The sequence below is a fragment of the Chrysemys picta genome, chromosome 2 (genome assembly GCF_011386835.1).
Source record: "Chrysemys picta bellii isolate R12L10 chromosome 2, ASM1138683v2, whole genome shotgun sequence".
Lineage (NCBI taxonomy): Eukaryota > Metazoa > Chordata > Testudines > Emydidae > Chrysemys > Chrysemys picta.
Window position 1 is genome coordinate 78506214 of NC_088792.1, and position 111800 is coordinate 78618013.

Sequence of the window (111800 nt, forward strand, 5' to 3'; positions counted from 1 at the left end):
AAACAGGCCTGAAGCCAGAATGCAGAGGCACAGCAAACTTTTCATGTTTCCTGTGTTTTGAACACGTCCGCTCCAGTTCACCCATCCTCAATCCCACACAGCCAACAGCTAGCTAACTAGTTTCCTGATGTTCATTCAGACTAGTTTTGCCACCATCTTTGAATTCTCCACTGGTTTTCTCTCATCTTCAACATGAAGATCAAACATCTCGTCTTTACCTACATCTCTGGCCTAATTTCTTATTACCATCCTCCTTTACTCCATTTGCTCCATCCATGATGCCTGCCTTGCCTCTTCCTTCATCTCCTTTTCAAGCTCTGTCCTTTTTCCATCTCGCTCCCTATGGCTAGAATTCCCTCCCTTGCCCAGTGAATTCTGCATTTGATTTGGGTTTTCTGCATTTATCTTATTACTTTCTCAAGGCAGAACCCTTCTTTGTGACCTATATAGCGCCAAGCAGACACTGGAATCTACGCACTGCTGGCACTGTACAAATAATGAAATACTATTGTTTATACAGTTCCAAATGTGTACTACGGCATTTTACAGAGACATGTGAGGACAAAGGCCTTGCCCTGAAGTGCTTAGTCTCTTAATAGACAATGAGCAGTAGAAGGATGGGATGGAGAAATGCAAGTAACCTTTGGCATCTTATTGAGCCCACAATTTGTTTGATTTTTTTACTCCAATCAAAATAAATGTTGTCAAAGTTCTTTAGACTACAGTTAAGCATGAGATTCAGCCCCCTTGCTGAACTTCAAGCATATGAGTAGTTCTATTGATGTCAACGGTGCTACTGACATGCTTAAAGTTAGGCATGAGCTTAAGTCCCTGGCTGAATGGGGCCTTAGTGTGGAGAAGCTAGGGTTTGTTGGCCTCATTAGAGAAAGGTGTTTTGAAGGGGGCGGGGGGCGCATTTAAATAATTAAGAGAGCTATCTACTTAAGGAACTTTACACTTGAAATCTTGATACTAACTTTAGCTGAAAGTCACTTTGTTTATGGGGAAAATTAAATTACATCGTCAAATAGTTTAGTAAATGCTGCATTATGACACCTTAAAGACTAACAGATTTATTAGGGCATAAGTCATATTTATGCCTGTATCTGTATTTTCACTCCATGCATCTGAAGAAGTGGGAGTTTTTACCCACGAAAGCTTATGCCCTAATAAATCTGTTAGTCTTTAAGGTGCCACTGGACTCCTTGTTGTTTTTGTGGATACAGACTAACATGGCTATCCCTCTGATAATAGATCATTACATTGGATGGTGACCATCCTGTAATCATGGTCCAAAAAATGCAAAACCTGGTCCTATACCCTTATAGTTTGTGAATCAAATGCCCAAGTATTGTGAAGCAATGATGGAATATGAGATCTGCCTCAGGACCCACAGTATATACCTTCATGTAATGGCTGAGAAGCCTTTATTGTATTTTGTCAACAACCAAGCATTGAGCTAGGAAATAATATGTGCTTCTCATGATGTGATCTCTTAGATGACATTTTAAATCAAGCTTCTGTCTGCAGGGAGGATTGAAAGATCCAAGACACTATTTTTATTTGAAAAATAAAAGCATTCATTTTTGCAACTGGCTAGATTCACTGTACTATCCCAATAGGGCATCCGCACATAAAAATAGTTGTGTTAAATTGCTGTCTGGAACAGGAGTTGGGGTAGGAAGCAAACTGTATTTGCTGAACACTGATGGACTAATCTAATTCCTGGACTAAATCTCTCTGTATTTTATTATTCTGGAACCAACCTGTGGATTAACTGGCAATTAAATAAATAGCCAAATAATTGTTTCATTTTACTTAAGACTTGAGAGCAATTTTTATTTCAATGTTCATGTCTTCTATTTATGTTTTTCAAATTCATTGATGGTCAAGAGTGGCAGTGGGAAATTCAACAATCACTAATCTCGTATTTCAAAGGTCTTTGCCAAGCTGTCAAGACCACATTTTAATTTTTATTTTAAAAAGAGAAAGGGCTGAACCAAATCAGTTACAAACAGAAGTGGATTAATTTTTGTTAGAAAACTGTGTATTTTATTTAAACGTTCTCTCTCTAAGCCCTTATATGCCCCCTCGTCATTGGAGCTCCTCATGATCATTAAAGGATTTTATCCTCCCTGATGGGAGACTGAGGCACTGTAGATTAAGTTTCAGAGTGGTAGCCATGTTAGTCTGTATCAGCAAAAACCATGAGGAGTACCCGTGGCACCTTAGAGACTAACAAATTTATTAGTAGGTTTTAGCCCACGAAAGCTTATGCCCAAATAAGTTTGTTAGTCTCTAAGGTGCCACAAGGACTCCTTGTTCTTTTTGTCGATTAAGTGACTTTCCTAGTGCTACACAGGAGCTCTTAGTTAAGCTAGGAACTGAACCTAGATTTTCAGAGTCAAAGTCCAACACCCTACCCACTAGACGATGCTTCTTGCCCTTTACATTCCCCTTCTGTGCTGAAGCCTCCAAAACTATAGCCCTGATCATGAAAGCACTTGAAACATGCACTTAAACCCTATTGAAGTTAGGGTCTATTGTGTTGTACTGATGCAGTAGAACCAGAAAGTGTCTCGGATTTGTCTGGTTTTATTGTCTAAGCTGAGTGAAATGTGAAAGACAAAGAGCAGGAATGGGGAACACTAAATTAGATTTTAAAAACTGTATCCATCCCAATCTATGCTGTTTTGAACAACATAAGCCAGGATTAAAAAAATTCTGTTTTTACCCTGTTCATTGCTTATGCATATACAGCTAGAGATGTTTATTATATTGTTCTAGTTATAGCTCATTTATGTATTTTTAAATCATTTGAATTTCAATGGCTTCAACAATCCAAAAAGGAAGAAAGGCACTTAATGATCAATCTTTTTTAAGTTTGTATCAGCTTTACTGGATTTTTCATATCAATACAAGTTAATTATTTTACATCTTGACCTTTTTGTACTGTGGTGCACCCTCAACTAGATATAAGGATTTAAAGCTGGACAGTAAGAGTATGTACATTATTTAAAACTATACATTGTTTGACGATCTCAGCAATTTTCCTGGTCATTGACAAGAAAACAGGGAGAGAATCTCTTGATGAGCTCCTTAAAATAAGATCACTTCTGTCCATTGCAAAAGGACTAGACACCACCTGCTTCATTGTGACCCACCACTGTCTCATATGTACATACTCACAAACAACTGCAATAAACCTTCTGCCCCTTCATTGGTGGGACAATACCTGTAAGTATATAGCCATGTTCGGTGTATAGCTACTTCCCCCTGCAAAGGAAAAGTTGAGCTTGAAGCAGAGAGAGAAAAATGACTGTCTCCCCCCTGTTACTTGTAGGGCCCTGTTAAGAATTAGATATGTTTACATAAAATACTTGGTCATTTTGCCCTGAAACTGCATCCCTTACCTCAGTTAAAATGGAGTCTAAGGAAATAGAAATCCAGTCCAGAGGAGTTTATTACACACAGCAACTGCACCTTGCCAGAGATAAAGAAAAATTTTCACATAAAATCTGCAGCTGTTTGAGCCAACTGAGAATTTAACTGTCTCCTCCCACACACTCCAAAGTTTAGGTCTCCGGTATCCTCGGGAAGGAGAGAATTAGTTTTGGACTCTAATCCTAGATTAGGATATCACAGTTTTTCCCCTTTCTCTCCTACCACCAACTCAGCAAGTCATAGAAACTAGGCTCCCGCTGGTGTGGTTTCCAGCTGCAGACTCCCACCAGCAAGTCAGAGGCAGCAGATACGGTCAGTGACACAGAGCTCCAGGCTACTCTTTAGAAGTAGTTTCCAGCCAGGCATCCCTAGGTTGCCTCGGAAACACTGCGTAGGTAACTCTTCAAGTTCCAGTGCAGACCATGTTTATGGCAGAGTCTCAGCCTTCACCTGGAGGGTCCATGCCTTGGAGTGGAAGCATAATTCCCTTTCCATCCTTATTCAAATCTTTGGTTTCTAAGCTGAGACTGCCAACAAACCTACAAATTGTGGTGGTTATTCTTGTGTTGTGGATTTGAAATAAATATTTGGGAAATTTGATATGTACCTGCAGCTGTACAGCTCTGACCACAAGAGAGTGTCGTAGGTGTTGCTGCTGATTTATTCCCTACCTTTGTGCTGGCTGGCATATCTGCCCTCTGATGTAGGATCTGCAGGGCTGGGGCAAGATATCTTGGAAGGACCAGGCTCGCCTCTCAAGTGGGAGTCATTACCCTTTCCTGTGCTGGGTAAACATGAAACTGGCATTCAGGATATGGTCATTTCATAAAACCTCTCCTCTAAATAATCAGAAGGGACTCCTTTTCTGAAGGGAACTTCAGGAGCAGAAGTAATCAGGTTACCCCTCTCCACTATAAGAATATGGCAATTATAGATCAAATGTTAGGTGGGGCACTTGTGGCATAAACATGCAACTAGATGGCTATCATCTAGGGTGGGATTTTCAACTAACTCTGCTCCTACTGAAATCAACAGTAAAACTCGTATGGATTTCAATGAGAACAGAGTTAGGCAATGCTGAGCCCTTTAGAAAATCCCATTCTCAGCCCTCTGCTGTGGCTGCTGGGCAGGGCACCCTTCCAGAAGTCCTGGTACTGCATCTGAGCCACCTATTGCAATGTGAGAGACCACGTTTGAAGCTCTGGTGAAAATGGAAGGGCTACACTGGTAAATTAACAGTTGTGAATGGTGAATAGAATTGTGATAAGAGTTTATTTCACATGGTGGTGGCAGTAAAGCAGGGAGAACAGACGTCCCAAAGCTATATATACACACACACTAATGTTTTGGGTAGGAATTTTCCTTCTCTACAACACTTAAGACCCTGAGCCATGCAACAGAGAAATCTTCAGTAATCCAGACATGACTTCAATAGCTGTTAGCTACAGGGAATAAACAAAACATTGGAATCCTAAATCAGCTTATGCTTATTACAAGAATAACAATCTTATGTTCATGCCATAGAGTAATATACACCAATGTATCCTGCAAGTCAAGGGTGTAACCACTGGGAAACTAGAGCAAATGTTTTTAGGGTTATTTCATAGGCATTACAGGGGCATTTAGATCTTATGACAGGCCATTCCTTTCAACAGTCACATGTAAAGCTTTGTAGAAGTTCCAGGAAACCTGATTTCAAAAAACTAAATAATTCACTTGAATTCAAGACAAAAAATCATATTTTTATTATTCACAGAAGTCAGAGGTGCAAAAGACCTAATAGATAATCTAGTTCTGCCACTGCAGGATTGTACCCTGCCGTGTATTTTCCATTGGTTCCCAACCTACTTTAAACTTTTCAAGTAACTGGGCTTTGGCAAACCTCTCACATCCAGTACACTCCTGGGGAGACTACTCTAGTCTATTAAATCATAGCCAGGATGATTTCCTGATAATTCAGGCAGCACTTCGATTCATAGATTCCAAGGCCAGAGCGACCACTGTGATCATGTAGTCTGACCTCCTGTATAAACACAGGCCATAGCACTTTCCCCAATAATTCCCAGAGCAGAATCTTTTAGAAAAATATCTAATCTTAATTTAAAAAATGATCTGTGGTGGTAAATTGTTCCAATGGTTAATTATCCTCACTGTTAAAAATATGTCTGATTTCCGGTCTGAATTTGTCTAGCTTCAACTTCCAGCCATTGGATTGCGTTATACCTTTCTCAGCTAGATTGAAGATTCCATTATTATTTGTTCCCCAGGTAGTTATTTATAATCTATAAAAAAGTCATTCCTTAACCTTCTCTTTGTTAAGCTAAATAGAATGAGCTCCTTGAGTGTATCACTAGAAGGCAGGTTTTCTAATCCTTTAATCATTCTTGTGGCTCTTCTCAGAACCCTCTCCAATTTATCAACATCCTTCCTCACATTCAGCTGCTTATTCACCGTGACCCCCAAATCTTTGCCCAAAAGGGTAATTAAAAGAGTGGTAATTCAATGGATAATTAATGTTGTTTTTAAATTACATGCTGCTATGACATATTGGAGTGCAATCTAGACCCGGGAAGGGTTGTGTCACTCCTGCCCTGCAACCTGGGGTACCTCACAATGCTTAGCTGCTGTAGCTCCCAACCTGGGCCCCTCACAAATAGCCAAACAGCATGCAGGTCATAACCTGAGAGTCTGTGTCTAGCTGGAGTCCTGGTCCAGCACACTCCAGTCACACTCTTGTTTCCACCAGCCTTGGTTACCACTTGCAGGGTGACTCCAACACATCCCCAGCCCCAAAACATGTGTTCTGCATGGTCCAACCCTGTCCTGGACAGTTTAGATATTTTAGGGAACAATATCCAGCAGTTTGCCACTTTAAATTTACAACACTGGATTCGTTTTGATTGAAGAACAAAACGTTTATTTAACCACAAAGATAGATTTTAAGTACAAGGCATTAAAGTCAGAAATGATAATGAGAGAAATAAAGAAACACTTCCTAGTGCTAAAACTTAAACTATACTTGGTTCAAGATAAAATGTTTACCACATTTCCCAACAGGGCTGACCAAATTTCAGGTCAGGATCTCTCCCAAAGTCAAATGGATACTTCCTTTGTCTTTTTAGATGAAAGAACCGGGGAGAGATCCCTTGGGGGTGTTTTTGCCCCTCACTTTATAGTCCAGTCACCCTTTGAAATGTATTTTCCTGAGGGTTAGCCCTAGATAAAATTAATTCCTGCTGCGAGTTTGGAGTCATGTGGTGAAAGAAGTTTGATCTACATTTTAGCTGGATCTGTTACTGCCCCCACTTCTTTGCCAAAGAATGGCCAGTTGAGAGGTAATTGCCAATCAGCGTTGATGATACCTGGATAGAGGCATCAGCTTGTTCTTGGTCTTTGAGAAAGAGTTTATCCACTCCCCAGATTTATCTGGTGACCGCATTTTAGTCATAATTTCCATTTATGTTCATAACTTTCCATACACTTTTGTACACACACACTTCACCACACTGACCTGTGAATTATTAGTTTTCAAATGATGCCTCACAAGGAATACTTTGTACAAAGATTACTACAATAGTATGTAGGGTGTGAATACAGGGATGCATTCGGTCACCCCTCTCCTTCACAAAGCTGGAGGAGGGTTAGCCACTGGCTGATCCAGAAGCAGCAGGCCAGAGCCCTTTCCTAGGCAGGGCATCAGCCACCCTGTACATATAATGGGAAAAGAAAATTTCCATATCATATTTATATGATTATGATGCCTCACCATAGCAGTTTAGAATTGGAGCCTTTAGGTTTTGTGTAACCAGACTAATGGAGAATGTTCAGTTACTACCCTGAACTTTCTGTTAAACCATAACCGCTTTACTGTCCACCCAATGGCATAATATTCTCTCTATGACAGAATAATTCTGTTCAGTGGCTGTCAATTTCTTGCTTAAAAAAGCAATGGGGGTGTTTTTGTTATTCTCCATGACTGCATTAGTACAGCCCCTAAACCAGTGTCTGATGCATCTGTACACAGCTCCAACACCTTGTCAAAATCTAGACTAGCCAGAACAGGTTTTTCAGACAAAGTTCTTTACCTTATCAAAACCTTCTTGGCACACCTTTGATCTTACATTTTGTTAGGCTGTGCCTTTTTACATTGTATCCATAATCACAATCTAGATCATTGAACGCAGACACAAACCTTCAGTAATAGTTTACCAGACCTATGAAAGATTGAACCTGCTTTTTGGTCTGTGGCACTAGCCGATTAACAATGGCTTCAACTTTTAAGGTATCAGGTGATATTTGACCTTCTCCTACCCCATGTCCAAAATAAGGAACTCTTGCTGCCCCAGTTTTACACTTTAAGCTTTGACAACACAATTTGCAATTGTTTATTGTGATCAGACCTAGTGTTGCTAAACACTGCTATATTATTGACATAGGCCCTTGCAAAGTTCTGCAATCCTCTCAACACTTGGTTGACCAGCCTCTAAGAGATGTCTCCTGCCTTAATTGACCCAAATGGTAACACTTTGAATTTATATAAGTCCCATATCGATAATACAAGATTTTTTTTCTGGGCATTCTCATCTAAAGCAGTTTGCCAGTACCCCTTAACTAGGTCAAAAAAGCTAAGATACATAGCTTTGCATATCATCTGTTCTAGGCATAGGATAAACATCTGGCACTATGAGAGCATTGCGTTTTCTATAATCAACACAAAACCTTACCATGTTGTTTCTGAGGGACCAAGATCACAGGTAATGCCCATGAACTGTCTGATTCCTTAATCACTCCCAGGTGCAGTATGCTCTGTATTTCTGTTGGGACATGGCTGTAGTCCTACTGTAATAATTTTATGAGTCAGCAAGTGAGTCTTCCCCGTTTGCTAGAAAACACTTCTGTGCTACAAGAACATCTCTGCTTTTTCAACTGGTGTTAACTCACTACAAAAAACTTGATGCTTTCTAGAGATGAGTCAGTTTAGCATTCAGCCATCAAATCAATTTGGTGATGTGGAGAGGGGAAACTGAGGCACAACAGATCATGTTTACCATGGCTTCACAGCTGTGATAAGCTTTCAGCCTGTTTACATATAATGCTGTCCCACAGCTGGTACCATGAGGCTTTTTAACATGCATATCTTCATTCACCTCAAAAGGTGCAAAATTTTTGGGAAGGACTTTGTACTTTTTCCCCAGAAGTCTTACTACCAACACCAAGTCCCCTATTTAAAAAGGGGCACTTACAAGTTTGTTGGTCATACTACGCCTTTTGCTGGGACTGTCTGTCCTTGAGATTTGTCTGAACATCCATCATGTCTTAATTCTTTTCTGAACTTTGTATATATTCAGTTACTGTGTCTCTCTGCCTCAGTGTCTCCTTCCCAGGAGTATCTAATAAGATTTAGGGGTCCCCTCACTTTCCTTCTATATAGGAGATCAGATGGGAAGAACTCTGTCAATTTTGGGGGCACCTCTCTATAAGCAAATAGCCATTTCCGACGAGTTTTTAAGTTTTCAATGGTCCAACTTTAGGGAGTGACTCTTTGCCAAATTGTACTTTAATTTGTATAGTCAGGGCTTGTCTACATAAGAAAGCTTTCCTGACTTAATTGAAGAGATGTGATGATAAACTGGCACAGAAGGCTTTGTGACACTTATTTTGGTCTAAACTAGACTTACTACAGTTTACCTTAAATCCACTGGGAACAGGTTTAAACTAAACTGAAATAAGCCCCCCTTAAACTGAAATAGGAATGTTCACCTAAGAATTTGCACTGGTTTTAACTAAGTTGGTTTAAAAACCGAGTTAAGTAAAACTGGTGCAACTTGTGTGTCTAGATAAGGCCTACATAAAAAAAAAAATACATCTGAAACCGGTGCACTGTAGTTAGAGCAGCAAATTAAAAACAAACAGTTCAGTAGGAAAACAGCATCCATGCTGACAGCTTCTAAATCAAGTTCCATCCTAATGGAGTTCAAAGTATCTGAGAGGATAAAATTCTGAAAGTCACAGCTTACAATGAACAGCTAAATTTAACTTTAGTTGCCATAGCAATGGCCAGATCTCATACAGGGCAACTCATCCAATGAAATATAAAATTCCTCAAAGACAGAGCTGACACAAGCTGTGAGGTTTGATAGAATTTAGGGTGCTTATGCCAATATTCCATGAGATACAAAGGCTTTTGCACAGCTAAAGAAAATCTCCTGCTGTGATGGGACCTCCTTATCCTTGTTGGATCCATCCCTTTGCCCCATCTCTGTGCAATCACAGAATGTCACAGCATCTTTACCCTTGTCTAAACTAGGCTTCTTAAAAAAAAAGCCTCCTACCATCTGTACAAGAGTGGACTCACCACTGGCGCACCCCCTTGTGGCTTGGCTCTTCATCCAGTACCCATTGCCAATAGCCACCTCGGCCCAGGGGCAGTCTGCCTCCTCTCATAACTCAACACTCCAGCCAAATCATTATTAGTCCCCCTTGATTCTAGGGCAACAAAGTCCTCTTCCTACTGCCCTGCAGTCTTTCCTTCATAGGAACCACCCAGTCTGGTTCTAATTCTTAATCATCTGTCTCCCCTCAAGGTGTCACAGAATGGGCTAATTTGGCTCTCCACTTGCCCTTAACCCTGTCACTGCCAGTGTGGAATATGCCCCCTATCACCACCATGAGTGCATCTCTACAGGAGGCAGTGAAGATGGCATAGAATGGTCTTGTGGCTAAGGCACTGGACTGGGACTCAAGTAGAGTGGATAAAGATTGATGATTTAAAAAAAATCAGATTTTTATTTAGATTAAATACTAGGGCTGCTGTGCAATTGAAAAAATGAATCGCACTGTTAAACAATAACAGAATACCATTTATTTAAATATTTTGGATGTTTTCTACATTTTCAAATATATTGATTTCAATTACAACACAGAATACAAAGTGTACAGTGCTCACTTTATATTTATTTTTATTACAAATATTTGCACTGTAAAAAAACAAAAAAAGTCATATTTTTCAATTCACCTCATACAAGTACTGTAGTGCAATCTCTTTATCATGGAAGTTGAACTTACAAATGTAGAATTATATACAAAAAACCTGCATTCTAAATAAAGATATACAATTTTAGATCCTGCAAGTCCACTCAGTCCTACTTCTTGTTCAGCCAATCACTCAGACAAACAAGTTTGTTTACATCTGCAGGAGATAATGCTGCCCGCTTCTTTTTTACAATGTCACCTGAAAGTGAGAACAGGCGTTCTCATGACACTTTTGTAGCCAGCATTGCAAGATATTTATGTGCCAGACGCGCTAAAGAGTCATATGTCCCTTCATGCTTCAACCACCATGCGTCCATGCTGATGGATTCTGCTCTATAACAATCCAAAGCAGTGCAGACCAACGCATGTTCGTTTTCATTATCTGAGTCAGATGCCACTAGCAGAAGGTTGATTTTCTTTTTTGGTGGTTCGGGTTCTGTAGTTTCTGCATCGGAGTGTTGCTCTTTTAAGACTTCTGAAAACATGCTCCATACCTTGTTCCTCTCAGATTTTGGAAGGCACTTCAGATTCTGAAACTTTGGGTCAAGTGTTGTAGCTATCTTTCGAAATCTCACATTGGTACCTTCTTTGTGTTTTGTCAAATCTGCAGTGAAAGTGTTCTTAAAATTAACAACATGTGCTGGGTCATCATCTGAGACTGCTATAACATGAAATGTATGGCAGAATGCAGATAAAACAGAGCAGGGCACATCGAACTCCTTGGGAGAGAATTGGGTCACAAATTTAATTAATGCATTATATTTTTAACTAGTGTCATCAGGATGGAAGCATGTCCTCTGGAATGGTGACAGATGCATGAAGGGACATACGAATGTTTAGCATATCTGGCACGTGAATACCTTGCAATGCCGGCTACAAAAGTGCCATGCAAATACCTGTTCTCACTTTCTGGTGACATTCTAAATGAGAAGAGGGCAGCATTATCTCCTGTAAATGTAAACAAACTTATTTGTCTTACCCAATGGCGCTGGAACATTTTTTTTTTTAAACAGTGGGGGTGCTGAAAGCCAGTGGTCCCCACCCCAAACTTTTTACCTCCCCCCCCACTTGCTCCTGTCCGTGCCCCTCTACCCCGGAGCTGGGGCCAAGAGCGGGGCTGTGGCTCTGGGGTTGGGGGAACACATGGACAGGGGTAAGGGGGCCAAGGCTGGGACCTGGCATGTGGGGGGCTGGGAACAGAGGCCCGGGTGGAGAGCCAGCAGCCTGGAGTCGGGATCCCAGGTGTGGGACCAGGAGCGGAGCCTCAGGCCGGCAGCTCCAGGACCCTGGGCATGGGGTGGTGAGTGGGACCTTGCACAAAAATTGGGGGTGCTGCAGCACCCCAAGTTTCCACATCTATGGTCTTAGCAACTGGCTGAACCAGAAGTAGGACTGAGTGGACTTGTACGCTATGAAGTTTTACGTTGTTTTGATTTTGAGTGCAGTGATGTAATAAAAAAAAATCTGCATTTTTAAGTTGTACTTTCACAATGAAGAGATTGCACTACAGATCTTGTATGAGGTGAATTGAAAAATACCATTTCTTTTGTTTACCATTTTTATAGTGCAAACATTTGTAATATAAAGTATACACTTTGATTTCAACTACACAGAACACAATATGAAAATGTAGAAAAACATTCAAAATATTTAATACATTTCAATTGGTTTTCTATTGATTAACAGTGCGATTAAAACTGCGATTAATTTTGTAATTGATTAATTTTAGTTAATCGCGTGAGTTAACTGCAATTAATTGACAGCCCTATTAAATAGTTTATTAAAAGAAACCTATTTAAAATTAAATATGAAATTGACAAATGTTAAGGCCTAAAATTATAGTCTATTTAAATTAAATACCAAAATAAGACTATCTGGAGACAGAATTTGTTGAAGCACTAAACCAGCTACAGATTAAACCTATTACTTCTTGTCCTACCTTCAGAGGACATGGAGAACATTTGATCACTGTCCTCTTTATTATGGCCCTCAATATATCTGAAAAAAATATTACCAGACACCCGTCAGTCTTTTCCCCTCAAGACTAAATATACCCAGTTTAAGCTTTTCCTCATAGGTAATTTGATCATTTTTGTTGCTTGCTTCTGGACTCTCTAATTTGTCCACATTGGTCTTAAAGCGTGGTGCCCAAACTGGACGTAATACTCCAGCTCATCCCTTACCAGTGCAGTGCCAAATACAATGGAACAATTTCCTCCTGGGTTTTAAACATAAGACTCCTGTGAAAACACACCAGAATTATATTGCAACTAGATCACATTGTTGGCTCATTCAATTTGTGATCCACTATAACTATGTCATTAATTTTGATAAACTTGTCTTTTCTTCTGTATCCAGCATATTTAAGGTAGTTTTATTTAATAAAAAATTAAAGTGCAATTTTTGTGCATTAATTGATTTAAATATCCATCCAATTAGAGCTGGATACATATCACAAGTAAAAAATTTAAGCTATGTAATTGCTTAACTGTATAGATCTAGTGTATCCTGCTGATTAGTAAGAAGCAGCACCAAATTTAGCATAAAGGCAGTATTTAGTTGTAAATCAACGTTTTAATGGTTAGCAAACAATAAGAATCAACCTCTCTTTTATTTTCCTAAAGTATAAATAAAAATATGATTAAAATCAATGGATTTAAATCAAGGTTTCCTGCTTGCTGATTTAAATCATGATTAAAATCAATTATTTATATCACTGATTTAAAAATCAATCCACCCTGGACTCAGGAGACCTGTATTCAAGTCCTGACTCAGCCACAGACTTCCTGTGTGCCCTTAAGTCAGTCACTAGATTTACCCTGGGCTTCAATTCTCCAGGTGTAAAACGGGGATACTACTTCCCCACCTCACTGGAGTGCTGCGAAAACAAAATTAATTTCTGACTTTGAGGTGGTCAGATACTACAATGAAGAAGACTAAATAAGCACCTGTGATTACAAGCATTTTTTAACATTCCTGACTTAGACCGGCTTAATCAAATGCTGCGTTATATCACCCCGGTCATGGAAGCCTCTGAATATAGGCACTCCCATTTTGGTGGCCCAGTGCCAGCGTTAGCAACAGTGGGAGTATTTCAGAAGAGAGGCCTAGTAAGCCTTTGCCAAAGGAGCCTTCCAGCACTGACCAACGGCAGAGTAAAAAACAGATCTCTGTTTGGAGGGGCTACATTATTTGGCTAGATCCTGAGCCCATATTAAGAGTCTGGCTATTTCCCCCCCTGGTATAGTTATGTTTAAATATGTTTGTGTCCAAACAATATTAGAACCTCATTTCACATAACACATGTTTTCATTTTAAACCCTGGCTGTAACTATTTTTAATGTCCACATGCAGGAGGGGAAAAAAAATCTTATAAATATGGCTGTGTTATAAATGGTTATTTTTTGTGGTTGAGAAGACAGAACTTTGTCTCACTCCACTCCTCTAATGCTGCTTCTTAGTTGGCCAGAGGGGTCACTATTGAGCAACATGAGATTCAGACCCAGATCCAAACTTTTCAGCCAGGGCTCATTTCCGTGATTCAGTTACGATCATAGCGCTCTTTAAGATGCTCAGCTGATAGGCGAGTACAAAATATTATTACAACATAAGACATCAGTGGAAGCTCTGATTGCGTAAGGAGCACACAATTGGGAAGAGTCAATGGGAATTTTAGCTTGTACCGATTAATAGATTTTAAGGTCAGAAGGCACTGTTATATGATCAGCTAGCCTGACCTCCTTCGTAGCAGAGGCCATTGAACCTCACCCAGTAATTCCTGCGCTGAGCCAAATCATTTATGGTTGAACTAGACCCTATTTTGTACACAGACGTCCAATATTGATTTAAAAAACTCAAAGATGGGAACATTTACCACATCCTTTGAGAAAAGCAGGTACTGAACACAACACAGCACTCCCTATTCACCGACCTATAGCGCTCCATCTTCCACTGCTATAGGCCTTGCTAAACATAGAACCAATATACTGGGAATGTCAATTACATTGAAAGATTAAGTATTTACAAGAGTCAGATTTTTATTATAAATAGTTCTAGCCATTCAGGGAGACCAATAGGCCTTTTCAACCTATCTATTCTATGATTCAAGTCAGTGACTTTACACTCAAACACCATTCCATGCACAGGAAAATGAAGTGATAAATGGAAAGGAGCAATAGCTCATTTCAGCTCATATTTCTGATGGTTTCTCACAGCTGACACTGATTTCCTAATTCCTTCTGACATCACTCAGAAATTTCTGCTCCAAAACACTTCGTATCTGAAAGCCCATCGTGCCTCACAAAAGAAAAGCAAGTCTTTCAGGCTGGTCAAAATTAGCTACTGATGCCAGTGACTAAAGAAAATCACAGCTGAAGTCTGCTTGTTCCAGGGCCATGTGGACAACACCGAATGTTTTCTATGTAGTATTTAGAAATAGTAGATTTCCCTCAGTAGGGCTAGTAGTTGGGCTATTGAGAAGCCTAGGGTTACCATATGTCCGGATTTTCCCAGACATGTCCGGCTTTTTGGGCCTCAAATCCCCATCCGGGAGGAAATCCCAAAAAGCCAGACATGGCTTAGGGAGGGGGGGGGGGCGGCGGTGCTCGGCCGGAGCTGCTGGGGCCGGCGGGGCCAGGGCGGGCCTGAGCCACTCGGCCGGAACCAGGGCCGGCGCGCCAGGGCCCAAGCCGAGCCGGGTGGGAGATGCCGGGGCCAGAGCCTCTTGGAGGGGATGCGGCTATTGAAAAGCAGAGAACTACAAGTCTACCACTATGGGGCTCCAGTCTTGACTGGGGCCTTTGAAGGAGAACAGTATAAATAATCGTCATTCTAACAGTATTGTAAAACCCAGAAGCTGTGCCATAGTAAGCCATGTAGCTGACAATAGATAGTCATTCGGCTTTCATTGCACTGCACCTTTAAATGTAAAGGCACCTCCCTCCTTGTTGAAGGGGTGCTGTGACTATGTGTTTCATTTCAGATGTAAAGCACTGCAGTGGTTCACTGTGCTCATGTGACCATTCTTATGGCTACCTTCCTGTTATGGAGACTTTACTTTTGTTCTTTCTTTGTAATTTCCCCTAATCTGAAATCAAACCATGTTTTGATTTTTTTTATTCTTTGTGTGCATGTGTGTGGGGGGGGGGGGGGGGAAGCGGGAAACAACAACAGAAGCTTCACAAGGAAATGGGTGCTCTGTGGAAAGACAAGAAAGCTACCTGGTCCAAGGAAAGTACAGAATAAAAGGGAGAGAATGATTTGCATTCATCCAGCACACTCAGGCAAATCAGGCCAGCTAACACGTACTAATGTGTTTGCAGGACCAATCCCCAAGTCACCAGGCCCTATTCTGTGCTTATGGAAGAAGGTCTTGCTGCATTACACAATGCTTCCCCACATACCACGGGTTATTTTTAAAGCTGGAATGGGCGATCCCAATATAAAGAAGTCTCTCTACTGAATACTCGACTGCAATTTATGAGAAGCCATGTATGTCAAGGAAGAGTTAGAGAGAGAGAAAAGCAAGAGTCACAAGGGTCATCGAAAGGAAAGCAAAGCTACCTACAGTAAGAAGGTGGGGGTGTGGATTTCACCAAAAAGATGAGCCACATACTGAAGATGGAGAGTTAAAATACGGTCAACACCAAGCATTCCAAAAATCAGGAGTCAAGCCTAAAAAAAAATCATGAGATTTATTTAGCTCATGATTTTTAAAACAAAATTGGGGTTTATTTCCCCCCCCTGCTTTTTTTTCTAGTTTGAGCCCCACAACCTCGAAGACAACTTACTTAAGCCAAAAATAGCGATGAGATTCTCACTTGACTCCAGGAGCTGGCACTCTTAAGAAAAAGACCAAACATTGGACAAATGGTAGGATGGAAGACGAGAAGCCAGACAGAAAATAGAAAACAGCAAGATGGAGAGTGAGCAGTGGGAGAAAAGATGGATATGCAATTTATTTTTAAACATAGCTACAGACTATACTGCTCCTACTATCCCCATAGTCTATCTTTTGGGGAGCTTCACTGTCAGAGCCATATAGGCAAATCCATTAGACAGCGTCTCTTGTAAGCCACATTTGCCACATGGGAAGGTATTTTGCCAAAATGGACTATTTCCCCTTTCTCTTGGTGGTTCCATGGATCCCTATGCTTCTAGAGTTAGGTTATTGGACACTTATACCAGTGGATGTGTCCAAACCTTTGCTGGCCACTCATCTTAAACCTCTTGCCACAAGGCCCCTCCTTAGTTAGTCTGAAAAGTTTTGAAACTTTGATTCACTGATGAGGGGATGTCATGGGTACTCACCACTAGCAGCCCCTCCTGCTGGCCGTCCTGGGAATTATCTCCGCCAGGCATGCGCTCTCCCTCTGGTGGTGTTTTCCCCTGTCCTGTCTCACTCTGCGACCCCTCTCGCTCCTGGAGCTGCAGTCTCTTCTATGTGGTTTGGCCCTCTGGGCAGGTCACTCAGGTCCTCCCCTTGCAGGGAACGCAGTCCTTCCAGACCCACTATCTAGCTGGCGTCTCCAATGCCCTTGCCACTCCCCAGTGGCATGTAAGGGAACCCAGGCCCACTCTCTACACTGGGTTCCAGCTCAGGGATCCTATAACAAGCAGCCAAGGTCTCTGCACGGTCTGATCCCTTGCTGCTGTTTCCCTGGGCTTCTTCCCACTCATTTGGCTTGCCCCCGGGCTTGCCAGCCTCCCAACTCCTTCCACTCTGGGACTAACTGCAGCCTACTTCCCTGCCATCATATTACTGGTCCCTCATCCTAGGCTTTATACTGACCCCACCTTGTTCCTGCCATCGGAGCCTCCTTCTAATTAGTGGCATGTTTCCTGGCTCCTCTTCCAGGTGCACACAGTGGCCACCTTTACTCCTTTCAACCCTGGGTGGGGCAGACACCCCATGACTTCCCCTTCCCCCCAAGCATAACCCTTGGGGGTATGGATACCTCCTGCCCTGCATTTGCCATAATTGGACCCTCAGGTCATGCCTCTCCTGTTTTGCTTTCTCCGTCTGGAGATGCAAATTATGCTGGTCCTCCATGGTATCCCAAAGCTTGTCCTTTTGGAACTCCAGATCTTCTTGTGCTATTCACAGGGCTTGCTGTGCTGCTACTAGCTTCCCCTGGAGCGCCTTCTTTTGCCCCACAGGATCCCGACTCCCTTTCCCGCAGGGTTTGAGTTTCCATCACTGTCTTATTTGCTTTGGTGTTCATACTTCTGTCTGACTGGACATTCTCTATCCCAGTCATTTTATCTGCTAGCTCCTTCCTAGCCACTACTGTGCGTGTGTGTATTGACCCCCTGCCAGGTCCATGGTCATCACCACCAGGTCTACCCTGGTGGTCTCTGGCATATTCCAGTCTCTGGACATCCCCTCTTCCCCCCGCCAAACTCTCTGGGGCTGGTGCCTTTCCCTTTGCTACCTGCTCTTTCTTAAAAGGGCAGTGCCTTTTTATATGGTCGACCTGATGGCCCCAGAAACAAATCCTTTGCCTAGTCATTTCAGCAGGCCACGCTTTGGCCTCCTCTACTCTAGTCCTGAGTTAGCCTTCACCCTGCAGCTTGTAGATGGGCATTGCCTTCTTAGGTGCTCCTGCTGACTGCAGGCAAGATATACCCCTGCCTGTCCTGTTCTCCCTACAGGATGGGCTCTTTTGGCCTTCCTTCCTTTCCTGCCTTCTGGGTGAGGCTTCTTGTCCCTGTACAGGTAGGGGGCACTCTCATTTTAGGTGTCCCTATTGCTCGCAGGCATAGCACTCCTTTTGTTGGGCCTCTGGCCTAGGCACCTCTCTTCCCCTCTCTGCTGGTTCTCCAGTACCTGCCTCAGCAGGACTTGGATCCATCCCTGCTGTTTGTCACCTCCCCTTCTGCATGGGTTCTGACTCTGGAGCCCAGCCTGGAAAAGTATAAAGGCCCTCCAAAAGCTTCCACGTACCACAGCTCCACTATCTCTTTTCCTTTTTTTCTTTCCTGCTGTGGCCTTTTATGCTCCCCTTGTATTGGGGTGACCACCATATGCAGTCTTTTACAGTCTCTTAAACTCCCCTTCTATTGGGATGACTGCACATCCCTGTTCTTCACCAATTGCCACAGGGATCACTCACTGTTAGCAGCCCCTCCTGCTGGCTGTCCTGGGAATTAGCTCTACCAGGCTTGCGCTCTCCCTCCAGTGATGTCTTCCCCCGTCCTATCTCGCTTTGCAGCCCCTCTCACTCCTGGATCTGCAGTCTCCTCTTTGTGGCTTGGCTCTCTGGCCAGATCAGTATGGTCTTCCCCTTCTGGAGAACTCACAGTCCTTCCAGACCCACTATCTTGCTGGCATCTCCAGCACCCTTGCCATTCCCCAGTGGCCAGTAGGAGAACCCAGGCCCACTCTCTACACTGGGTTCCAGCCCAGGGGCCCTATAACAAGCAGCCAAGGTCTCTGCATGGTCTGACCCCTTGCTACTATTTCCATGGGCTTCTTCCCGCTCATCTGGCTTCCCCTCTCTGGGCTTGCCAGCTTCCTAAATCCTTCCACTCAGGGAGTGGCTGCAGCCATCTTGCTGCTTACCCCTCCTGGGCTTTATACTGGCCCCACCTGTTCCTGCTCAGCTAAGCCTACTTATAATTAGTGGCATGTTCCCTTGCTCCTCCTCCAGGTGCACCCCATGGAGTTAATTGACCTTCCTGGCAACCTTTACTCAACCCTAGATGGGGAAGATGCCCCATCACAGGGGGGGTGACCATATTCATTGTTTATTATCTGAATTATGGTAGCACCTAGGAGACCAGTCATGGACCAGAACCCCATTGTGCTAGGTACTGTACAATCACAGAACAAAGACAGTGCCTGGCCCAAAGAGGAACACATAGGCCCAGATCCTCAGATGGTGCAGATCGGCACAGCTTCATTGAAATCAGTGGAGCTACCCCAATTTACACCAGCCAGCGATCTGACCCATTGCTTTCAAATAATATATTGTGTGTTGGTCACAGTAGCACTGCTTTTCCTTCTCACCATTATGTTGTTTTTATCTGACTGCCACTCCCCTTCTCTGGTGAACTTAATTTAAAGTTTGTTTGTACAACATGCTGATCACATACTGAATTTTTTACCTCACTTTTGCACCCCCCACCCTGTCCTTCCAATGACTGTTTTCTTCTTATGTTGAGCAAAGTGATTTAAAAAGTTAAGCACAAGGGTCTATACATGGAAAATACTGAATGTGTATCTGCAGTCATGCCAGAACACATGCTGATCAATGTTGATATATTCTGTATTTAAATAAGTTTATTGAAAAAGAAAAACTAGTCAAGCCACTGGCTCCTATTTCAGGACTACGCAAAGTACATGTAAAATTATGAACTTTTCAGCCAATTTTTTTTTAAGTCACGAGTGGGAAAAAACAGTGAAAATACATCTTAACAGCTTGGAAAAAGGAAATTGTTTACCTGTAATTCTCAAATTCTGATTCTCAAAAGACACCGCGTATCCCAAGGGAGCCCTACTTCTGAGTCTTATACTTCCAGCATGAAATTATTCAGTTTGTATATTGTGATTTGAACAGACTAGGATGGAGAAGCATAACTGTACCAGCCAGATACTGGAGGCTCAAGATCCAGAAGTGGGACTCTAATATTTGTGGTGCCTTTAAAGAAAAACACTATCACCTAATTGTCACCTAGCAGAAAATGGAATTTTATCTAGCTTTACAAATTTTATAAAAATGCCTCTGGGTTGACATCAAGTAGCAGAAGTGCCACCCCTGAAATTATGTGAAAGTTACAGCTGGCTGTAAATAAAGGTTTAGCATGGAAGTGCCACTTAGTCTTAGCAACAGCATTTTTGTCACAAAAGCTCTAGTGCACATTTGACTTTACTTGCTTGGGCTGCAAAAGTTACAGTAGCCCTGACTCATGGAGCTGTTTGGGCCATTAATAAAGAACATTGTAGAATTCAGGTTTTTTTTTAATTTTATTTTATTTTTAAGTAAGGAAGCAGCCAGGAGCAGCAGGCAGGAAGCCAGGTCAGATTAAAAAAAAACCAAAAACCCAGTAAGAAACAATCAGTGACCATGATCAGTACCCAAGAGCACTCTGTAGATCCACTTCTAAAACGGAAACCGCTGCTTGAGGCCCAGCTAAGGAAAGCCAAGCTGGAGAGAAAAGCAGCTTCAGAATATGTCTAAGGTCATGACACTTGACCTTTTCATTTCTTTTTCTCTTTGAAACCTGATTATCTCTATTTTTAGGCACATGGCTGGGGGAGGAGCGGTAAGAGAGGGTAGCTGAACCTGGCACACTAGTGCTGCTCTCTGGTTTTCTGTACCACTGTCCCCCATGTTTGTGCACAAATCTGAGCAATATTCCATGGATCTCTTTAGTGATACCAATTTGCTTTACCAAAAGTAAAATTCGGCATTGAAGCAACAGCCATTTTGCAATTATTTTTTAGGCGTAGATGTATTATTGGGTGAAGTGGGGGTGACAATTTTGGGACTGTGTGCAAAAATAAATGTCAGAACACTGATGGACTGATATAATCTTCTGGCCACTTGTTCTCTGTGATGATATGACTTGTGTTGGTGAGTAGAGTATTGGTCAAATTTCTGATGAGGTCCATGTATAATGGGGTCAAAATGGGGTGTTTCTTCAAGCCCAGGACTTTTATAGAAATATCTGAACTTGGTGAGTAATATCCATAGCATCTGCAGCATCCACCACACACAGATGTAAAAAATATTTTGGGTACCAGAATTGTACTAATCAAGAAATGTGTTCATGTATGCTGATTCAGACTAGACAGAATGACTGATCATGTCTGTGCTGACTGTATGCTTCTGTGTGAGTAGGGGTTTGTAGTGAGATAGTTTGATCTTCCCAAATTCCACCCATATTACAATCCTTCCCTCTTTTTTCTGAATGAGGAGTATATATTGTAGCTGGTTCTTGCTTGGGATTGCTTATCAGTTACATTCATACAGGACTAGCTTCTAAATTGAAGAAGCTTACGGAGCAATTTGGCCTAAGGGAGGAATAATGGGTGTGTTTGGAAACTACTCTAGCTTATGGAAAATTACTCTGTACTTAGATTATTCGGTATAAATAGAATAAGTGATGATACAAATACGTTGCCAAAAGGAGGCGGGTGGATTCTAGACCAAGATGTCCATGGTGGAATACAGAGACTGACCAATTTAACAGTTTGATTGTTTCAAAACACTGATGTCCAAGTCCCTTATTTCTGTGTAAGATGGCAAACATATGAACTAAAACAACAAAAAGAGGTTTAGCACCCAGACAACATTCTCCATTAGATATTTCCAAGATAAACAATCTACATCCAAAATGTGACCTGATAAGGACCTTTGAAATACACACAGTCCATTCCATTTTACAATTTTAGTTTAGTTTAACCTCACAATAACCTCTCCCTGCCCAGAGATTTTGGCTGAATGCAAAGTCATTATTTAGAAAACAAACAAATATCAAATCCACCGGTTGTTTTTATACTGTAACTATCCAACTGGGGAGTGAGGATGTGGGGGTAATATGGGGCAGTGTTAACTACATCAATTCCTTAGTCATTTTGGCTATTTACCAGGTTACTACAAATCAAAACTATATTGCAGTAACACTCAGAATGTAAGCACCTGGACCTGCCAACTCCTATTACAATAATCCCATTGACTTCAGTTATTCTGTCAGCCTAGGTACTTGCCATGACTCCCATTACTAATAACGAGCACCTCAGATCATTAACAAATTTATCTTCAGACACCCCTGTGAAGCACTCAGCATGATAATATAATGTTTACACATTATTGCAAACCCTCCTAACACACACCACAGTATTTTGTTATTTAAAATGAGACTAGACTATGGACAACCAATTTCGCTGGCTGCTTAGCAACGGGCAATTGAGAATGCCTATCAATTCTCAGTTTATAATAACCCGAGGCAGACCTAGATTTTTGTTTTCCCTGGAGCTTATGTCTTCCCCTGCCTCGATAATAAATACCAGAAATCTATGGCCAGTGAGTGTCAGAAATCCCCTAGTGGAATATCTTTCATCACACTTGCTGGGTCTGCCTGCCCACTAGGACAAAACTCCTGCTCTAAAATGTGTTTTTATTTGTTAAAAGGATTTTGTGATTAATTCGAAACTGGACCCCACAGCGAAGATAGGAGCTATTTGAAACAAAAAACATTATTGGCATTTTGTATTTTAAAAAATGTAAAGAGGGGGGCACTCACTTGAGGGCACTCAGCACCTGGCAGGATCAGGCCTTAAAGGGGTAGGACAAACATCTTCAAGGATCAGAAAATGAGAACTTCACTTCCCTGTTTCGTTCGGGTCATCTTTACTACCAAGTGTCAGATTTTGTTAGAGCTGAAACATAGAATTTGCCACAAAGGGAAATGCCAATGAGGCATCTGGTTTAAGAGAGTAGGTATAGTCCAGCAAATAGGGTACTGCAAAAGGATTCAGGAGCCCAGGGGGTCTATTCTTGAGCCTACCACTGACCTGCTGTGTCACTTCACCTTCCTGTGTTTGTTTCCCACCCATACTTGGTCCTGTCTGTTTAGATTGTGAGTTCTTCAAGGCAGGTCTCTTCAAGGTCGCTTATGTTTTTGTACAGCACCTAGCACAATGGGGCCCCAATGTTACTTGGGGTCTCTAGGTACCATTGTAATAAAAATAATGACAGTCTAGCTCTACTAGTGCCCACTAGATGCTAGTATCTTATTTGCTGTTCTCACTGTCACTAGATACCAGGCAGAAGTCCTTGGTAATTTATATATGATGTACGTGAAGTCACAGTCAGTCAGTCGCAGAGGTAGCATAGAATGCAGTTCTCCTGACTCCTGGTCAGGTGCTCTATTCATTCGACACACAGCTTCCCCAACAAGCATTCAGTTTTCCTATTGGCCTCAGTCTGATGCATTCCTAGCTTGCTCCCAGCACTCTACAAACAAAGCCCTGCAAGTAGGTCTTCTCTTATTCTAATGACCACTTATTGTCCCTGGCTGCAGTAGATTGACACAGGATGGGAAGCTGTTGGAGGGAATGCTGTCTAACCTGCCTAGGAGAGAGGGGGAGCTGCTAGCCTTGCTTAGTTTGTTTGCTGGCCTGTGTCTCACTGCGATACTGTGACTCTGCAGCGGTGCAAAGAACAGACATATAGAAATATATATTTCTCCTCCCTCTGTGGCACCCATGGAAACACTCTGTAACCAAGTCCCCTATCTCAGGTTGTCACTGCAAATGCTGTGGTAGCCCTCCCGCCTCCCCGCACCCCAGCATCTGGCAGAGTGCGCTACGTACCATGAGCTCAGAGGCAAGTGCCGTAGGCTGTACCCCTCTGTAGGCTCCCCTTAACACTCACACATTGTGAATAAGTAACCAAGGATTACGCTCCACTTGCCAGAAAAGAAAGGTGCAAAGACTTCACCACAAATTGCTTTGAACACTTATCTTAAAAAAATCAACTCTGCAATTCCCAACCCAGCCTCTAGGAGTCATCCAGAGCAGGGTTATAAAGGTAACTCTGACTCACTGTACCTTTTCACAACATCCTCCTGCCAGCAGCAGGCTGCATGTCTGCCCAGCTCGCAGGCTGCCTACTGCCTGGCCTTCCCTGCACGCCGGGGGCTGCCTCTGGTCTCATGCAGCTTTTAGTGTGAGCCTCAGAATATTACTGCCTTTTCCTGTATGAGGCGGATTATGGAGCCCTCTAGTGGCTGGCTGGGTGTTAAACTGGGAAACACAGGGCCCTCCCCTGGCTAGACGTTCACCTGAGTGGAGGAAAGTCACCTGGAAGCCACCAGGTTCATTACAGATTCACCAGAGTCTGGGTTCTCGCACTTCCTGTGCAGATTGTTCAATGCCTTGATGATCCTCAGGAGCAATAAAGTGCAACACATGCTTTATGGTTGCATACATCCTGCCTAATACTAGAATCTAAAGTACAGGATTGTTTGGCACTTTGGCCATAAGCAGAAACCCTTCTGAAATATCAAACCGCTTTGTTATGAACTCATTTCCTTGGGCAATCTTAGCCAAATGATGCTGAAAGATGGAATCAGAGCCCAAGGTTAAAGGAGCTCCCAACAGAGAGAATTTCCCTTCTGTCAGAGCAGGCTTCAACTGAAAAGTTTTTTAGTAAGTTGGAATCTGCTGCTCCCCCTTTGGCATGATGATAGTGGGCCATATTCAGCCCTGTTGTACAGAACAGCTCCAGGGACTTCAGTGGGGGCTGCAGCTACTCCTGTCAGAGCTGAATTTGGGCCAGAATCCTTATTAAGAATATATTCAAGTCTATAAAGGGGTTCAAATGAATAAAATAAAATAGACATGCAGCTCAAACCTTCAGGAAATGGCGCTGCTGATGGAGATGGGTCTGAATGAAAACCATGAATCTTAACACTTCCCAGCTTTCTTAGGGGATATTGCAGAATTAAACTGTTCATTGGCATCTGAATATTGCATTTGGTCCCTGAATCAAAACCCCAGATCTCTTCATCCCCAAACTTTGGGCTGTTCAAAATGGATCCATAAACACATTGTTGTTGTGACAGCTGGAACTTTATTCTCCTTTCTTTCTGGTATCTCCAGAAGTTGCTGATCCCCCATAACGTATGGTTGCTACTGAGCATTAAGGGACCAGCCAGCTGTGGAGCTCACTATACTCACTGCCAAAATCCTGGCTCAGAAACAGCTGGCAAAGCCCTTCCTTTTCTTGATCATCCTATGTGGGTCAGTGGCCGCTTTGATACAGAGAAAGCAGAGATCCATGATTTAGACCCTGAGAGATAAGTGTGAGGACTTCCTGCAGAGATGGCAGAAACAGACTTCCAAATCACCTGAGCAAGGAAAGGACTGGAAGGAACCGAACACAAGCAACACAAGGCCCAGTCCCCTGTAATGGAACAGAGGAAACCTAAGCCACATAAGGAAACAAATTATTCAAGACTAAGGTTGATAAGTTTATGGAGGGGATGGTATGACGGGATAGCCTAATTTTGGCAATTAATTTGTCTTTGACTACTAGTGGTAAATATGCCCAATGGCTTGTGATGGGATGCTAGATGGGGTGGGATCTGAGTTACTACAGAGAATTCTTTCCTGGGTGTCTGGCTGGTGAGTCTTGCCCACATGCTCAGGGTTTAGCTGATCGCCATATTTGGGATCGGGAAGGAATTTTCCTCCAGGGCAGATTGGCAGAAGCCATGGGGGGGTTTCGCCTTCCTCTGCAGTGTGGGGCACGGGGTCACTTGCTGGAAGATTCTTTGCACCTTGAAGTATTTAAACCATGATTTGAGGACTTCAGTGGTCAGACACAGGTCTGATACAGGAGTGGGTGGGTGAGATTCTGTGGCCTGCATTGTGCAGAAGGTCAGACTAGATCAGTGGTTCCCAAACTGGGGTTCATGAACCCCTGGGGGTTCACAAAATGTTACCGGGGGTTCTCGGGAAAAAATTCCCTAATGGCAGACAGAGCTGTCGCTAGGGACCCCGGGCAGCACGGGGCCAGCAGCCCAGAGCCTTGGGGACTTCCAAGAGCTAAGCAGATCAAAGCAAGCATATCTATCACACTGAGGATTTAAACTTCAAGACTCCTTATAAGAAATGGAAAGGGAGGTGTATATTTTTTGCGGTTTTTAAAATTAAATGGGCAGCTAATATTGTTTTTAAAATTATTATGAAGAACAAATTTAAGCTTTGTTGTAATGTGCATTGTTTCCTGGACTGCTCAAGACTTGAATGCTTGTGTAGGAGGAACTGTTTGAGTTGGCTTCTTAAATACCTTCCTGCTGTTTCACATCTGATACTCCTTGATGAAACATAGGAGCCTTGTCTTATAACAGGCTTATTCAAAGTGATACAAGCTACGAAAGTGAGATCTTGGAAGAGTGTTGCCGTTTTCATAATGTAATAAAAATACTGTAATGATAAATAGTAATTAATAATAAATAGTGTGTAATAAGCATGTCACAAAAACAAATTTTATATTTCCAAGATCACTGCTTTTATAATTTATACTCAGGTAAAGGAGAAAAATCCCTGGAAATATTCATTTTTAGGAGGGGGTTCGCGAGACTTGACATTTTAGTGAAAGAGGTTCACAGGTTGTTAAAGTTTGGGAACCACTGGACTAGATGATCATAATGGTCCCTTCTGACCTTAAAGTCTATGATTCTATGATTCTATTCAGAGGAGGCATGCAATGTGCAAATGGTATATAACATGTGAGCAACAGACTAGAGAAAGTTCCCATCAAATTGATGCACGTATGTGACAACTGTTCCTCCACTCAAACACACGTGCTCATGGTTGCTGTGCAGAACAACTGCCATAGTGGAAGTCACAGGAGGAAACACTATCTGGGGATTAGGAATCAGGAGATCTGGGTTCTATTCTTGTTTCCATTGCTGATTGGCTGTGTCACTTTAAACAAGCCACTTGGCTTTTCGGTGCCTCAGCTTCCTCATCTATGCAATGGGAATATTAAGTTTTGCAAATCATGTTGAGCTTCTTGGATCAAAGGTGCTCTGGGAAATGTAATTATTATTTACTGTGTACATGATCCTCAGAGTTTTCCCTGTGTTTTAAGGCCCCTTCCATGCAGTTTTGCATGCTCCATGATATGCCATAGACACATAACATCATAGCTTTGTTTCAGTTTGCTAGGAACCTAACTCACTTTGAGATAAGGGTCAATATGCCAATCTCTGAAGGTCAGGAACCCAGTTATCTGAGAAATCATCAGTGATCCTTCAGGAGAGTTACAATTTGGTGGGTTGTTCTTATCAGCTCTCAGGATTTAAAAGTTCTCAGGACAGCTGCCGGGCATTCTCAATAGAGAGCAGATGCCTCAAGGAGCTGCTACCTCCAGCACTCTTCCAGAGCCTGGGCTTGGTGAGCTTTGGGCCAAAGACACAATTTACTTGTTTGATGCTGCTGCTGATGGACCTTTAAGATTAGCTTAATAAGAAGAGGGATTTTTTTTGTGCGTTACTGAGCAAGAGGTTCTGATTTTTCCCCCTTAGGTTGAAAGGCTCATATTTTGTTGCCTTGTTAATGTTTATTCATCCCAGGTGCTTAGGCAATGGACACTGATCAAAATTTCTACATAGATAAAAAAAATGTTAAACATGTCCCCTCCATACTACCCTCTAGTGGCTTGATAGGTCCCAGATGCTTGAGGCTCTAGAAGAAATTGTGTACATTCCTATTGATTCTTTGGCTCTGTTTTCTGTCTAATGAAGACAGCAGTTGATCTACACCCCTCAGGCCTGGGATAAAATGTCACTAGTCAATCACCTTTCAAGTCGTGCATATGCTATTGGGAATGAAGCAGGCATTGACAAGCATCAGTAGGGCTTTAGTTAATCTTGTTTTGTATATGTTATCTATCCACTAATCAGCAAACAAATGTCCAGGATGGACATAAAAGGCAGATTGCTACATTTCTAATGCACTAAATAGACAATGCTGAGTTTCTTTCACAAGTGCATAATCTTACCGGTAATATGAATGGAAAGTGCTTTCTTGTTTTATTTCTAATGGTAATACTGCAGGGGAAACCATATTTTTGTGGAATTTCTAGTGACAAAAGGGCAGGATTAAGTGACAGCAAACATTTCCAGAGACAATGAGAGCACTTTTAGTGGGAATGCGCACCATTAACGTGAAGCTTTTGGTAGGAGACTCTCTATCAAAACTTGTTGCATTAAAAACAATGTTCACATTCAGTGCAGTAAGAAAATCACTAATAATTTGAAAGGGTGCAATTAAAATCATAGCCCAGATCCATCTGGCTGTGAGAAGCAGAGCGAGAGCCGAGGATATGAGAAGCAGATTTCTGCTCTCGAGAAGCGATTTACATCCAAATGGTAGATCCTAGATTTGGGGTTTTTTTTAAATCTCTGATAAAAGCTCAAGAAAATTCTTGAACCTCCACTAAAATAAACAATTCTGTTGCCCTGACTGCCTATAATATCCTCTTACACTTCAGCCCAAAGGATCACAGAGCATCACCAAAATGGGGCCATTTCTAGGGAGAAGGGCAACCATGAATATATAGTGTTCAAGGCCATTAGAAAACACTCCTACTCTTATGAAAGATGTCCTAAAATCTTTAGGGCCCTTGCAGAGCAGGCAGGATGTTGGTTTTGGGGGGTTCATTTGACATGCCCACAATCCATTCAGCTACAATTTACTTCAGCAGAACTGGTCAAAAATAAGGCCAAATTGTGAATTCTCCCCCCAAAACTCCCCCCCCCCCTTTGCCCACAAAATGAAAAATGTTGTCAAAGTGTTCCTGAGCTCAACACAGAAGATTCTCTGCTGAGATCTGAGCTTGTGGTTCCTGAAACTCTAGAGGATCCCAACCTAAGGTGTAGACTACTGTGACACCCTTCCAGCTAAGAGCACGCCACACAAGAGCTCCTTGATGTTACCCGAACAAACAAACTTGAAGCCAATCACCCCTGAGTCTTCCACCCTCCCTAGTTGCCTACGGTTGGCAGCCAAAGCACAGAGTAAAGGTAGCTTTGGTCTCCCCAACCCATGCCTTACATTGCCATAAGTCTGTTTGGGGTAGTGGAGAATTGCCAGGGTCTCCAACATGTCCCCTCCTTGCTTGGATGTGCTTTCACTCTAGAACACTTCTTGTACTGGAACACTTCTTGCACACTACTTGGGGAGAGGGAGGGGAAAGGGAAGCAAAGGGCAGTTCATAGGGCAGGTCAGATGGGGGGGGGGGGGGAGGCTGTGTGGCCTAGCCCAGAATAGCCCAGTCCACTCTTGGATACAGCTTGCTTAACCCACGTACAGACAAATCCAACTCCAGTGTGAGAGGGGTTGGCTCTCAGGGCTTGGAGAATCCGAAGGTCCATCAAGCTTTATTCCATTTTATATGAAAGCAGCACACAGATGGATCTGCTCAACCTGGCAGCCGTCTGTAGAGTCTCTCTTCTTTCTCACAGCACTTCTTGTTTCCACTGTATTAGGCAAAATGACAGTAGAAGCAGAAGGTGCCCTCTTATACACTCAAATATCATTCTAGGATGAAACAGATCTCCTGTTCTTCTCTCATAACTCACATGCTATAACAACTGCAACCGTGTTAATGAGACAGGGCAAATATTGCGTAATAATTTTTCAACAGTCAAGCTAGCTGAACAAGTATAACAATAAATGCTCATTCAGCCATGTGAAGCCAAAACTTACATTCATTCATTCCCCTGTTTTTGCTTTTGAATATCTGCCATTACCATGTTGCAGGCCAGATATACTCAAAAGTTTGGGAATTCCCCTCCCCTCGCTCCAATTTATTATTGGCCCACTTTATCATGCATGTCATAGAGGTGGCTCACTGGTGGAGCACCCCTCTGAGCCAGGGCACAGCATTAGACCAATTAGAAGCCCAAACAAGTGCCCAAACAGAAAATTCTTCTGCCCTTCTTGGATTACTTTTCAGCCTGCCTTCTAGACTCAGTTCTCGGCTCCTGTTCACTGACTGCCAGGTTGCTATCCCTGGAGTCCATCTCACAGTCTACCATTCACTGAAGTGCCCTACTTGTCACTCCTACTCCAGGGCCCCGCAGAATTGTTCTTTGAGCACTATGTCCCAGGGCTTTCTCTCTGGGTGGCCTTTTTTTTTCCTAGCAAGCCCCACTGCTTCCTCTCCCAGAGCACTCTGGCACCTTTTCCTAAGACTCCCTGTCCCCTTCCTACAGGCCCTACCTCAGGGCTTCTCACAGGACCCTAATCTGCTTCCTGGAGTTCCTTCCTTATGGAGTTCTCTCAGCCCTTTTTATGAGGCCCAGGTGTTCATCAGGCTAACACTGGACCCCACGGGCCTCACCTACTCTGGCTGAGTGGCAGACAATTATGGGACTGGGGGGGGGGGGCGGTCCCATTTCCTCTTAAAGGGGCCAGTGACCTGTGACAAAGAGCTAAAGTTTTCTGATCAAAACTAGTGCAATCTGATGCAGCAAATTGGCAGAGCAAAGATTGCTGGATGCAGAACTGTAGAAAATATCCTACTTGGATTCCAACAGATACATGCGCAAACATTTCCTTTCCCCCAAACACTGCATTGACTAGTGACAGGTCCCAAAGCTGCTTAGTTAAACTGGTGTAAAACAGGAGCAACGCTACCGAAGTCAACTGAGTGCTTGTGTGAGTGGGAAAGTTATGCTGGTATAAGATAAGGTGTGAATTTAAACCAGTCTAATTGTACCAGTATAACTCCCCCAGTGGAAACTCTTATTCTGTAAATGCAACTTTTTTCAGATTTTGGGAAGAGATTTAAGCTAAGTAAATAAAAAAGTCACTCTTATTCCAGAATAAGAATGTCCAGATGGGCAGTTATCCTGGTATAACTGGTGACATGTTTTCATGCTGACAAGCCCTGAGTTATACTAGTGTAAATATGGTACAAGTGAGAGCAGAATGAGACATTTTTCTAAAACAAAAATCCATGAAGGTGCAGTAGCGAGCCCGTAGTTAAGCTTAAACAGATTCTTTGAGAAAGTGGCTCTGATTTTTAAACAAAACACATCAGAGGATACCAGTAGCTTGTTTGAGATTGCAGCGAGCCAGAGAAGTAGGTCTGACAGGAGCAAAATTATTCACAGCATTTACTTGCAAGCAATTTGTGGGTAAAACCATTTTGATTACATCAAACATACACAGTGCACAAGAGGATGCATGTGAATTCCTGCTGGCAAGAAGGCCATTTACAATTAATGGATGTCTCCTCTCTCCCCCCACCTCGCTTCCCTCCCAAGTAACATTTGTAGGAAACTTTTATATGTTTATTACTATGTGTTTAGTTAGGAAGTATTAACAAAATCCTTGCCATGTAAATATCAGAAACAAAACAATCATTACAACAGTGAGCTTTTGTTTAAGAGGACGTTGTACAGGAATAGATTAATCATCTCTTTCTATATAACAGGGTACTACCTACCATTTTACACAGTAAGCATCATTACAACACCCATGACACGTAATTTCATTAAATTGTGTGAAATCTCTGATTACACATTTAACAGCCCAGGCATGTCTATTGAATGTTAATCTTAAAAAAATTGCACAGGTGTGGTTCCTCCCCTCTTCCCCCCCGGTTAATGCACTTTGTGTGAGGATTGAATAAAAGATGCCCAAATAGCTAAATATCTTTTGTCCTTGCGGAGTATGTAACTGTTGTAGCAATATTTCCAGAAATACAACCTCCCTTTTTTTTTAACCTTTCCTCTACGGTTGGACTATTTTTCTTTTTCCAACCAGGGGTTATCATTAGCTGAGCAGCTACTAACAGATGAGAGACGAATCCTTCATTTCCTTGTGTGTGATCATTTCGTCTAGGAAGCCCCAGGAGGATTACCAAAGAATCATTCTGTAATAAATATCCAACAATTTGTGCTATTTGGTTATGGATTGCATCCCAATACTCTCTAATGACTGGCCATGTCCACAATATATGCATACAATTGTAGGAAACTTTATTAAATGCAATAAAATATTACAAACAGGAAACTTGAGGAGGGCAATCATGTCCTTTTCTGTTAAACTAAATAGCATAGCCCTGTTGCTAGCATTAGTATAATGGCTTTGAGCTTAGCTAGAAATACATTTCACAAATCCCCATAGTCCAGAATGAATAATTAAAGACAATATGTACCAAGATTCTTGTTTGCTACCTGCAGAGTTCGCTCCTAGAGGACCATTAAATTCATTTTTAATAATGCAGGCTATGGTTAAAGCTATAGGACACAAAATTTGACTCTAAATAAGATCATAACTAAAGAGACAATCCTAGGGTTATGACCTGGGCGCTAGGTTTACAATAACAAATACAACAAAAAGGAAACAAGACGATCTTGCATTTATTCCAGTTTGCCTTTCACATTTCAAGTGTTCAGGCTTCCAGATTTAAAGCCACATACCAGATCCCTATACAGTGCTATTGACGTTAATATTCAAAGTTCTCAGAAAATGCCCAGGTGTTTTTTAGTTTGTACTATCATTTGTATTTTTGAATCTGCCATAGGAAAGTGGCAATTTCTTTTGACGGAACGGTGTGTATTCAACTTTTCTTCAGTGTTAGTTACTTGTGACTCTGTCAATGAGGGTACAACCTATATAAATGCCCAATGGAGATTGTGAAAAAATGTTTTGAAAACTGAGGTTTGAAATCTCATTTTTTGTCTGTAAAATAAATGGTCATAAAACAAAACAAAATGGGAGTCCTAGCCCATTTATGGTTATTGATAAGCTAACCTAACATTCCATTAGTTGTGCTGAATGCAAATATTTGACCTAGGCAGCATTAGCATAATACTCTATCATCAAGAGCTTACTCTCTGCAATCTTTCCAGTATACCTCCATCTGCTCCCCAATTAAACTCTTTAATCTTCTTTGCAGTAAAGGGGCTCGACCTTCATCCCATAACTCAGAACACGCTTGGACTTGTTCTACCAGGTATTGAGGCAGAGAGGTTAAGTGGCCCATGGCCATAAAGAGCATCAGTTATCAGAGCTAAGGTTAGAACTCAGGGGTTCCTAGCTCCCTCATGAATAGAAGCATGCATGCGGAGGTTAAAAGGACAGCATGGCCAGGATTTGTAAGGAGTCCTAACCTGTCCTCCTTTTGCAGAAAAGGTGTTAGCTGCAGCTTGAAACTTTGTGGGAATCCTTTGGAGCTACTCAGGGACATGAAGCTCCTCCATGATGTGTCTTTGCAAGAGGGACATAGTGTAGGCTTGGCTACAGGATTGGAAGCTAGGAACTCCTGAGTTCTAGTACCACCTCAGTTACCCACTTTCACTGTGACCTTAGACAAGTCACTTGCCTTCTTTGCTCAGGCTCCTCCTTCGTAAGTCAGGAATACTACTACTACTTACCTCACTGAAGTGAGGCAAAAATTAGTGTTTGTAAAACTCTTTGAAAATCAAAAGTGTTAAATAGCTTTATTCAGAAACCCTTTCTTGCTGAGTAGTTCCAGTAGCTGTGGAAATATATATACAGCAGACCATTACAAACCAATCTTTACTAGACCTGGGAATATATTACAGAAGGCCATGTAATAGTGTACAATATTGATTTGTTTTATTACAACATACTGCCTCTTTAGCATGCATGTACAGATGATCTTTTGCTTTATAGAGCTCGCTACATCTAGATTTTTTAAAAAATCATGAAAAAAAAAATCAGAGATTACTCCAGAAAATTTGCTACTGAGCAATTCACTGTGTAGAATGGAGTTTCACTTCTCCATAAAATGGTAAAAGGCAGTAAAGGAAGTCTCATAAAAAGGTGCAGTTATTAATTAAAAAGTCTTCTCATTACCTTGTTCCTCTATAGCTGAGGATGTAAGGAATGATTTAACAATACTCTGAACTAGGAGTAGGTATACTGTGATGCCAGGTTTCTAACCGATTACACGAGGATCCTTCTCTTGCAGGAGGTTTATATGTTTGTATGGAGTGAAGGGGCTTAGATTAACATTTCGTAATGGTCCTTTCAGATTTAGGCAACTATAATGAAAACATAAGATCAGTTCCTAGTAGTGAAATCTCTCGTTAACATATCTTATTGCTTGGATTTTTGAAAGGTGATCTTCAGTGGTTCCTTAATAAGGCTTGTTAATACTGAAAAATATGGTTACTAACCTTTCCGTACCTGTTGCTCTTTGAGATGTGTTACTCATGTCCATTCCATGATATGACCGCGCTGCATGCACAGTTGCGAGAGAATTTTTTTCCTCGGGTGGGGGGCCTCTCGGGGGGGGGGGGAGAATGGGGCAGAGAAGCGCAAGCAGCAGAAGTTCTCAGGGGAGGGGGCCAAATGGGGGGTGGAGCATGGGCAGGGACTTGGGGGAGGAGGCTGAGCAGAGGCAGGAATGGACATGAGCAAGTATTCGAAAAGGAACATACATTCCAGTGATAACCTCTCTTTTATAAACTTTAAAATTTAAATTAAAGGACATTTGAGGCTCACAAAAACTAGAAAGGTTCATCTTTGCATCAGGAAAGAGCAGAGAGGTAGATCTATTTAATAAAGATGCCTCCTCTAACCTTAGATCACTCAGCTTGATTATGAAAGTATCAGATTTTTCATAAAGCACAGCTATATTGAAAAACTGCTAGGACACATTTAAATGCACATCTACTGTGCCTTAGGTCCAAGGGCAAGTGTGGTGTAAAGATTTTGTAATGAAACAGATGGAGTTTTATTATACTCTGAGGATGGGATTTAAAAAAGTGTTCGATATTGGCCTAACTCTGCTCCCAGAGAAATTTTGACTTCAGTGGGAGCAGAGTAAACTGCATTCTCAACACTTCTGAAACTCCACTCTCAGATTTGCTGAGTGCACACTAGCTGTTACTGTTATATTTATCAGTTTGGGAGAGTGGGGATTTTTCCTTGGCCATTTCAGATCAAGGAGCTTGTGACAAACCCCAGGTGACACCCCCCTCCTTGCCATTCTGGGGATTAGCTCTGCGTGGCCAACACTCCTTCCTGCAGTTGCACTGTCTCTTTCTGCCTCTGTGGCCTTTCTCTCATCCCAGGAACTACAGTCTTCTCTTCATGATTCAGCCCTCTGGCCAGGTCACCGTGTGGTTTCCCCTTCTGGGGATTTGTATCAAAGTCTCTGCTCACCAGCAGCCTCAGGCAGTCCTCCCATTCACTGCCTCAGGGGCTAACAGGGGAACCCAGGCCCATCTTCTACTCCAGGTTTCAGCTCAGGGACCCTCTAAACCAGGGGTTCTCAAACTGGGGGTCAGGAGCCCTCAGGGGGTCACAAGGTTCTTACATGGGGGGTCATGAGCTGTTAGTCTCCACTCCCAAACCCCACTTTGCCTCCAGCATTTATAATGGGTGTTTTTAATTTATAAGGGGGTTTGCACTCAGAGGCTTGTTATGTGATAGGGGTTTGGACTCAGAATATCAGGAACCTCAGGAGGTCATCTCGTCCAACCCCCTGCTCAAAATAGGACCAATCCCCAGACAGATTTTTTGCCCCAGATCCCTAAATAGCCCCCTCAAGGATTGAACTCACAAGCCTGAGTTTAGCAGGCCAATGCTCAAACCACTGAGCTATCCCTCCTCCCTAAGGGTCACCACTATAAAAGTTTGAGAACCACTGCTCTAAGCAGTAGCCACGGTCTGTTCCCTCCTGCACCTTGCTGCCTTTTCTTGAGCCTCTTCCTTACCTTCTGGCCCTCCCTACTCCTCTGGGTTTACCAGCCTCTCAGCTCCCTCCTCCTAGGGAATAACCATGGGCTACTTGTCTTTATAGCCCCATCCCTTCTTCTAGAGCAAGACTGCCTCCCTGCAGCCTCCTCTGCTTCCAATTTCCTTTCTTTATATAAGCCCCACCTGTTCCCACAGGTGAGCCTCCCTTAATTAGGGCTTTCCTCAGAGGTTTCATTCTCACAGATTGCAGCCTATTTGGCCCAATTCAGCTTTTGCAGGGCTAGCGTGAGGAGTACACCCCATCACAGAGCCATTGTTTAAGTTGAAAGGAAAAGAGAACTAGCACTTGAGACAGCAAAGGGATGAGAGAAAAGGAGGATGATACATGTAGAGACTTGCTTAGCGTATGACCTTTCCCTTTTCTTCTCAAGGGACTCCTCCTTTCTCTTCCTTTGCCACTACTCAGATAGACATTTAGACTAATGGCTTGGCTACACTTGCGAGTTACAGCGCAATAAAGGAGCCCCGGGCACACTAGCTCACTACCCATCCTCACTGGCAAGGCACGTAGAGCGCTCTGACGCCGCGGCTACAGCGCTGCTGGTACTCCACCTCGGCGAGAGGAATAATGTTTGCTGCGCCTTGGCTACAACACCTGGGCGTCAGTGTGAACAAGGTGTTGAGTTACTGCGCTCTGATCGGCCTCTGGAAACGTCCCATAATCCCCTTAAATCAAGTGGCCACTCTTGTCGTTGTTTTGAATCACTGTAGGAATGCAGAAATGCCCTTTCAAAGCTCCGTTTCTGACAGCTGGCATGCAAGCCATTACTGTGGAATGCTGTGTGTAAGAGAGAGAGGTGGGGGGTAGGGGAAGGTCTGCTGCTGTCTGAACTTACAAGACAGCATGTTGACATGCTCTCAGCCCCCCAATAACCCACTCTCCTCCCCCCCACATATACACAACACACTCCCTGTCACACTCCACCCCAACCCTTCCATTTTAAAAGCATGTTGCAGTCACTTGCATGCTGGGATAGCTGCTCATAATGCACCACTCCCAATGCCGCTGCAAGTGCCACAAATGTGGCCAAGCCCCTGTGCTTGAAGCTGTCAGTGTGGACAGACTACAGCGCTTTCCCTACTGCGCTCTACGAAGGCTGGTTTAATTCAAAGCGCTCTACATCTGCAAGTGTAGCCATGCCCTAAGTTATGTCAGTAGCAAGTTCCAAACCATGCTGTACTCTAGGAGCGTAGGCTAAAGTACCATTTTGGAACTTGCTCATAAGATTCATCCCCATCTATACTGGCCATGCCAAACTGGCATAGAATACAGTTGGGTAAAAAAAATACACATCATCGCCAAATTCTGTTTTTATTTGTTTAGACTAGAGCAAAGCCCATAGTTTAAAGATGGTTCTTGCCAGAAGAATGCTAACATGGTTTCCGTGGCCACTGTAGATGTGGCATGAACTATAAAATAAAACAGTTTTTAAACATGCTATCCAGAAAAGTGGCGAGACAGCGGCTATAACATGGTACTGCTGAGACCCAGGCTAAATAAATGAAGACCAGGAAAAACTTAACATTGTTTACATTTTTTCTTTTTATTTATGCAAAATTGATATAATATTAGAAGCAAACATCACTAGTGAACAGAACAGGAAAACTATTACAATACCGACAAATATAAAATTAGATGGGAAAACAAAACAACGTGGAAGAATGCAAACATTAATGTGAAAGAGGACTGCACCATTTTAATTGTAAACACAGAACTCTATGATTTATTAGCTCTTTTTGATAATAAAAAGGCAGAGCACCCCTTAGTTGACAACTTAAGTGGCAATATTTGCTCCTAGACATGCAATAGATTTATGTTATGCTAAATATAAATGAAAGCACCTGGATAACACATTGACTGGATTATGACTACACAAAGGTGCACCACGGGGCACATTCATCTTCACCAATTTATGACCCTGTTGATGTTCCGCATTACTGCTCCAGATCTCATTTATTTTCACCGCAGGTCCCTCAATTTTTTTGTGGTTGCATCTTTAACTCAGGGGGAAGAGTACCGCTTAGTATTAAATCTTACAGCACCTAGGTTTTCCCTGAATATTCCTTTCATATATTTATTATGCCTAAACTTGCTTAGTTTATGAAGAGAATGCAGGCCAAGTTGGTATAGTTTGCAGGATATTGACCTGATATACTTCAGGAAAAAAATACAGAAATAAGTGATTCAGATCTCAGGCCTCAAAGAGAACCATCTTACTCTGTACATAAGTAACCTTTATCCCAGGAATAGGCAAACTTTTGGCCCAAGGGCCACATTTGAGTGGGGAAATTGTATGCAGGGCCATGAATGTAGGGCTGGGGTGCGGGAGGGAGTGCGGTGTGCACGAAGGGGCTCAGGGCAAGGGATTGGGGTGCAGCAGGGGGCTCAAGGCAGGATGTTAGGGGACTTAGGGCAGGGGGTTGGGGTGGAGGATGTGGGCTCTAGCCCAGCGGCGCTTACCTCTGGGGTGGCAGCAGCATGCCGCAGGACTAAGGCAGGCTCCCTGCCTGCCCTGGCCCCACACCGCTCCCGGAAGTGGCCAGCATGTCTGGCGGCAGCTCCTAGGGGTGGAGTGGGGCCAGACAGACGGCTCTGCTGCATGCTGTCCTTGCCTGTGCATACCACCTCCAAAGCTCCCATTGGCCACGGTTCCCCATTCCCAGCCAACGGGAGCTGTGGGGGGCGGTGCCTGCAGGCGAGGGCAGTGCGCTGATCCCTCTGCCCCCCCACTCCCCCCCCAGGGGCTGCAGGGACGTGGTGCTGGCCGCTTCCGGGAGCAGCGTGGGGCCAGGGCAGGCAGGGAGCCTGCCAGCCCAACTGAGCCAGGGACTGGCAATCCGCGGGCTGGATTGAAAGCCCTGATGGGCCAGATCCAGCCCACGGGCCTTAGTTTGCCCTCCCCTGCTTTATTATAATCTTAGATTGCTGCTATTACCCCGGATTTCTGAAATAAAAACCCCCCAACCCCTTGAAGCTATAGAATTTTTGTTGTAGAAAAATCCCAGAGAAGGAAAAGGGTTGACAGAGAAGCACCGTAAGAGAGAACTGGAGAGCATATCAATAACTTCAACTTTTATTCCTGAAGATTAATAGGTGCCATAGCCATGGTAACTGAGAGGAGCTGAAGTTTTTGTTAGCGAACGTGTCAAGGGGAATAGTGTACTAACCAGCACACAAAGTGATGGTCAGGGAAAAAGAACTACAACCATGCTAAACGTCTGCTTGAGGGCAAAGTGGGATCACAAGGCATCTTTTAGGTTGTATTACAGACACTATTGACTCATCTTCAGGTCTTTTAAGGACACGGAGTGACTACACTGAATGCAATTTAAACCCATTTTGTTTGGGTTGCTCCAAGTTTGACTAGTTAAATTAATTAGCAATACAGAGAATAGTTAAATTACAGTTCTTCATGACATTGCCACCACAGAGCCACACATATAGGAGTCACGTGCCTATTCATACTGTCACAGAAACTTTTTGAACTATAGTTTGCATGTCAGGGTATATGTCTCTTGAGCCCATCATTCCATACACCAATGGTGTAAATACCATGTACCTCCAACTGAGCCTCAGTTTCTCTGTCCACCAGCAGGAGGGTCCATGAAGCTATTCTCATCCCTTTTTCTGTCACATACAAAGATACAACTATGTTCAAATTAACAGATTTAGAGTTAGCTTCCATTTCCTCCCCGCCCCCCTCCAACTACTGAGGAAGAGTCAACAGGACTGACCCACTAGACCAAATTCTCAGAGCTTCTGTCCCATAGTCATACTGGGGAGGCAAGGTTACACACCCTGAATGGCAAAGAGCCACTACCTACTACTTAGGCTAATTATTTATTTGAATTACCATAGTGCCTAGGAGCAGTAGCCATGGACCAGGATTCAATTATGATATGCAATCCCTGCCCCAAAGAGCTTTTTAAACTGCTTAGCTGTGCTTGGTCTAAGACTTTGGAGAAAGGTCTAGAGCTCAAAGAACGAGTAGTAGTATGCATTCAGTCATATGGGAACTGATGTCCCTGTGCCTGGCAATTTTAATGGCATGTATCCACAATGCACCCTTATTTGAAATCTGTAGGGCTGCACTGTGGAGTTGGTGCATAACTTCATAAATCATCATATTCTTGATGCTTCTGGTTTCAGGAAGGGAATTCTTCAGTTACTGTAATTAGCAAGGTTCATCAGCCCACCTCTTCAGGGAGGTCACTGGTATCTCATCTCTTACAGTGGGGCTCTAGAATCAGTCATCATGAAGAAAGAACATTAACTTATTAGCAGTAAGTCTGGTTCACGGGACATATGTTGCTTTCAAAGACATATATTGACCGAAATGGGCCCTGAATACACAGTGTGTTCTGAAGGATTTACAGTCCAATACAGGAACAGACTTAAAAGTAATTGTTTTAGAAGAGATGTGGTGTTTATACCTTCAGTCTACAGAATGCTGGGATTTAGGGGTATGCACATGTACACCCCTTAATGGCCAACTACTGCTCAAAGAATCTGTGACTGTGGCTAGAAACGTGACTCTTACAGTTGAGCTCTTGAGTGTCAATATATTCAGAGGGGAAAAAAAGTAACCCATGTTCTTGGTACATATCATTAACTGGGCTCAAATATTCACTATACAACTGTTCATAAAAAACACACTGAATTAGAAACATTTATCCCTGGAGCATGGCAATTTGATGGGGGAGAATAATGTGTAGTAGTTAGATGTGGTATCAAGGAAGTGTCTTGATAATGAACTATATTTATGTTTAGCTAGCAAATGGGTGCCAGATCACAGAACGTGGGTCTACAAAAGCAGACTTGATGAAGGATACTAGGTACCTATTATTGTTTCTAGTAATGAATCCCAGAATGTTTCATTATGTGCTGAAGATACACATGCCTCTAACATTCACTAGCCTGCTGTTGCATGCTGCAAGAAAAACAAACTCTGACAGAGTAGATGTTTAAAAATAAAACATTACCCAGAAAGAATTAAAAAGAAATCACGGGTGGCCAAGTTAAATCTAACTGCCTTTTGTTCTCCAAATCAGCTGTAAATACAGGAGAGGGTGAAGACTAGGTGGTTCTAAAACTAAAAAAGAAGGGTTGTTTTCTTATCAAACCTTGTGTCAACTTAAATTTGAGGTTGTGTCTGAAACTACTTCCTTTTGCTCAAGCTATAAAAGGAAATACCTACCACTACTGTTGATCAGTCCCATTCACTGCACCTGTTTAAACCCAAGCTCCATATCCTTGGTAGTAGGCTAATAGAAACAGGGTTGTGGCAACCCAAGCCACTTGTAACCTATAGTGTGTTAGAGGCCTGGAATCAGCCAGGTGGTCAGTACAGTTCACAGCATGGGCTGAGCTATCCCGGGAGGAAGCAGGGCCAGGAGATGTATGTAATTTAAAACTGCACTCTCATGGCAAAACATTCTGGGAAGGGCTAGGGTGATACAATCATGCTTTAGGAATGAATCTCCCTTACAACACAGCTGTTTCAGCTAACTTAAAAAGTTAGTTCAAGATTCTTGTTTTAATAGGTCACTGGAGTTTAGCTTCATGAAATCTAGACCTTCCTCTATCCTAAACCTCTGTTGAAGTTTTATAAATATAGAAAAAAATAAACCTATCATTAATGATTTGTCATCCTTTGTAAGACATCATCAATAAGAACTCAAACTCTTGATTAACTCAAAGAACTATTATATGGATTTTTCAATGTCTGATATTTTGTATTTTTAAAACTACGTACGAGTTCAGAGCATCAGATAGGCACTTATTTCTAATCTTACAAATCAAAATACATGAACTCTTTAATCTAACTCTACCTTAAAAATGCTCATGCTTGAGATCTGTATATAATGTAGATTATATAGTTCTAATTTCATAAAAAGGTAGAAAGAGTCCAGAGAATAGTCAAATAAACTCAGGGAAATGAAAGAACACTACAAGAAAATTTGTGGAATGTGAAAGAGAAATATGAAAAAAAGCCAGAAATCAGTCAAAACATTTAAGTTCCACTAAATAAAAGAATTTTAAAAGATTATTTTATTGAAGTAAGCAGCTGATAATGCAATCAACCTGACTATTCAGCAATTTAGTACCCCAGTAGAGTCTTAGCTAAAATTGAGCACAAAATTATTTATTTGTTATTTAAACAATCACATCAGGAATACACATCTGTAAACACAACTGCATGACAAGAGCATTTCTCTGTTAGTTCAGGAAAGGATATGCTTTTTACAACTGTGTCTTTTTAACGAAAACAAACAAACAAAAAAAGCTTTCTGCAGAAAACTTTTGGGTACCACAGGGATCAATTCTTGTCCCTATGCAATTTAACATTTTTATTAAGAACAAAAAAAAAAATCACTGACAAAACTTGCAGAGGACACAAAAATTGGGGGCATGATAAATAATGAAGAGGACAGGTCACTGAGAGAGCGCGTGGTAAGGTAAGCACAAGCAAACAGTATCTATATAATATGGCTAAATGCAAATGTATACATTTAGGAACAAAGAATATAGGCCATACTTCTAGGATGGCGACTCCGTCCTGGGAAACAAGGACTCTGAAAAAGATTTTGGGGTTGTGGTGGATTCAGCCGAATATGAGCTCTCAGTGTGATGCTATGGCAAAAAGAGCTAATGCAATATTTGGATGCATAAACATGGGACTCCTGAGTAGGAGTAGAGAGGTTATTTTACCTTTGTATTTGGCATTTGTGCAACCACTGCTGGAATACTGTGACCAGTTCTGGTGTCCATTAATAAATTGGAGGGAGTTCGGAGAAGAGCCCTGAGAATGATTAAAGGATTAGAGAGCATGCCTTATAGAATGATAGACTAGAGGAGCTCAAGCTATTTAGCTTACCCAAGAGAAGGTTAAAGGATGACTTGATTACAGTCTGTAAGCACCCAAATGGGGAACAGATATTTGATAATGGGCTCTTCAATCTAGTAGACAAGAGGTATAACATGATCCAATGGCTGGGAGCTGGAGATAGACAAAAACAGACAGGAAATCAGGGGTGCTGGAACAGGGTGGGCGGATGGGCCTGTCCTGTCCACTTCTGGCCATGGGCCCCGCCCCCTGCCCCTCCTCTTCCCCCTGCGGCCCATCCCCTGGCCAGGTTGAAAGCTGGAACTCCGCTCGGGGAGCCTGGGCAGCGGTGGGGAGCCGCAGATCCTCGACCAGCCCAGGCTGGGGGGGCCTGAGAGCAGCCCCCGGCCCATGTCCCTGCCCTCCGGGTCCCCCACCCAGAGCCAAGGCAGCTCTTACCATAGCCCAGCTGCAGCTCTTTGGCCCCTGAGGCCCCGCCCCCACGCCAAGCTGGGTCAGGGTAAGAGCCATGCGGGCAGCTGTAGGGAGCTGCAAACCCTCCACCTGCCCTGGGTGGAGAGCTGGGACAAGAGCTGGAGACTGCTCTCGCACTCCCCCATCCCAGGTAGGTGGAGGGCCCCGGGCTCCCCGGCCCGGCTCTGCTGGGGCAGAAACCCCTTCCCCACCTTTTAGAAACAGTCCATCACCCCTGCTGCAAATAAGACAAATTTTTAACAGTGAGGGTAATTAACCATTGGAACAATTTCCTCGGGGTGTGGTGGATTTTCCGTCAAAAGCAATTTTAAAATCAAGAATGGATGTTTTTCTAAAAGCTCTGCTCTAGAAATTATTTTGGAGAAGTTCTATGGCCTACAGGAGATCAGATTAGATGATCACAATGGCCCCTTCTCCTCTTGGAATCTATGAGAAGACTGAGTCCCAGTTTTTAATCTCAATCTTGGAAGAACTAAACCAAGTCCTCTCTGTAATATTCAACTATTCAGCTTATGCAGGGAAAGACTGAATTTGTATCTTTCTAAATTTATATTAAACTTTTTGCCATAATTAAACTTTTTCCTTGCCAATTGGGTCAGATATGACGGCCTGTAGCATCACCAAAAGTGCACATTTATCAAGAAAAAAATCGAGACAAATTCACTACTATATACATTTACAATTCACACAATGTATAAATATACATATACCCATGAAATCATACAAATATCCTCTTTGTGGACAAACGCTTGCATATTAGGAGAATGACAAAAGTTTTAATTAACAGGCTTTAGTTTCACTTTTTCCTCATAAGAGGAACAGGTTATTTCAGCTACAGTGAACACAATTTAGGCTATATACCTAATTTACTTTCTACAAGAAAAAGTTATGAAGAATTATTAATCCACTTACATTGTTAATCAGCCACTTGTCCTCTATGGGAGAATTTTCCTTTTCTATCCCATCCACACACATCTAATATAGGCTTGTCTACACAGCTACTTAGCAGCAAGCCAGGGTGCCGAATGCAGAGTGCACTAGCCTGCTGCGCATTAACTGGCTGTGTGGACTCTGTTACTATGCATTAAAAGTATGGAACTTTTAGTGTGCAGTAGCAAGGTCCACAAGGCCAATTAGCACACAGGCTAGTGTGCTGTACATTCCCACCCCAGCTTATTGTACACTAAGCAGCCATGTGGACAAGCCCTGAGATTCAAAATTGACACTTCAACACCTTCTAAATCGTAAGTGGGTACAAAAAACTGTTAGTTCCTGAGAGTAGATCATAGTATGTAAAAGTCAAAAGTACAATGACAAGATGGGCAATGGTTTCACAGTTTTCATATACAGCGCTAGAAGTGAAAGAGGCATAGTGAGTAAATATGTGGGGGGAATGTCTTCATATGTCACACCACCAGAATAATAGTTTCAAGTGCTTTAAAATGCTAGACATATAATTACCAAAATTAATGCTCCTGTTTGCCAAAGCACGAATATCATACGGCCACAGTTATACATAGGATTGGAATTATTGTTGGAATTATTCTTTAAAAATTAAATGTTTATCAGTTTGTAAAGATTAACATGATGCTGAAACAGAAGAGATTGTCTTTTCAATGTCCTTTCTGAAGCGATGGTAAAGACTAAACTACTTCTTGAAGTTTGAATGACATGATCTGGAATGTCCTGGTTTGATAATGGATGGCCCACCTCTCAAATCTTTGATCACTGGTTGAGATTCAAGAATTGTTACCCGTTCCTTCAAATATTTGATTTTAAGTAGTCAAAACAAAAGAGAAGAAAAAGTCTCAGCCAATCTGATTATTAAATATGAAATCAACGAATACTCGAAAATATAACTGGCTTTGGATTTTTATTATGATTAGTAGTAGTTATTGATCACTACCCTTTTTTCTCATGCCACACAAAAAAAAAAAAATAGATGTGAAGAATGCTGAGGGTTGAGTTAGGCAATCTACATTCTGCTATTTCCTAACTTTTGAGTGCTTAATTCTGCAACCTTAATATTGAATGTTCAACATAGTTTGTGTGCTATTTCCTAGTTGCTTTTTTTAAAGAAACTGAAAAAACAAATTCCATAATGTGACATCATATTGACACCCACATGGGTCACCAACGGGGTTGAAACCTTTAGATTCACCACACAGACCTCTCCCATTTGAGCCAATAGAGTAACGGATAGCAGGAGTAGGCTGTCATCCTCTACGTGGACCAGTGCTAGTGGGGGATGGGACACACACTATGACAAGGGTTTCACAGATGTTTGCTGACAGCAAAGGAATGGTGAGACTCTGCAATCTTGAGTTCTATTCTAGACTCTGAATGGGGAGTCTAGAATAGAACCCAAGCTCCAGTGGGCACAGACACTCCTTCCCATTTCCCCCCAAGCCTGACCCCTTCTGTCCCATCCCTTTCCCTCCAACTTGTCCTGGTCCTGTCTCTTCCCCAGCCCTGGCTCATTGTGTCAATCCCATTCTCCTCACCTGGCCACTCCCAGCGTCCATTCCTTAGTCTTCACATCTCAGTCTCCTTGCCCAGCCAGTCTGTCTTTCCCCCTGGGCATGCTGTCCCCATCCCCTCTGTTCCCTGGCTCCCCATCTCTTTCCCTCCCCACACCCAGTCCCAGTCTCCTCGCTCAGCTAGTCCCCGTTCCCCACTCCCTACCCCAAACTCCTTGCCCAGCCAGGCCCAGTCTCTCCACACCTAGCTTTTGATTGGTCTCTCCCCTCTCCACACTAGCTCCTAGTTTCAATCTCCCTTCCTGGGCTCCTCATCCAATCTCGGTCCCCTTCTCCCACCTAGACTCCTTGTCTCTTCTCTTCACCCAGCCAACTCCTTGACAGACGTCTCTCCTCCGAGGTGCCCTGCCACATTGGTTCCTAGTCCCTGCCTCATCTTCGTTCCTCATCTGATATCAATATCTTCCCCTCCCAGCAAACTGACTCCCAGTCCCAGTCTCCTTCTTGCCCGGTCTCTCCCTACCAATCAGCTTCTAGTCAGTTACTTCCCGTCCCACTCTCAGAAGACTCCTTGTCCCAGCCTACTCCTTTCTCTCCGCTCGGGTCCAGCTTTTGTTCCCTCTACCTTCAAATCAATTGGCTACATCATCCATACTGCCTTGGTGTGGACTTCAGCCTGGGGTGACATCGAGAGCAAAGGAGACACAGGCTCCCTGATCAGTTCCGGTACCACTCTGAAACAGCTATTACAAGGAAATTCTGAGCCCTCATAATCCTGGGCTGTAGCATATTCAGCTGTTCTGTGGGGCTGGTGCATGCACAGTCCTGTCACACACAGGAGCCATAAGGGGCTGGAGCATACTCAATGAGGATGGAATCTTTAGAAGTTTTAGCAGTTAAGCTCTAGCAAGGCTCTACTGTGCATGTGCGAAATGCAATTCTTCAAAGGCTTAAAACTTGGCCAAATTCAAGTGGATTTTCATGGGGACGACAAAAGTCACATCCCTGACACAAAAATCAACCCTCTTGCTCCAAAGCACAGGGGTGCTGAAGCAGTTCAAAGAAGAGCAAGAAATATTTAACATGGGCTAAACAATATTTTTCCCTTTGACTCATTCTCTGAAATGATGAACTATTTCAGTTGAAGTTTTCCAAAAAATTCAGCCTAAGGCAGATACCTAACATTGAAAATTTCGGCCTAAATTGTTAAAGTACAGCAAAGTTATAAGCAAGTGAAAACACGATCTTATAATGGGAGATGGTGGGCAATCTTAATAGCACAAATAATATACATAATTTATACATATTTATTTTACAGTATTTTTGCCAGTTCTGAAAGATGAATCCAAGTCCAAAAAATGTTAACTGGCTAGTTCCTTTCGGATGATTTTGCAAGATTTAGAACTCAAACACGGTGTGTATTCTAGTGTGAAATACAGTGAAACAGCAGCTTTTTAATGTGTCTAACATTTACTCGGAAAATAAGCCCTCAATCCTTATCTTACGACATTCAAGTTATCAAGTTTAAATAAAATTCAGTATGTCTGATCCTCAGGGCTGACTGAAACTCTTACTCACACTGGTGAGCACTGATTTGCATGACCATCCCTAGACTTCATCGGGACTAGTCATGCAGATCAGTGCTCACCAGTGTGAGTAAAAGTTTCACAATCATGCCTGTAGCTACAGTGTACTTAAAAACAATTGATGCATCTTATACTCCAGTAACAAATTATGGTAACAATAATGTAGATTGGAGATATATTTACCAAGAGGATGTCATTTTGAAAGTGTAAACACCTACTCCAATGGGCAGATATTGGATTGACATTTAAAATAAACTCCTCTTAAACAAATGTTCAAAGTACTGTTCCTATCTGCATAATAAAAACACTGATGGATTTTTCCTTCTATATTTCTTATACAGTAAGATATACAGCAATATGTAACTACAGTATTGGAACCAGATAATTAATGATATATGAAGGACTCTAGAATTACTTCTACTGCCTTTGCCGCCCCTAAAACTACTTTGACAAGATATTTCTTAATTTTTGAATCCAGTTAATTACCTACTTTAGATAGTACATAGTGCTTGGCTTTAGAGGTACAATTTCTATGAACTTAACAAAATCCATCCTGGAATATTCATGTATATGAAAAACAAACCAAAACCCTTTTTGTAACCTTCAAATCCAATTCAAAAGTTTTGTTTAACTATCAAAAATGCCCTTTCATTACCCCTTCCCTTTGATGGAACTTGTAAAGGAGTATGGAAACCGTACAGAATGTTTACGCATGGACAGGCAATAATGTACATTATTCAGCAAGCTGTTTAGAGCTGAAGTTCTACTTTCTGAGCAGCAATTAAAAAGAAATTCTTGGATTAGTTAGAATATGGATATCAAAATACACATTTAAATAATTTACTCTAAAAGAAAATAATTCATGTTTATAGCCTCAGAGAAAATAGACAGTTCCTCTGATTATTAGACAGGCCTCAGCTTTTCCAGTTCCAAGGGATACAGAGGTCTCCATCTTGCAATACTGAGTAAAAGTGTGAAATGCAGAGGTGCATGCCTTGCAGGTATGGGAGTGATTCTTCCAGCAGTCGCTTACAACAATCTATCATCTGTGCATGGGAAATACTTGGTTCCTTATACAGCTGTTTCAGAGAAAATTTTTCAGTGGAAGCACTGATTAGCTCTTTTTCCATCACTGTCAACCTGGTATATTTTAAAAAGTTAGAAATTAGTGCTAAATATGAGGACCAAATACAATGATGAAATTAGTGCTTGGGCCTTTATAAATATTTGTCTTTCAAGGACATTATTAATTTTTTTTATAGTGTGCATTTAGTTTCAATTTTTTCAAGTGTAGATATAGTGTGACAGCTTTGAACATGTAAAAACTAAAGTTTTTGTGTACAAATATGCAAACTTTGTGTGTGCAAGTGATTATGTCAAGTTGCATACCTACAAAAGGAGACCAGATTTTGAAAACATTACTGACTCACTTATTTGAAGAGCATTTTGTGGTTATGTGATCATGAGACTTCATTTTCAAGGCATCTTAGAGATAAAAATGTTTGTTCCTTTTTGAGATATTGAGTCAACATTAAGAAACTAGGCTTGAAAGTATAAAAATAATTTCCTCCTGTACCCCCTACCAAATCCCATATTCAGTATTCTGCTGGTGACCTAAAACACTGGATGATATCAAACAAAGAGTAGTGTAGCCACCTGCTCTATTTTAGGTGTTGGAAATATAGTTTACTGTTGCAACAGAAATACAGAATCCTTAACTCAGGACTTAGCAAATGAAATGATTTTTCAGTTCACCTTAGACAAAAAGGAATAAACCAACTGACAAATACAGGTTCTTTAAAGAAAAAGGTAGTATGTATGCACATTTGAGAATTCTAGTTTTAAAAAGTGTCATGTAATACAAATCTGTCAGCGTTGGTACAGATAAATGAAACAAACTGAGCCATTCTAAATTCTGTATTGCTAAAACACTTTTACATAGCCTATATGGGATGATATATAGTTCATTTAATATAATCCTAAAGAGAATGCAAAGAAACAGCCCATAGAATCAGAGAACAGAAACGCTTTCTTATTTTTAAAGAAAGTTTGACATGTACTGTGCTTAAGATCCAGATAACAAACAGGATACGTGTGCAGACTTAGGATGTGTCTACATTATGGAAACTATACCAATATAGCTATGTTACTGTAGCTATGCCAACATGATCCTATACAGTGCAAGTGCAGTCTACCCCAAGAGAGGGTGTTTTTCCATTGATGCAGGACCACCTCCCCAAATGATAATAGCTATATTGACAAAAGTACTTTTCCATTGACATAGATGCATCTACACTTTGGGGTAGGTCAGCAGAGCTACGTTGGTAAGGGGTGTACATATGGTCTCTTGACCAGTGTAGCTACGTCTATCTATTTTTAAGTGTAAGGCAGGCCTTAAAAATTACACATTTATGCCATGATCCTGCAACTGGATTAGTGCAGGCAGCCCCTTGCACCTGCCTGGAACTCTGCAGGAGGCTGCCCCTGATGCTCATGCATTGTTCCAGCTGCAGGTTTGGGTCCTTAAAGATCCATTTTAATTGGTTAGATTGGTATTCAAAAATTCTGGGTTCTTATTTTCTTCTGAAGTGCTGATTATACTGCAAGCTCCCAAACAGTGAAGGGAGCTGCATCCTTATGCTGCATTAGGTGCTTGTGATTTCACTAACACTAACTCTGAATTCAGGTCTTGCCAAATAAGTAAAAAAGAGGAAAATTTTCAGCTGTTTTAAAAGATATTTATTTCTAATTGGAGTCCATATTAAGGATTCAGGACCATAAAGAGATTTTTAAAACCTTTAAAAAACTTGTATGTACCATAAAATATTTTCATATTCAATAAAGAATGCTCAATTGTGGCAATTATTGAGTGTCTGCATACTTCAGCAAGATTATTGTAAAATCATCAAGAGAAAGTTTCATGATCTCTTACAAACAAAAAAATCTTTCATTTTCTAATGAAATATAGCTGCTATGTAATCTGATAAGGAAGTAGTCAGCTGAGCAGCAGTTTATAACAAATGACAGTTGGGTGAGGTAATATCTTTTATTGGACCAACTACTGGTTAGAGAGACAAGCATTCATGTTGGGTAAAACAGATAGAACACAGTGGCGGGAAAGGTGAGACCCTTTTTTGTAGGGAAAAGTTAACTCCCTTTTATATATCCTCAAAGTTCTCGTATTGTTATAGACGTAAAACAAATAATTCAGTAATACAAGAAGTAGAAGAGAAACACAAGAGCTAGTGTACAAACTTGCTGAGAATACTTACTCTTCCTTTCTTTTCAGATTCTCTCTTGCTTGCTGTGCTTTGGTAATAATAAACCACTGAAGGGTTGCTAGATCACACATTGTTGGGATGTTAAAATGCCCAAGTTCATGCAAGTTTGGAGCATACCTATCACTGTAATGAAACATGATGAAAGTCAAAATAGACATATCTTATCACTTCTTCGTGTACTAAAATATTTGTCATGGATAACAGAATGAGGAATTAAGGATAAAATCCCACCTGATCAATAAATTCTAAATCATTCTTTGGTAAAGGTTTGAGGCATGAGTACAGAATTTCAAGTGTGGATCAGCAGAAGCAACTCAATAGATGCATATTAGTTTCCTGCTGCAGACAAAACTATTGACTCACAAAACTCACTTTTTTCAGATAATTTCTCAGAGATTTAAACAAAGATTTAGATTTCAAAGGACATTCTCCATTAAATTAGCAATTTTAAGATATGTTAAAATTTTACATTTAGCAGTCTTGGCAGAACCCTTACAAAACAACTGCAACTTCATTTCTTGAATCCTGTGTTCAACCTGTCTAATGATCTTACTAGTACAATATGTGGATGTAAAGCTGGCTCTGAAATGAATTCAAGCCAAGTATTCTCTTAGCACTATCACATTATCTTAGTCACATAAACAAAGCCTATATACATATGCCCTGGGCAGGCACTTCTACCCTCACTGAACTACACTGGCTTATTAGATGCACATACTTGTGTCTCTGTGTAACAGCTGTTCATATGCTTGACAGATTGTTCAATCTATTCAATGCTATATACCGTGCAGATGAGTTTAGAAAGACAAAAATGCTATCCTCACTGGATGTGCATGATTTCCTTCTAGCTAATCACTCTCCAACTCAAGAGAAACAGTTTGACACAGTTGCATCATTTAGAAACAGATCATATTGATTCCATAACTACAAACAGGATTGATAGTGCCTAGTAAGTTGTAATGTGTGCATATTGTTTCCAGGTTGTGCAGTCTTAATTAACTTGATGCAGGCAGTTAACATTTCCTGAAGCTACATTAAAAATGTAAAATATATTACAACCAATAGGGAATGTGAAAATGCCAAAGGAACAATACTGCAGCAAATGAGACTTTGTAATATTAAGAAGGGCAATACATAATCAGCATAGAGTGTAAAATGACCAAAAAGCTTTATAGAAGCAGCTATCCTGCAGACACTTACCTTTCTAGAATCATTTGCAAGCCACGCAGACTACGAGGGTGAAAAGATAGTTTACTGTTAAGCAATCTATTATAGAAAGCATCAAGAGTGGTGTAATACTCTTCAAGAGTTAACAGTGGTTGCAGCTCTTCAATGTATGTTATTTGTATGCCTCCTAGAAGATGACTTATACGGTCCTCCAAAAGCAGCATCTTCTTTTGAAGTTTATAATAGCTAGGCAATCTCTCAAAAATCTGCACACACAAAAATACATTGCCTATAATTACACATAACACGTGATAAAAATCTCTCCAAGAAATTAGCCGCTTATTAATTCACAACAGAAGGAACCCTAAAGAAAATGAAGTATCTAACGATGCAAACAGAAAATCTAAATGTTACAACTGAAAGTTATGCACTGGGAACACAAACAAGATTGGCAGAGCTGGGTGAACAGACAATGTTGTTTTGGGAAGTCAGGGGGGAGAGGAGGATTACATGGAATCTCTATGAGGAGTTATGCTTTTTTGCTGGATTTTATCCTACAAAGTAGCATTCATGCACAGCCACTGACATGAGGGATCGTACACAGCTGCTGACAGATTAAAAAGTGTTCTCTCACTGCATTTGTAGCCCCATGTGCATGGTTCATAGTGTACAGCAGAAGTGGTAATAGTAAGGTGTGTGCTTGTGGATGAAGAATTAGAGGGCATGACTGTTAGGGAGCTAAACTGGTGTGTGTGTGTGTGTGTGTGTGTGTGTGTGTGTGTGTGTGTGTGTGTGTGTGTGTGTGTGTGTGTGTGTGTGTGTGTGTGTATAACCTGTTTCACAACTTTTGTGTATTTTATATATAAAACAACTTATGGCCGCTTGTGTCCCATTATTATACACATTACCATGATATACTAAATGAGATGACTAGTATGACATGGCCTATGAATTATCTGTACTATAGATAAAATAGCACATATACAACATTAATTATACACATTGAAATTCTTCAAGTGTGCACATGCACATAAATGAGAAAGAAAAAGTTTTAGCTGTAGATGTACTGATGCCAACATATACTAGAATTTCATACAGGCCTCAGCATACCCTGCTGCAGTGTGATTTGAAGGATCTCTCTCTTCCTTCTGTGCAAAAAGTCTGAGCTATCAGCTTGAATGAATAGAGAATAGTTTCAAAAGAAAAGACAGTGACAAACACTCAGTGATACTAAAGTGGAAGTACAATCTTGTCTACATACAGATTTGCTCTGGTTTAAATAAAGGTGTGTTTTTAAACCAATGTAGTTAAATCAGTGCAAGACGATGTGTACTTTTATTTTGGTTTAGGACTGGTTTAATCATGAGAGATTCAGTTCAACTGGTGAAGTTTGGCTGTAGATAAGACCTTCCAAACAGCAAACGCTGATCAGATAAGAATGAAAGCAGATCTTGCCAACAGTGATTATACCTCAGAATGGACAGCTAATTTAGCAATTTCATCAATGTTGCATTATTTTCATCATGAAGAAGTCAAAGTGAAAGCTGCAATTTCAATGATAATTTGCAGCAGGAGGTCCAATATGATTATACAGGTAATGCATTTGCTACCTTTTGCATATGATGACAAAGCAGGTGACTTCCAAAGTTATTTTAAGTTGTTTTAATTATGCTGGCCAATTTCTCATTAGTTTTAACTACAATATCTCAAAAAAGAAAGTGAATTTATCTTTCAAGAACTTAAAGACTTTAAATCACACATTATCCTATTCAAGTCTCAAAACATCAGCTTCCTACTCAATTTTTAAAAATACATTTAAGACACTAAATCATTAGAAGCTATAATTTCTCTTTTTAATTAGACAAGGTGGTAGTTTGGAATCTTAACGTGCAGCTTCTATTAAAAAAAGTGAACATCCAAAGCACTTTCTCTCAAACTTTTTCTATTCAATGCGCTTTTGAATGAATTTTGCATTTAATTCCAATTTCTCAATTTACCAAAGATATAAATCATTCATATTAACAAAACAGGAAAGAGAGAGTTAACAGAAACCTCTCACTCCACTGAGCTTACATAGACAAGGAACTAATCATCTACTACAGAATTTTGTGTTGATTAGTTGACTACAATGTTAACTGCAGGATGTAAGATAGGAATCTTATGGTCCTGCACTACAGCATTGAACTCATCCACCCACCTCCCCTTCTTTCTTTTTGAATTTTATCCACATTTAACTCCTTTTATGCAAGTCCTTTAAAAGGAGTGACTTCTCAGGTGACCAAATGCTACTTAATTATGTGGGCCAAGAACTGACAATACTGAACTAAACTCATTGGTGCAAAGAGTGATAATTCTGCAGATGCCCTATGTAAATCTCCTCTTCAATGCCTACAATTCATTTAAGTGAACTGTACATTGCTAAATTTAAATTCACTGGAACTATGAAATACATGAAAATCATCTTTGAATGAAGTGACAAATATTTTCAGACGTTTCATTAAGTGATATCCTGGTGGTATCTGTGCATTATGTTAAAAGATTACTCTCTATAGTTCTTTGGAAACTATATATTATTATTAAAAAGATGCCATAGAGTTTGCCACAGCCTGTTTGCAACAACAAACACTGAAATACCTACAGAAATGTGTAAATAAAGGAGACACAAAGGGATTCTTTCAGTCTAAGGTGGCTTAGTGAACAAGATGGAGTGTTGGGTACAGAAAAAGTAGTTTAGTAGATGTTGCAAAAAGAGTTTGTGATCAACACAGCTTCCACTGAAATAAATAGCAAAACTCCCATTGAGTTCCCAGTAGTAGTGGGGTTTTTTTTGGTTAGTTGAGACATTTTAGGGATGAAGAAATATTTCACCAGTGCGTGATCATGTTGCATTCTAAGTTGCGAAAAAGCCAATTTTGTTCACCCTTAGTATTAGACCAGGAGTTGATTTACTAGCAGAAACTGCAATAAAAACCCAACCATAAAGATTATGGTTATTATTAACATCTACTGCAAAGGATTCGGTTTAGAATGCAAGTATCAAGTTACGCTGAACATAGTAACTATATGCATTGCATTAAATTACTTATCAGTTACCTGTAGCAATTAATATTTTGGTTATAAACCTTTTAAAAAAAAGTCATTTATACAAGGCACCATTAACTAAATTAAGAAAAATATTAACTATCCTTTATCTGAAATTCTCTTACTTTGATCCAGTGGTGGTGAACATCCATTGTGCCTAGCATGACATGGCCTGTTGCACTCATACCTGAACAGTCCGTGAATACTACTGTGTGTCCTAATAATGAAACAGTTTTTAGTCACTTTCCACAACTATGTAAGCTTAACAATATTATTGCATTTCACCAACAGTAAATCATTTCAGCACAGACAAAAATAAGAAGCTTTACTCCCATGAATTGGAAACTCTCGTTCTGAAAGTTTAAATTCAAGGATTTTTCTATACGAAACTTGACCTAGTATTTTCCTTCCCTCCTCTGTGTAGTTTCACTACTTAGTGTCTTATCTTATAGACTATTTTTGGACAACTATCAATATTTGGACAATACCATATTTAAACAACCCACAGAACACTGTATGCACTCAAGAAACAATAATTAGATCACTATTATTTGTATTAAATAAAGTAACTTTAAGCTGAATATGGTAAATATTGCCCAGATCACCACTATAACATTTCCCAGGGGGCACCTAGGGTTGTGAGGCACCTCTCTACCACTTGCCCTTAGAGTGAAGAAGCCTTGTCTGTGCCTACCATGGATCAACTCCCCAACCTTATCAGCCACTGGCAATATAGGCACTCCCCTCTAGGCCTCTCAGGCCACTGTCACTCTGCAGGTTAGTGATAGGCATGCTCCAGCCCTCGAGCCCTCCAAGTGGAGTGTCCAGCCCCCGATCTACTGACCACTTGCAGTATTCACTGATTTGCTGCTTCCAAAGAAACAGTACATCCCCGCTTACCAGTTGCACCTCAAATCACCACTCCCCTTAACTCGCAATGTTTAGGTTTGTTTACAGTGAAATCAAATACAAGTTTATTTAACAAAGCATAGCGATTCAAATAGTAACAAGTAGAAATATTGTAAACCAGAGGTTACATATTAAATAAAATCATAGCACGCAATCTAGAGCCAGACTTAATTAACAAAGATACTCTCATGTCTAGTAGAGTATTGCTCACGCAAAATCCTTGCAGTGCTTTACAGCTACGTTGGCTGTGACCCTTTTTTCATGGGACACACATGCTGTCAGTTTGCGTCCTAGATGAAAGATTTTCAGGGTGTCTCTGTACTCCAAAATATACCAGACAAATCCTTTGTCTTTATTCATAAAGAGGACACCCCCCTGCTGTTAGTTTCTTCCTGCAGTTTTCCTCTCTTGTAGATTTTCCCAATCTCTCAATTCGCACCCGGCTCAGTATGCAAATAAGCATGCAGCATGAGGGATACAATACACAAATGGCCAGACTAGGGTGACCAGACAGCAAGTGTGAAAAATCGGGACAGAGGGTAGGGGGTAATAGGAGCCTATATAAGAAAAAGATCCCAAAATCGGGATTGTCTCTATCAAAATTGGGACACCTGGTCATCCTAGGCCAGACAGGGAGACAGGTATCTGTTGCCTCCTTCCTGAAAGGCACATCTCCATGGTACATCATCTCCTGGTGACCTGCCTTAAGTTCAAGACCTTAAGAGCATAATTTTCAGTATAGATACATAAGTTCTTAAATATTATATGTACATACATTTCACAATGGATTATGACAACCAGTGGATAACTGGCTCTCGGTAGAGACCTCACATGCTACCCTTTGGTGAACTTTTATGCAGATATCTGACCCCAGGTATCCTTATACAATCCTACACACCCTCTGTGCTGTTAGACAGCCTTCTCTCTCACTGACATAGTGCTGTGCACACGAGTGCTTACACTGGCAAAACTTTGTGTCACTCGGGGGGTGGGGGTGTTTTTTCACACCCCTGAGTGACAAAAGTTTTGCTGTCAGAAGTGCTAGTCCAGACCTGACCTTAGTTTTCCATGAGAAAGACATAGTTGAAAGGAACACTCCCAAAGAGTCATCTCAAAAACAGGGATAAAAGGAAGTAAAAATATTCTCACAATGACCTCTACCTACCTGTAAGACAGTAATTATTCCTGGGGGTGGGAGAGAAGGCTGAGACTGCAGACATAGTTAATCATCTGAGTATTCATCTAGGGCAGAGGCCAAATTTGCAGGGTCCAAGGAATAATTATATACACAATTGTATATTAGCATATTGATTCTTCTCATTGATAAACATAACCTTTCCAAGGTTCTTTATAAGGTTGAACAATGTGGGACAGTCTCACCTACCTGTCTTTTGATTAAATAAGTGAGTTCTCAAGTGAATAAATAATTATTCAAAACTGAGAATCTTGAGAAAGACTAAGTGTGATGTCATGTGTGCTGGCCAACAGTTATTGCCACAGATCAGTCTGCTGTATCAGAGGAGTCATATGGTAACCTGAAAGTGTTCAGAGATGCTCAATCTTTCTTGGACAAGAGATTTGATTTCAGAATGTAGGTCTTCTGGAATATGATCTACAAGAGAAGATTACTTAACCCAAGTAAAAAAAAAGTTCTTACAAGCCTACTGGCCAGATAATTAGGTATTCTGAGAGTTAGTGATCCATCTTTTTGTCTCCTTGTCCCCAAGGAAAGATTATAATTACTGCACCAACTTACTCTTTTCCAGGGCAGCAGAGACCACAAGTGAACCCAGTATCTGGTTCTGGTAGAAGTACTTTTGTCCTGCCTGGGGCACCTGATAGAGTTTATCATTCTTCTTGGATACTGGTGGCATGGATGAAGCAGAGAGCCACAGATCTCACGTAGTTCCAGAAGTCCCTCTGACAGAAAAAGCTATCTTAGAGTCTTTTGTCTGGATTTTATACCTATTTGTGGGATTTCTCCTCCATAGTGTAAACAGGCAAATATAGTTCTTTCACCTGTCTATCCAATAAACCTTAAATAACTTGTATTCCTCAAGAGGTAAGACAGAAGCTGATTCTAGTGTCATCTAGGTCAGGAGAGCGAGAGATGGAGGAAGGAGCTTCTAATCCTTTACTGAAAATAACTTCCCAATGATTCACCCATTTCTAATCCAAAGGATCCTCTTGAAGAGCAGCCATCGCTACCCTTGTGAGTTGATCTGGGGCACTTTGCTGACTATGCATCTCGATTCCTACATGTATATTTCTCTGAAGGAATGCAAAGAGACGGGGCATTAGGCCCAGGTTCACATGGGCCATAAGAATAAGGGGGTTGTGTATAGGAATCTCATAGGTTCTAAAGCAGGGGTGGGCAAACTATGGCCCGCAGGCTGGATCCGGCCCATCAGCTGTTTTAATCTGGCCCTCGAGTTCCCGCTGGGGAGCAGGGTCTGGGACTTGCCCCGCTCTGGCACTCCAGCTGGGGAGCAATGTTGGTGGCTGCTCCACGCGGCTCCTGGAAGCCGCGGTATGTCCCCCCTCCAACTCCTACGTATAGGGGCAGCCAGTGGGCTCTGCTCTGCACGCTGCCCCTGCAGCTCCCATTGGCCGGGAACTGTGGCCAATGGGAGCTGCAGGGGTGGCGCCTGTGGATGGGATGGCGCGAAGCAGAGCTGCCTGGCCGTGCCTCTGTGAGGAGCTGGAGCTGGGACATGCAGCTGCTTCTGGAAGCTGCTTGAGGTAAGCGGATTCCTACACCCCTGAGCCACCCTCCTGTGTTCCAACCCCCTGCCCCAGCCCTGATCCCCCTCCCACCCTCTGAACCCTTCGGTCCTAGCCTGGAGCACCCTCCTACACCCCAACTGCCTCATCCCAAGCCCCACCCCAGAGCCTGCACCCCCAGCCGTAGCCCTCATCCCCCCACCCCATGTCCTAACCCCCTGCCCCAGCCCTGATCCCCGTCCCGCACTCCAAACCCCTCGGTCCCAGCCCGGAGCACCCTCCTACATCTCAAACCCTTCATTCTCAGCCCCACCCCAGAGCTCTCACCTGCGCCTCGCACTCCATCCCACCTACCCCAACCTGGAGTTCCCTCCCACACCCTGAACTCATTTCTGGCCCCACCCCCCATTTCTGGCCTCATCCACAGCCCTCACTCCCTTCTGCACCCCAACCCCAATTTTGTGAGCATTTATTGCTCGCCATACAATTTCTATACTTAAATGTGGCCCTTGGGCCAAAAAGTTTGCCCACCCCTGTTCTAAAGTGTCTGCACCCTCCTCATACCTAAATGTTCCTCTGGCAAATATAGTTCAACTCAGTATCTGGAAGCATGGAGTTGACTTGTGTTAAGACTAAAAGTCCTGGACCCTGAAGCAAGGGTTAACAGTCTACAAATGCCAAACAAAAAAAACAAAAAAAATTCAACACACACACACACACACACACACACACACACAGCATCTATGGTTGCTTATTTACGAGGAGTGTACTTTCAGGTATTCAAATACTCAAACCTCTTTTGAGGTATTCATTAAGCATTTGCGTTTAAAATGGCTAATATGAATGAATGTCAACTATATAATGTGACAGTAACAAGAAAAGGAAGAATCATATTTATAATTATATTATGTAATCACTTTGATATGTTGTATGTGACTATTTTTCACTTATTAAACATATATAAACATATATGTTTATTTACTGTAAGATTGATATTATGAATACCGTAAATTGTGAGTTTCTGAATATCTGAAAGTACAGTCTTTAAATGAGTCTATATGAAGACTTCAAGCTGAAATAAGCAAGTGCTTTTAAATCCTGATGTTGTAGTCAGTTACTGGACAATAGTCAATATTTTAAATAACTATGAAATAAAATAACTTGAATTTTAAACTATGTATCACTGATAATTTCTTAAGTAACTCAGGCAGGTTGTTCTATGCTTTCATGAGGAATACCATAAAATTCATGCTTATCTTTAGAGGATTACTGTACCATGACACACAAAAGAGAAAAGTAATAGGAAATATACCTTTAACATTCCTTAATACTTCTGGGCTCTGCTGAGCTAAACGACCTAGACTGTGTAGCTGGCTACAACGATGGGCAATACCCCAGCTTCTTTGCCACCTAAAGAAAAATATACTTGAGAATATATCACTCAGTCTTGTAAAAGGATTTTTTTTTAAATGTAAGGCAGTGCCCAAAGTGTGCTAAGAGCTTTACAATAAAGCAGTAATTCATAGCAACAAAAATCACAGTCACTGAAGAGTAATAAATAGAAAATAATCCAACTGGGAATGTGTATAAAGGGGTCTGAGTCATACACTACTCAAATTTTATATATAAACCAATAATTAAAGTAATTTAAATGGAAAATGTAGAATTTCTTTTGCAGTGGGTGCCATATTGAAGATGGTGCAGGTGAAATGGGGAAAAACAAACTGAAAAAAGCTAAAAACTATAACTTGGATATGCAAAAAGCAGTTATTTGTTTCTCGGGATACTTTCTTTGTATTTTTTTCCTATACGCAGAAGAGGTTAGGATTGTGAAGTCTATTGCAGCCTCAGCCCTGTTCCTAGAAAGACTTACACATGTACTTTATGCAGTGAGTATATAGGCGCCAATTCCATGCGTGCTCCAGGGCTAGAGCACCCTTGGAAAAAAGTTAGTGGGTGCTTAGCACCCTCCGCTAGCCAGTGCCTGCCCTTCCTCCTCCCCCCGCCTCCCGTCCACTGGCGGCTCCGCCAATCAGCACCTCTCGCCCCCTGCAATCAGCTGTTTCATGGCATGTAGGAGGCGCTGGAGAGGAGAGGGGAGGAGCAGGGACAAGTCGCGCTCAGAGGAGGGGGCAGAACTGAGTGGGACGAGGCAGGCTGGGGATTTGGGGAAAGGGGTGGGGTGGAGGCAGGGCCAGAGCGGAGGATTGAGCACCCTGGGGCCTTGTGGAACCCAGCACCTGTGAGTATGTCCATTGATTTCATTTAGGTTATTCACACAGCATAAAGTTAAGTTGGTGCACTTACTAGTAACTAGCCCTTAATTACTCAGTTACACAGGTGCTCTACAGCCAAGCAGGGGGAAAGATTCCTTTCTCCCTTGAATCCTGGAGAGTTCAGACCAGTATTTAGATCATATATTGGATGGGTTGATTTGGCTTGCTATTAGGGGAACTACTGTACTGGAATTGAAAGTTTTATGTGCATGTACTATGAGTAAGGAGGAAAAACATCTCTAAAAAATTTCCTGTATCATATCTTGCAGAAAGTAGTGTCAGTTTTTTTTGAATGACCAGCCAGAGTAAGTTATCCATTCATAAGAACATAACAGCTGCCATACTGGGTCAGACCAAAGGTCCATCTAGCCCAATATCCTGTCTTCTGACAGTGGGCAATGCCAGGTGCCCCAGAGGGAATGAACAGAACAGGTAATCATCAAGTGATCCATCCCCTGTTGCCCATTCCCAGCTTCTGGCAAACAGAGGCTAGGGATACCATCCCTGATTATCCTGGCTAATAGCCATTGATGGACCTATCCTCCATGAACTTATCTAGTTCTTTTTTGAAACCTATTATAGTCTTGGCCTTCACAACATCCTCTGGCAAAGAGTTCCATAGGTTGTCTGTGCATTGTGTGAAAAACATACTTCCTTTTGTTTGTTTAAAACCTGCTGCCTCTTAATTTCATTTGGTGGCCCCTAGTTCTTACGTTATGAGAAGGAGTAAATAACAGTTCCTTATTCACTTTCTCCACACCAGTCATGATTTTATAGACTTCATATATAGATTTCATATCCCCCCTTAGTTGTCTTTTTTCCAAGCTGAAAAGTCCCAGTCTTATTAATCTCTCCTCATACGGCAGCCGTTCCATACCCCTAATCATTTTTGTTGCCCTTTTCACAGCTTCATTCATACAGATGTTTATGATTTACAATATTTAATTAAGAGACATTAGGATAACTTTTGCTGCTATCAAAATGTGCCTATATTAAAACCACAAAAATACATTAACTTTAATTCACCTTCTGTTCAGGTATTACAGCATGTGTATATTTAAAAAAAAAAAAAACATTCACCATTTTGAGATCCCCTCAACACTGACACAGAACAGGCAAGTTAAAGATAATGTTTCATATAGTGATTTAACTCTGAGGTTTCTTGGTCACTATACCCTCAACATTACATTAACACAGTTTACAATTATGGGCCAAGATCTTCAGCTTTCCCAGGTCCCTTTTCAGTGAACTTAAAACTGCCTCAAACATAAAACTGACTGTTACCACAGAATAGGAGAATCCTTAGTTAGCATAAAGCCAGTGTAGCAATTCAGCATCAGGGGCACAGAGGGATGGTACCATGCAAGGGCCTTAATGGGACAACTACAGCAGGCATAACTCAGATCAGCCTAAGCTACTCCATGTTATACTTTGAGGCTGCTTTGAGCCTCAATAGCTCCAGGATTGGGGACACAAAAATGGTGGCTTAGAGCCTGTATCCTCTGCTCAAATGTCCCAAGCATAAGCTTGGAATGGCTGAGGATCTAGACCTTTATTTACTTTTAAAGCCTCCAACCATATTAGCATTGACCTGTAAGAGGTGGAAGTAGCAGTTTCCCATTAAGATACAATTACTTCTCAGTTAGAAAAATTTCTGAACAGGAAGCATTTTCTTGTACATTTTTTCATTAAAATATTGTTAACTTTCCATAAAATGGAACAATATAGTATTACAGTATTTTGATAACAGACTATGAAAGAAAAATTAAAAACCACAGACAAGCAAATTTCATTCAATGTTCAGAAAGATTCTATCAATTTGTTTTGATTTGGTTTTACTATGCAGTGAGGACTTCATAGAAGAGCTAGTCTTAGGAAATAACCTTGGATTGAGCAATCATGAGCTGATTAAGTTTAAATTAAATGGAAGGATAATCAAAATCAGCTTGTCAACTATGACCTTTTATTTCAAAAGTGCAGACTTTGGGAAATTAAGGGAAGTAGTTAAAGAAGTCAACTGAAAAGCTCAAGGACTTAAATGCGGAGGAGGCTTGGAATTTCTTCAAAATCAACTTCTAACAGGGCATTATGAGTCATGAGTTGACTCAGCACCCTGTCACTCAAATCCTCACCAGTATACATTAATTGGGACCTGACTGAAAGACAGGTAGTTGGCAGAGCATGCCAATTAACTGAGTAAAGATACAGCTCAGGGGCTAACTGGGCGGAAGAAACCCCTGCAGCTGGGACTATATAAGTAGATAGGAAGGATGTGCTAGGGAAGAGAGTCGGGAGCCTGAAGGAAGGCAGGAGTAGACAGGACTGGCTGCTGTTAATACTCCACCGTTTCCCCAGAGCAAGTGAGGAAGCTGGCTACTGACTGTAAGCAGTATGTAAATAACACTCCAGGTTGTGACCTTTGAAGGAATATAAAGCACAGTGGTGTTTAACACGACTTGGAGTTGTGGTGGTCAGTCACTGAGGCTGGACTCGCCCTATGACACAACTATACAAAAGTTATCTGAAATTTGCATCCCAAGCAAAGAAAAAAAGCTTGTAGGGAAAGGCTCCATAGCAGCCTCAAAAAGAATATTGCTGAATAGCAACCTCAAAAAGATTATTAGGAGTAAGCTGAGAGTTTATAAGGAATGGAAAAAAGGGTTGATCAATAAAGAAAGCTGCATCTGGAGGTTAGAAAAATGTAAGAATAGTTAGAATTGTTAAAAATCAAGATGAATTAACTCTTGCAAAGGGAATTAAAATAATCTTTTTAGTTTACATAAAAATAAAATAAGGAAGGGTGGAGTCTGGCTGCTATGCAGTGAGGATGGGAAGGAAATTAAAGATAATCTAGATATGGCTCAAACTAAATGAATTCATTGCGGGGTTTCAATAAGGATGATAATATGGAACATGTGCATGAAGGCACTATAGTTGATGAAAGAGAGTGTGTAGAAATGGAAATTACCACATCTGAGGTGGAAGAAGAACAGATCTTAACATGCTCAGATCAGGGGCCCAGATAATTTCGATTCCAAAATATGAAAGAACTGGCACATGAAATTTGCTAGTCCAGTAGCAAGCATTTTTAATAAAGTCGGGGCTAATCCCATATGACTGGAGAATAGCTAATGTCAGACCTATATTTAAGAAAGGTAAAAAAAGGTGATCCAGGCAGTCAGAACAACAGGTCTGTAACTAGCATGTACCGCTTTAGAAAAAATTGTGAAGGAAAGAGCAAGCTCATGGGAGAAAAAATGCTAAAGGGATGTAATGCAACATGGATTTACCAAAAGTAGATCACATCAGACTAACCTGATCGTCTTTCAGAAAATAAATTATTTTAGGTAAGAGAAATGGAATAGATCTTACATACCTGACTTCAGTAAAGCATTTGATATGGTACCACATGAGAAATTAGTTAAATTAGGGAAGATGGGGATCAGTACAAGATGGATAAGGAACTGGCTAAAATTGGAGAAGGCCATGGGTTGTGCGGAAAGGTGAACTATTGGACTGGAGGGAGGTTACTAATGGAGTTCCTTAAGGATTGGTCTTGGAAACAGTCTTTTTCAATATTTTTATTAATGAGAGTGGCACAAAAAGTGTGCGCGCACTAATGAAATCTCCTGATGATACTAAGTTGGGAGGCATCGTCAATATAGAGGAAGACTGGAACATTATACAGGAAGATCTGGATGACCTTGAAGACTGGAGTGACAGAAATGGGATGAAATTCAGTAATACAAAGTGAAAGTCAGGAACTTAGGGTCTAATAAGAATTTTTGCTACAAGCTAGCAGCTCATCAGTTGGAAGCAATAGAGAAGAAGAGAGACCTGGGTGTGTGGGTTGGATCACAGGATAACTATGAGCCACCAGTACGATGTGGCTGTGAAAAAGGTAAATGAGATCCAAAAATGTATCAGGCAAGGCATTTCCAGTAGAGATAGAGACATATAAGTGCCTTGTACATGGCATTAATAAGACCTTATATGGAATATTGCGTACAATTTTGGTCACCCACATTCAAGAAAGATGAATTCAAACCAGAAAAGTGCAGAGAAGAGTTAATAGGGTGATCAGGGGAATAGAGGGCCTAATTTTATGAGAGGAGACTGGAAGAGCTTGACTTGTTAACGCTAACAAAAAGAAGGCCGCTCTCTATAAATATATCAAGGCAGGGTGAAGAGCTAAAGAGCAGTGTTGGCACAACAACAAATTGATATAAACTGGCCATGAACAAATTCAAGCTGGAAATTAGAAGAAAGTTCCTAACCATGAGATGGGCGAAGTTCTGGAAAAGCCTCCTATTGGGAGTTGTGGAGGCAAACAACTTAGTTAGTTTCAAGAGGGAGCTGTAGAAATGTATGAGTGAGATTGTACGATGGGGTTGCTTGTGACAGTAAGGGGCAGCAGCCCTGGGGCTCAATCCATTTTGTCTGATGTTCCTAAAAGCTCATGCTTCAGGTTTTTAGCCAGCCACTTGCAGGGGTCAGGAAGGAATATTTCCCCAATGCCCTGCTTCCCCCCAGTGGATTCTGGGTTTCCTTAATATCACTCCTGTGAAGCATCAGGGACAGCCATGGCTGGAGAGGGACATTTGACAGGGAGGACCAGGACTCTGAGGTGGCACCAAGCATTCTCTCTCTCAAATACCTGGCTGGCTGGTTCTTGCTCCTATGCTTAGGGTCTAACTGATCATCATATGTGGGGTTGGGAAGGATCTTGGGGGTTTTTCACCCACCCCTGCGGTGTGTGGGCGAGAGTAATTTGCAAGGATTATCTGGGTATTTCTCATTCATTTCACTGTCATAGGAGGGACCAAGGTGCACCTATTTTCTGCCTTTGGCACATAATAGTCTCGTCTTCTATGGGCTGAAATACTTGAGTTTAATTTCAGTTGTTGGGTTTACTGTGTGGCTTTTGGGTGGTGTGGCTTGTGATATATAGAAGGTCAGATTAGATGATCTGGTGGGCACTTCTGGCTTTAAACTCCATGTTACTGCACTAAACAAACCTAAAAGTTATTTAACACAAAGCTTTCACAACATACCCTGAAGAGATACATTTTTGTTCTCAAATATTAATGACTTGTAGTTTCTAAGAAATATTTTGGAATAAAGAAACCCAAGTACAGAATCTGCTTTTTAAAGCTATTACAATATTCCCTCCATAGACTCTTGTTTCTGATATTTTGGACAACAATACCTTTACTAAGTCTTCACAGGTCGTCAATAAGTACCATATGCAGCATCAAAAGAGAAGCTAAGTTAGTTACATAAGCAAGCTCAAGCTCCAATTCAGGAAAGCAATTTTATCCAGTAAAGTACTTAAACACATGATTAGGTCCTATTGACTACAATAGAACCGAAGCACATGCTTAAGTGTTTTCCTGAACTGGCAACCATACTACTAGGTAGTACAATCTCCTGACTTATAAATAAGACTAGGTCTAGTTCAGGTATTATAAATGCAAATTTTTAGTCCCATACAAGTCTGATGAAAATATAATCATATTCAGTGGAATACTGCCTTTATGACTACATATAAAATAGACATTTTGCTGGAATACATTTTTTAAAGCTTAACTGCATTACTTTGTTTTTAGTCTATGTGGCCTTACAAAATTGTAAATTATGTTTGTTTTGACCCTTTTAAGGTAGATCTTCTGTACTTCATTACCTGATATCAGAGAGCTGTAGCTGATGAGTGAGTTCATCTTTTAAACGGTTTAGTTCTTCCCTAAGTGGTAAGCTCTTTCTCAGCTTCTTTATTGCACTTTTTTCACTATTATCTAACCAGGAGCTGTAAAAAAGAAAATATATGGCTGTTCAAGTCCATTTTTCTCAGGCACATTGCACTGCTATATAAAAACATTAATGTCTACTTTAAGAAATATGTCAAGTTACCAGATCAGGTAATGTTTTAAAAGAATGTTTTCTTGAAAAGAGTAAATCTATTTTTAGTGTAACCTATTATAGTATAAGAAACAGATAACTGTAGATCAGTCACTGAATCATGTTCCCACAGGTCTAGCTCATGAACTTTTTAAAAGCAGCATCTTAAGAGATTTAATGGATAAAACATTTTGAGATGATTTAGTTTATCATCATCATCACGTTCTCATTACACCTCTGGTGTTTAGGGCAGCGACGAAGCTCCTCCACTCCTGACTGTTTCTGGCAAGTCTTCCAATGGTTCCCCAGCGGTGCCCCAATCTTCACCATGTTGTTTTTGGGTGGCCTCGTTTTCGCTTGCCTTCAGGTGTCCACCTTAATGCTATTCTGGTGATGGAATCAGTTTCCATCTGAAGCACATGGCCAATCCATCTCCAGCGCCTCCTGGTAATGATGGTGCTCATATCTTCTTGGCTGCACTGTATGAATAGGTCTTGGTCTGAGATTGTAGGGAGGTGACGCATGGGAGGATCATGAAGGGTCAAGTGCTCTCCCAGCAGCCGATCCGGGCGGGGAGAGGAAGGGGTGGGGCCAGAGCCGGAAGTGAAGGGGCGGGGCCAGGGCCAGAAAGTGAAGGGGCGGGGCCAGGGCCTCTTTTAGCCACATTGCCTGGGATGCTAGCCGGTGCAGCGCCGTGTCTCGGCTGATGGGGAGAGCACCTGGCTGTGGCAGCAGCAGGCTGCCCCCCACCCAGGCTCAGCTTCTGGCATGCTCAAAGTCGGCTCCTACCCCTAGGAGCTGAGCCTGGGCATGGAGCGGGCTGCTGCTGCCACCCCTCTCTGCTCTGGCTCAGCTTCTGGGGACAGGAGCCGACTGAGCATGCTGGGTGTGGAGGGGGCTCTGACTTGCTCAGCTGCTATTCTGGAAGTTAAGCCCAGGCAGGAGGCAGCCTGCTGCTGCCACAGCCAGGCACTCTCCCAGGCAGCAGTCGCACTGGGAGAGTGGCTCTGTCCCACTCCCTGCCCAGCTCTGGCAGCCATAAAGAGCTGGCACAGCAGGACAGACATCCCCCCAACAGGTAATGTGGGGTAGGGAGGGGATGGGGGTGGGAAGAGCACAGGGGCCTAGGCTGGGGTGAAGACACGTGGGGAGATCACATGTCCTCCCCTTTAGCTGGTGATGCTCTCCCCCAATACTGGAGGGGCACCAGTCGTCATGAGGATTTTTCTGAGGCAGGTTGTATGGAATAAATACAGTTTGGACATGTCATACTTTCTCATTCCCCAGCATTCTGCACTATAAAGTAGTATTGAAAGTACACAGCTCAGATAAATCTGGAGTTTGGTTTTTGTGTTGTATTTTCAAGATTTCCAGAGACTGTATTTGAGCTCCTAAAGGTGTTCCTGGCTTTACTGATTCTGTTCCAGATGTCCTGGCTTGTTCCACTGTTCTGGCTGATAGTACTGCCCAAGCATGTGAATGTTTCTACGTTGGTGAGAGCATGATCCTCTATCTGTACTGTTGACGGTGAGACAATATTAAAGGTCATGATATCTGTCTTACTGCGGTTGATTTTCAGTCCAATTTGCTGGCTGAATGTGTTGAGTCGAGTTGTTTTTTCTTGTATAAGGTGTTGAGTATGTGATAGGAGAGCGAGATCATCTGCGAACTCCAGGCCTTCAAGGGATGAGAAGGGTGTCCATTTAATACCTCTTGACATGTATTTTGTTGTATGCCGCATTACCCAGTCGATGGCAATATGAAGAGGATTGCAGATATGATACACCCCTGCTGTACTCCTATTATGACTTCAAAAACTGAGCTCACTGTGATCAACACTACATGTAAAGTTGGAAAAGAAGCTTTTGATGATGTTGATTATACAGAGAGGGATTCCATATGCCCGCAGAATGCACCATAGGCTGGTCCTGTGAATGCTATCAAAAGCCTTCTCAAAGTCTATGAAGTTTATGTAGAGTTGCCATAGCCATTCTAAGCATTGTTCTATTATGTTTCGTAGAGTGAAAATCTGGTCTGTGCATCCAGGCCCTTTTCAAAAACCGGTTTGCTCTTTTCTAAGAATGCTATCAACTGCCTCTGATATATGCTGGACTATGATCTTACACAATACCTTTGTTTGGCACAGATAAAAATGAGATACCACGCCCGTTATTACAATCATTGGGTTCTTTTCTTTGATATCTTCACTATAACCCCATTGGTCCACTCATCTGGCACTTTTTCCCTTTCCCAGACAGATGTAAATAGAGAGGCCAGGATAGATGCTGCTAACTCAGGATTTACTTTGAACAATTCTGCATTTAAGTTATCCTTGCCAGGAGCATTCCCATTTTTAAAGAATTTGATGGATTGAATGATCTCTTTCTTAGTTGGGGTATCTGTGTTGATATCAAGATCTTCTTCTGCCTCCTGAATGTTTGCTTCCTCTATAGGTGGCTCCCAGTTCAGCAATTCTTTGAAATGCTCTGTCCAGCACATTTCTTGTTGTTTTTCAGTTGTCCATAAGTGGCCTTGTTTGTCCCTGATGAGAATGTTTGTTGGTGTCTCCCATTTGCCACTGATAAGCCATGTCATTTGGTAGACGGTTCCTTGTTCCTCTGCTTGTGTTGCTAGATTATCAATATAACGTCATTTGTCTGCTCTCACAAGGTGTTTGACCTCCTGGTGTGCCTTGCTCTACTATTCGTGGTATTTGTCCTTTAGCTTCTGGGATTTTGTGTCTAAAACTTTTTTCTTCAGGGCTCTATGGTATTCCATGTGTTGGGTGTAAACCACTCCTTTCTTCTCTTCTGCCTGTAGTCTAGACAGGCTTCACTGCTCTGTTTATAGATTGTTACTTTATCCCACTTCTTGTTGATCTCATTTGCATTCCCCTCCTCTTCATCAAGGTCTGCAAGTGCCTGAAACCTGTTCTTTAACTGCAGAATGAAGGCTTTCTGTATTTCAGGGGATTTTAGCTTGTCAACATCATAATGTCTATGTCCCTTGTTTGATGGACCCACGCTTCTCAGTTTTAGTTTGATGGAGGCTATCACAAGGTGGTGGTCGTTGCCAATATCTGCTCCCCTTCTCACCTTCCCATCTGTCAGTGAGTGTCGTCATTTGCCATTGATCATCGTATGTTTGATGATCTTATTTCTGCCATTTGGAGAACCCCATGTCAGCTTGTATCAGAGGGGTAGCCGTGTTAGTCTGGATCTATAAAAAGCAACAAGGAATCTTGTGCACCTTATAGACTAACAGAAGTATTGGAGCATAAGCTTTTGTGGATGAATACCCACTTTGTCGAAGTCAGTATTCACCCACGAAAGCTTATGCTCCAATACTTCTGTTAGTCTATAACAGGGGTAGGAAACCTACGGCGAGCGTGCCGCCTTCGGCACACAAGCTGATTTTCACTGGCACTCACACTGCCTGGATCCTGGCCACCAGTCTGGGGGGCTCTACATTTTAAATGAAGCTTCTTAAACATTTTAAAAACCTTATTTACTTTACATTCAACAATATATATATTATAGACTTATAGAAAGAGACCTTCTAAAAATATTCAAATGTATTACTGGCATGCAAAACCTTAAATTAGAGTGAATAAATGAAGACTTGTCACACCACTTCTGAAAGGTTGCCGACCCCTGGTTTATAAGGTGCCACAGGACTCTTTGTCGCTTATGTCAGCTTGTGAATTTCAGAATGTTGAAATAGGGTTCTGCTGATGACTAGATCGTTCATATTGCAGAAATCAACATCAGCCTCTCCATTTTCATTCATGGTGCCACACTCATGTCTTCTCATTGCTCTGTCGTTGTTTGTGTTGTCCCTACTGACCTTGGCATTCAGGTCTCCCATGATGATAGTTAGGTTGTGGTGTGGTACTCTTAACTACGCCTGTAGTGCAAGGTAGAATTTGTCCTTTGCTTCTTCATCACTGTCATTTGTTGGAGCATAGCACTGAATCAGGGTGATATTATTGTGTTTCCCTTTCAGTCTGGCTCTCATACGTCTGCTGCTGATTGACTTCCACTCAAGCAGGGACTGCTCCACTACCTCTCCAAAAAGATGGCAACAACCTCAGGAAGTTGTCCATCATCCCGGCCAGAATACAGCAAAGTTTCTCCCAAGGCTGTTAATCTTCCTGATCCCATCCATCTGTTCTCGCTGACACCCAGGATGCGTAAGTTGTAGCGTTTCATCTCTGCTGTGACTTGAGCTGGCTTCCCGGTTTCGTACATTGTCCCTACGTTCCAAAAAACAAGTTTGGTTTTTGTCTTGGTGTTGAGTACTTCAGTCTTCATGCCAGTGGCTTCCTTTTGGCTTTCATCACTGGCAGTCATATGGGTCATTGACTCCTGAAGGCCATCACACATATTAATGGTTGATTTCTCTGCCGCAGTTTCTGTAACATATTTTGTTTTTTATGGGACAGGGTTGTTAGCTCTGTGCCTAGCCCCCCCCTCCCCCCCAACATGGAGAGCCAGAGTGTCTTTTGTCTGGCCCCTCCCCTACAGACCAGTCCAGCATGGTTGAACCTGCTGGAGGAAAAAAAGTCCTCGGCAACCCAGACTCGGGATCGTTAGAGTGTGCAAACTGTCTCGCCACGACAGGGCACAGACAGCAGAGGGCAGTTAGCTGATAAAAATATTAAATTTGACCACTCTTGTAGCAATGAAATGTGTCCAAGCTCTTTCCCAAGTCTCTGTACCGACTATGGCATGACAAAACAGTAGTCTGACACTTTAGTGCCACAGAAGCTCCATCTGTATATGTTGATATCCGGGATCATCTCAATACATCCAGAGAATGCATCAATTTATTGTGAGTTACTTTAAAATTACAGCTGTACCTCACTGGCAAAGTCAGCTACAAGTTGAAAGTCTTATGAGCCCTAATGGTACAGAATGAGTTTAAGCACTATAGGAGTATTATCATGCCTCATTTAACCACAAAAAAGTCAGCTTTAAGAACTACATGATGAGGACATGCTCAATGCACTACAGCAATATTGATACGGTACATCTAGTTGACTGCTCTGAAAGGATGGAAGTAGAATGATGGGATCTATCCCATCAGACCTACACCACCATAGAAAATGCCAACTTGGTCTTGATGTGAAGTAGGACCAGCCTTAGGGAAAATAGCGCCCTGGGTGAACTTGTATTTTGGTGCCCCGGGCCCCCGCTGCCTCCCTGGGCTCCCCACCCACCCCCTCATTGCCCCAGCCCTCAGTGCCTCCCTGGACTCTCCACAGAGGGTCAGCAGCCCAAGGGAAGGTACAGCGACAGGAGGGCAATAGAGAGCTGTGGTGGCAGGGGAGCCTGGTGATGAGAGAGCCCCAGAAAGGGGTGAGGGAACCAGAGGAGTACAGAGAGTCTGCTTGTGTGGGAAGGCAGGGGTGGGGTAGTGACATGGGGGCTCCAAAAGGACAGATCTCTCCCCACACCCCAATACTGAGCATCCCCAATATTCAAATACCCCTTCCCACTCCCAGAGAAAAGACGGTTACTCACCGTTGTAACTGTTGTTCTTCGAGATGTGTTGCTCATATCCATTCCATTAGGTGTGTGCGCGCCGCGTGCACGATCGTCGGAAGATTTTTACCCTAGCAACACCGGCGGGTCGGCTGTGGAGCCCCCTAGAGTGGCGCCTTCATGGCGCTGAATATATACCCCAGCCGACCCGGCGCCCCCTCAGTTCCTTCTTGCCGGCTACTCCGACAGTGGGGACGGAGGGCGGGTTTGGAATGGATATGAGCAACACATCTCGAAGAACAACAGTTACAACGGTGAGTAACCGTCTTTTCTTCTTCGAGTGCTTGCTCATATCCATTCCATTAGGTGACTCCCAAGCCCAACTTAGGTGGTGGGGTCGGAGTGAGACATTGCTGTGTGCAAAACCGCTGATCCAAAGGCAGCATCGTCCCTGGACTGCTGCACTAGTGCATAGTGTTCTGTAAACGTGTGGACTGACGACCAAACCGCAGCTCTACAAATGTCCTGGATCGGAACTTGCGCCAGGAAAGCCGCCGAGGAAGCTTGTGCCCTCGTGGAGTGAGCGGTGAGGTGGGGTGCTGAGACACCTGCCAGGTCGTAGCAAGTCCGGATGCAAGACGTAATCCAGGAGGATAGGCGTTGTGATGAGACCGGTGAGCCTTTCATTCGGTCGGCCACTGCAACGAAGAGTTGCGTCGTCTTTCTAAAGGGCCTTGTGCGGTCAATATAGAAGGCCAGGGCCCTGCGTACGTCCAGAGAATGCAAACGTTGATCCTGGCGAGAAGCATGTGGTTTAGGGTGAAAGACCGGGAGAAATATATCCTGGTTGATATGAAATGGAGAAACCACCTTAGGGAGAAAGGCAGGATGTGGACGAAGCTGCACTTTATCCTTATGGAAAACTGTGTAAGGGGGCTCGGATGTAAGCGCCCTGAGTTCAGAAACGCGCCTTGCTGAGGTGATGGCTACGAGGAAGGCTGTCTTCCAGGATAGGTACAGAAGTGAACAGGTGGCCAGTGGCTCGAATGGAGGACCTGTGAGCTTGGAGAGAACCAGGTTGAGGTCCCACGTCGGAACGGGCTGACGTTGTTGTGGGTACATCCGGTCTAAGCCCTTGAGGAATCTAACGACCATCGGGTTAGAGAATACCGAGGACGCGAGTTCCCCTGGATGGAAGGCCGATATAGCGGCCAGGTGAACTCTAATTGAAGATATCGCCAACCCCTGCTGTTTTAGGGAGAGGAGATATTCCAAAATAAGAGGAATAGGTGCGTGCAATGGGGACGTGGCTCGTTGCTCGCACCAACAGGAGAACCGCTTCCACTTGGCCAAGTATGTGGTCCGTGTTGAAGGCTTCCTACTGCTCAGCAGAATCTGTTGGACAGAGTGTGAACACTGTTGCTCTGCCTGGGTGAACCATGGAGCAGCCACGCCGTGAGGTGGAGTGATTGCAGGTCGGGGTGACGCAGCCGGCCGTGGTTCTGCGTGATGAGATCCGGATACAACGGAAGCGGGATCGGTGTCTGAACCGAGAGTTCCAGCAGCGTGGTGTACCAATGTTGTCTCGGCCACGCTGGAGCGATCAGAATCACCTGTGCCTGGTCTCTGCGCAATTTGAGCAGTACCTTGTGGACCAGAGGAAACGGAGGGAAGGCATAAAACAGGTGGTCTTTCCAGGGAAGGAGAAACGCATCCGAGAGGGAGCCTGGGGCTCGACCTTGCAGGGAGCAGAACACGTGGCACTTCCTGTTGTCTCGAGATGCAAACAGGTCTATCTGGGGAAACCCCCACTTCTGGAAGACGGAATGTATGATGTCCGGACGGATAGACCACTCGTGCGTTTGAAAGGACCTGCTGAGTCGGTCCGCTAAAGTGTTCTGGACTCCAGGGAGGAACGATGCCGTGAGATGGATTGAGTGGGCGATGCAGAAGTCCCACAGGCGAATGGCCTCTTGGCATAGAATTGACGAACGTGCTCCTCCTTGCTTGTTGATGTAAAACATGGCCGTGGTGTTGTCGGTGAGAACTAACACACAGCGGCCACGTAGGAGATTGAGAAATGCCTGGCACGCCAGGCGCACCGCCATCAGTTCCCGAACATTGATGTGTAGGGCTAGCTGAGGTGCAGTCCACAGGCCCTGGGTATGGTGCTCGTTGAGATGGGCGCCCCAACCCAGAGATGAAGCGTCTGTGACCAGGTGCAGAGAGGGTTGTGGGGCGTGAAACGGCATCCCCTCGCAAACCACATTGTGATCTAGCCACCATGTGAGGGAGGTCAGGACCGAGTTCGGGATTGTGACCACCATATTCAGGCTGTCCCGATGTGGGCGGTATATTGATGACACCCAGGTCTGGAGTGGGCGAAGCCGAAGTCTGGCATGCCTGGTTACGTACGTGCAGGAAGCCATGTGACCCAGCAGGGTAAGGCATGACCTCACCGTGGTAGTTGGGAAGGCCTTGAGTCCTTGGATGAGGCTCGTGATGGTGCAAAAGCGATTGTCTGGCAGGATGGCTTGTGCGCGTCTGGAGTCTAGAACCGCACCGATGAATTCTATTCTCTGGGTAGGTTCTAGAGTGGATTTGTCCTTGTTGAGTAGGATACCCAACTTGTTGAATGTGCGCACTATTATGTGGACGTGATCGCGAACTTGTTCTTTGGTGCGACCGCGTACCAGCCAGTCGTCTAGGTACGGGAACACCTGTATCCCTTGCCGACGAAGGTACGCTGCCACGACAGCCATACATTTCGTGAACACCCGTGGGGCCGAGGATAGGCCGAAGGGAAGGACTGCAAATTGGTAGTGCACCCTGTTTACCACGAATCGCAGGAAGCGTCTGTGAGGCGTGTAAATAGCAATGTGAAAGTATGCGTCTTTCATGTCGAGGGCGGCGAACCAGTCTCCAGGATCGAGGGAAGGGATAATGGCCCCCAGAGAGACCATGCGGAACTTCAACTTTACTACGAATTTGTTGAGTCCGCGCAAGTCCAAGATGGGTCGCAGACCTCCTTTGGACTTGGGGATGAGGAAATAACGGGAGTAGAATCCCCTGCCCCTTAATTCCACTGGAACCTCCTCTATGGCCCCCATAGCGAGGAGCGTAGAAACTTCCTGTATAAGAAGTTGCTCGTGAGAAGGGTCCCTGAAGAGGGACGGGGAAGGGGGGGAGGAGGGGGGGATAGAAGAAAACTGGATAGCGTATCCCCTCTCCACCGTGCGGAGGACCCAACGGTCCGAAGTTATAAGGGACCAAGCACGGTGGAAGTGGGAGAGGCGATCCCGAAAGGAGGGGGCTGGATCCTGGGGGATGACTGGGGCGCCGTCCTCGACCGCACCTTCAAAAGTTCTGCCTGGGGCCTGAAGGTGGTCGAGGTGGCCCCTGGTTCTGGCCGGGTTGAGGGCCGGTCCACCTTCTTCTACCACCTCGCCCTCGCCTACGGGCCGAGTCTTGTCTCTGACGAGGCGGGGGGGGGTAGAAGCGCTGAGGTTGCGGCCTAAATGGCCTGCGCTGGGGGCCCACAACATGCATCCCCAGGGAGCGCATGATTGTTCTCGAGTCCTTGAGGCTCTGCAGGCGGGAATCCGTCTTATCCGAGAACAATCCATGCCCCTCAAAAGGCAGATCTTGTAGGGTTTGCTGCAGCTCCGGAGGCAAACCCGAAACCTGAAGCCAGGAGATCCTGCGCATAGCGATGCCCGAAGCCAGGGTCCTCGCCGCTGAGTCTGCAATGTCCAAGGAGGCCTGCAAGGAGGTCCGAGCCACCTTCTTGCCCTCCTCTACCATGGCTCCAAACTCTTCCCTGGACTCTTGGGGAATCAACTCCTTAAACTTCCCCATAGAGTTCCAGGAGTTGAAATTGTAGCGGCTCAGTAACGCCTGTTGGTTCGCCGCTCTCAGTTGTAGCCCTCCGGCTGAGTAGACCTTACGGCCAAACAGGTCGAGCCGCTTAGCCTCTTTTGATTTAGGCGCTGCAGCCTGCTGGCCGTGGCGCTCTCGTGCATTCACTGATTCCACCACCAGTGAGCACGGTTGGGGGTGGGTGTACAAGTACCCATAGTCCTTAGAGGGGACAAAGTATTTTCTTTCCACCCCTCTCGCTGTGGGTGGAATGGAGGCAGGAGTTTGCCATATCGTATCCGCATTCGATTGGATCGTGCGGATCAGAGGTAACGCCACCCTCGATGGGGCATCTGCTCCAAGGATGTTCACGATCGGGTCGTGCACCTCCACTATCTCCTCCGCCTGCAGGTCCATATTACGGGCCATCCTACGCAGGAGATCCTGGTGAGCCCGAAGATCTATCGGAGGGGGACCCGTACATGAAGTGCCCGCCACTGCCTCGTCCGGAGAGGAGGAAGAGGATGCCTCCGGTGGTACCGGATCCAAGGGGGGGTCCTGATCCCCTTGCTCTTGGGCCGGGGCATCACCTGCACTTGGGTCCCTGGTGTCGGGTGGCGTGGACACCGAAGCCTCCATGCCTCCTGGCGGAGGCCGAGAGATGGTGGATTCTGGGGCCCTTCTAACCGAGTGACCCGAGCGAGAGGTCGATGGTATTGGAGCCCCTTGTTCTTGGTGGTATGCCCACGGGGTCCAAAACGACCAGTGAGATGGTCCATGAGATTGGTCCTCTGCCATCTCCTGCCAGTGGCCGAAATTTTGTTCATCGGCGCGCCCTTGAGGGGGGTATGCCGATCTCGACAAGTCCTCCGAGGAGCGAGACACCGATCTAGACGGCCATGGCGGTGCCGAGAGAGATGAAACCATCCCGGTGGGCTGCGGTGCCGCACGGTGCCGGTCCGGAGATGATCTATCTCCGCGCGGTGCCGGCGATCGGTGCCGGGACCGCGACCGGTGCCGATGACCTCGTCGGTGCCGGGAGTCGGATCTGGACCTCGACGAGGACCTGGAGTATGCCCGGTGCCGGGAGCGACCCCTCGACGTCGAGCGCCGACCGTAGCGGTGCCGAGAACTACGTCTCGACGTTGATCGGTGCCGACGATCATAGCGGTGCCGAGACGTAGAGCGGTGCCGCGAAGTAGATCTTGGCCGCGAGTACGACCGGTGCCGAGACGATATTCGGCGCCGGGACTGCGAGCGGCGTGGGGACCTGCTTCGGGACCTGGACCGGTGCCGAGGTTCCAGCCCCTGTGATGGTGGGCGCATCAAAGCAGGTTTCCCCCTCGACTGGACCGGGCGAGTCAACGGTGCAGTCGGTGCCGGTGGCTGAGGCGGTGCCGGCTCCGTGAGAGCTATTAAGTCTCTCGCCGCCGCGAAGGTCTCTGGAGTCGACGGGAGGCACTGTATCACCGCCGGCCTGGGGGGAGACGCTATTTGCACCGGACTCAACGGCCTCGGCGCCGGAGTCGACGGTGCCGGAGGCAACTGTTTCCGTTGCTCCACCGGTGGACGCGGCTCTACCCCCGACACTGGGGGAGCTGGCGTCTTCGGCACTGATGTCCCCGTCTTATGGGCTTTTTTATGCCCTGGGGATAAGGACCGGCGCCGAGGCACTTGCTGTGTCTGCGGTGCCGACGAGGTCCGGTGCCGGGGAGGCTTGTCTGACGCCACTCGCGTGGTCGTCGCAGCCGGTGCCGCCGGGGCACTGCGCACCGAGGTGCTAGGTGCCGGGGCCTTGCTTGTGGAAGGAGCGTCCGGGCTAAGAGCCGCCTCCATCAGAAGTTGCCTGAGCCGAAAGTCCCGCTCCTTCTTCGTTCTTGGACGAAAGGCCTTACAGATTTTACACTTGTCTGTCTGGTGTGACTCTCCCAGGCACTTCAGACAAGATTCGTGCGGGTCGCTCGTGGGCATAGGTTTAGCGCAGGAGGCGCACAGCTTGAAGCCGGGAGCGTTGGGCATGAGCCCGGCCCCGCGGCCGGGGGAGAAAGGGGGGAGACGACCCCCTTAACCCCCTGGACTATTTAGAACAACTTTACAACTACTTAACTAACTTACAACAAACTCTAAGACTATAACTATAACTACAACTATGATACAACAATAAAAGCTAGGGAAAGTGGAGAACAGCTAAGCAGCGCTCCACAGTTCCAACGACCGTCAGGGGCGGTAAGAAGGAACTGAGGGGGCGCCGGGTCGGCTGGGGTATATATTCAGCGCCATGAAGGCGCCACTCTAGGGGGCTCCACAGCCGACCCGCCGGTGTTGCTAGGGTAAAAATCTTCCGACGATCGTGCACGCGGCGCGCACACACCTAATGGAATGGATATGAGCAAGCACTCGAAGAAGAAGGGAGGCTATTGGGGGGACAGGGAAGGTTAAAATGCAAACATTCCAGCGCACTGGAGATAGCTAGGGTGAGTGGTGATGGTGGAAGGTTCGCTCTTGAAATATCCCCAACCCCCTGCACTGACACCTCCCTTTGGGATAAGAGAAAGGGGGAGCCCCTGAGAGCTGGGAAACTGGGTGGTCAGTGTGTGGAATAGGGGAATGGGACCTCAAAGACATGGGGGGTACCCTGGGGAGAGTGGGGGTCCTGAGAACTGGGAGGCTGGCACCTGGGGGGCAGAGGGGCTTCCTGGGAGCTGGGGTATAGGGGGGATCCCCCTGGGACCTGGGTGGAGGGGGAGCTGGAAACCCTGGGAGGCCGAGAGCTGGGACATGGGGTCAGGAAACCACCTCCCCCATACTTACTCATCTCTTTCTCTTGCAATTTCAGCTTCCTTCCTCTCCCAAACCAAAAGAGGCCAGCAACTTCTAGTTCCCATTGGCCGGCTGAGATGCCACACTCACCTTCTATTGAGCAGCACTGCTTTCATTCAGGTCACTCATGGAAGGAGGAATGGCCCAGGCTGGGACAGTCCCAAAGAGTGCAGGGGAAGAGCTCATCGGCTTGCAGAGTCAGAGGTGGGACTGAGAGGGTGGGCTGGGAAACCAGGTGTGGTGGCAAGCAGGGGGCATCTGCTCCAGAGCAAGGAGGTGGGCGCTCCTGTCATGCCAGGCTGCACTCCGCAGGCAGCAAGGGGGAAACTGAGACCCTTGCCTCTTCACCATGGTACCCTCCTGACTACAGCACCTTGGGCGGGTTGCCCAGGTCGCTCACCCCTAAGGCCTGCCCTAATGTGAAGCATGGGGTATCAATTTTGACTCATTTAAGGCCAAATTCTCTCCAGACTTATCAGAAGCACTGGAATTTATAAGGAGGAGCTCCCTCTGGGACCTAATGACTCAAATTGACATCATCTCACAGCCTAGTCAATCGTGATCCTCACTGAACCAAGACACAGCAGTCATGCCTACTTGTGATGGATATTGTATGACCCACATACACATTTTTTAAAGCTGCAGAGGCCCCTCTCACTCAAAGAGAAAGGGAAGCAGACAGAAAACACACCACACAACACGTGATCCAGAAAATGTGCTGAGAAGTGTGCCACTAGTGCTTCAAAGATAAAGTGCAGCAGTGATGTACACTCTTTTCACACTGGAAGGAGCAAGGTCTTAAGAGCACTGAAGATGCCCTTGCATTAAGATCACTCTATGAAGCTCAGTGACATTCCAAAGGGAATGAGTCATAAGTGACTGAAGCTGCTGAATGCCTCTGATGTACCTGTAAGTGAACTTGAGCTCCTCCAAAAGCTGTGCACCAACTGCCACACAAGCTGCTCCGAAACCTCTGGTAGTATTAGAGATGCAGCTCTATTACTCTAGCTGTTCTGAGGGGACTGAAAGTTAGAGGCCTGAAGACTGGTGTGGTTTACATGAGCAGCTCTAAAACAACTTCGTCAGAAGTCAGTGCCTCTGAAGACTAACACAAGGTTGTAGTGTGTTTTGTTTTTAAATTTAAGGAAACTGACACCAGAGCCAAAGATATAATAGAGTGGGGGAGAGATCTGAGGGATGAAATACTTTGATACCTCACATGAGCTAGGATGAACACTGATGAGTAGAGGTCACAGTTGTAGGGTTCCTTCATCATTGATAACCAGCAGGAATGAATTGACTTCTGGAGCATATAGGTATGGCTGGGGGGCAGGAGAGGGAAACAGGGCAATCTAAATATCTAAGCAAGGACAATGTGAAGTGAGCCCAACAGCACAATTTTAAAACTGTGGGTGCTTTTATCTGGCCCAATGAACCAAAAGAGAGGGATCTATTGAGTACAAAATCTCAGGTCTTAGCAGTTGTGTGCAGTGCACATAAATACAATTAAGGCCACATCTACAGTATTAAAAATAGCCCATTATTTTTGTGCTGCACAAATGTGAATAGCAAAATGCAAATATACACTAGTAATACTAGAGCATTATTTTATAATCCTAAAATAACATGAGATAAAAATTATTCCACTATATCACATTCCATATTTTAGTGATATTTCAGCCACACCTTTTATGAACTTGTTTTCTGAGCTGAATCCATTAGCCAGTATTTTGCCATGATTGTGACGGCTGTGTCAAAATCATAGCATTAGCGTTCATGGTAATTGTGAATTTGAATAAAGCCCACACTGAGGCCACCCTGCAGTCGCAGCTCCTGTCCTGTGGAGCTTGGCTTGGCTCGGCTCTGCTCCCTGCTACGAGCATTGTGACCTGACACACTGTCACAGCACCACTCAGGTTTGGCCCATCCATCCCTCCACAGATGGAGACAGAAGAGCAGCCATGCCAAACCTGAGGGGCACTATGACCACACAGAGCCCCCTGCAGGCTGCCTGTCTTTGCAGGCCATTCAGCCCTCTGGCTGAGAAGCTACTAGTCCAAATCCCTTTCAGTTTAACAAAACATTCAAGCGTAATCCAAACTACCAAAAAAATCAATCTATTCTCTGGGCCCTGCACTTAACCCTTTCCTGGGGTTTCACTGCCTTTCCTCAGTTCTGGTATCAAGCACTGTCCCACTGAGTCTAAACCTTCCTGAGGCCTCTAGCCTCTACCAGTATCTGGCACTTTGGCTCTTTGCAGAAACGACCTACCTGCTTCCTGTGGCTTTCTCCCCAACACTGAACTCCCTCAGCCTATTTATAAGGCCCAGGTGTCTGCTGAGTTATCCCCGCATTTTTTTTTGTCCCCCCTCTCTGGTTGATAACTATTTAATTTCCACCCACGTGGAGTGAATATGCCCAACTGGCCTTTAACCCTTCTTAACAGTGATGGGGATTCAGTTGCTCACAGGAAGGTATTTTGACTGAACTGTAATTTTGGTGTAACTTCCAGCAGCAGACGGACTTCTCAGGGCTTGCCCACATGGAGACAACACTCTGGAACTATTAGTGCACAGTAGCAGTCCGCATAGCCAGTCAGTGAGCGGTCAGCTAATGTGCTGTAGATTCCTACATGGCAAGCCAGAGTGTGAAGTCTCAGTGTAGAGATGTCCTAAGTCAACAATGTATATTGTCCTCAAAACAAAACAGTAAATGATAGCTGTAATACTGGTCAGAAACCTGGTAGAGCTTTTGCTATAACTGGAAAAATATTTGAGACATTCAAAGATTAAAATCAATTATTTCTAAGAGATACTTAATGATCTCCTTTACTCTATTTACCCTTTTAAACTATTTCAGTTATCCAAATGCCCTCTATACACAACTGATTGATTGCAGTTTCTTGTTTTTACAAGAGCAATATTATACTCCACCGCTAAGAAAAAGTACTAAACTCAAGCATGAAAATAAAACAGATACTAGAAAAAGGTCCCTCTTCAAATGACAATTTATACAAATTATGAAGTAATCATAACTGACATGTGATATAGAAGAAAAGGATGTACAATTACACACAGACAGAAAACAAAACTCATGTACAACTTAGATCTGTCATGTGTTTTACAGTAGTACAATGACCTTATGTGCTAGGTATCATGCTCTCTGCCCTGAAGAGCTTACATTCTAATTAGTTTGGCACTTGGCATAAACACCACACATTTTGCGTTATTATATTAAAGAGAATAAAAATTAAATTGTATAATGCGTTTTTTGTTTTAATTCAGTCATTTTTAAAAAGTGTCTCATGATCAGCGTTTATTTCTTCAGAAATTAGTAGTAAGCTCATTCAGGATTATTAAGAATACTAAGCAATTTTCAGCAGTTGATTTCTAAATCACAACATAATGCGTTTAGTGTAAGTTAACTCCATATATTAAATTGCCAAACCTTTGGATATTTAAGATGATGCCCTAAGGCTGAAACAGATGTTAGAAGCTTATACACAAAAAAATGATAGGCACTGCAAAAACCACACTATACAGATATAGAGCATTTTTATAGGGCTCTATAACATGGTGCCCAATTAATGTCTTGACTTGTATAGATTTAAATTTATTATTTTGTGTTCCGAAAGCTCTAAATAAATTACAAGAGACAGAGTACTGACTGAGTTATAACACCTGCAATCTGTTGATTTCCCTGATGAATCTAAGTGGTATTCCACAGCAAACCAATGAAAAACTAGGATTAAACATTCCTTGCCTGTTTGCCCATCGTTCACCAGAGTCTATGATTACTGCAGTTGCTCATTTGAACACTGGTCAATTACATCACTATCAGGTAAAGAACAATACTTGGAGGGAGTGATAAAAATTTAGCAGTTTGTCAAAAATTCTTAACTTATTTTACCACTATTAAAATCAGACTACTTAAAGTACCGTATATATTCACTCATTATCCCGTTCGTTTATAAGCTGACACCCCAAGATGGTTAGGTAAAAATAGCAAAAACTGTATGACCCTTTCATAAGCCGATCCTATATTTCAGGGGTTGGCAAACTTCGGCTCCCGGCCGTCAGGGTAAGCCGCTGGCGAGTCGGGCTGTTTTGTTTACTTGGAGTGTCTGCAGGCATGGAGCCCCTCAGCTCCCTGTGGCCGCGGTTCACCGTTCCCAGCCAATGGGAGCTGAGGGGCTCCCTGCCTGCAGACACTCCAGGTAAACAAAACGACAATGTATTAGATATTCAATTCAATGATTCCATAGAGTTTAAAATCATCAAATTTTGGTGTCTACCCATTTATAAGCCAACCCCCGCTCTTTGATGCGTCACTTTTTTACCAAAAATATTCAGCTTATGAACGAGTATATTACAAAACACTAGTTTAGTTAAATAAAAACCTTTACCTACATTAGAGTAATTTCCACCCTCTGGGCTTGTTCTAGTTCTTCCTCAGGATCCTTGAATCCAGTAAATGAGTAGTAAGTCTTATCCCATTTGATAGGCCTGTAAAACGTCCCTTTTACTTCTTTGTGAGGTTGAGAGTTCACGCTTTGGACATGCTCAGTAGATAAGCTGCAGGAGTTGAGAATGTCCAATACTGTGCTTAATAAGTCCCTGGTGTGCAAAGTAAAACTGACGGCTCGAAAACCTATAAAACGCAACCCTCAAAACAATTAATACTGTATTCAACTGAATAGCTGAGCTTTTAGATGCATTCACATTGTTTCATTCTTGTCTTAAAGCTAAAACAAACCATACATGTATTATATGATATATTTCAAAGTGAAATTATAACATTTATTTAACAAGTACTGTAGATTTCAAACTATTATCATGGCAGAAGGCATCAGAATATAGTTTAATATTTACAACTGTACAAGTCCAGAGCTATAACTACTAGGATATTTCACCTATTTGGCTCAATGGGTGAATCTGAAGCTTATCTGCAATTGTGACAAATAGAAAATAAAGTTGACGGAGATGCAAACACTTCTATTGCTTTAACACCAACAGTTTTGTCCGAGAGCCCTTTATGTAAGATTTATTAACAAAAAAATACTACTTTGGATTAAATATACTGTAGACAGGCAAGGATCTAAGACTACTTCACCAACAGTAAGCCTCAACACCTATGAAATTCCAGAGACAAGAATTACACATATTCTACAGAGGTGTAAACTAAGGCACAGAGATGTTAACTGACTCGCACAGTGTTACAGCAAGTCAGTGGCAAAAGCAGGAACAGAACCACATAGACCCAGTCCCCCCTGTTCCAACTACTAAACAACCCCCCTTTTTTCTTATATCTAAGTGGCTCAAATATACCACTATTTTTTTCTGCCTGCTAGTTTGATTTTCTTCTTCTAGCAGAAGGATCACTCAAAATTCATTTATGTGAGAATTTTCTGACCATAAGAAAACAGAACATGAATTAAAATACAGACTAACACTTCATTAGACAAAATTGTAAAAAATCTGAGGAAAATTCAGAGACAAGCATACCAAACTTGCCAGTGAAGCATTGTATGTTCTCTTAAGCGAATATTAACTGAAATTTACAAATTGCACTTTAAAATGTACCCCTGCTACTCTAGGTCATTCAGCACTTCTATAACATACTGAGAGTCTACATGCTACAGCTGGACCAAATAATGAGAAAATAAAAGTAACACCCTAAACTATCTTCAAGTTATATACAGACAGTTGAATTAAAAGCATTGATATCTGGCAAGTATTTCAGGGTATTATTTCAATTTCATTGTAAGATTATTGACTGGACTCCTAGTTACATTTAAACCCATTATAACCACTCTCTCTTAATAAAGATTTTCCATTAGAAAAATGTGTAATTACTTGGGATGGCCTTTAGGGGCCAGATCCAATGCCAATTGACATCAATGGGTATTAGATAAGGCACTATAAAAGGTGTGAAGAGTACAAAACTATGGAAAGGATTTTCAGTATTTAATTTTGCAAGAGAAATTGTCAGATAAAAAAGGCACCTGCAGCACTGAAGGATTCTTGGACATCAGAAGAGTTTTGTTCTGTCTCTCTCACATAAAAAGTGAGTTGAGTTGGCTTAAAAGACTTAAATCCTGGTTTCTGGAGATTTTCCAAATAGCCATTTAACCTCTTAAGAGAGTTTTCATTGATTTCCTGTAGAAAACAAAATAAGAGCCACTGTAAATACTTAATTTTGTCCGCTTTCTCAACATAGCCTACTTTTAAATAAATATGCTAACAGTGTTAGTTTAATAAGATACAACTAAATTTCGAAATATTAAACATAGTTCACAATTCCACGAAAACACAACAATGTATTCCAAATAGAAAGGTGACTGAGTAATTTTATTAAAAAATTGTCTTCATTGCATGAATAGCTGACTTGATGGTAGATAAGGGTAAACGGAAGTTAAAGCATAGATAATGTTCAAGATAGCTTCCAAAACCAGGTAAAAATTAGGTTTGATTAAAAGTAAAAGGTCATTCTTTGTAAGGGTTGTCACAGGTTTCAAAAAAATAAAATGGAATGTTGCATTAGTTCTATGTTTTGTATGGATCAAGACTCCAGATTGTCAGAGACAGCAATGCATAGTGAAAGGCTGATTAGTGAGTTTGGGGATATACTTTGTCCAAATTATAAGAATTTGCTGGACATTATCTTGTTAAAGTTCTATTTTCCTAATCACCAATATCAATCATTTTAATTCTACAATATGTAGATCAAACTTTGACAGCATAAAAACTAAACTAACAACATACTTCCATTCTTCATATACCATATAAATGAAAACATCATTAGAAACAAAAATATATTTTTACCCTTTCTCTGGGATGCTGGCCAAAGAAATCTGGATGCACAGCAAAATAGAAAGGTCTGAGAGCATTGACGGCTTCAGCACCTGACAAAGGTCTTGTCTGAAGAACCCACTGTAGCAATATTTTCTCCAGACACAACCTAACAAGGTAATAAAATCTTTATGTATTAAAGTAACCACCATATGAAAAAGTAATATAAACTACATAAAAGAAATGTTACCAAAATGGTGCAAACACTCATATGAAATACAATCACTTAAAAATAAGCCATATTAGAAGGCTAGATTTTGTCCCATGGGATCTACAAAATCCTATTTAACCAGAACAGGCCTACTGTGTTACAAAGATGGTTGATGCTAATGGTTCTGATTAGTGGCATTCAAAAAGTGGTATTTGGAGAAGGTAAGGTATGCATGTTATAAGTTCATATATGAAATCCTCCACACAAATACTTCTTTTAAACACTGGTGATTGGAATAGTCAGAGGTACTAAGGGTTGCCATCTTGGAATTGTTTCTCAAAGTCAATGCCCATAACTTGAAGGTGCGAAAGTAGCTAAGAAGTTTAATATTTGTAAAGCACTTTGCTATTCTTGGATGAAAAGTGCTATAAAAACAAAGCATTAGTTCTGGGCTAAAAAAAAAACCTCAGTTACTTACCTTCTTGTAACTGTTGTTCTTTGAGATGTGTTGTTCATGTCCGTTCCAATTAGGTGTGCGTGCACTGCGTGAATGGCAGCTGGAAGGTTTTTCTCCTAGTGGCCTTTGTCGGGTTGGCCCGGGCGGCCCCTGGGGTCGCACCTTCATGGTGCTCAATATAGGGGCCTGTCTACCCTCCACCCCCTCAGTTCCTTCTTGCTGGCTGCTCGGACAAATGGGTAGGAGGGTGGGTATTGGAATAGACATGAACAACACATCTTGAACAACAGTAACGAGAAGGTAAGTAACCGTTTTTTCTTCTTTGAGTGCTTGTTCATGACAATTCCAATTAAGTGGATTACCAAGCCCAAATTTTGGAGGCGGGGTCAGAGCTCAAAGGTTCACTGTAGCACTGCTCTACCAAAGGCTGCATCATCTTTGGCCTGCTGGGTAATAGCGCAATGCGAGGCAAAAATGTGTATTGATGACCATGTCGCTGCTCTGCATATTTCCTGGGATGGAACATGCACCAGGAATACAGCTGATGAAGCCTGTGCCCCTGTGGAGTGCGCTGTGAGCGGAGGGGCAGGAGATAGATAGAGTTGAAAAACAGAGTTTGCAACATCCGGGCGCAAGGACCACTCATGGCCGTGGAACAACCTGTTGAGATAGTCTGCCAACTCGTTCTGTACCCCAGGGAGGATCAAGTGAGCTATGCAAAAGTCCCACAGTCTAAGGGGTTCCTGGCACAGGGGAGAGGATCGTGCACCTCCGTCTATTTATATAAAACATCACTGTCATGTTGTGTCATGACTGAGACACATTTCCCCTCCAGATGAACTCGGAAGGTCTGGCATGCTAGGCGGACTGCTTTCAAATCTCTGATGTTGATGTGAAGGGAGAGCTCCGCCTAGGACCAGAGACCTTGTGTCCTGAGGTCTTCCAGGTGTGCCCCCCCACCCCAATGCTGACACGTCCATCACCAGCAAAAGGGATGGGTGAGGTCTGGTGAAGGAGAGCCCGGCATACCTTACCTGCAGGTCGAGCCACCACAGGAGGGAGTTGAGGACTGGATGAGGCAGAGTGACGATCTTGTCCAGACCACCCTGAACTGGGCGATACACCGAGGCTAGCCATACCTGAAGAGGCCTGAGTCTGAGTCTAGCGTGCTGTACAACATAGGTACAAGCGGCCATGTGTCCCAGAAGCTTCAGGCAATTCCTTGCTGTGGTTGTAGGGAACTGTCTGAGGTTTTGAATGTTGTCACCCAGGGACCGGAACCGCGATTCCGGGAGGTACGCTGTGGCCTGTGTGGAGTCTAGTACCACTCCTATAAACTCTATCTGCTAAACGGGAGACAGTTGATTTTTGCGCATTGAGAAGACGGCTCAGTTCGTCGAAAGTTGCTCTGATGAAGCCAAGTTGTGCCTCCACTTGCGTCCTGAAGCGGCCCTTGATTAGCCAGTCGTCGAGGTACGGAAACACCTGTACCTATCGCTTGCGCAGGAACACAGCCACAACTGCGATGTACTTGGTAAACACTTGAGGAGCCGCTGACAGGCCAAATGGGAGGACTGTGAACTAGTAGTGCTTGAGGTTCACCATGAATCTGAGGTACCTTCTGTGGGACAGCATAATCTAAATGTGAAAGTAAGCATCCTTCAAGTCAAGGGTGGCATACCAGTCCCCTGGATCCAAGGAAGGGATAATGGCGGCCAAAGAGACCATGGGGAACTTCAGTTTCTTCATAAACTTGTTGAGATCTTTCAGGTCTAGAATGGGCCTGAGGCCGCCTTTGGCTTCTGGTTTTGGGAAATACCGGGAATAGAAGCCCTAACCCTTCCGCTCCAGAGGAACCTCTTCCACTGCCCAAGCAACAAGAGCAAGTGCACCTCTTGTATGAGGAGTTGCTCATGATCAGGGTCCCTGAAGAGGGACAGGGAAGGGGGATGGAAGGGCACAGAAATGGTGGGACTATCCCCTTTCAACCGTGCGGAGTATCCAGCGATCCGATGTAATACAGGCCCACACAGGGAAGAAAGGGGACAGTCAGCACGAGAAGATAAGGTGGTATGGATCCAGTGTCCAGACTGGTGCGTTGCCCCCTGGGCGCATCTTCACAAGGTCTGCTTCTGGCCAGCAGACTGCTTCGCCTGACCAGAGCCCTGGCCTGAAGAGTGGGGCCTCTTTCTGTTGTTTCCACCCCACCTGCGGGAGAAGGCTATTTTGAGGCTGGTATAAACAAGGTGGGGGGGGGGGGGGGCTGTGGCTTAAAATGTTTCCGCTGGTTTGCCGGAGTGGTGAGGCCCAGAGACTTGAGGGTGGCCCTTGAGTCTTTCAGGCTATGAAGCCAGGAGTCTGTTTTCTCCGAAAACAGGGCCAAACCCTCAAAGGGGAGGTCTTGAATTGTTTGCTGGACCTCATAAGGAAGCCCAGACACCTGTAGCTAGGTGCTCCATCTCATGGCTATACCCAGTAAGTCTGCCACGTCAAGGGCTGCCTGAAGTGAGACTCAGGGAAACCAGCTTTCCTTATGCCACTAGAGAGAATTCTTCCCTGGAGTCCTCCGGCAACAACTCTGTGAATTCGGCCATCACTCTCCAGAAGTTGTAATTGTACCTGCTGAGGACAGCCTGGTGGTTAGAGACCCGGAATTGCAGTCCTTCCAGTGGCATAAATTTTCCTCCCAGAGGCCCATCTTTTTTGCCTCCCGATTTTTTGGGAAGGGGCCCTAGCAGCCTTGCCGCTCCTGCTCATTCGCCTTGGCTACCACTAGGGAGTCTGGTGGAGGGTTGGTATAGAGGTGCCCGAACCCTTTAAAGGGAATGAAATACCTCCACTCATTCCACTTTGCCATTGGTGGCAAAGAGACTGGAGTCTGCCAAATCTTAGTGGTCTCTTGTATGGTCCATATCAGAGGCAGGGCGATAGAGGAGGGACCAGAAGGGGCAAGGATGTCCTCCATCGGGTCAGAGGACTCGACCACCTCCTCAGCCTGGGTGCCCACATTTTGCGCCACCCTGTGCATCAATTGTTGGAGCACCCTCCTCTAGGGCTGGGGCCATTGATGTGCACACCACTGCCTTGTCAGGCGAGAAGGACAACGAGGCCCTAGTCGGGAGTGGTTCCTGCTCACTATCCCCGGCGCTGAGGGGATCTCGTGGTGCAGCTGGTACCAGGGCGGCCAAGGCTGGTGCTGCTGTCAGTGCCCCACGAGCACGGCTGACATTGACGCCAGAGGTACAGCGACCATCTGGGAGGCTGAGGGCACATATGTCGCCGACCTAGAATAGGACAAGTGGCTCTGGCCCTGGCGGAAGGTCCAGGGGTCCAAAATGGTCACTGGGCAGGGGGCTGCCACTGACCCGGCTACGGTCTCGGTTGGAGATGGTATCCTTGTCTGTGGGATCTCAAACTCCTGCTCCTCCTGGACCGGGAGCAGTAGGACTCTGTTTCTGACTCCGAGGACTCTGTATAAGATGACCACGGAGGAGCAGAGTGCATCTGTGCTGGAGAGCGGCATCTAGGGCTAGGGGACTGGTGCAGCTCCCCTACCTGCACGCTTGTTGATGGGACCGGCGATCGGTGCCGAGGGGATGGCAATCGGCACGGCATTATCGCCGGTTTGCCCCTGGATGGCACCCGGGTCTCATGAGTGGTGCGGAGACCGCTGCAGGCATCCTGTCCTGTTTCGGGGGGGGGGGAGGGGGGGAGGCGCGGCAGCAGTGCTGTGAGGGTGATCAGGTCTTCAGTTGCCTCGAATGTCTCCAGTGTGGACGGTATTTGCAAGTCACGGTTCTCCCAGACAGGGGAGGGGAGGGGGTCCAGACTCAACTGGTCCTAGGGAGAGTCTGGAGTCAACGCAACCTTCAATGTGGATGCCGAGCTTGTGTGGCCCGATGTGGGTCTCATAGCGGCGTGCTCCTTCAGCGCTGCTCTGGGCATGGTGGAGCGTCCCCTCTCAGGTCTTCTCTTCTTGTGGGGGACTGGAGAATGAGAGTGCGCGGAGCTCCTATGAGGAGATGCCTGCCGGTGCCGAGAGTCTCTATTGGAGTCCTTTCTCAGTGCCGACTCATGTCCCGACGGTTCTAGGGCACTGTGCCCTGGTGCCGAAGTGCTCAGCGTTGGCTCCGCTGAGCAGGGGTCCAAATGGGCATGCAAAGCAACCTCATTTAGCAGTACTTTGAGGTGCTGCTCCCTCTCTTTTTGGGTCCTCAGCCGAAAACCTCTGCAGATTTTGCAGCGCTCCTTGAGGTGGCCTTCCTCCAGACACTTCAGGCAGGAAACATGAGGGTCATTTTTTGGCATATGCTTGCCACAGTCTATGCAGGGTTTAAACCCTGGGGACTGAGGCATGCCCCAGTATCAGGGGAAAAAGGGGGAGTGTGATGGTGTACCCCATGAGGCTTTATGGAAATATGCTTATGAATGTATATATGACATAATTGGAATATGTTTTATGCTACACATGCCATGTAACATATCTCTGTAAAGGTAATGATCTACTGAATACATTCCTCCTATTCGAAGTTATGAATATTGGCTGTGTACTTGTTTGATTTCTAAGAAGCTTTAGTAAAGCATTTGGTCAGCTTCTTGAGAAAGGAATGTGCAAATCAAGAAGCACTTAAAGGACAGTGAATCTTGGAAGGCTCCAATCCACGTAAGAAGTCTACCTGAGGACGTTCAAGGTAGCATGTAAACAATGGCTGCTGCCTGTAAAAACTGAGTCATGCATGGACATGTGACTTGCTCCAAAACTCCATCTTGGAGCTGGACTTTGCATAGGAGAGAGGAGGTGGTCTCCACCCACATGAAAGTCTATTTAAACCCCTGGGAGACCCCTCCATTTTGTCTTCAGCTGGCTAAAGAGATAGCCTCTCCACCCCCAAGGATACCTGAAAGAAACTGGAACAAAGGACTACAGCGGGTGTGAGTGATTGCTGGACCCAGACTAAATGGAGACTAGTCTGTAAAAGGAAGTTTACTGGAATTCCTCTGAAGGTGAGGTTTTTATCTGTATTAAGTTTTCTTACTGTATTAGACACAGACTTGCGTGTTCTATCTTATTTTGCTTCGTAATTCTCTTTGTTCTGTCTGCTATTACTTGAAACCACTTAAATCCTACTTTTTGTATTTAATAAAATCACTTTTTACTTATTAATTAACCCAGAGCATGTATTAATACTGGGGGGGAGGGGTGTGTGTGCAAATAGCTGTGCATCTCTCTCTATCAGTGTTATAGAGGGCGAACAATTTATGAGTAAAACGGATTTATTTAGGGTTTAGACTCCATTGGGAGTTAGGCATCTGAGCGTTAAAGACAGGAATACTTCTGTAAGATGCTTTCAGCTAAGTCTGCAGCTTTGGGGCACGTGGTTCAGACCCTGGGTCTGTGTTAGAGCAGACTGACGTGTCTGGCTCAACAAGACAGGGTGCTGGAGTCCCAAGCTGGCAGGGAAAGCAGGGGTAGAAGTAGTCTTAGCACATCAGTTGGCAGCCCCCAAGGGGGTTTCTGTGATCCAACCCATCACTGGGGGAACCAAAGGGTGCACCCCCCAACTAAACCTTATCTAAAACTAACACTAACTATACTCTATATATGAACTATTTACACGAAGAAGTTAAAGAAACTAGGGGAATTGCACTTGCAGAGCAAGAGCCACGAGCATTCAGGCTAACTGTCACAGGTGGTAAGAAGGAACTGAGGGGATGGCGGGTCGGCAGGGCCCTATAGTGAGCGCAATGAAGGTGCGATCACAGGGGGCGCCCAGGCCAACCCAACGGAGGCTGCTAGGGGAAAAACCTTCTGGCTGCTGTGCATGTGGCACGTGCACACCTAATTGGAATTGACATGAACAAGCACTTGAAGAAGAAATAATCATATTTCAACACAGAGAAGGCATCCCTTGTTCACTTCTGAGAACCACATGCCCATGGCTATCCTTAATCCTGAGCAAACTTACTTCATTTCCCAAGCATATTCTTGTATAGAAGACAAAATGATATAAGGAGGTAGATTGGAGTGAAAGAAAATAAGCTTATTTGAAAATGAGAGGGCTGAAAGTGAGGAAAGATGCAAGAACAGGGAAGAAGAGGGATGTTGACAGATTTAATTTCCATCATAGATGAAGAAGATTGTATAAAGGAAGATTTGGAGAGAGGAAGTGTTTGGATGAAGAAATTTAGATAGATCAGAAAGCACAAGTTAAAGGGTGAGCTTCAATTGTGGACAATTAAAGGAGAGAGTTCAAGGTTGTAAGAGCAAGTAGTGGGCAAATGGGAGATAGTGTGTCTTTAGTTTTAGAAATTTGTAAATACTGGGATTAGCACATCAGTTCAGAATTGTAACCAACAAGATGCAATGAACATGATATGGTTACATTTCCTGCAGTGGCAGAGTTATATAACCACAGCACGCTTGATTGCCCCAGAAGGATCTCAGGAGGCAGAGCTGAAGTAAGGGCAAATTCTGGCAACATTCTGGAAATGACAGAGAGCAGACTTGCACGGCAGATTAGAGAAATGAGAGGAAAAGGCAAATTCTGGGTAAAAGATCACTAAGGTTTCTGACCATAGTACAAAGTTGTCTGAGTTGTTGTGTTAAATGAACAGGGCAGCACATTTATAAATACCAAGGGCAGCGTGTAAATGGTAAATGTTTAACAATGGAATTTTTCCTTCCCGACTGATCTCACATAGCATACTAATTAATTTACCATGAGAAGTCATTTTTCCTTCATCATCTTAGTTTCAAACTGAATGTGAATGCTGATGGAAGAGCACTTCAGTTCTGTTCAGCAGTAAAACACTTTAAATGAAAGACACTGTATACATTTAAAACTATAGACTAACCCCCCCCTCGTCCCCAAAACCCCACACTTCACAAAATTAAATGCAAGACAGACAAAATCATAGTATGGTCAGAGGTTGATAAACTCGAGACAGGCAAATAAATGAAACCTAAGAGGCATAACTGCATATCTTTCACATAGAAATTATGACCATATAAAAATAATAAGACAGCCTTATAAAACTCCATTCACCTGATTTTCTGGGGTGAATAATTTTACTGGAGAATAAATTGTGATGAACATTTCTTTTTGTCTACTCCTACCCTATAAAAGAAGTTGGCTAACAGATTTTTTTTGTTTTTTTGGGGAGGGGGAGGGGAGATCAATCAATCAAGTTTTATTGCACTTGCCAAATGCCTTTGCAAACAAACACCATAGTCAAATTGCAGTTAGTTCAAATATTATGAGATCTAGTAAAACCATCATCAACAAACCCAAGAAAGATGATCCAAGAACGTTCTACAAGCCAAGATCTGTGCAAATATGGATATTCTGAAAATCAAATAACTTAAGAGAAAGTCAGTGCAATATGAAGTTAACAACCAGATGGTTTGGTCTTTGGGAGCCATCTTTTCTTTTCCAAAATCATTAAATAGTGAGTCAAATTAAAATAGAACTTGCATAGATCCATAACATGTTAGGGTCATCTCCAAATCTCTTTTACACCACTTGGGCAGCAGATTCATTCATGTGAATACCTTTCCATCCAGCAATTAAAACAAGGTCAGACATCAGAGTCTCATGTGCATGTCTAAATTTTATTTTTAACAATTTTTTTAAAACAAGTATTGAGTTCTCAAGTTGAGATAAGGACCCTGATCTTGTTTGTCAGTATCTCTAACACTTTGGTCAGGGCTTAAATTCTCCCCAAGTATTTCCCGGGGCTTGGTGCCAGGGCTCCCGCAGGTTTGAAAATATTTACCAGAGCTCTGTTCTGGATGGCTCTGGCTGAATTTAGCCCTGCGCTTATGTGACCATGCGGTTCTGGCGGAACCCAACTGAGAGTGCCAACTCAGGACAAATTGCTCAAATAGGGCAGTTACAGCCCAAGGCTGGGGTTTTTCCACCTCTAAGGCAGACCAAACCAGCCAGACTAAGACTTCGATCTCACCCCACTGGCTAACCGCAAGTCTCACAAGCAATCTCCTTAGACACTCCAGTTACCCAGTATTACCACCAGTGCCACACGTTATGGGGACAAATGGTTATAAAAACTAATACCCCAGTAAAAGAAAACGGTTCTCCCGATCCCAAAGGACCAAGCCCCAGACCCAGGTCAATGTACAAGTCAGACCTTACCCACAAATCACGCTACTGCCAATCCTTTAGAATCTAAAATCTAAAGGTTTATTCATAAAAGGAAAAAGATAGAGATGAGAGTTAGAATTGGTTAAATGGAATCAATTACATACAGTAATGGCACAGTTCTTGGTTCAGGCTTGCAGCAGCGATGGAATAAACTGCAGGTTCAAATCAAGTCTCTGGAATACATCCCCCGCTGGGATGGGTCCTCAGTCCTTTGTTCAAAGCTTCAGCTTGTAGCAAAGTTCCTCCAGAGGTATGAAGCAGGATTGAAGACCAGATGGAGATCAGGCATCAGCCTTATATAGTCTTTTCCAGGTGTAAGTTCACCTCTTTGTTCTTACTGTGGAAAATTACAGCAAAAATGGAGTCTGGAGTCACATGGGCCAGTCCCTGCATACTTTGCTGAGGTACAAGGCGTATCTGCCTTCTCTCAATGGGTCCATTGTATAGCTGATGGTCCTTAATGGGCCATCAAGCAGGCTAGGCAGAGCTAATCTCAGCTTGTCTGGGATGTCACCCAGAAGCATAGCATAAGTTTGCCATACAGACAGTATAGAGCCAATATTCATAACTTCGACTACAAAACTGATACACACATATAGACAGCATAATCATAACCAGTAAACCATAACCTTGTCCTAGACACCCCATTTGACCCCCTTTATACAAGATTTGGGTGCCACTACAGGACCTTGGTTGCAACAATGATCTATATGGTCCCAGTTTATGTCAATAACGTCACACCCCCAACGCAAAATTGATGCAGGAAGGGATGACACAAACATCACTGACTGCATCCCAAGAGCTCCCCATCCTGGGTTCTGTCTCACTACAGCTAGTATTGGGTTAGAAGCCGTACCAGTGTATAACAGAAATGGTTTATCAAAATCATGTTCAACCACATGATTGAACCTCTTTACAAACTCAAGGTAACACTTAGTTAGAACAATAGTGGATTGGATCTGCTCTGGCAGCATGGTTCCTGTATGTCTCATGTGATCTTGCCAAGAGCTAAAGAAAACAGCTACTTTATCCATACCAGCTCGGGCAAATGTTTGGAACCCCATTAACATCAAATAAATGCAGATATTAATGTTCTTCATAGTCCAGGATTCTTGGCATTTAGCCATGAAAGCAATATGGTAGTGTGCCTCAGTCTTCCTTTTCATACAGCACATTAGGTCTGGAATGTCTTTTCCCCTGTGAAAAGTTCCCATATTGTTTATAGGCATTACCTGTGAAACCCCAGTGTAACAAGGCCTTTTAACATAACGTGTGTTTTCATGTATTCCTTTTAACATGTTCGAGGGATTCTCCAAAAGATTAGGCACATTGTTAATTACAAAATTTAGCAATAACAACAAGTTCATTGCAAGTGTCCATCTACAGTCATGTTTGTCATGCCACACCTTTGGCTCAATACCATTGGAGTTTGGGCATTTTAGGGTTAACCTGTGGCTTCCCTTTGCAAAATTCAGTTTTCTCTGTCCTCCTTGTCCTGCAGGATCAAACCCCGATTTCTCTTGCTTAACAGAATTCACTGGCTGATGGGGTGGGCCCTCTGTGCTAACAGCTATTAGCAAGTCCTTCCTTTCCCAGCCAGGCAAGTAATTTGCACTACCCCAGACCAGAGCCAGTCCACCAGTTTTCATATTCGTAACTGCTATTATCTCCAAGGCTGGACTCTGTCTTAAAGAGATACCACACAAATCCAAAGAGTCTGCGGGTGAGAGTTTGCTTGCTCTCCCCCGCATCCTCAAGCATTTAGCCATAAAACTGCTCTGCTCTGACACATCAGTAACCAAATCTGTCCTCAAACCCTGAAGCACAAACTGCTCATTTAAAGAATCAGAAAGGAGACATTCCTGTTCCAACACCATTGTCTCCCCAACAAGTTGGCCCCACACAGCCACTCGGTTATAGGGATGCCTCAATTCCTTAACAACTTTTACTTCCTCTGAGACCTTCTCAAAGCTACCCACACTGGATCTTTTAAAAGGAAAGTCAGAGGATCCATTCACAACAGACAATTTTTGGCTGCTAGGAACTGAAACTTCCTTGATTAAATCACTCTCACACCCTTCAGTTGCAGGGAACTGCTTGCACCGAGTACCATGAGGATTCCTTTTTCCAGGAGCTTTTCTAAGCAGCAATTCACCCCTCACAGAAATTCTGCCCTTACCCTCTTCACCTAGGGCTTGCTCTAAAGGCACACTTTCCTGAGCAACAACAGACTCTGTCTGGGTCTTACTTACATTCAGGATCACCTCTGGCCCATCAGGCAGATCTCTACACAATCCCCTTTCAGGTGAACCCATAGACTTCCTAGATAAAAGGTTAGAAATACTTCCCTTCTCTTTGCCACACAACAGCTTAGGAATTTTTTCCTTTTTGCCACAAGTTGTTAAACTGTCCGTAGGTAACACAACCAAATTACCTTTCTGCTCCCCTTGTGCCCTGGCTAGGGTATCACCCTGATCAGACAGAGTTGTTACACCCTTCTCCAACCACACATGAGCAACAGGCCCAATACAAGCATCAGAATTGTCTGGTCTCTGGGATTTTGCTAAGACACTAACTGGATGCAACCTAGTTACGGTGCCATTCTCCCCAGCAGATGCAAACTTAGGACCATTCCCTTCCTGGGCTTTAGTTGAATCCAGAACCAACTCTGAGACAACTAAATTACTCTCAACCATCACAGGCCGAAAGGCACCTTCTGTCTGCTCCACAGACAAAAAAGAGTTGGAGACGCATTTTCCTTTACTAGACATATAATTTGGGATTTCATTTCCCTTGTCCCAGCACACCGGGCTGTTCACAGACAACTGCTTGGAGACTGGGGTAGCTTCCTCCATAGGCAAGTCAATACCCCTGACAGACACAGGCACATTTCCTTCACTGTCACTATTCTTCGCACAGGAAACAGATAAGGTATAGGGACACTCATCTTCCACTCTCCTTGCCTTCCCAAACTGCTGACTAGATAAAGCCATCAGCTCACAAGACTGCCTAGGCTCATCCAAAATCTCCTTGTTCTCCTCTCCCTTTGCTTGATCTAATTCCAGATTTACTTCTGAGACATTAGATAGATATTCAGAAACTTCATTCACAGCCAAACAGCTACTTTCCAAAGACAAACTTTTGGAGAAACCCTCCATAGGCACAACCTTAGGATCAATCCTCTCTTGTGCCTGGTTTGTATTAACTTGACTGACCATAGCTTTAATATCATTTCCAATCATAATATCCTTAGGGATTATGTCTTTTACTCCCACAACCATGGTGCCCTCCAATCCCTTCCATTTCAGGTGGATTTTAGCCAAAGGCACCCTGACAAAATACTTAGATAAGGCTACAACAGTTACATCTTCACCTGGCAAATAATCTTCCTTCCTGACAAGACTTGCTTTAACCAGAGTAATATCTGCTGCGGTGTCCCTCCATGCCATACACCTCACTCCATTAACTTCTGCACTGCTAATAAACTCTGCATTATTTCCCCCATATTTAGCTCTAATGTGAGTTTTAAGGTCAAATTCTTCCGAGACCACAGAAACAGCATTTGCACACAGGGCACCAATGCTGGGCTCTGTGTGGCTTGCCTGTGAGTTTACAACAACAGGGTTAGCATTGGCCGTGGCATTTGGGGTTGCTGGTTTTGGGCCGCCCTTCAGTGTCGGGCAGTCTGGTCTCATGTGGCCCAGCATACCACAGTGATAGCATGTAACCTGTTCCGTCCTGGGATGTGAGTTCCTACCCCCCGGGCCCCCTTGAACTCCTTTAGAAGAGTCAGGTTTATTTTTAAATCCTTCCCTCCTCTTGAACTGGGGAGAATGGTGATCAGTTTTCCCCGGGGTTTTACACCCTTCTCGAGCCCTGTTTTGGGTATGGGCATCCGCAATCTCTGCTGCCCGTAGGACTGACTCAGGGTCCCTGTCACACACAGCTGCTCTCACATTGTCCGGCACAATGTCTAAGAACTGTTCCAAAGTTATTAAATCCAGCAGTTTTTCAAAACTCCCATGAACCTTGGCTCCCATAACCCACTTTTTAACAAAACCCATCAGCTTATGAGCACATTCTACAAAAGTACAATCCTTAGACATTTTAAACTCTCTAAACTTAACTCTGTAAGATTCAGGAGTAACCTTGAACCGCCTTAACACAGAATCCTTAAACCGCTCATAATTTAAGGCTTCTTGTTCCCCCAAGTCATTAAACACCTCCCTGGCTTTTCCAGTCAGTCTGGTCAGCAGGACAGGCATTCGCTGACCCTCAGGGATCTGGTACAGATTGCAGAGGCGTTCAAAGGTAGACAAAAACTCCTCTATATCCTCAGTATCATTGTAAATGGGACACATCCTTTCCCAGTTTTTCTCATGGTGGGGGGGAAGTGGAGTACCAGGTGGGGATGACTTTCTCCGCTCTTCCATTACTTGGAGCTGAAGTCTGGCCGTCTCCTGTTCCATCCTGTGAGTCTCCTGCTCAGCAGCGAGCAGCTCTAGACGTCCCTTACGAGCTCTCTCTTCTCTCTCATCAGCCTCCTTCTTTCTTTGATCAGCCTCTTTCTCTCTCTCAGCAGCCTCTTTCTCTCTCTCTCTTTCTAACTCTGCTATTTTTTGCTTCTCCAGCAATCGAAGATCTGCTAGCTTCTGTTCATGCTCAAATTGCAGTTTACTTGTCACCCTTTGCATCCTAATTTTTTCTGCATCTTCTGCAGCCTCAGGTAAGGGCTGTGCTCTTGCCCCCTGATCACTGGCTATTAACAGATTTCTCAGTTCTTCCTTTGTAGCTTTCTTTCTAAAGCATATCCTCTTTTCTGAACACAAATTTTCCAGGGCTTTTTTGCCAAGTCCCTCATATGCTCTTTGCTCAGCCATTGTGGCAGCTCTTTAACCAACAAAACTCTCAATCCCAAAATTCAAATTTGGATAGCGTGGGGTTCTGACCCGAAGCTTAATTGACCTGGTTCTGTGGATCCAAGCACGACTACGCCACTGTGACAATGCGGTTCTGGCGGAACCCAACTGAGAGTGCCAACTCAGGACAAATTGCTCAAATAGGGCAGTTACAGCCCAAGGCTGGGGTTTTTCCACCTCTAAGGCAGACCAAACCAGCCAGACTAAGACTTCGATCTCACCCCACTGGCTAACCGCAAGTCTCACAAGCAATCTCCTTAGACACTCCAGTTACCCAGTATTACCACCAGTGCCACACGTTATGGGGACAAATGGTTATAAAAACTAATACCCCAGTAAAAGAAAACGGTTCTCCCGATCCCAAAGGACCAAGCCCCAGACCCAGGTCAATGTACAAGTCAGACCTTACCCACAAATCACGCTACTGCCAATCCTTTAGAATCTAAAATCTAAAGGTTTATTCATAAAAGGAAAAAGATAGAGATGAGAGTTAGAATTGGTTAAATGGAATCAATTACATACAGTAATGGCACAGTTCTTGGTTCAGGCTTGCAGCAGCGATGGAATAAACTGCAGGTTCAAATCAAGTCTCTGGAATACATCCCCCGCTGGGATGGGTCCTCAGTCCTTTGTTCAAAGCTTCAGCTTGTAGCAAAGTTCCTCCAGAGGTATGAAGCAGGATTGAAGACCAGATGGAGATCAGGCATCAGCCTTATATAGTCTTTTCCAGGTGTAAGTTCACCTCTTTGTTCTTACTGTGGAAAATTACAGCAAAAATGGAGTCTGGAGTCACATGGGCCAGTCCCTGCATACTTTGCTGAGGTACAAGGCGTATCTGCCTTCTCTCAATGGGTCCATTGTATAGCTGATGGTCCTTAATGGGCCATCAAGCAGGCTAGGCAGAGCTAATCTCAGCTTGTCTGGGATGTCACCCAGAAGCATAGCATAAGTTTGCCATACAGACAGTATAGAGCCAATATTCATAACTTCGACTACAAAACTGATACACACATATAGACAGCATAATCATAACCAGTAAACCATAACCTTGTCCTAGACACCCCATTTGACCCCCTTTATACAAGATTTGGGTGCCACTACAGGACCTTGGTTGCAACAATGATCTATATGGTCCCAGTTTATGTCAATAACGTCACAGCTTAGTTAACAACAAAACAACGGATGAGGCTAATAAAAAAGGGTAGGTGAATATTTAAGATTCAAATAAACTTGCAGGGCTTGAAGAATCCATCTGACCATGATAAGCACAAAGCTTTCTCTGACGAAGATGGGGAGCCCTTACAGTTAAAAAAAATAACCTTTGAAATGTGAACCAAATGTAAACCAAAGCAACACAGTCTCGTATTGGCAGAGAGACAACTCTACCACCTCTTCTGTTACTCCTAGTTTTGTCAAGAAGCAGAGTGAAATTACCAAGACTCCTCAGCTTCACCACTGTTATTCAGGAAAGGACAATAGTAAAGTAAATAGTAAAAGTTACCCCTCCCATATACAACTTCTTTGCAGTAACCAGGAGGCTCTGAGGCAGTAAGAGAAAGATTTTCCCTTCCAGACACTCCTAAGTACTTTACATTTAATCAGACACAGTTAAAAGCTCATACAAAAGATAGTCTGAAAAAAAAGATCCATGGAGAATACCCATACAAGAATGTCAGCAGCCTACCCCTTCATAGTTGGTTGGCAAGGGGCCTAGGCTCCTTGTACCTTACCTGTTCCCATCTTTAAAAGTTACCTCTGGCTAAAGTACAAGGTTTTCCTCATAACCTTTTTAACTTGAGACATAAAAATCACATTTATCCAAGATCTTAATGAGAAAATGGCGATAGATGGGAAACAACAAAATAAAACTGCTATATGTAACATTACCATCGTAGAAGGTAGGCTGAGGATCCTAGCAAAAAACTATTTTGAACTTACTCAAAGGAGGAACACTCACAGACCAATTAACCTATGTAACAGAATGAAGAATATACACAGAAAAGATGAAAGACAGATCTTGAGGCATCCCATAGCTGTGGGGCGAAATTAAGAAATTAAAATTTATTTAGAGAAAAAAAATGCAAAGAAGGTGCCCTTGGCTTCTTGCTCAAGGAGTGATCAATTTTCCCCAAAACCGCATTCAGATTAAGGAGGATAAGAAGAGACAGGGATTCATGTTCAAAAGCAAAATCATTACCACCAAGAGTATTGCAGTCTCACTATTGTGAAAGATATTATCAAACACAATCTCTGCTACAAGGTGTTATGCAACAGGATTGCAAGACAGAATCATTGATGAAATAATACTCCCTGTTGAAGATTGTTGTCAAAATCTATTAAACATAACTTTTTCCTGTAGCTTTCGCATTGAATATCTTTGTTAAAAGTAATTTACTTTACCCTTACAGTTCACTTTATCTGTAATGCTGAACTTTAATAGCATAAGAATTCAGTTATATTTTGGATATTTAATTTTAGCTTATTTCACCCAATAAAGCCATACTCAAACCTATGTTCTGTTTAGCCTGTGTCTAACTATTCATCCTCCATTGGATGACTGAATGTGTATTGCAGCTATTGTGGTAAAAATGTCAAATGGCACATGGATAACAAATGATCGATTCAGAGAAAAATTGAAAAGTATTAAACACAAAACCTCCAGCTTTTAATTACTAAGTTAAAGGGTAGATTAATTTGGCAATCAGTCTTACCTCCTCACAGCCCCCAAATGGCAAAACATCTCACTGCTTATGCTCAAGTCAACTTTCAGACATCCGCTAGATCACTTAAAGAAGAATACAAAAGGAAAGTATATTTAATGATTGTGTCCATGTATATTTCCCCCTTTCAATTCTCTAAAAAACTGTTTTACAATTTAAGTAACAGTGGTAATGAACAATTAAGAAAATCCACAATGCAGGATTTGGTTTTACACAAGGATGCTTTTAGATTTTTTCCTAAGCTACAGGAAAAAAGTAACCTTTAGTAAATTATGTGATAAAATGTGTACTCTGTATTAATATAGGTGGATTTGAACTGACACTATTTGAAAATCTTAAACAGAATAATTTAAAGATACTCCAGTTTCTGGTGAGTATGGCTTTTAAAAAAAAGTCCTTTGATATATTTAAAATGTTTTTCAATCTCCCTGTTGTTTTTTTATAACTGTCTTTTCAGCACAGGAGAAATTGACTGGCTACAAGGGGGAAACAGTGAAATTGACTATGCACAAAGTTCCCTCAAATCCACAAAATAAAACAAAAAAAACAAACAAACAAAAATAAAGCAAAACAGTTTTCCACCCAAACTTCTTCCAGTTATCTTAGGTGCTACATTTAACTGCAAAATTTTCAAAACAAATGAAGTTCTCAAGTTGGTTGTGTCCCTTTAAAAACAGGTGGCAGATACAAAACCAATAAAAAAAATACTTTTTCATACAATATATAATTAGATATGGAATCCATCGCCATAAGATATCAAGGCAAAAATCTTAACAGATTTCAAAATGAAATTAGCAATTTTTTGTATGGATAACAAGAAAATCTAGAATTACTGTAATAAACACTAAATAAACCAACCAAAAGCCACCAAACAGTTTTGGAAGGGCTTAAGCCAATTTCTAACTACTGAAGGTTAGGAGAGAGTATTTCTGGAGGCAGATTCTCTCATAACTGCGTGCTGCAGTTTTCTTGCATCTTCCTCTGAAACATCTGGTGTTGGCTACAGTATTAATTATGTTATTAAACTGATCAACTGAACACACACAGAATTATTTCATTTGCACCCTAATCAAAAGACAGTTGTGTCTGAGCAAAACACAACTTTATTTCCTCAAACAAACTAGATTTATACTGCACTCCACTTGTAACACCAAAGTCTTTGGGAATAAAGCATCATTTTTGCCTTATCACTTCAGAACTCAAAGTGAATATATTTGGTTTCATAGTCCTATTGAGCCTTACTTCTCAACCGTAACATGAAGGGAGAGTGACATGCAAAAAGTTACTGCATTTAAAAAACAACAACAAATCTGTCTTTAAATTTTAATGTATTTTTTAAATTTTTATAGAGTGTTAATCAAGTGATACCTAGGCAGCTTGAAACAAATTGTGTTTTAATAGTCCATTCACCATATATTTTTAAAAACAGCCCTAATAATTTTTGATTTAATACTTTTGGAATTCTCCATAGATCTAGGGCCAAACACTTCCTTACGTCATGTATAAGGGTATTGGCTAATATGATTGTAGGCCTTTTTTTCCCCTTGGAAAGGCACGAAATAGTTCAGCATAATTGGCTCCTCAAGGGAAGCAGCAGAGTGTGTGTATAAGAAGTCACTGCTGTCAGTTTCTCACATTTAACTGAGCACTTGATTGCTGTGAGCATTCCCAGCAGTATGCTGAACTGAACATTCCAGGTATACCAATGTTAGTAAGAGTGACAGATGTCATGAACAGGCAAAAGCTGAAGGAGTTTAAATACAAAGGAAATATTCACTTTTCTCGTGCAGCACAAAATCTGCTATGGTTAACCAGTTAAGTCAACAATTTGATCACTTTTCTAAAACAATTTTATAAACCCCAACACACTCTTTAAAATAGCGTGTGATTTGGTGAAAGATTTTTGTAGATTCTAGTCTTATGCCTGTTGAAGCAGCTACCCATTTCCCTAATTGGCCAGATGCAGCATGGTTACTTCACAACAGTGTATACAGAATGAACTAAAACATTCATATAAACATTATTTTAGCTACAACATTTCCATAGGTTAAGAGTACAACACTAGAGCTGGTTCTGTGGCGTTTTGCTACCTCAGGCAGATTCAGAGTGGTCATAAGCAGTGCAATTACAAAAATTCAAAGACTTGAGTAAGTTTTTAAAATAGAATTTGCTGGGTGCTTCATGAGATATCTCTAGACTGCAAAAACTGCCTTAAGATTAAAATCTAAAATGCGAGTCTTTAGCTCTATGCAAGAGAGAATGAAGCAGGGCTGATTTGCCAACAGGAATATTTAAAAGTCACCATTGAAATCCACACCATTAACAAGTGACTAAACATTTTGCTGCCTCAGACAGACACCTGTTGGGCCTATGCTGCATTATGTAACAGATCTGAGATGCAGTCATGTAACTGCAGTTCCAAATCAAAGCCTCTGGTGAGAGACAGGAAGGGAGGAGTTTGGGTCTCCAGATGAGCAGCGCAGGGTGCCAGAACGCTTCTGCAATCTCAGCATAAATACAGAAGAAGTTTACAAAACACAAGCCAAGTGTCTTCCAGCTCTTGACCATCAAAAGCTTATAAGGCCAGAGGGAAATGGGTAGCTTGACCTCTTGTATATGACAGGCCACCAACATCTCCTAAACTAGCCCCACGTATTACAGCCCAGGGGAGGTCAGTCTGCATCCAGACCCTGACCAGAGCCGCCCTACCCCAAGACCCCACGAAGGGCGCTCAGAGACAGCAGCCCAGCCCCTCCTGGCGGGCTCCGTTTCCGTGGGGTTAGTGGTTTAAAATCCCGTCTCTCTGAGGGTGGGTCCGAGCCAAGGCGGGCGTGGACAGCGCCAGTCACCTGGCCCCGCACAACACCGGGGTTACAATCCGGACACAAAAAGGGCTGCCTTCAAAAGCGGCAGGGGCTCCAGCCACCGTGTGACGGGAGAGCGCCGCCCCCGGCCTCGCTCCCTAGGACAGCGGGCCCGGCAGCGCAGCGGGATCCCGCGGGAAGTTTTAAACGAGCCACGTGGAAACCGATCGCTGTCTCGGCCCGGCCCGGCCCGCTAGCGCGTTCAGCGGGCAGCTCCCGGCCTGTCCCCACCAGGGGTCGTGGGCCAAGGAAGGGCCCGTGAGCGCAGAACCCCGCGGGGGCAACTGAGGCCCTGACACTTCCCCGAGATACGCAGGAGGCCAGCAGCCGCCGTGCCGCGTCAGGCCCCCAGCCCCCTTACCTCAGCGTCGTGACAGCGGCCCCTCCCCCCGCCTGCCGGAGCTCGGTCCCCATCGCGGGGCGCGCGCGTAGGGAGCCGACACTCAGTGACCCCCTCCCGAGAGGGAGGAGAAGGGGGAGCGGCCTGAGGGGCGGGGTCGCCGCCGTCACCTTCCCACCTCCCGAGCAGGTTCCTCTCCTCCGCCCGCGCTCCGGGTCGCGCGCTGGCCCCTCTTCGCGCGCAGCCGCGTCACCTCGCGCGTTCCTCCAGCCCGCGACCAAGAGAGAGACCGCGCGCTCCCCCATCCGTCAAAGTACCCGCGCATGCGCGAGAGCTCTGCAGTGCCCGAGCGCCCCGGTGGAGGGTGTTTAATTCTCGGAGGCAGAACAGAACGATCCCGGTGCCGAGGGACGGCGGGGCCAGGCCCCCGAGCTCCGCACACGCTGAGGAACGGACTCTCCCGAGCTCCCCCCGTGCAGGGGAAAACCCGCCTGCCGTTACCGGGCTCCTCCGCAGCGGCAGGCCCCGCACTCCCACCCCAGCGCGGGTGATTTCAGCCGAGCGGAACCGGACGGTGTTTAGCGGCTCCCACGGCGCGTGTAACGTTGGGGGTTTCACCCTGTGAGCCCCAAGGCCTTGCCTGTAACCGCACACGCCGGAGCCGCACGCCCCTGAGCTCCCGCCGCTGCAACTTCTTCCGCGGGATTTTGGGAGTGGGGGCCTGGCAATGTCTTCTCACCCACGCACCGGGAGCCCCACGCTGCTCTTTTTCTGAGCTGGAAATCAACTTTCACTACTTCTGAACGCAGCTACCCAGCAACAGGAGGCGGGTGGCACCTTAATGACTAACAGATTTATTTGGGCATAAGCTTTCGTGGGTAAAAAACCCACAGAAGTGGGATTGTGGGTTTTCACGAAAGCTTATGCCCAAATAAATGTTAGTCTTTAAGGTGCCACCAGACGCCTTGTTGTTTTTGTGGATACAGATTGACACGGCTACCCCTCTGATACTTGGGAGCTACCCAGCAATTGATATTTATTTGGGAGCTAGAAGTGCAAGCAAAGGGAACATTGTATTCCTTTTAAATAAACATACAAAGTATGCCCTGAGGTCAGGGCCGGATTAACTTTTTGTGGGCCCGGCCCCAAACATATTTGTGGGCCCCCATTGGGGAAATAGGGCATGTGATGGGGGGGGCATCCACAGAGTGATGGGTCAGTTGGGGGCAATGAGGCACAGTGGGAGTGGCCCCACTCAGCCCAGGACAAGGGCACTGTTTACAAACCACAAACTGCTAGACGCCCAGCCCTGTGCTGCCAGTGTGCCCCTTCCACACTGCACTCCTGCTCAGTGCCCTGCCCTTATGCCAGTGCCCCTCACCCAGAGACTTCCCCCACAGATCCCTATGCCCAGCACTCCCTGCCTAGAGACCTCGCCCGCTGACATCCCATCACAACTACACAGCACCCTGCACACCATACCCCTGCCCAGCTCCCCCACCCACAGATCCCCTACTGTCCAGCACCCCCTTCACAGTCCCACCATCACAGCTGTACAGTGCCCCATATTCCTGAGGGAATTCTGCATCAAGTTCTGTGCATAATATTTTAAAATTCTGATTTTTTTTTTATAATAAATGTGGAAGCTCCACCATGGCTGGGGGGAGCACAGGCCACTGGCTGCTTGGAGGTAGGAGAATACCCTGCAGCCTCCCCCACCCCCCAGGAACAGGGACTTGGCAGTGAGACTGAACCTGACCCTGACACAGCACAAGGGCCAGGCCTGCAACAGAAACACCCTGGGGCCCTGCCACTTTTGTGCCAGGCATACCCGATGTGGGCAGGGAGGCTCAGCCCTGCAGTGGGATCCAAATGCAAAGGGATTTAGTGTGGGGGTATCCAGATGGGGGTAAGAGGGTTCTGTGTGGGGAAGTCTGGGTGCAGGCAGCTCAGTGGGGGATCTGGATGCACAGGGAGGTGCCAGGTGCAGGGGCAATGGGAGTCTGCAGGGGGGACCAAGTAAAAGTGGTTGGAGCTCAGTGGAGGGAGGGGTCTGGATGCAGGGGAAGGGATTGTTGTACTTAAAGTACTGAACAGGATCTTTTCGGGGGAATAAGGCAAACACTACATTCATTGGAAATACATGCATCAATCAACACTGTATTATATGCATATGATCTATATTACACTCATGCACTCACATACACACACACAAACACACTCCGTCTTCTTGTTACCAACTACTTGCTCCCCTTAACTTCACTGGCCAGGTGAGTTAGATAGAGGAGGGGTGGAGCCGGGCTTCTGCGGATCTGGATCAATGCTCCTATGTTGACAAGTCCCAGCGTCCTCTGCAAGACACCTCACATTTATAGCAGCTTCCCTCTCATGCAAATCTATACCAGATTCAAAATCTGTGTCCCTTGGTTCTTTGTGCTGCTTCTTTCTGGGTGTTGTCCCAATACTGTTCAAACAGGGTGTTTCCAAAAGAAGGTGCTTGATTCTAAACCCCCTCCCCCACCCCCGAGTAGGGTGACCAGATGTCCTGATTTTATAGGGACAGTCCCGATATTTGGGGCTTTTTCTTATATAGGTGCCAATTACCCCCCACCCCTGTCCTGATTTTTTACACTTACTATCTGGTCACCCTACCCCCGAGGCCGTCTGCTCTTCTTTAGTGAGCCCACTTGACAAGTTTGATTGTCCTTGGCAGGGCCGGCTCTGGCTTTCTGGCCGCCCCAAGCAAAAAAAAAAAAAAAATTGCGGTGGCCAGAGCAGCAAAACAAAACAAAAAAACCTGCGGCGTGGCCGAAGCCAGGGTGCAGGGGGACTCCCTGCCCTGCAGATGTGCCCTGGCTAGTGGGGGGAGGGGGAGGGGAGGCGGCCAGGGCTTCAGCGGGGCGCTGCCACACGGCCCGGCCCGCCGTGCCCCCTGCCGGGAGGGCTCCACACCGCTCCGGTCGGCTGGGAGGGAAGAACGCGGGTTGCCCTGCCGGGCTTGCTGCAGGACGCTCCCGTCCGCCACGCCGCTGCCCCCTACAGGGTGGCCGGAGCGGAACAATGGGGAAAAAAAAAAGCGTCCGTGCCACCCTAGGATTGGGCGGAATGCCGCCTCCTACAAGCTGCTGCCCCAAGCACCAGCTTGCTCGGCTGATGCCTGGAGCTGGCCCTAGTCCTCAGGTCTGGCTTCCATCCCCTCTCCAACTAGCTGTCTGGAGGTGCTTGCCTTCCACGCCTTGCTCATTCACACCTCATTCATTCAACATGCCAGTTGATTAAGGGAGTGTGGGGAGGGGGAATCTTATTCTACTCCTAGCAAAAAGACATTTTTCTTCTACTTTAACTATCCTTAGGGGCTATAACATTATACCAAGGCTTAACACAAAGTTTTCTATAAGTTTTTCTACATAGGGATCTGGTACAAAGTTGCTATATCAAAGGACTTGATACAAAGTTGTATGAAAATAGCTTAATACAGGGTTATATGAAGAGGCATAATACAAAGTCATATGAAAGTTAGAGGTTATATATGGATAGGCTTGATACAAGGTTACATAGAGAGGCATAATACAAAGTCATATGAAAGTTATGTGAAGATGCTTAATACAGAGATTTATCTACAGGGTTCATTTGGGTGGGGTTCTAGGTGTTGGTGGTTGGGGCTCAATGGGGAGGGTGTTTGGGGGGGCTCATTGGGGTGGTACAGATGCAGGGGAGGTGGGGCTTGTCAGGGTGAGGGTTTGATGGGCCTGCTTAACAGGGGAGCCCCAGCTGCTGCCAAGGGGATCCGTATGCTGGGCCCCCGTTTCCCCTATCCCAGGGATCGGTAACCTTCGGTACGTGTCCCACCAGGGTAAGCCCCCTAGCAGGCCAGGCCGGTTTGTTTACTTGCCGCGTCCACAGGTTCGGCTGATTGCGGCTCCCACTGACTGTGGTTTGCCGCTCCAGGCCAATGGGGGCTGCGAGAAGCCGCGGCCAGCACATCCCTCGTCCTGCAGCCCCCCATTTGCCTGGAGCCACAATCAGCCGAACCTGCAGATGCAGCAGGTAAACAAACTGGCCCAACCCACCAGGGGGCTTACCCTGGTGGGCCGTGGGCTGAAGGTTGCCGATCCCTGCCCTATCCCCTTCTGTTCCCCATCCCACCCCCTTCCTTCCCCACCACTCCATCTCCTCCCCATCCCACCCCCTTCCTTCCCCACTGCCTCTGTCCCCCTGCCCTGCCTGCCCCACCATGGGCACTCACTGTTGTACAAGATGAAGGATGGCTCCCAGCACACAGAAGGGAGCTCAACCAGCACTAGGACCCAGAAGGTGGTGTCCAGCTGCAATGTCCCGGGAGCTGAGGAGCACCTTCTTTTTTCAGCCTGGCTGTGCAGCTCTGCAGTCAGAGTAGGTCTGCTCATTCCACCCCCCTCCCCAAGGCCTCACCCTACCTCTTCTCTGCCTCCTCTCCCCAGGTGAGCATGCTGCGGTTGTGCTCCTCCCCCACCCTGCTGCTGGCAAACAGCTGATTGGCAGCAGGGAGGGGGAGGGCGGGAAGGGAGCAAGCTGTGAGAGGAGGCAGGAGAGGGGGAGCTTGGCTGCCCTACTGCAGCAGGAGCCTCACTGCCCGGAGCACCAAGCTTCTGCCCCCCCGCAGGGGGGGGAGAAGAGTGGGCCTGGTAGGGGCCTCCCTGGAGTGTGGGCCCGGCACCATGGTAAATCCGCTACTGCCTGAGGTTAGTGGCCAGATGCTAATACAGCCCTTATCCTTATTTCGGGCAAGTTGGTGATCCAATAGAATTTCTCAACATTTCAATAGATTATTGAGCACTTTGCATACACAATAACAATGGTGTTTGGGATTCAATGCAAAACATAAAAATATAGTTAAATTCAGTAGTAACAGGCAATATATGAAGTCCATGACTATTACCTAGAATTGGCAGAATCTGATTTTTTTTTTGATAATTTTTATGGATATTGATTATTTTTAAACTTTTTTAGACTTTTATCAATTTAAGTTTTAAGTTGTGGGTCAGGAAATATTTAAAGAGATGTTAAGATTCAAAAAGTTAAAGCTTTAACTGTTAAAACATATAAACATCACATGTAAATCTATACAAAGTAAATATGTTTAAATCACTCCAATAAATTTCTCAAGCAGCATTTTTCTTACTTTGCTGATCTGTAAATTTCAGTTTAGGGGGTGCGGGGAATGGATCAGTATTCACTTTGCTCTCCCTGTCAGTACTGGGCCCAAGTCAGGGAAGCTAATGATCCAACCAATGGACCAAATGCAGTGATCAATCCTGGTCACTGTCACCTGAGGCACATTGGGCATACACAAAGTAGTAGTAGTTCTTGATGGAAATATTTTTTCATCAGTTTGTGGGTATAGTGAAATCAATATTTATAGACATTTACCAATAAGCTTATCTTTCCAAGCCTACCATTATCGCCTTCCATCTTGTATATCATAATGTTAGCATTTTACAGCTACTTTATAGAAATGTATGATTACACCAGAGACAAGAGAGTAGAAAATCTGTCCTAGATTTAAACTCTGAAAATCTGAGTTTAAATCACTGCCTCTAGTTATCTAGAATTTCTCATGCTAAATGCATCTAGGATGAGAAAGTGAAATTCCTAAAATGAGAAATCACTCCCATCAAAGAGAAATATGGGAAATGAAAGGCATAATCAATCTAAACTAGGTAGGGATATTCCAAATTCCCTCATTTGGTATAAAAGGAATATCAAAAGGAGTGAAACCAGCATCACCCTTACCATGGTCATTTGAGGGGGTAAAAAACAACAATTATATCCGTGAAATACAATCATACAAGTAATACATTCATACAACAATATATTTTCAGATGGTACCTGGCAATCAGAATCAGATCCAGATAATTATAACAACTCCACAGTAAAAATGGTGTTCACTGTGGTAAAAGTTGTGTAGCAGTAGTGTGATATATGGGGAAAGTGGGAGGGAAGCAGAGTTTTTCTTGCAGAGTCTAGGAATCTGTGGTGTTTTCAGAATCCACTTCTTTCTCACAACAGGAAATTAGAAACAGGGCTGATAAGTTACAGGACCCATCCGTATTTCAGTGAAGCTTTAAATTAAGTCAGTATCCATTCGTTGTCTCTGTCATGTTCTGCATAAATATTCCTACATGCACTCAGGTGTTTTTGCATCCTAATAAATGCCAATCAATAAGTCGTGTAAGTAAATTGGTTGTATAATTATGCAGGTTTGTGTGATGCAGTCAGTAGCATGTGATGTCACCTGGTGATTATCACTCTCCTAACATTAAAGTCAATCGAGATCAAACATTTTCCACTGAAACTGGTTTTTGACATAAAATTAGGTTTTTGATTAAATGAAAAATGTCTCTTCTCAGCAGATAATTTTGAGTTTGTCGAAAAATTGAACCACCCCCAAATCCCCAGCCAAACAAAAATTGATTAGGAATATTGCCATTGAGCCTGTGAGGGTGGTTGTTTGGCTGCTTCATGCCACCATTCTCTTCTATGGCCTAGGTTCCCCAGTCAGATGACCTCTCCCATGATACTTTACAGCCAGCGACTTCCATGATGTACTGCAAGTGCTCAGTAAGAAGAGAGAACATAGCACATGATGGGAATTATAGTTCAGCCAGAGAGACCAGCCCATAGAGGAAAATGGAGTATGGAGCCCCCAAACTACAACTCCCA

General features: G+C 43.7%; 1 protein-coding gene across 5 annotated transcripts; it reads right to left on the bottom strand.

Annotated features, from left to right (window-relative positions):
• Positions 1 to 42412: 42412 nt before the first annotated feature.
• On the bottom strand, positions 42413 to 105402 carry TCAIM (T cell activation inhibitor, mitochondrial). Of its 5 annotated transcripts, XR_010598355.1 has the most exons (12): positions 105120 to 105354; positions 101886 to 101959; positions 85459 to 85594; positions 84639 to 84792; positions 83044 to 83284; positions 66256 to 66378; positions 59609 to 59706; positions 54789 to 54880; positions 51616 to 51848; positions 50407 to 50538; positions 42625 to 42747; positions 42413 to 42549 (listed from the first exon to the last, which is right to left on the bottom strand). XR_010598355.1 is itself a non-coding variant. In XM_065583553.1 (11 exons), the coding sequence occupies exons 2-11, from the start codon at positions 101912 to 101914 to the stop codon at positions 42708 to 42710; spliced, it is 1278 nt and encodes a 425-aa protein (XP_065439625.1). In that variant the 5' UTR covers positions 101915 to 101959; positions 105120 to 105354; the 3' UTR covers positions 42558 to 42707. The 5 variants fall into 5 exon arrangements, 4 of the variants coding, with proteins under 4 accessions (XP_065439625.1, XP_005278753.2, XP_005278752.2 ...); XM_065583553.1 differs by lacking the exon at positions 42413 to 42549 and having other exon boundaries at positions 42558 to 42747; XM_005278696.4 differs by lacking the exons at positions 42413 to 42549; positions 42625 to 42747 and adding an exon at positions 46838 to 48274 and having other exon boundaries at positions 105277 to 105402.
• Between the last annotated feature and the right edge of the window lie 6398 nt (positions 105403 to 111800).

Excerpts from the sequence above, each read along its gene's own strand:
- TCAIM (XM_005278696.4), bottom strand. The coding sequence starts at position 101,914 with ATGTTTTGCCATTTGGGGGCTGTGAGGAG. Across the intron at positions 66,379-83,043 it reads AGGGTGGAAATTACTCTAAT|CTCCTGGTTAGATAATAGTG; the intron begins GTAGGTAAAGGT and ends TCTTTTTTACAG. Across the intron at positions 54,881-59,608 it reads AGTATTAAGGAATGTTAAAG|GACACACAGTAGTATTCACG; the intron begins GTATATTTCCTA and ends TTTCATTATTAG.